The 144,179-nt window shown below is 43.8% G+C and overlaps 3 protein-coding genes across 3 annotated transcripts; all 3 read right to left on the bottom strand.

Annotated features, from left to right (window-relative positions):
- Positions 1-18,596: 18,596 nt before the first annotated feature.
- Positions 18,597-22,108, bottom strand: LOC115776580 (hepatitis A virus cellular receptor 2 homolog). Its single transcript, XM_030724304.1, has 3 exons — positions 21,627-22,108; positions 19,399-19,761; positions 18,597-19,161 (listed from the first exon to the last, which is right to left on the bottom strand). The coding sequence occupies exons 1-3, from the start codon at positions 21,712-21,714 to the stop codon at positions 19,019-19,021; spliced, it is 594 nt and encodes a 197-aa protein (XP_030580164.1). The 5' UTR covers positions 21,715-22,108; the 3' UTR covers positions 18,597-19,018.
- A 37,105-nt stretch (positions 22,109-59,213) lies between these two features.
- Positions 59,214-61,051, bottom strand: LOC115776538 (Fc receptor-like B; the record flags this gene model as incomplete). The annotated part of the gene is made up of 3 exons (XM_030724254.1): positions 59,214-59,243; positions 60,550-60,776; positions 60,856-61,051. Coding segments are annotated over 3 exons (453 nt in total), but the record flags the coding sequence as incomplete, so codon positions are not given.
- Positions 61,052-67,541: 6,490 nt separating this feature from the next.
- On the bottom strand, positions 67,542-142,135 carry LOC115776537 (5-hydroxytryptamine receptor 3A-like). Its single transcript, XM_030724253.1, has 12 exons — positions 142,078-142,135; positions 141,339-141,407; positions 128,873-128,938; positions 128,212-128,360; positions 89,629-89,673; positions 89,377-89,486; positions 85,834-86,003; positions 72,334-72,494; positions 68,417-68,627; positions 68,164-68,334; positions 67,984-68,072; positions 67,542-67,772 (listed from the first exon to the last, which is right to left on the bottom strand). The coding sequence occupies exons 1-12, from the start codon at positions 142,112-142,114 to the stop codon at positions 67,542-67,544; spliced, it is 1,509 nt and encodes a 502-aa protein (XP_030580113.1). The 5' UTR covers positions 142,115-142,135.
- Between the last annotated feature and the right edge of the window lie 2,044 nt (positions 142,136-144,179).

The raw sequence follows: 144,179 nt of genomic DNA, 5'->3' as shown, positions 1-144,179 counted from the left end.
ACTGATTTGGTTTTGGTTAAGTTGACTTCTTGCACATTTTTATTGTCCTGTGTCGTAACTCTAATTTAAAAAAAAAAGATTGTAAGTTGCAGCTCAGGGATCAATAAGTTTAAAGTGATAAAGCCTGATAAGAAGTGTTTGATGTCTCGTTGACTACCAAACCGGCCTCTCCAGTTGTGCTTTGATCCTAATTATAAAATGAACGCCTAAAAATGTGTCCGCAAATACCTCAGAAAGTATAGCTGCGCCCCTGATGATTTGGATCGTTATCTTCACGGCCTCCATCCAGAGCAACAGGTCGGATTATTGAGAAAATCTGTCAACCTGAGCGTTTTACAATAAAAGACTCTCTGAGGGAAAGCTGTGGGCAAACAAGCAAGCCAGACCAGCGCCAGTACCACCAGTACCACCAGTACCACCAGTACCACCAGTACTGAGAGCAGCGACAGCAGTGACTCCGGAGACTACAGGGCCGGAAGGAAGTACTGTAGTCTGAATTTAAACATTGTGTGTTTTTATGATCATATGCATGTGGGGTGTTGACGGTGTGTGTTTAAAACATCTTTTAGATGGTAGCAAAAGTTGCAGACCTCATCAAAGAGCCATTTTACAAGACCAAAGTCTGCTGAGGAGGGCTGGGAAGGAGAGGAGGAGGAGGAGGAGGAGGAGGAGGAGGAGGCGGGAGAGGAGAGCCAGGAGAGAGGACAAGGTGTCTACAAATACGCCTCCTGTGTAAAACTTTCACTTATGACAGAGTTGTTAGTGTTAATAAAATAAGTTTGTGTTTAGAAAGCTTGGGTGGCCTATTTAACTGTAGTTTAAAAAAATGTCTCACAATGAGTTTTATTTTTATTTATTAATTTTTTTGTTTAGAGATTGAAATGATGCTTTAAATGATTTAAATGCTTTCTCCCTGTTAGAGGCTAAAAATGAAGAATCCACGTCATTTCAACCCTGAAAGAAATGATTGTAATCTTGTATCCTGAGGAGAATACAAGCAGCACTCAAAGTGAAACCCTTGAAAATCACCTTCACAATCACGAGTCTTTAGATAATAATGCTTTGGCTGAAACGATGTCTAGTCAGCCGCCTATACCACATGAGCTAATAGCTGAGGTAAACATGTTCAATCAGAGGGGCCCACAAAACCCGTTTAGATCAGCCAAACTGCTCTGAGTCACTTCCTGCTGCTGTACTTTATGATGCTGATGTTGCAGCAGCAGCTGCTCCTGCTAAATCTTCAACATCTGTTGCTGCAACAGCAGCAACTGATGTAACTGATGTTCCAGCAACATCTTCAACATCTGCTACATCTTGTGAGGCCTGGAGTGGTGGCCTAGGGGAGAAGAAGAGGGTTCGTCACTGAGAGGACCCTGGTTCAAATCCTCGGGCTGGCATCACTGTGGGTCCCTGAGCAAGCCCACCCCCCCAGGTTGCTCCCCGGGCGCCCTTTGGCTGCCCCCTGCTCCATGCTGTGCTGTGTGTACTACATACTCCATGTGTGTGATGGGTTAAATGCAGAGAATGAATTTCACTGCATGTATATGTATGTGACAAATAAAGCTCTTTCTTCTTCTTCTTCTTCATCTTCATCAGGTGAACCCCTGGTGAACCACCTGCATCACATGGCCCACAAGGGGGCGGTGGTGGTACATTGATGTAGTTCCCTGTAATCAATTCAACAACCTCCAAATTAGACAGATTTTAAATTTTCCAGCTCCTGAAATGCCCCAGACTACAGTTCATATTATCAGGGTGTGATGGCATCAGCACAGGAGGTTGTGCGTAGGCTTCTAACACATGTGCAGTGGGGAGATGTTGTCCAGTTAGAACTACACTGTAATACATTTCAAGTCACTTAAACTTGCAAATGAAAGTCCACCTGCTGCCTTAAAAACACATTAACTAGCAGTTAATGGTTTCAACTCAGAAATGAAAGTTTAAAAAGTTGATTGTACTAGATTGTTGTTGTTGTCTTAATGTAGTTCCTTAAGTTCTCAAAGTTGATTTAACTTTTTATCAATTTCTGTCTCAACTTGATACTTTGAGTTAAATCAAAAAATCATTACACATTATCGGTGCAATCACTTATTGTTTCAACTTAATACTATAAGTTAAAACAATAAAATATTAAACATCATTCTTTAGCTAGTCGAACACACATTTCTACATGATTGTAATTTACTGTTCTGAGTTCAGATAGTTTACTATATGAAATACAACTCTCCATCTTCAACTTACATGATAATGACAGAACACACTGAATGCTTGCATTTATCCAAAATTACAAAATGTATTAATAAAAACATCTTTATAAACTTGAACTCCATGCTTTCACAAACAAATAGTGAATCACACTTACACTTGCCTGCCAGTATCCCCACTTTGACTGATGGGTCTCTTGGCCAGGTGGACAGGTGTTAATGAAGTGTCCCTTTTTGCCACAGTAAAGACTCTCACCCTCGGCCAGCCTCTTTCTCTGTTCTGACAAACGGGCTCGGCCAAGCTGCTCATCCGTAACGCCGGGAGTCCACTCCTCTATGCCATCTACTTCAGGGGTGACCTTGCCCAAAGCAGGAAGTGAGCGGCGTGAAGCATGATGTCTCTAGGACGCCGCTGCTCCCACATGTGATCATCTAAGCGTATACAAAGAAATTACTGCATCCAGCGACTCAGGAAGATCTTTAGTGGCTGGTTCAAACCTCAGTTCCTCATTTAAACAGTTCAAAAAACACACCTTGGAGGGGCTTCTCCTCCCAGCCGGTCTCCTCAGCCAACACTTCTTCTGCCCTGATGTAGGGGTGACGCCTTTGCTGAAAACGCTCTTGAACTTGAACTGAAAAACTGAGAAAAAGACAGATCTGCATCAGATGTTAACACTGCCTGTCCCCAGCTCAGAGCCCTGTCCCGTAACAAGTTAACCATGAATCCAATCTTAGAACTGTAAACGTCTTCCTTCGTTGCTGGAGCATAAGAAAGCACTGAGACAGGAGTCCACCACATTTATCTACCTCACCTGAGAAGACTTCAGGAGTTGGCAGGAGTCTTTCAAAAGGCTCAGGAGCCAAGCAGGGACCAGAGTATCAGACTGTGGCTGAGATGAGGATTAGATGAGGACTGTGTGAGTACTGTTTTTTTCTTGTGAAGTTACAAGTCACACAAATATTTAATATATATATTTTTTGTTTATTTAAAAAATAATTTTATCCATTAATTATTTAATTTATATTTCTCCTTCATGTAGGGACACAGGTGATAACATCATTGGAACCATATATGACGTACACTGCTGGAGCTTTTTGTCTTCAAACTCAAACTCTTTCACTGAAACCTGCATGTAGAAAGCTAAGCTAACTCACCTGCTGTTGTGAAGCAGCAGCTCTGTTGCCAGTTTCACCACCAGGTGGCAGCAGACTTCAAAAATGGGATCAGTGTTTCAGCTTTCTGGACCGGTTATCCTCTCCACAGGTTAGTGGACCATCACTAAACACTGAGCTCTGTGTTTGTATATTTTTTTGCAAAAGCACAGCAAAAAAATATCTCTGATCATTTTCTGAAGTCCAGGATCATGTTTGTGTTTTGACCATGAAAAGTTAATTTTAGTTCATAATCACTGAAATTAATTTATAAATTTGAAAAAAGCAAAGCTATCAGATAATTATTTGCTCTGTTTTTTTCTGCTTAAAATAAATGAATAAAAATAATAATACTGAAAATGACTCAATGAATTATCATCTTGTCAGCTCATTTCTGAGTGACAGGAAATAAAGACATCAAAAGTCTTCACACTCTGCACTGAAGCTTTTCTCTGAACTTTATATTCACTGAGTGTTGCAGCTGCTGCGGTTTAAAGATTATTCTTTGTTTTCTGCACTGAAAAGTCGAGTGCATCGGTTAGCCACAACCAAACCGGAAGAAGTTAAATTTTCCATCTGACACCTCGGTGAAACCCACAGAACCACACGAGGAGATAAAATGAGAACAAAAGTTTATTAATCTGCAGAGAAACCAGATCTCTACCATGGGAACAACAGCACTGCTGCTGAAAAACATACTGACTTATTTATATTATGGATGATCTTATTTACACATTTAAAACTCCATTTAAAATAGGATCTGATTCTGGAATCATGTGGGGCTATAAAGAAGTCTGTAACACATGGATGGTCTGTGAGGTGCTGGGGGAGCAGTCAGAGAGCAGCAGCTGGACGTCAGTGGTTGGACTGGTGGACTACTTCAGTGAAGAGTAGACGACGTCTGGCTCTGGTTTAAAGTCTGAACACAAACACACAGTTCAAACAACAGGAAACATGATTACAAGCTTTGGAGTTCAATCAAGACCTCCAACCTGCACCTCTCTGCATCACACAGGTACTGGGAACCAGTTCAGACTGTACTGGAACCAGTTCAGATAAAGTCACAGAGCTTCTGTTACACCCACACTTTAGCTGCTTCTTGAAATTTGCAAGAATCAAACCTGGAACCCACAGATCTGTAACAGAGAGCTCATCAGCTGCATTAAAAGACATTAAAATTCAAACACTGTCTGCTTCCTGCTTCTGTCTCTGCACTGTGTTCACTGGGTGAGAGAGCAGCGATGCTTTAGAGAGTAAAGTGAGCAGTGCTGCACAGCGGTGTGTTCAGAGTTTGGTCGAGTCAATTATAACCATCATATTGTAACGTATAATAATTACTTTCTTTTGAGCAATAATCCCAACACCATCTCCACACAGTGAAACTTCTGCTTTCTGTGACACACAGTTCAAAAGAATCCTTCTTTATCTCATACTGGGCCTTTTAGGAGACTGTGACCATGTTTCCACTGACGAGGTGCCATGCTTGTGCTGGTGCACGATGAACTGCTACAAGGCAGGAAGTTCAGCCTTTGACCCAGTCTGCAGGTTTTGGTTCACAGGACTTTCTTTTACATGCATCACTCTCATTACTTGAAATGTTGTTAATGTTTGATTTGAACATTCTTATATTTTGTTGCTCATATACTTTAAAGGAATAGTTTACTGTAGGAGAGAAGCAGTTTTCTCTCTGAGACAGATGAGCAGTTTGATATCCTGAAGTTAGCATTAGTTAGCATGGATTAGCTTAGCTTAGGTTTGCATAAAGATGGAAACAGGGTGAGCAGCTAGCCTGGCTCTGTCCAAAGGTAAAAAAGAGCAGCTGTACCTCTTTTCCCTTTTGTTCTGATGTCTATTTGTCCATAACTGATGTCTTCTGTTCTGTCTGTTGAGTAGACTACAGCCGGGTCACTCTCTGCACAATGAAACACACAAAAATGATTCCATGTACAAGGGTAACAATGATATTTCTATAATACCACTATAGCTGTGGCAGCAAGTTTTTATTTTGGTTTATGATGATATGAAGTGATTTTTTTTTAAGCAGCAGCAGGCGTTCACAGTTTTTTCCCCTTCTTACCACTGTGAAAAAAACTGACCAGAAAGAACTGGTGGGTGTTTCTGTGAAAATGGAAGGCAGACGACCACAAAGCTGCCATCGTCTTTTAATGCAGACTGAGACGCTTCACCACAGAGCACAAAGCAAACATGTTCTCACAGCATGAACACGGTTGTTAGCCAAACCAGAGCGCACTGTGGTGAGAGGTCTCATTGCCCCCTGAATACAGTTAAATGGGGTCAACAACAGGAAGTTGCTGCTGTGGTTCCACATGCAGAACTTTACTTGCAGGTAGGAGTCAGGTAGAAGTCTGCATTAAAGGAGGTCAAGGCTGATCAGTTTGTCTCTTTAGGTGTATTAAAGTAAGGATTCAAAGATTCTTTATATATGTGTACACACAGACACACACAAAATAAAATAAACTTAAATAATCCCAGCTCGCCCTGTGGGCAAACTATGCCAGCCACTTGGTGATGGTGTTACATGTATGCCTGCCTGCTAGCATCTTGCGCCCTGCTGTTGTATGTTAGATCGTCTCAGGGGCATTTCTGCATAGAACTTGTGCTCAGAGCTTGTTCCTGTGCTGCCATGATTACTGCCTCTGTGATTCTTGATATACAGCGCGTACAGAAAGTATTCAGACCCCTTTAAATTTTTGTTTCATTGCAGCCATTTTCTAAATCAAAAAGTTAATTTTATTTCTCGTTAATGTTCACTCAGCACCCCATCTGGACAGAAAAAAACAGAAATGTAGAAATTTTTGCAAATTTATTAAAAAAGAAAAACTGAAATATCACATGGTCATAAGTATTCAGACCCTTTGCTCAGTATTGAGTAGAAACACCCTTTTGAGCTCGTACAGCCATGAGTCTTCTTGGGAATGATGCAACAAGTTTTCCACACCTGGATTTCGGGATCCTCTGCCATCCTTCCTTGCAGATCCTCACCAGTTCCTCAGGTTGGATGGTGAATGTTGGTGGACAGCCATTTTCAGGTCTCTCCAGAGATGCTCAGTTGGGTTTAGGTCAGGGCTCTTGCTGGGCCAGTCAAGAATGGTCACAGAGTTGTTCTGAAGCCCCTCCTTTGTTATTTTAGCTGTGTGCTTTGGGTCATTGTCTTGTTGGAAGGTGAACCTTTGGCCCAGTCTGAGGTCCTGAGCACTCTGGAAGAGGTTTTTTTCCAGGATATCTCTGTACTTGGCCGCATTCATCTTTCCTTCAATTGCAACCAGTCGTCCTGTCCCTGAAGCTGAAAAACACCCCCACAGCATGATGCTACCACCACCATGTTTCACTATTGGGATTGTATTGGGCAGGTGATGAGCAGTGCCTGGTTTTCTCCACACATACTGCTTAGAATTAACTCCAAAAAGTTCAAACTTTGTCTCATCAGACCAGAGAATCTTATTTCTCATAGTCTGGGAGTCCTTCATGTGTTTTTTGGCAAACTCTATGCGGGGCTTTCATATGTCTGCACTGAGGAGAGGCTTCCATCGGGCTACTCTGCCCTAAAGCCCCGACTGGTGGAGGGCTGCAGTGATAGTTGACTTTGTGGAACTTTCTCCCATCTCCCTGCTGCATCTCTGGAGCTCAGCCACAGTGATCTTTGGATTCTTCTTTGCCTCTCTCACCAAGACTCTTCTCCCATGATTGCTCAGTTTGGCTGGACGGCCAGGTCTAGGAAGAGTTTTGGTCGTCCCAAACTTCTTCCATTTAAGGATTATGGAGGCCACTGTGCTCTGAGGAACCTTGAGTGCTGCAGAAATTCTGTTGTAACCTTGGTCAGATCTGTGCCACAATTCTGTGTCTGAGCTCCTTGGGCAGTTCCTTCAACCTCATGATTCTCATTTGCTCTGACTGCACTGTGAGCTGTGAGGTCTTATATAGACCTCTTATATAGACCTTATATAGAGGTGTCTGCCTTTACTAATCAAGTCCAATCAGTTTAATTAAACACAGCTGGACTCCAACGAAGGAGTAGAACCATCTCAAGGAGGATCAGAAGAAATGGACAGCATGTGAGTTAAATATGAGTGTCACAGCAAAGGGTCTGAATACTTATGACCATGTGATATTTCAGATTTTCTTTTTTAATAAATTTGTAAAAATTTCTGCATTTCTGTTTTTTTCTGTCAAGATGGGAGCTGAGTGAACATTAATGAGAAATAAAATGAACTTTTTTGATTTGAGCAAATGGCTGCAATGAAACAAAGAGTGAAAAATTTAAAGGGATCTGAATACTTTCTGTACCCACTGTATAATCTAGCTAAGTGAGGATTGCCCAAGAGGTGTTTTTTTTTAATTGCAGAGGTTTCAGCTGGGAGAAAATTCATCAATATGACATCTGAAAAGTGACAAAGAGGAAACCAGACTACAACTAACAATGCAACTGGGTACCTTAGTGTCCATAACATTGTGCCCACCATACAGCACACAATGTTCTCCAACCAGAAACCCCAGATAAATAGTCAGGTCTACCACATGCTCCTTGTTCACACTCTTGCGTTTAGATCCAGCAATGAGTACAAAGCTGCGAGGGACAGACTGAGAAAAGCCATCAGAGAAGCCAAGAGGTGGTACAAAGAGAAGCTGGATGGTGTCTGTTCTGCTACTGAGTCCAGGTGGATGTGAGAAGGTCTACAGCACACTGCAGACTGCAGGAACACCACCAGCATCATCAGCTCCAAAGACAGTCTCCTGGATGATCCCACCATCTTCTACACCTGCTTCAACTTTGGGACAGAGAGGGAGCACACCCACATGGTCAACCTGCCCCTCCCCTAATGGTTGCACCAGGTCAGATGTGTAAAGCATTGAGGAGCTCAACCCCTACAAGGTAATAGGACCAGACAACATGGGTGGGCTTTCAGAGCATGTGCCAGTGAGCAGTAACTCTCACCTCCATCTTCAACCTTTCCCTCAGCAAGAGCACCAACTCTTCTGCTTCAAAACAACAATCACCTCTACCCAAAAAGAGCCAACCCACCTGCCTGATCATAGGTCGGTTTGTAGCACTCACTTCAGTCATTATGAAGTGTTTTGCGACAATGGTGCTGGCCTACATTCAGAGCAGCATACCGGACTCTCTGGACCCCTGCAATATACCTACTGAGCCAACAGGTCCACCTCAGATGCTATTGACACTGCACTACATTATCCTCTGTCACACTTGGAAAATAAAGCTGCTCCTCACTGACTACAGTTCTGCCTTTACAAGTCATTCTCCACAAATCACCCATAAACTGTCTACACTTGGCCTCCACCCCACTCTGTGTGACTGGCTCCCACGCTTTCTGAGTAGTTGGCCCCAATCTGTCAGGATTGGTAACAAAACCTGAGCCAGCATCTTCACTAACACAGGCACTTCACAGGGATGCGTCCTCATCCCTATCCCCTACACCCTCTTCAAGGATAACACTATCCTAATGTTTGCAGATGATACTGCAGTGATAGGACGCATCACTGGCAGGGACGGAGCTGCTTACAGGAGGGAGGTGGCCACTCTGGCGTCATGGCATGAGGACAACAACCTCATCCTCAACACATAAGGAATCAGAGGAGACCCCACTGGCCCCTGTTCATTCAGGAGCTTGAAGTGGAGAAGGTGATCAGCTTTAAATATCTGGGTGTCTACATCAATGAGGACCTCACTTGAACATTTAACCATACAGCTGGTTAACAGGGCTCAACAGTGGCTGCATTTGCTGTGGAGGCTAAGGAAATTTAGTGTGTCGACCAAGACTTTGTGTGTTTTCTAAATTATCATTTATTCTATTTGTTTTTTTCATATGAGGATCTTTTTATTTTTGGCATCTGTTGTGGACAGCAAAGACAGAATTGTGCAGGGAAACTCTGGAGCTTGAAAAAGGCGACTGGACTTCTTTTTGTTTCTTGAAGACGTTTCACCTCTCATCCGAAAGGCTTCTTCAGTTCTCAACCAAATGGTGGAGAGACCCAGGTATTTAAACCCCTGTGGGCGTAGTCCCATGGAGGTGGTTATGACCCTCTATTGATCATGTGCGTGAACACATGTGCCCAGGTGTGAAGAGGGCGTGGGTCATATTTAATCAGTGGTTTCAGTTGAAACCAATTTAGGACTCCGCTCCATTGTTTCCTGTGGCCTATTGAGGTCACTGGAACAAAGGTGTGAATGGGGGTTGAGACGTCTGGGAAGGGAGCTCAGGACAGCACCGCTTACAGTGCTCCAGAGACTACTATGACCTGGATGACTGAGAATCTACACAGACATGTGCAGGGAAACATGTTTCTTTACTGTCAACAAATGACATCAAAACTTGAAACTTAAAGTCAGTGGTCCTGAATGCTCCACTGACATGGGCAAAAAAAAAAGATCATTAGTGACCTTCAGCAGTGCTGTTATGAAGTCTAAAGCCTGACTGAAATAAGCCAATCATCAACGACTGTTTTGAAATTTTTGAAATAATACTAAGGTGAGGAATTAGCCCGTGTTTGGAAAAGACAGGTGACAAGAACCCTAAAAGCTTGTCAAGGGTACCCTGTTCATACAGTCACAGCTGTAGGTTCCTGCATCTCTGGCTCAGACCCAGATAAGTGTTTGGAAATTAATTGATGCAAACAAAAGGTTGATGACCCTGTGGTAACAAATTAATTCTTTTGTATGAACAACTTATCTTTAGCAACAAATGATAATAATCTGTGGACAAAATGATTATCTCAGTTATCTTAATTATATTTTCTAGAATTTTGGTGACTTTTGAAAGCACCAAATGAGCTGTAATAACCAATAAAACTCAGCATTCTGATCAGTCGCATGCTAATTAGAAAATTTCAGCATCCTACTTACATGGGAGGCACAGTTAACAGAGCCATTAAACCAGTTAACAGAGCCATTAAACCAGTTAACAGAGCCATTAAACCAGTTAACAGAGCCATTAAACCAGAGCTAAACCAAAGTTCCTGATTGTAGAAGGAGACCATGATGGGCACAAAGAAGAGCAGTCATACCTCTCGCCTTTGACCGTTTTTGTTTCTTTTTGATGATGATTGGTCCATCTTCAGTTCTCACTGCTGAGTAGACTGCAGCTGGATCACTGTCTGCACAAAAACACACACACAGAGGACATGACTGCAGGCAGTACAGCTAATGGCACAGCTGCTTGTACAGAAATTGCAGAAATCTTTACACCAAAATGATTTGGATCAGAATAGAATTGAAAATAGATTACAGAGAAACTGCTCATCACCAGGATGTCTGTATGGGGTAAACCTGTCAGGATGCCACACAGAGTACAAAATAATGGCATTTATAAAAGTTGGATTCAGAATTTAAATATAGTTACTGAGATGAATGTAAAATGTGGGTGTCACATAACAGCGGTACATGTCTCTTTGTCTTGTTAAAACTAGTTCTGCTTTGGTTTAACTTCAGAAACAGGATGTTGAACGACTGCAGAGCTGCTTGCGTCTGTTAACCACAGACCACAGACAGACAGTCCAGCATGCAACCAACAACAGTCAACACAACAGTATCTGATCAACACGGCCAACGCCTTACATTTTAGAGGGGAAAAACAATTGTTTATTATTTACTTAGGTAAACTCTAAAGGATAGTGATTGTCTTTCTTATACAGTACAGTCTTTTAAACAAAGGCACTATGCCCCCCCCCCAATCTACATCTGTCACAAACCTAAGCATGAGTCGGGGTCTTATGGTTCTTATGGTTCTTATGCTTCTTATGGTTGAGATTCATAGATTCTTTTGTCAGGACAAAGTGATTCATGTTTTGCAATGAATATAAAAACAATATAACTGTATGTAAAAATATAGCAATTAAAAAGAAATTAACAGTCCTCATCAAACAAAAAATGTGATCTGGCAACCATCCCTGCAGCTTCTGAAAAATAAATAAATAAAAATAAAGCACTATTACCTCTGCTTGGTTTGACTGGGTGTTGAAGAGAATTTGGTATGCGGATGTCACTGTATGTGATGTCATCTGTGACATCATCTTCTGCATCTTTGGCTTGATCTGCTGAAATGATCCAAATTTAAGAGCGATTATGATGATTCACTCCAAATAGTCTAAATTGAAATTTATTTGAATAAATGTTTTGTAAATATATTTATAGATTTGTAAGTTATTATTTCCATATTTCGTTTACCTAAACCACAAATGATGAATCCAGAAGTCTGAGTCTCACCTTCAGGTTTCCTGTGAACACATCGTCTCACCAGCAGAACCAGTAACACCAGTAGAACCACAACACAGACTGATCCAACAGAGGAGATCACAGAGAGAACAGGAGGAGGAGAGGTAGATGTAGGTGGAACCAGGAGGCGGAGGTGTGGATGTAGGTGGAGGTGTGGTGGTGTGTCTCTCTAAAATAAGCAAACACAGTCATTAGTTCTGGTCACATTGTGAATGTTGAAACCTGCAGAAACACAGACAGGTGAGTGTGTCACCTGTGACAGTGATCCAGCTGGATGGAGACTCTCCATGACCGCTGATGTCACACTTGTAGAGGCCTTCATCAGACCTGGAAACATGCTGGATGGTCATGTGACCTGTAGGCTGCTTCCTGATGAGGGAGCCATCTTTATAGAAAGCAGCTGGGAGGTTGGAGGGAGTGGTCTTTGTTTGACAGAGCAGAGTGACGTCATCTCCCTCCATCACAGGGAGGACAGGACTCTGCAGGATCACTGATCCACCTCAACACAGAGACAAACTACAGCATTTCATCCATTTACACACAGCTTCATCAACACTAACTCCACACACTCAGCTTACCAGAGACTGTGAGCTTAACCATGTTACTGATGGCACCCTCTCTGGACTCACACCAGTAAACACCACTGTCCCATGGGAAAATGTGACTGATGTTACAGGAAGAACCAGCTGGAAGTCCCCACTCATCTCCACACTGAGCCCTCTGTACATTGCTTGTGTTCCTCCTCAGAGTCCATCCAGCAGAGCTGTCGTCCTCCTCACAGCTCAGAGACACAAAGTCTCCTTCAAAGAACTGAGAGCTGCTGGGACTCACAGTCAGACGAGCTGTGAGGGTTACAATGAAACATGAAGCCAAACAGGTCATATTAGTGAGCATTGATCAGGTTGAAGCTGTGACAGAAGAAGGTTACTGACCTTGGTTTGTTGTGCAGCTCAGCAGTGAGATCAGAACTAAAGAGAAATGACACTCAGGTTGGTTTGAGGTGAACACAAAGAACACTTTCTCACAAATGAGTGTATCATATTAGAAAAAAAGAAAAACTCAGGACCAAGTACAAGCTGTCACTGTTTGGGGTATAAATGTCAGCAGTCCAACACGAAGCTAACACAGAGAAATAAACAACTATTCACATCCAGACCAACAGCAAAATCCTACATCAACCTCAAAACTTTTCTGGAGATATTTTAACACTGTTTTACACCATATGATGTATAAATAAGACTTTGGTCTCTTCATGCCATGTTCATGTAATGAGTGAATGATCTGAGCTTTTCACTGCCTGCTGTGTTTCCTGGACTCCTGAGCAAAGATAAAGAGTCAGTTCAGACCTGCAGTTGGTCCTCATGGTGTTTGAACTTGAATTCAGCCTGATTAGTTTTTCATGTCTTCTCCTCCATCATCAGTTATCAGGAGAGCAGACAGTCAAAGGTCAATAATTCAAACAAACACAGAGATTCTACTTACAGAGCAGACACAGCACAGATGTTTCCTTCATCGTCCTTCTCACTCATTTGAGCTTTTTTTCATTTCTCTCACTGACACCAAGTAAAGCCCCGCCCTCTTCCTCTGAGCACCAGCTTTACTATTGGTGCAGAGGCAGAGCAGGGTAAGTTACATTTTTCCTTTGTTTAAAGATACTGTCATGATCCTGTGTCCCAGTGGTTTCAGGTTGGGACTTTCAGTTCCTATTGTTTAATGTTAGTGTTTAATTCTTAGTTTATTGCAGTGTTTGCAGTTTTGAGTTGTGCACCTGTTTTAGTTCTTGGATAGGATCTCAGTTTTATTCTTAGTTATAGCTTATTTGTTTCTAATTTCTGAATTCCCTCTGTCAAGTTTAAGTAAGCACTGTTTTACAAATTTTTAGTTTAACCAAGGTGATTATATCTCATATTCATAGGCATTATAGATGCCTATGGAAGTTCATCTGAAAGTCATCCATCCTCTGGTGTCAGTGAGCTGTAGTTTGGTTCCTGATCAAATCCATTTCCATGTAGTGGACGTCCCCCTCAGTGAGAGAGGCAGATGTGAGCTGAAACACAGGAATCAAACCAGGGACGCTGCTGTTATGGAGCTGAACTGGAACCATTCACACACTGAGGCCCTCTGAACACATTTTAATGACAGCTGTGCAGAGACACACTGATGACTGACTGGAACACTATGACTCACATTTTAGATTAACACCATCCTCCCACAGGCTTTAGATATGGACACTAGAGGGAGCTGCTGGGCAGGAAACACTACATGGATACAGTATGTCTGTGTAGATTCTCAGTCCTCCAGGTCAGAGTATCTCTGGAGCTTGAAAAAAGGTGCTGGACTTCTTTTTGTTTCTTGAAGACGTTTCACCTCTCATCCAAAAGGCTTCTTCAGTTCTCAACCAAATGGTGGAGAGACCCAGGTATTTAAACCCCTGTGGCCGTAGTCCCCTGGAGGTGGTTATGACCCTCTATTGATCATGTGCTTGAACACATGTGCCCAGGTGTGAAGGGGGCGTGGGTCATATTTAATCAGTGGTTACAGTTGAAACCAATTTAGGACTCCGCTCCATTGTTTCCTGTGGCCTATTGAGGTCACTGGAACAAAGGTGTGAATGGGGGTTGAGACGTCTGGGAAGGGAGCTCAGGACAGCACTGTAAGCGGGGGAAAGCTGGTGACGTAATCCACCTCCTCTGTTCAATGATGGTTGTTCACAGTGGACATAGATGCTTCTTTCACTCCTCTTTCAAACCATCTGTTTTCCCTGTCCAAAATGTGGACATTGGCATCCTCAAAAGAGTGCCCTTTTTCCTTCAGATGCAGATGTACTGCTGAATCTTGTCCTGTCGAGGTGGCTCTTCTATGTTGTGCCATTCGTTTGTGAAGAGGCTGTTTGGTTTCACCAATGTAGAGGTCCGAGCACTCTTCACTGCACTGAACAGCATACACTACATCGCTGATCTTGTGTTTGGCGGGTTTGTCCTTGGGATGAACCAGTTTTTGTCTTAGGGTGTGACTTGGTTTGAAGTATACTGAGATGTCATGCTTGGAGAAAATTCTTCTGAGTTTCTCTGACAAACCTGACACATATGGGATGACAATGTTGTTCCTCTTGTCCTTCCCATTCTCTGTAGTTTGTGTTTGGCCTTCATTCCTGTGCATCTTAGCTGATTTGATGAAGGCCCAGTTGGGGTAACCGCATGTTTTGAGGGCTTTTGTAATAAGTGTGTTCCTTTTGTTGAGGCTTCCATCTCCTTCAATAAGCACCACACAGTCCAGGAATGGTAACCTGTTATCTCTGGTGTCCTACCTGGTAAACTTAGGCATTTATCCACTGAGTTGATGTCGTCAGTGAAGGCTTCTACTTCTTGGATTCTGATTTTGACCCAGTTGTCATCTACATATCTGTACCAGTGGGTAGGTGCCAGCCCTTTGAAAGAACAAAGGGATCTCACCTGATCAGAGCCTACATTTTAATCCGATGGATGTAGGTTCGCACGTCTCAGTGTGGAGCCTGACGAGTCACTTTAATCAGCCTGACCCACTCTGACATCATCATAGACAGATTAAAAGTTTGTTATCAAATATATCATTTCTTTATAATGTCTGCTGTCATCATTTACACAACATGAATCTCCATCAGATGAAGCTGAATCCTAATTTCACATTTAATTTATCAAATCTAACACAAACTACAGGAGACACAGATCAGTCAGTAAACTCAGTCTGAGCTGTTTCTCCACAGTTTTATCTTCACTTTCTGTGTTAGAGACTGAGACAGCAGCAGACCCCGGGGGGAGCTGACCTCAGGTCAGTTTGTTACTTAATAAAAACTGTTTGTGCTGCAGTTTATCACAGTTCAGTTATAACAGTTTGGATTATGATTCATATGGCAGAAATAATGAATAACATGAGGTTTCCATTCCTTCAATAGAGTAAAATTTTACTTATTTTAAAAATTAAATGATCATTAACTGAACTATCAAAGTGTAACAAAAACAGTTTTTATTAAATAGTAAACTGACATGAGGTCAGCTTTGTAGTATTCAGCACAGTGGCAATCACCCAAGTTTATTTTAATTAAATTAATTTAAAATAAAAATTAATGATAAATATTTGATTTTTTTTTCCATCATAGTCTTTGTCAGAAAATATTTCTAGAACTTATAACCTGAGACATGTGAGTTCTTGTGAAAGTTTAAATTTCTCACTCGTGTCATCTCAGAAACTGAATTAAGGCTGTACCCATGTTGACCCCACTAATACAGGTGAACCACATACCTTCATGGTGAACCAACCACCACAGTTTATATTCCTGTTCAACCAGGGCTTCTGATTTGGGTACGTGCTGATTTGTTTCTGGGTGGTGACATTGTTTGTGGTGATGAAGATATTCCTGTACTGTGGAAGCGTAGTTCTCAAGGTCCATGTGGGAGTGACAGGTTCACTCGGTGACAAACATTTCCCAATTTGTGTGTTTGAACCTGTCCTGCAGCTCAGCATCTGTCCCCTCAGGCCAAACTTCATACTTACAATACTGTGCCTCCTTCTTTTTTATCAACTTTTTCTGGTGACGTCTGCGACTTTTGGAAACCTGAAATCGTCCACTGTCGCTGTATTTTGTGTACATACAGCCTTCGTACTGCGTCGGTTCGTACACTTTGGTATCGCCCTGACCCCAAGAGCAACTGGCTTCAGACAAGAGGGCGCCACCATACTGCTTCTCCATAGTGGAAGTTGGTTTGTACCGCAAGTCACATGACCTTCACAGCAGAAGTGGGTCTTTTTAGTGTGCTTATTCCTCATGATGCAGTTATTTCATTAAGTTCATTTGTAGTTCTAAACATATTCAGTGTTTTTTCTTCACTTTCAGTCTCTCCAAAGATGTTATAATTATGCAAATTAAGTGATGACATCATACAGCAACTTTTAGGACAGCCAATAGCTACTTTCATTACTGAGGGTTGGCAACAGTGGGTTTAGCTCTTCAGACTTCAGGGTTTAACTTTTACTTGTTAACCCTGAGATGAGGGAAACGTCAGTTTCTGTTCCAGGGAGAGAGTAATGTCAACTCCCATGGCAACAGACTGAACCTAAGCTGCTCACCTACATTTACTATTAACTACAGTAAATGTTTCAGAGGAACTGACTGACAGCTGCCTCATTATAAATGCGTGACATCATCGCTGTCTCCATCCTTACAGCCTGTTGACGAGTGAACGACTGTAAAAGCTTCATGTTACAAAAGTAACTAGTAAAGTAAAACTAACGACTAACTGGGATTTCAGAGCTTGTAGAAACATAAACGTCTGCAGATGAATTCACTCCTCTGACGCTCTGACAGTCACTTTATGAAGGAGGAAATGAATGGGAGGGTCAGACAGGTGGTTCAGGTGCAGCAGGAGGGGCGGAGTCAGAGAGACACTCAGAGGTTGTTGGATAAAACCTGCCAGGTTAGGGTCACAGAGTCTGTTACCATGGTAACTGACTCAGAGTTGGAGTTAGCTCTTTCTGGAACTGAAAACCTGAGTTTCCTCATTTTAGGGTTAACAAACCAGAGCTGGAGCTGAACCTGCTTCCTGGAACACGGCCCTGCTCAGTAATGGTTTGTTACACTTTAACCCCTCGACTCTGTGTTGTGTATTAAACAATGGAGGCATTTTTATCTTGTAGTGCTGCTGTTTATTATAACAATAACAGAACATATTCTGTTCAGGCACATTGGCTGAAACACACAGTACAGCTCACCACAAAGCAAAGCTGGCGATCACACCAAGTATATTATTCAGTTATTGAATGTTTTAGCTCTTCAAAAGCACAACAAACCATCTGAATGCATAGATTATTATTATATATTTCATATGGTGGACCCCTGATTGTTCATACATAAAAACTGTACACATTACTCGCTACAACCCACCTCTAACACATACTTTGACCTGAACTAGCATTTATCCACTGACAGGGGGCCCCACTCAGCCAATAAACAGTCACATAAACAGCTGATTGTAGTTATGACAGGTAGAAACATGCATACAGTATACACACTGGTAGATTTACTTTGGACTGATTCAAGGTGAGAGAAAAGCTGAATCAACACTTTCAGCAGGTTAAAACAGCTTTTATAGCCACAGAAAAAGTTGGATTAAGAAAATATTCAGTCCTAATACATGTGAAACTTTGTCAGTGATGAATAAATTTGCATGAAAAAACAAAGAAATTAAGCACCGATACATGAACAGCTCTTGAAATGTTTAAACTTAAAAAACTGAAGAGTTTCCTTCATGGAAGGAAAAGTTAAAGCTAACAGATCAGAGGAGGAAAGATCAGACTCTGCAGCTACGTGGAAATGCTTTCTCTCTTTGGTTTCATATTAGTGTTATAACCAATATTACTGAATCCACATAAGTAGGACTGCAACTATCAGTTATTCCATCAATTACCTGAGTAACAGGATAAGAAATACTTTTTTCACATTAACAGTTCATCTGCATATTTTAACTTCCGTACTGCAGTTTTTCCCTGTGTGAAACAAACAGCTGCTCCACCTGAGCTCACCGTCTCTATAACGGCTCCGCCTCTTTGTGCTTGTGCAGACAGACTGCAGTAAATCAGCTGACTGCTGTTGTTGTGTTATCAGTGTTTATGTTGTTAAACTGGGGGCTGTGTGAGCGTAATCTTCTAATGCTTTATATTCACAAGCATTCTCCTAAATACGTTTCTACTGCAGGTCTATATTTAGTCACTAATCAGGGATTAAAGTATAAAAAATATTTTGATGAGGAAGGGGTCCTTCCGGTACCGAACGGTCGGCGCTCACTAGCCAACTGCGATTATAGCGATCTGTTCTGGGAGCTGAAGTAGAGAAAAAATAACAGCTGAAATTCTCAGCACAGTGAACACAACACACGAACACGCAGAGAGCGGTGGAGGCGGAAAAACATGTCAGCGATGATCGCTCAGTGTTAAAGGGAATCCGTCACAGCGACGGAGAACTTTATAGAATCTGAGGGTTTTTTTTCTAACTCCTGATCTTCCACTCCAGTGCAGTAGGTGGTGGTAATGCATCTCTAAGCTGGTTTGTCATTAAACCCACAAGAAGAAGACGACAGACCTGTAATGTAGCTAATGTAGGAGAAATGAGATACGCTGCGGAGTTTAAACGAAGCATCGAAGCAACAAATTTGTTTTGTGGATATTTTATAATCAAATTATTCGAGTTACTCGAGGAATCGTTACAGCCCTACACCGACCTTTGACTGTTTGTTAGATTCTGACATATTAAATTAAAATCAAACCAGAAACTGACCATGTTTGACATCTACCTCCTGAATGTTCAGCATTATTCATTTCTGTCTGTCCTCAGATCATCTCTCTTCCTCACTTTCAGTGACACCAGTAGCAGGAGACTTGGACTTCAGAGGTCAAAAGGTCTCAGACCTTTATGTTTTCTGTAGATCACAAATCCAGCAACAGCAGCAACAAGAAGCACAGCAGCAACTGACAGACCCACGATCGGTCCAACAGATCCTCCATCCTCTGTGGTTCCTCCTGTTGGACCTGCAGGTAGAAACAGGTGTGAGGTGTCAGCTGTCAGGTAGGTGATGAGTGAAGAACAGAACAGAATCCATTTCCTCTTCAAACTGCTGTCAGACATTATCTACTGCACTCTGATCACATCACTCAGACCAGCTGCTTTCTACTAAGTCTCATCAACAACATCTTTAGAAACAAACATCAACAACCAGGAAGCAGCTTCACCTCTGATCACAGACACACTGAACTCTGCTCACTCACCTGGAGGATCAACTCTCAGGCTGATGATGCTGATGGGCTCAGTCTTCAGGTTAGCTCTCTTCCTGCGGTTTGTTCCTCTCTGGGCGACTCGACACTCGTATGTTCCAGCATCAGCAGCTGTCACGTTCTTCAGGATCAAAGACACGTCTCCATCCTTCATCTGTCTGTCCTGCAGATCCACCCGGTTCTTAAAGGATGGATGCTGCTGATCTGGATAAGATCGTTCATCTCGGAACAAAAGGACATATTTATTTTCCAGGTCAGCTCTGCTCCACTCTACAACTATGATGGGAATGTTGTTGTTTGGAGCTCGACCTGGCAGAGTGACATTTTTTCCAGACTCAGCTGTGATGACGTTTTGGTCTGAAAGAGAAACAACGCAGAGCAGAGGTTAAAGGTCAAAGTACAGATGTTCACTTCTACAGCAGCCAATCAGAGTGAAGATCAACTGTGTTTAAAATTAGTTTCTAAAAAGTCTCACTTACAACACCTGCTCCCTCACCTCCTCTCCACAACTGTACCAATAAACAGGTCAGTAGTTGGCTCAGCTCAGAATAAAAACTAAACCTCTTAAAATAGAAATATTGTTTCAGTTCTGTTCAGAGTGTCAGTATAAAATCAGCTGGAAGCTCCACGTTCTCACAGAAGTGGAACTGATTCTCTGCTGAGGGAAAACGTTTCACATGTGCAGCTTGTTAAGCCGCACTTTATAAAAACCACTGAATGAAACACAGACTGTGTCACAGTCACAGGAATGTGTGTGTATTCATTTGGTGTTTTAGAAAATGTACTGATTCTGATATGATGCTGAGCCTCTTTCACACTGCTGGAAACACTGAACACCTGTTCAATCAGGTAAATTACTTTCACTTTGATATGCAATAACTAAAGTTATTTCCACATGTCTTCATCAGGCTGTGGGAGCGATTGCATTAATGTTGAAATGGATCCAGTTTAAAGTGTCAGAGCTGTAATGTGCAGCTGTCACCTTAGTAATAAACAGCAGCACTCAGAAAATCATCAACTGGAATTAAAATGTTCATTTTACTAGTTTTTACCAAATTAATGACTTTCTGCAGCATTCAGCTCATCTTTGATGCAGCAATATTATATTTTTGTTCTTTACAGATTTTATTATTAGTATTCTTTCCATTCAACACTGTTGTTGCATAAAATGACTCTTCTAAATACATAAGAACATATTTTATTAGTCAGAATGCAGCACAGCTTCCTTTGGTGATGTTGATCAGGTACTCATAGTACCAGCAGAGAATCTATAATGATTTATAAGAGCTTATTGTAAACAATATAATTAATAAAAACATGATACTTCTAGCTGATGTTAACTCTGAACACATTACCTGCTCCAGTGTAAGTTGTGCATTAGTTACCACGATGATCTGAAGAGCTATCTTTGTGACTTTAGGCTTGATACAGCTCCAACCCTTTATCCATACAACACCTCCTGCAGGCTGTGGCATCTCAGGATGCCACAGCCAGTGTGAACACTGACTTCAGCTTCTGTTCTTTTACCTCAGAAGTCAAACCTGGGAGTGAAGTCACCTCTGAGATGACTGCATTTCATTAGCAAATTAGGAAACACGTGAATTCATCTGTCACAAGCAAAACAACAACATGTCTGTTTTCTGCATAAATTCCTGCTTCAGAATGATTTTCTACTGCAATGTTCATCCAAGCAACGTTGGAGCAGCTCCACCAACCCCAACTTCACACTCTAAGACGCAGCAGTGCACATAAACAGTGACAAAACTGTAGTTTCACTGTTGTGTAGTTGTGCTAGCATTGTGCTGTATTGCTCATTAATGATTAATAACAGACTGGTGACCTGTCTTTGGCCCTGGAATAGCCTCCAGACTGTGGACTCCGGAGACCGCAGTCTGGAGATTATTCCAGGTACGACAGGACTGCACACCGGACAGGTCACCCCATGGATGAACTCCACCTTTCTGTGGAGCAAAAGAAATCGTGTTTTATTTATTTCCCGAATGACGTCAAGTCCAGCTCTGACCTCCATCTGATCAGAGGAACGCAACAACATTATTATACTAATGTTTACAAGCACTGCTGCCATCTTGGGATTGTTCTGTCAGGGCTTCTCCGAGTTTGTGATCGCTGAATTTCGTAGCTGATTCCTTACTAGGTTACAGAGAAATACGATTACAGTGAAGGGAATGACCTTCAGATGGTTTCTAACAGATGAACCTCACCTGCTGAGACAAACACGAAGATGCCAAAAAACAGCAAAGTCGAGCGGAGCGGATCGCATGTTCCCGAAGCCATTTCCGTGTTTAGCATCTAAGCTAACACGGAAATGATTCGCAAACATGTGATCGCAGACATGACGTAACTTTTTGCCCATTTTGTCTACAGTAAGACCCGAATCACACAGTCCTGGAGACTGGCCCGATAACGGTTCGCTAACAATGGACCGTGAGGGAAAATTATAATTTTCGGACCGGTTGTGAGCGGCTGACTGCTTGATGGCAGTCACAGAGAAATGGTAGCTAAGTTAGCAGCCACGCTAGCCCTTCATGACCCACTGGTAACCACCGTCCTGGCAACAATTCCCCAAACCGGCTAGCAAACACCCCCCTGTGATTGCTTCGGTAGCTAGCATATCGCTGCAGCTGAGGTGATAAATTTGTGTAAATTTGTGTACAAACATTACAGCGTTACTCCGTGCTGGAGTAAAACTCTAAAAAGCGTACACAACCCGGAAACAGAGACCGGTTACCTTCAAAGTAAAATTAGCACCATCCGAATCATGATTGTTGCAGCGCTGAGGCACAACTTTTACTTTGAAGGCGAACTGTTTTCATTCCCCGGTTTGTGGCATATTTTTGCAGTTTTGCTGCATTCATTAAAAAACAAAAAACACAAAAAAGTGCACCTCAGATTTTACCATTTTACCAATATGATTTCTCCCATTTGAAGTTGTTTTATCAGGGCGATTGATAAGAGAGGACCATCGTATGCACCAGTATAGCCATTTTGATCAGTGTTTGGGACTTTCTACTAGATTACAAAAAGGCAATTTAATGGCTAATGTAAAAAATTACTTTCTTTGAGGAGTAATTTATAAGAAAAAATAAAGTATAACAGAATACTGTAGCGATTCTCTTAGTTAGAGAGCGTGTTGATGTTGTGGGATTTCGGACTGTTCGGGAGGTTCGTGAAGGCAGCATGGAGAGAGAGAAAAGACCAAGAGCTTGCCTGTGTGTGTGTGTTGCTGTTCCGTTGTTGTAGTCGTGGTTGGCGTGGCTGTGGCCTACAGCAGCCGTTTTTCTGGTAATAAAGACGACCTTTGTTGTGAACATCGCCGACTGTGGAAGTGTGTTTACAACGTTACATTGGTGTCAGAAGTCAAACTGCTAACCGTCGGCTAGCCCTGCTTCGGCTACCTCAGTTGACAGCCTGCGCTAACTATGGCAGCGCAGCGAGATGTGGCCGGGGCCCGCCCGAAGATCAAGAGAGAGGCTATGGACAGTGACTTTGGGGGCACGCTGGGTCCTGAGGGAGCGGACAGTGCCGGAGAGCGTTTGGCCCGCCTCAGACGGACTGCCGGAGGCCTGGCGGCCGCCGCTGGCTTTAGCCCATCGACTGCAGGAATATACGCGGGCGCGGAGACGCCCGCCCCGAACAGCGCGGGGCCCGTGCTTGGCGATAGTGGCGCCCGGCCCTGCCAGGCAAATGTGAAAACCCCCAAGTACTCCGGTAAGGCTGACTGGGAGGCCTTCCATGCTCAATTTGAACTGTTAGCGCATGCTGCGGCCTGGTCCACAGACACTAAAGCACTCCAGCTAGCCTTGTGCCTCACTGACGACGCTTTGGCATGCCTGCTGCTGCTTAGCCCAGCGGAGAGGGGTGACTACAGGGCTCTGGTTGGTGCTCTGCAGCGGCGGTTTGGGCAGTGTGGCCAGCCTGCTGTCCTGCGGTCCGAACTGACGAGTAGACGGAGACAACCGGGTGAGCCGCTTCGCGCTTTGGCTAATGACATTGAGATGCTAGCGAAGAAAGCATATGCCCACATGCCCATCGACGTGCAGAACGAGCTGGCCAGAGACCAGTTCATCCGCGCCATTATCCCTGGTGAGCTGCGCATCCAGACTCAGCTTTCCCACCCCCGCAATCTGCACGAGGCCCTGGAGATGGCCTTGGAGAGGGAGGCCGTGGTGGCTTCTGCGGGGTGCGACCATAGCGAGTATGACCCGGTGGTGAGGGCTGCGGTGCCGGAGGCCCCGGGCCAGGGGGTGCCAGCTTGGGCGGCCGAATTGACCGAACTGGTTCGAGGCGTGTCTCTACAATCTTCACGCCGCAGTGCTCGTCCTCGCCGAGACCCTCCTGTTTGCTGGACGTGCGGACAGCTGGGCCACATCAGCGTGCGATGCCCAGACCGTGCCGGTGTTCAGGGAAACGCCTCAGGGCCTGCGTAGGCGGGACGGCGCAGGCCCCTTCTTCTGTGTCCCAATCCGCCGGGGCGCCGGTGGACAGAGCCCAACGGTACAGCTGGGGGTGCGGGGCTCAGCTCCCCCCAGAAGCAGACGACAGCACAGAGTCCGCAAGGGTGGTGGGCTGGACGCGTGCAGGGGATTTTTGTCACATCCCCATCACCCTGGCAGGGGCTCCGTGCACAGCTCTGGTCGACACTGGCTCCACTGCGACCTTGATGAGACCTGACGTGGTGCCGGTGGGAACCCAGTTGGAACCAACTACAGTAAAACTGCGTACAGTGACTGGTGAGTTAGCCCCGATGTTGGGAAAAGGACTGGTCCCTATTCAGGTGGGGGGCCTGGGAGTGAACTTGGAGGTGTGGGTGGCAGCGGTGCAGGACGTTTGCATATTAGGCCTGGACTTTCTGCGGGCCTCACAGAGTGTCTTAGACCTGGGGAATAACACGCTGACCTTTCCAGGGGGCCCCATGGTTGACCTGGTGCGCCCCGCACAGGCCCCGAACCTACACCCGCCAAAGTCGAGAGCAGCGGGGGTGCACCATGAGGCACACCTTCCGCCCCCGATCTACCCCCCTGCACCCCTGTCCCCTGACCCTGATTTAGCCACCGTGGTGGGTTCTCCTGCCTCAGACCAGCACACTGTAATGGGGGAGGGGGATAGACTGGCAGTAGTGAGGGACATATGGACACGTAGCTGCCAAGATTTAGATCATCCACAGCGGGAGGAGCTGTGGCAGGTGCTGCTGGAGTTCAAGGACATTTTTGCTCTGTCAGAAGACGAGGTAGGCTTAACTCACCTTCTGCAGCACGACATTGACACGGGAGATGCACGGCCTGTGAAGTCACGCCCTCGCCGCCTCCCCCTGGCGCATCAGGCTGCGGCTGATAGTGCGATCGGGGAGATGCTCAGGGCTGGCGTCATTGAACCCTCCGACAGCCCCTGGGCCTCGGGGGTTGTGATGGTTAAAAAGAAGAAGAGCCCCAAAATGAGATTCTGTGTCGATTTTAGGCCGTTGAACAGTGTGACTAAGAAAGACTCATACCCGCTGCCCCGCATCGATGAGTGCCTGGATTTGGTTTCCGGCTCTTCCTGGTTCTCCTCGCTGGACCTGCGTAGCGGGTATTGGCAAGTGCCCCTCAGCCCCGCAGCCAGACCAAAGACTGCTTTCAGCACAGGCAGGGGGCTGTGGCAATTCCGTGTTCTCTGCTTCGGCCTATGCAATGCGCCGGCCACGTTTGAAAGGTTGATGGAAAAGGTGCTGGCCGATATTCCCCGACAGGAATGTTTGGTCTACTTGGACGACATCCTGGTCCACGGAAGTTCCTTCGAGGCAGCTCTGGCATCCCTGCGGCAGATTCTACAGCGGATAGCGGCAGCGGGCCTGAAACTCCACCCCGATAAGTGCTGCTTTATGAGGAAAGAGCTGGAGTTCCTGGGACACAAAATCGGGGGTGAGGGTATCAGTACGCTGGAGGAGAAAGTGCAGGCGGTGAAGGACTGGCCAACCCCCACAAACTTGAAGGACTTAAAGAGCTTCCTTGGTCTGGCGTCCTACTACAGGCGGTTTGTAAGGGGGTTCTCCTGTATTGCTGCGCCCCTGTTCCGCCTGCAGAAAAAGGATAGTGACTTTGACTGGTCAGCAGGATGTGAACAGGCTTTTGAGCGGCTGAAAAACGCCCTAACAGAATCTCCCACCCTCGCCACCCCGGACCCCAGTCTGCCGTTTATTCTAGACACAGATGCCAGCGATGTCGGAATGGGGGCAGTGTTGAGCCAGGTGGGGCCAGCGGGGGAGAGAGTGGTGGCGTACTTCAGCAGAACCTTTAATAAGGCTGAACGACGCTACTGTGTGACGCGAAGGGAGCTCCTGGCCATAGTACGGGCAATAAGTCACTTCAGGTACTACCTTTGTGGCCTGCCCTTCACTGTCCGGTCAGACCATTCAGCCTTGCAGTGGCTAATGGCGTTTAAGGAGCCAGAGGGGCAGATTGCACGCTGGCTGGAGGAATTAGCGCCATACGTCTTCGAAGTGAAGTACCGAGCGGGGGCTCACCATGCCAACGCAGATGCCATGTCCCGCCGCCCCTGTGCTCCAGCTGGTTGCCGGTACTGCGAAAAGCGGGAAGCCCGGGAGGAGGAGCTCCGGGCTGGGGGAGAGCATGATTCCGGGTGTAGCGGAGGTGAGCTGGCCTGCAGAGTGGCACAGGTGATTGACCCGCTCGAGTGGAGAGCGCAACAGGAGCAGGATGTTGACCTCCGGCCAGTGCTACAATGGGTGGAGTCTGGTCAAAGACCGCAGTGGAGCGGAGTGGCTGGATACTCACCTGCAACTAAAGGACTGTTTGTGAAATTTTCAGCTCTCCGAGTAAAGGACGGAGTGCTGCAGAGAGCCTGGAAGGAGCCAGCTACAGGGGAGGAGAGGTGGCAGGTGGTGGTCCCCAGGGCCCTGAGGGAGGCAGTTTTGAAGGCCTCCCACGGAACCGCCGGGGTGGGGCATTTTGGAGTTTCCAAAACCCTTTGGCGGCTCCGGCAGAGTTTCTACTGGGGGCAGCTCAGGAGGGATGTTGAGGACTTTTGCCGCCGGTGTGACCTCTGTGCAGCGCACAAGGGTCCCTCAGACCAGTCCCGGGCCCAGCTACAGCAGTTAGCAGTGGGAGCCCCGATGGAGAGAGTAGCAGTGGACGTGATGGGGCCTTTTCCACGCACAGACAGAGGAAATCGTTATGTCTTAGTTGCCATGGACTACTTCACAAAATGGCCGGAGGCATATGCCATACCCGACCAGGAGGCGGAGACGGTGGTCGACAGGCTGGTGGAGGGCATGTTTGCCAGGTTCGGGATGGCAGAAACCATTCACAGTGACCAGGGAAGGAACTTTGAGTCGGCTGTTTTCTCTGTCATGTGTGAGCGCTTAGGGATGCGAAAGACCCGGACGACACCGTTACACCCGCAGAGTGATGGGCTCGTCGAGCGCTTCAACAGGACCCTGGCGAAACAGCTGGCCATCCTCACTGCAGAGCACCAGCGTGATTGGGACATGCATCTCCCCCTTGTTTTGTTGGCGTATAGGTCCGCTGTGCAGGATTCCACCTTGTGTACGCCTGCCCTGCTCATGCTGGGGCGAGAGCTACGGACGCCAGCGGAGATGGCACTGGGGAGGCCTCCGGACGCTCCGGTAGTCGTACCGGGTCCGGAATACGCCAGGAGACTGCAGGACCGGCTGGAGTCGGCCCATGCTTTTGCCCGTGATCAGCTGGAGAAAGCGGGAATGAGACAGAAAAGGAATTATGACTTGAGGGTAAAAGGGAAAGACTTCAGGGCCGGTGACCTTGTGTGGGTGTACAGCCCGAGGAGGAAGAAAGGCCGGTGCCCTAAGCTGGACTGCCACTGGGTGGGGCCTTGTGTAGTGGTAGAGAAGCTGGGGGAAGTGGTGTACAGGGTTCAGCTGCCGACTAGGGGGAGACGAGTGGCCCTTCATAGAGACAGGCTGGCTCCATATAAGGGTGATGTGCGCCCGGTCCAGTCGACCCCCCTGAGAAATGAAACAGCCACAGCCCCAGACTCACTGACTGTGCCCCCTTCTACTGCCCCACAGCTTCCTCCACTTTTGCACCCGATCCCAGATCAAAAGCAGGGTGCTGCAGGACAGCAGACACAGCCCAAGTGTCGTCTACAAGGGGGCTGCAGAGGCAGAGAAGACCCCCAGGTCACCTCAGAGACTTTGTACGGGATCCCTCGGGGCGAGGGATTTAGTGAGGGGGGGCAATGTAGCGATTCTCTTAGTTAGAGAGCGTGTTGATGTTGTGGGATTTCGGACTGTTCGGGAGGTTCGTGAAGGCAGCATGGAGAGAGAGAAAAGACCGAGAGCTTGCCTGTGTGTGTGTGTTGCTGTTCCGTTGCTGTAGTCGTGGTTGGCGTGGCTGTGGCCTACAGCAGCCGTTTTTCTGGTAATAAAGACGACCTTTGTTGTGAACATCGCCGACTGTGGAAGTGTGTTTACAACGTTACAATACTTTTTGCAGTAACAATACCAACCTTGTTGCAGATTAAGCAGAATCGCTGAGGATAGGACGCTGTTAGCTGGAAGTTATTTCTCAGCGATCCATGCCTTCAAACAGCAAAACCTCCCTCTCCACAACCACCTCATCCGGGGGACCAGACCTGGACCATGAGCCTAAAGTGAGGGAAAAATAACACATAAAAGACAACTGGGATGTGAATCGGTGGACCTTATTGCATACAAAGAGATGAATCAGTCAAAACCATAAATTTTATGCATCATTTACAGCACTATACTCACTTGTTAATGTAGGTCAGAACAATCTGGAACAGCATTTGTGCTGCAGATGTCTGCAAGTTGTCACAGTATTACAGCATCTAGGTAGTGCTACAGAAGAGGAGAAAGCAAAGGAACATTTTTTTACGTGGCAGGTAATATCAACATTTCTAACAATAAACTTCAGCAAACACATTCAATGTTTGTGGGCAGTTTGTCAAACTGGAGGATGCTGAGTCCACCACGTTCTACACAGAGCTGCGGTTGTAAGGTGGTTGGCATCTTGCATGGTGGTTATTCCTGAACCAGGTGATGGATGTTGGAAATGAAGGCAGCCATCAAGTTAAAGAAGTTCACTGAAGCCACGGAAAAAGACTTTCAGAGTGCCTTGAAGCGATTCTGACAAACTGTCAGGAATCTCAGGAAGAGAAACAAGTGCTCTACTCACAGGGATGAATAGTGCAGATGGGGTGCAATATAGTGGGGCAATGGAAGGAATACTTTGAGAACCTCCATAATTCCACTGACATGACTCCTGTAGTGCATACAGAGCATGGAAATGATGACATCACAGTTCATCTGTTAGTCAGATGTCAGATTAAGAAGGAACATTGTGGTTGTTGACCTGGTTGTGGAAACCAGGTTGTGTGTTGGAGCTGGCCCTTCCAGTCTATTTGTTTTATGTTTTGTTTACTTCAACTGTGTCCTTCGGGGCATCCTGCAACGGGTTCTGTAGGAGTATTCAGTCCATGTACAACTGCAGCGAGAGCTTGGTCTGCATTGCCGGCAACAAGTTAGACTCAGTTCCAGTCATTGTTCCAGGGCTGCCCTGTGTCACAGGTTCTGCTCATAGTTTTTATGGACAGAATTTCTGGGCATAGCCAAGTGGTAGAAAGCTTTCTCCCATGGTGGCCTGTTAGAATATCTACTTAATTTTGCAGAATATGTGGTTCTGTTGGCTTCATCAGGTGGTGCCTCAGCTTGTACTGGAGCAGTTTGCAGCCAAATGTGAACTGGAGGGTATGAGAAATATAACCTCTATGTCAGAAAAGGGTGGAATGTCCTCTCCAGTTCAAGGATGAGTGGCTGCCTCAAGTACTCTCAGCTTGCTTTTTCCCACGACAGACCGGTGCAGCGTCCGGTCTGTCGTGTAGATCCAGCCCCACTTTGTCTGTCAATCTCCCGTTCCCTTCTCCCGTTTCTTGTGAATAAGACCCCAAGATACTTGAACTGCTCCACCTGGAGCAGAAACTTGTTCCTGAGCTGAGGTGGGCATGCCGCCCTTTTCCGGCTGAGGACCATGACCTCAGATTTAGAGGTGCCATGGAAGAAGAATAAAAAGGTTATCAAGTTGTCTCACATCCTGGCTGTTGTGTCCTTGAATACAAAAGAGTAGTATAGAGGAACAACACAAATGGCCTGTGCAAATGGGCCAGACACTCAGTACTCCCACAGCACCTCCCTCAAAGCACACTGAGGGACTTTCAGTTCAATTCAATTTTATTTACATAGCGCCAAATTACAACAGTCACCTCAAGGCGCTTTATAATATAAGGTAAAGACCCTACAATATTTGAACAGTTGCCTTCTCCAAGTCCACAAACCACACCCAGGTGGGCAAACTCCCACACACACTCAAATATCCTTTAGAGGATGAAGAGGATGAGGATGAAGAGCTGGTCCAGGGTTCTGTGACCAGGAAGAAAACCACATTGTTCCTTTTGAAATTGAGGCTTGACTGAAGGGCGGACCCTCCTTTCTAGCACCCTGGTGTAGACCTTTCTGGGGAGACTTCAACAACTCAGTGTGACTCTCATCCATCCCTGGGGCCCTGTCACCAAGGAGTTGTTTCACCACCTCAGTGACCTTATCCCTAGTAATAGGCGAACTCTCCCCCTTGTCCTCAGACTGTTTTCACTACAGAAGGCATGTCATTGGAATTAAGGAGGCTCTCAAAGTATTCCTTCCACCACCTGATTATAGCCTCAGTTGAAGTCAGCAGCGCCTCGCCAGGACTACAGACTGCGTCAGTGGAGCACTCTTCCCTCCAGAGTCGCCTGACGGTTTGCCAGAATCGCTTTGAGGCCTACCAAAATTCTGTTTTCATGGCCTCACTGAACTTCTCCCACACCCAAATATTTGCTTCAGCCACTGGCGGAGCTGCATTCCGTTGAGTGGTGAAGTCTCCCAGCAGGACAATGGAGTCACCAGATGGAGCACTCCCTTGAGCACTGTACCCAGCAACTCCAAGGAGGGTGGGTACTCTGACCTGTCATTTGGTGCACACGTGCTGTGTGTTACCACAGTGATGGAGGTAGGATTTGGACCCAAATACAGATCCGAGAAATGAGCATAAATTCAGAAAAGGCAGCTTTATTGCTGAGCTCACTCAGAAGATAAGTAAACAGGACAAGGCTTTGCAGGGCGACAAATCCAAGGAACAGAGAATCTTTAGGAAACATGAAAAACAGAACACTGCCAGGAGGCGATGACTCCACAAAGGGTAAGGAGAAATGCAAAGCATATGTAAAAATAAGGTAATCAGGGAAGTAGGAACGGCTGGAGAGGAGGACACAAAATGCAAATCTAAAAGCACTGCACAACGACAACTCACAAAATAAAACAGGAAGAGATAGCAAACAGGAAAAAGACTCCACCACCCCCCCCCGAGTCACCTTCACACACACAGTTGTATAAATAAATAAACTATGTAACAAAATCTTACATAAATATTGTCTAATGCATAAATCAGTCTGATACTTTTCCTCTTCATCTCAAAGAATAAATCTGAACTGCAGAGAAAAATGCAGAGAAACATCATCAAGCATAGCAACAAAATTCCAGCCGCATTTCCACTGACAGACACGTCAAACATGTCTGAGGACATTTTTTACATGCCGAGGTTTGACTGTAATCTGTACAACTGTACAATCATGAATGTTTGTCATAACAAAACAGGCGAAACAGAGTTTAACAGGTTCAGTTCTTCAATGATCTCCACACCAACATAACCTCTCTGATCATCAATCATCAGCTACATACTGAAGATCATCATCATCATCAAAGGTCTTCAGAATGATTTCCCTGTATAAAAATCTAGATTGTACTATGGAGGAGGCAGCATTTAGCTGTAGCCTCCATCAAACCACAGCTGTTCATGGAATCTGATGTGTTTTCACAGATTAAAGCAGCCAACAGTAAATCAGATGCTTCCACTAACTCCAGCTGAGCTTCATGTGTAACAGGAAGCAGTAAAGTGAAGCTTTAATCCTGCTTCATTAACATGAACAATCTGTTAATCCACTGAAGCTCACAGACTTCAGTCAGATCAGCTAAAAGCCTGAAAGAGGTCATTTTAAACACTTACTGTTGATGAAGGAGCTCTGAGAGCCTCAAACACTCTGCTGATCATCAGGAGGAAAATGATCCACTGACAGAGCAAATAGTAAAAATAAAGAAAGTAGAAGAAAACAATCTGTTGGTTAAGTGAGCTCCGTACTCCGTAATGTGGCTGACCAAACAACCCGTATTTCCCTGTCAGCTGTTTTAAAGACACACCTTAACCTGTTTGACCTCATAGCAGAAATCTTAGCAACCACATTCCCTGACTCCTGCTCGGCTCTGAGCTCCATGCATTTGACTAACAAATACTACAAACCTAAAATAACAGATGTGACTGTAACAGGAAGTGAAGCACAGTGTGGTGAGCAGACTTTACCCTCCACCCATTTGGTCTAATGATAACACTGGAAGAAGATAGATGAATAAATGATGTGATGATAAAATAATAATAAAGTACAAGGTCACTCTGGCCAACATGTTTAGACACTAAAAAGAACATTTAAAATTACACACAAAATCCAAAAACCTTCTATCAAAGGGATTATTCCAAAATACCTGAAATTCAAATCAATTTATTTATGTAGCACCAAAGCACAACAGTCACCTCGAGGTGCTTTATATTGTAAAGTAAAGACCCTAAAATAATTACAGAGAAAACCCAGCAGTCAGAAATATGAGCAGCACTTAGTGGCAGTGGGAAGGATAAACTCCCTTTAACAGGAAGAAACCTCCAGCAGAACCAGGCTCAGGGAGGGGGGGTCATCTGCTGAGCCCGCTCAGCTGATTCAAATGTTATCAGTCCATTAAATGCACATCATCAACAGTTATCAGACCCACAGTTAAGGGCCAGGAGGGGCCATCTCCACCTCCTAGCAGGTCAAAAAGGTTGTTATCATCATTCTAATCGAGGGTCACTGCTCTGGTGTGACGTGGACTGGAGTGGGTGTCTTTTGTCTTGTTTTGAATCATCTCATATCATGTCTCATGTGGGGTAGGTGGCTGCTTAAAAGACGTTATATCATGAAGGTAAAAAGTTTTTAATTTTTACCTGCATTTCCTGAATAATAACAGGTGGCTCTGTGTCTGCTTCCAAACATTCTGAATATAGTTGACATTTGCTCTAAGAAGGTCTGAAGGAATTGCTAAAATCAGCTTTGTGGTCACACAAACAGTGTCACATTTCATGAAGGCCTCAGTTCTGGTTAAACTGCTTCAACAGTGTGTGTTTGTTGTTGGTACAGCTCTGTGGGTGTCATATCACATCATATGACCTGCTGTAAAAGTGCATTAATCAGGGCACCGGGGTGGCTCAGGGGACGAGCAGGCGACCGTGTATTCTGCACGGCTGAGCGGTCAGCACAGGTTTGAGTCCCATTCTGTCACTGTTTACTGTGTGTCTTCCCCGTCTGTCCTCCTGCTTTCCTGTTTCTCTCTACAAGAACTGTCCAATAAACCTGTAAAACATTCCAAAATCATCTTTTTAAAAAAAAAAAGTAAATTCATCAAAGACAGAATCAAATGATTAAGTTAAAATTAATCAGCAACTACTCTGATTATGTAGTTTGCTTCTTTTCCTGTATATTAATCGTCCACTGAGGCGACAGCAGAGACAGAAACCTGTCAGCACGATCAGTTAAAGGTCAGCAGGACAAATGTGATGAAACTCTGCAGGAGAGAAAAGATGGAGTCATGTGACCCAGAGGAACCATTAAAGGTTCATTTGTTTCTCTGTGCTGGCAGCGAGTGAACACTAGAAAAACACTCTTTATGATCACAGTGCTGAAGTCGAGTCCAGGCTGCTGAACTGGGATCATAACGGTTCTACAGCACCCCCTGGTGGATGACAGAGACTCGGTGCCCAAAGCTAAATGTGTGTAGCCATATTTTATGTATATTTCCTTACATTAAGACACATTATGATCACAGACAAATATTATATTTTTAATAGAATCTTCAACTTATTGTAATGCACCATAATCAAATATAAAGGCATGCATCACCAATGCATGTTTAACAGGAACTATCATTTAAACTGATCTTTTTTCATGTTGGTGTTGAGAGTGAAACTTCCACAGCACTCCATCAACATCCTGTTCCAGCAGATATATTTAAACTTTACAGTCAGTTTAGTTTGATGCTCAAACAAATTAAAACATCAATTAAAACAGACATTAACCTGGGGGGGCAGGCAGAGTAGAACAGTTCAGGGGACTGATCCATGTGCAGGATAGACCAGAGGAACAGTTTGAGGACCAGAGCGTTGGAGGTGGTCTAGGAGGCAGCCAACGGTCACACAGGTTGTCTCAGAGTGATGCTAGCCACTCAGGACACCAATGAATGAACATTATACCAAACATCTCTGTCTGCCTTTGAAGCTGAGTGGAAACAGGAGCTCTGCTGTTGTGTTTCTCTTTCCTATCAGAGACCCACTCTAGATGGAAAACCTGGAATAAGGTTTTCTGTCAGTTTGGTTCTGATAAACCTTACAGGAGTGACCCCAAAAACAAAACAAAACAAAAAAGCAGAAATTTGGCTCAAATATGTAACTAGGAATTCAAACTCTAAATTCACCCCTAAACTCTGGGACTATAAGACATTATATGACAAATATACAAAGAAAAATCAGGAAGGGGACAAATCCTTTATCATCATCTGAGTCACGTATTCACATGTTTATCAGACACCAAAATACTTCATTTCTCTGCTGAAAATCTGCTTCTGGTATTTGAGTCATGTCAGCTGCTGCTGGTTGGTTTCAAGGTGAGAAAAACAATGTTCAGCATCAAAGAGGCACATCCTGTGCTGGAGCTGCTCTGTGCACTCTGCAGACACTACATGATGCCCCTGCTATTCTTAGTCTGCAGTTGTTGCTCGATGTTACTGCGCTCTGCACTGAGCTGATGTGCATATCAGTTAGCCACAACCAAACAGGAACAAACAAATTTTCCATTGCACATCTTCTTGAAACTGAGAGAACCACATGAGAAACATATACGAGTTTATTAATGCTGCAGGAATCCAGGAAACAAGAGCAAAATGCACCTTTAAAACTTCAGATGAAGTCCTGATTCTTATTAATTGAGAAAAAAATAGACAGAAAACATACAAATCTCTTTAACACATGGATGGTCTGTGAGGTGCTGGGGGAGCAGTCAGAGAGCAGCAGCTGGACGTCAGTGGTTGGACTGGTGGATACTTCAGTGAAGAGTAGACGACGTCTGGCTCTGGTTTAAAGTCTGAACACAAACACACACAGTTCAAACAACAGGAAACATGATTACAAGCTTTGGAGTTCAATCAAGACCTCCAACCTGCACCTCTCTGCATCACACAGTCCCAGTTCACACTGTACTGGGACCACTTCACACTGTACTGGGACCAGTGGCACCCTCTGCCTTTTACAGCAGGTTCACACTAGCCTCTTTCCCACCAACAGGGTTCTGGTGCCGGTGTTTTGTTTTTTTTGTTTTTTCTCTTTTCTTTTTTTTCCCTTTCCTTTCTGCCTGTCACGCCTGGTATAAATAAATAAAATCAAATAAAAATACAAACTAAATACATACTAACAAGAGTAGCCTATTGTAAAACTTACAGAGCTATTCTTGGAAAAGCAAATATGTTTGGTACACCAGCGTATTCGGATCATATTCTGATTATGAAAACTGCCAGACATGACAGGCTATTAAAAAAAAAAAAAAAAAAAGGTATAGGAATGAATTTTTGTACCCTAGTGGCTGCTGGAGGCCATTCTGTAGCTCTGGCAGTGGTCATCCTGTACCTTCTTGCACAGCCGCAAATGCCGCTGTGTGAGAACTAACACCTCCACATCTTAAACCAGAGTCCTCAGGTAGGAAGGGGTGGAGCTTACAGTTTGGGTCAGCAAGGAGTTGCTGAATAAAGAGGAGTTTCAGGCCCCGTTTGAATGAGTTTATTTGAAGTAGAAATGGTGTCATTTTGCTGTTTTTGTTTTCAAAAAGTAGCACAGTAGTGCAGTTCCTGCTGTCAGGCCACAAGTTGGCAGTGTGGATATAGTAGCTGCTACCATAGTGCCCATGTGCCAGTGGCCCCGTTTTCAAAAAGTAGCATTTTGCCTGTTTACAAGAAAGCCTGTTTAGACCGAAGCGTTTTAGAAGTGCTTCAGTCTGAAGCCGGCTTATAAAAAGTATAATTTTACACCGTTCTTGTGTAAACGGGAGGCTGAAACCCATCTGAAATCTTTGTCGTATTAACAGGGCCTCAAGAACTGTGTAAAAGAGGAAAGACAACTCTGTAACTGCCCTCCATCTCTGTTTTTTTTTTTTTTTTTTGGGGGGGGGGGGGGGGTGTCAGCTGTGAGTAGTTGAATATCCTTCACAAGTCTGAGCTCTGAATTTGAGTCAGGATCTGTTAGCTTAGCTTAGTATGATGGTTGTAAACAGGGAGAGCAGCTAGCTTAGCTATGTCCAAGGTTAAACAGCAGCTGTACCTGGGCCTCCTTGATCTGATGGTTGTTGGTCCATAACTGATGTCTTCAGTTGTCACTGCTGAGTAGACTGCAGCTGAATCAGTGTCTGCAGAATAAATAATGAAATAATAAACTAATAAGACACATTTACACTTTTGCAGCTACAATAGATATACTACTGTTGCATTATCACACTACAGCATTTTTATCATCATTTCTAATGTTGCATCATGAATAAATTAGGTTATGACTTTCAGCTTTTCCTCTTCTTAACACCTGTGCTGTGAAACACAGACTGACCACAGAGAGCTGGGGGGGGGGTCTGTGAAAGACAACAGCGGGCGACCACAAAGCTGCCACCTTCTTTCAGAGCAGACTGACACTCTTCACCACAGAGCATCAAACATGTTCTCACAACACAAACACTGTTCGGGTCAGAGAAGCACACACTGCCGTGAGAAGCAGTTTTAGAGTATAGTTAAACTAGAATTACGTGGTTATTAACTTTATGATGAGAATTGAAGCAGAGACTGGATTTAAAGTGCAACACTGGAAGTAATTCATATTGACTCTGAAAGACCTTCTGGTGTGTGCAGAGGTTTGGTGTCATGATGCACACTGGCTGGTTTGGGTCCATCTCCTTCCAGCCAGGAATTGTGAGCAAGCTTTCATCACCCCTTTGTGGAAGCTTTCTGAGGTTCCAGTCTTCAGCCCAACCAGCTGCATGCTATCAACTTCAGCAAGCACAATATCAAAGGGCCAGATACTGCACTCAGTCTCTGCCTGAATGCCTGGCTCACTAGTGTGCGGTTTCCTGCTGGGTGAAGGGTTCTAGACCTGCTTCCACGATCAACTTGTCAACCCGTTCTTTTCTAGCTCCCCTCATGCTCTCACTGCTGCCAAATGATTCTTGGTTCTTCTCTTAGGTTTAATGAAGCTATTGGCTGAGTGGCCGTGACATTTAGAGATACTTTCCTCTTTTTTAAACAAACAGCCCTGTGCTGAAACACCTGCAGTTCAAGGGTTTTCTTTCTATCAGAAGCAGGAAGCTGGACCACTGCAGAGCTGTTAGCTTCAGGTAACCACACACCACAAACACACAGTCCAGCTCACAGTCAACAACACTCAGTAAGCTCAGGGTGAAACACACATGATTACATTTGACTAAGCTGATCAATTTTTACATACAATAAAAAAAATCCTCATTGTGTACTTTTAAGCACATTGACTTATATCTGAACTATAATAAAAGGAGCTGAAAGGGTCTGAACCTCATCAGTAAGAAAGAGTCACATGTTTCCTGTGTTAGCTGTTGATTGGTTCTTTCAGAGCAGGGGTGTGGCAATGATCATGTTTGCTGTTACAGACTTTAAAGCAGGATTCAGCTCACCCTTTATTTCTATTTTTAATATTTGGCACTTGGTTTATAAAAACTCTTGATATACTCTCAAATATCATCACACAATAAAATATACCCTAATTATATCTTATTAAAACACCCTTGAACTCAGACGTCAGAAAAAATACTGATCCCCAAACCCAATGAAGAAAACACAACACTACCTCTGATTCGTCTGATTGGCTGTCGCCAATGATTTGATATTTTGCATTCATTATACAAGATGTCAGTGATGATGTCATCTTCTTCTTCTTGATCTGCTGAAATTATTCAAAATGAACAATAATAGGAATTAAATATCTAAACAGAGATCACATTAAGAAAGTCGTTATTGTGATCATAATGAATGAACTTTATTCTACTAAACAAACTCAAAGATGAAAGATCAGGAAGTCTGAGTCTCACCTTCAGGTTTGCTGTGAACACATCGTCTCACCAGCAGAACCAGTAACACCAGTAGAACCACAACACAGACTGATCCAACAAATGACATCACAGAGAGAACAGCAGGAAAGAGTGATGGAGAAAGAGTGATGGAGGTGGATGTAGGTGTAGGTGTGGATGTAGGTGGAGGTGTGGATGTAGGTGGAGGTGTGGTGGTGTGTCTCTCTAAAATAAAGCAAACACAGTCATTAAGTTCTGGTCACATTGTGAATGTTGAAACCTGCAGAAACACAGACAGGTGAGTGTGTCACCTGTGACAGTGATCCAGCTGGATGGAGACTCTCCATGACCGCTGATGTCACACTTGTAGAGGCCTTCATCAGACCTGGAAACATGCTGGATGGTCATGTGACCTGTAGGCTGCTTCCTGATGAGGGAGCCATCTTTATAGAAAGAAGCTGGGAGGTTGGAGGGAGTGGTCTTTGTTTGACAGAGCAGAGTGACGTCATCTCCCTCCATCACAGGGAGGACAGGACTCTGCAGGATCACTGATCCACCTCAACACAGAGACAAACTACAGCATTTCATCCATTTACACACAGCTTCATCAACACTAACTCCACACACTCAGCTTACCAGAGACTGTGAGCTTAACCATGTTACTGATGGCACCCTCTCTGGACTCACACCAGTAAACACCACTGTCCCATGGGAAAATGTGACTGATGTTACAGGAAGAACCAGCTGGAAGTCCCCACTCATCTCCACACTGAGCCCTCTGTACATTGCTTGTGTTCCTCCTCAGAGTCCATCCAGCAGAGCTGTCGTCCTCCTCACAGCTCAGAGACACAAAGTCTCCTTCAAAGAACTGAGAGCTGCTGGGACTCACAGTCAGACGAGCTGTGAGGGTTACAATGAAACATGAAGCCAAACAGGTCATATTAGTGAGCATTTATCAGGTTGAAGCTGTGACAGAAGAAGGTTACTGACCTTGGTTTGTTGTGCAGCTCAGCAGTGAGATCAGAACTAAAGAGAAATGACACACTTGGTTTGACATGAACACACAAAGGTGATCACTCAGAACAACTTTGTATTGATTTACAGTGATGCTTCCTTCTGAGAGGAGCAGAGAGCCAAAGCAGGTCAGAAAATGGTGCCCGTAGTCTAACAGAGGCTCCAGGATTGAACTTTTCATCCTCACAGTGACACAATTATAAAATCAAACTGATCACAACATTTTGGACTTCATGCTCCACTAATGGAGTTCCTGCTGAACCAGGAAACGCTTAAAGTTACAGTATCATTATGACAGGAGGATTTACACAATCCCACTTTAACTGGTGTGTGTCCGCTGCACTGTTCTGTTCACACAATCAGCAACATTTGATTGAAGCTTCTCACTGTTAGATTCATCAGTAACATTGTTACACTTCCTCCTCAGACCTGCAGTTGGTCCTCATGGTGTTTGAACTTGAATTCAGCCTGATTAGTTTTTCATGTCTTCTCCTCCATCATCAGTTATCAGGAGAGCAGACAGTCAAAGGTCAATAATTCAAACAAACACAGAGATTCTACTTACAGAGCAGACACAGCACAGATGTTTCCTTCATCGTCCTTCTCACTCATTTGAGCTTTTTTTCATTTCTCTCACTGACACCAAGTAAAGCCCCGCCCTCTTCCTCTGAGCACCAGCTTTACTATTCGTGCAGAGGTACAGTGGGGGGGGCTCACTTTTTTCCATTTGTAAAAGCGATACAGTTATTTAAACATATAACTTTTAACAGACTGTTTCTTTTTTCATTAATCACGTTGAGTTAAAACACTTTTACTGAAAGCTGTAACCCAACCAAAACCAGACAGTGTTCAGAAACAGACCCTGTGTGGGCAGCTTCACCTTTCTGCACTCATTCCTGCCTGAAGCATGAAACATTGCCAAATATAACATTGCCAAAAATTGTTTCCTACAATCTGACAATGATGGGTGGAGGAGGAATTTTTCAAACCCTTCATTAAGAAAAAGATGTAATAAAAGATTATGAAACTACCTCACTACACATAAACCTGTATTACTGGCAAACTGTACATAACGTGTCAAAAGTAAAAGTATTTATTATGCAGGAAGATGTTCCCCATCAGTGTAATATCAATATCCTAATATAGATCAATGTCACTGTTGCAGATCTTTAAATTTGAGCCCATGTAACGTTTTGTATGTTGCATGTGATTCCTTCTGCTATAATAACCACAGTTTTTTATGTGGAGGTTTACTGGCTCAATGGCGCCCTCTCTCAGAGGCTGTGGATAAATTCCACTGGCAGTGTTGAAACATTGCCAGATCATGAGAGAAGAGCCTGAGGTGGCTTGTAGAGCACAACAGTGTATATGATTATAAAGTATTGACATTTGTTTAGCCATTTAAGTGGATTATTGCAGTTGTGTAGTGCTATAACAATAAGGTAATAGCATTGTATACTGGCTAGGCTAGCTATCAAGGTTCTGTGCCAATCTAACATGTTATTCATTTGTAGTGTGCTGTGCTTGAGCATAATGAGCCAACCTGCCTGACTAGTATATATTTTTTGGACCAGCCAGTTACAATGTAATTGAGTCTGGTTACACTGATGCTGTAACGCTTACTTCTGGATTCACTGAGAGCGGTGTATCTATTTCCTGGAGGATCCTGAATTGCATTGGAGACCTCAGCTTGCAGCAGGAGGAGCTGTGCTGTGGGAATAACTCCATTTCCTACACACTCTTCAGCTCTCAGTGGAGACAGTCGCACTTTTCTTCTCTCCCCAGCCCTTCACTTTTACCCTGTTTTGCTGCTTTAGAGCCTGTCTTCAAACAACGTCTGAACTGGAAGTTATAATTATGGATCTGGTCAGCTGGTGTCTCAATGCCATTGTTTTGATCAAATTTTCACCATGAGGAGATTGGGGGAAGGAGAACCCTATTCCCTCTTATCAACAGAATCGGTGACAAAGGGGAGCCCTGGTAGAGTCCAACACCCACAGGACATGAGTCCAACTTATTGCAGACTATATGGACCAAGCTCTCACTGCGGTTGTACAGAGACTGAATGGCCCGCAACAACAAGCCAGACACCCCATACTCCCGCAGGACCTCCTACAGGATACTCCAAGGGACACGGTCGAATGCCTTCTCCAAGTCCACAAAGCACATGTAGACTGGTTGGGCAAACTCCCACGCACACTTGAATATCCTTGAGAGGATAAAGAGCTGGTCCAGCGTTTCGCGACCAGGACAAAAACTACATTATTCCTCCTGGATCCGAGGTTCGACTAACAGGCAGACCCTCCTTTCCAGCACCCTGGCATAGCCCTTACTTGGGAGGTTGAGGAGTGTGTTCCCCCGAAAGTTGGAGCACACCCTCCGGTCTCCCTTCTTAAAGATGGGGACCACGACCTAGGTCTGCCAATCCAATGGCGTGTCTGTGGGATTCAGGAGGCTTTCAAAGTATTCCTTCCACCATCCGACTATAGCCTCAATTGAAGTCAGCAGCACCCCACTTGCACTATAAACCGTGTGAGTGGAGCACTGCTTTCCCCTCCTGAGTCACCTGACGCTTTGCCAGAATCGCTTCGATGCCATCCGAAAGTCTTTTTCCATAGCCTCACCGGACTCCTCCCGCACCTGAGTTTTTGCTTCAGCCACTGCCCGAGCTGCGTTCTGCTTGGCCTGCTGATACCTGTCATCTGCCTCCGGAGTCCCACAGGCTAACCAAGATTCTTTTTTCAGCTTGATGGCTCTCTTCACCTCCAGTAACCACCATCTGGTTGGGGGCTCACCACCACGACAGGCACCAACCTCCTTGCAGCCAAAGCTCTGAGCAGCAGCCTCAACAATGGAGGTGTGGAACAAGGTCCATTAAGACTCAGTGTCCTCAGCCTCCCTCGGAATGCTGCTGAAGTTCTGCCAGAGGTGGGAGTTGAAGGTCTCGCGGACTGGGGGTTCTGCCAGGAGCTCCCAGCGCACCCTCACAGGTGTGCCAGGTTTGTCCAGCATTTTTCCCAGCCACCTGATCCAACTCACCACTGGGTGGTGATCAGTTGACAGCTCAGTTCCTCTCTTCACCTGAGTGTCCAGAATATATGGCCGCAGATCTGATGATACGATTACAAAATCGATCATTGACCTGTGACTTAGGGTGTCTTGGCGCCACAATCACTTATGGACATCCTTATGTTCGAACATGGTGTTCATTATGGACAAACTGGTTTGCACAGAAGTCCAATAACAAGACACCATTTGGGTTCAGATCAGGCAGGCCTTTCCTCTCAGTCACGCCCCTCCAGGTCTCACTGTTATTGCTCACGTGAGCGTTGAAGTCTCCCAGCAAGAAGATGGAGTCACTGGAATGAACACTCTCAAGCATGCCCCCTAGTGACTCCAAAAAGGTTGGGTACTCTGAACTGTCATTCGGTGCATAAGCGCAAACAACAGTCAGGACCCGTTCCCGTTCTCATCCACCGGTGAAAAGCTGCAGTCGGAAACCAACTTCAGCTTCGTTACATTAAACGTGTCTGTTGACCGCTGAGTGAGACAATACTGCCACCATGAGGTCAAACTGAAGCATCACACTTTCATGAAATATTCACATTTTCAAAAAGAAAACTTTAGGAACAGATCTGCATGTGGTATTAGATTCTGCTGTAATACCACACATGCTACTTAAAGAAATGCAAGCCTCTTATTAGAAATTATTCCAGCTCAAACACTCTTTGATTTTTAGTGATGCTGACCAGCCTTTGAAACATGCTGCAGCTCATCTGTTGGAATTGCGAAAACTGTCTGGATCTCTGCATTCGAACCTGCTGCTCTTCATCGGGAGGCTGATGTGTTTTCAGTCATACACAGCTGACAGAAATGATAAAACTGAAATGAAACCTCTGAAGAGCCTCCGAATGGATCTTCAGGAGAATGAAGCTAAAAGTCTTTTTGAAAACACCTTTACATTAACACTCCACACATTTTATTTTTTTTCTCTTTAGACTGGTAACCAGTGGTTTGACCTCATGTCTCCGGGAAGCTGCACTGGAACATGAAACACTGATCACTGACTGAAACTCCGTGATTCCTTTTATTTTAATGACATCCTCCCACATGGTTCCATGTGTGGCCACTAGAGGGAGCTGTTAAATAATGAATGAGAATAAAATGTACTTTGTGCTTATAGTCTGTGTGCTGATCAACACAGTACCAGTAAAATTAATGCACAACAGCTGAGTTTCAAGGTGTGTATAATAATTCATGACATCAACTCATACATTAACCTGGGGGGCAGGCAGAGTAGGACTATTGAGGGGACTGACCCATGTGCAGGATAGACCAGAGGAACAGTTTGAGGACCAGAGCGTTGGAGGTGGTCTAGGAGGCAGCCAGCGGCCACAGTGGGGCCACACAGGTTGTCTCAGAGTGATGCTAGCCACTCAGGACAGCAAGGAATGAACATTATACCAAACATCTCTGTCTGCCTTTGAAGCTGAGTGGAAACAGGAGCTCTGCTGTTGTGTTTCTCTTTCCCATCAGAGACCCACTCTACACTCTCAAAAACAAATCAAAAAAGCAGACACTTGGCTCAAATGTATAACTAGGAATTAGTCTAAAATCACCCCTAAACTCTGGGACTATAAGGCACATACCTGTCAAGTCTCCCGTTTTGGCCGGGAAATTCCCATATTTTACCCCTCTGTCCCGGCATCATCCCGTATTTTTAGTTTCCCGTATTTTCAGTTTCCCGTATTTTCAGTTTTTAATTTTCAATTTTTTTAAACCATCCCTGTGCCGCTCCAAACTGAATAGCTACTATCACGAGGTTAGTGCCGACAGCTGGAACAACCCCTTATTAAACAATACGGGACAAAATTGATCTAGGACGGCGGTTTTCAAAGTGTGAGGCGCGCCTCCCCTAGGGGGCGCCAGAGCACTTTAGGGGAGGCGCGGTGCGAGGGAAAAAATAAACCGGGAAAAGAAGCTATCTGCTTGCTGTCTACTGATGTGAGAGAAAGAATGGACACATTTTTAGTAAAGAAAAAGGCAGGGGAGACAAGCTCTGGCATAAGTAGAAAAATGAAAAAAGGGCGTATTTGCCATACAAAGGCACTGATAAAATAATTAAAATGGGAGGAAATGTTTTAAAATGTTCATGCGTTAAATTTCATTCAGATAAAGTGTCATTTTAAAAGATGAGATGGTTCTAAAATAAAAGCAATTAGAAGGTGTTTTGTAGTGGCATTTGTTTGTGTGTGGGTTGATTATTGGGGGGGGGGGGGGGGGGGCAGCAGGCATTGTGCTCCTTGGAGGGGGGCTCACCCTTTCATACTTTGAAAACCCCTGATCTAGGAAATGTGGGTCTAGGAAACGCATTAAAGTTATTAAGTTATTTCATAAAGTTTATTTGTAGTTCTAAACATATTAATGGTGTTTTCTTCACTTTTTGTCTCTCCAAAGATGTTTTTCCTCTCCTGCAGCCTCGATTGCAACTACAGTCCATCCAAATGAACAATTATGCAAATTAGGTGATGACATCATATAGTGACCTATTTTCAGGGAAAATTTCCGTATTTTTAAATACAAAACTTGACAGGTATAATAAGACATGCATGACAAATATTGATGCCCCTGCTATTCTTAGTCTGCAGTTGTTGCTCGATGTTCACTGGGCTCTGCACTGAGCTGATGTGCAGTTGCAGAGGTGTGTATCAGTTAGCCACAACCAAACAGGAACAAACTAATTTTCCATTGGACATCTTTTTGAAACTGAGAACCACATGAGAAACATATACGAGTTTATTAATGCTGCAGAAATCCAGGAAACAAGAGCAAAATGCACCTTTAAAACTTCAGATGAAGTCCTGATTCTTATTAATTGAGAAAAAAATGGACAGAAAACATACAAATCTCTTTAACACATGGATGGTCTGTGAGGTGCTGGGGGAGCAGTCAGAGAGCAGCAGCTGGATGTCAGTGGTTGGACTGGTGGATACTTCAGTGAAGAGTAGACGACGTCTGGCTCTGGTTTAAAGTCTGAACACAAACACACACAGTTCAAACAACAGGAAACATGATTACAAGCTTTGGAGTTCAATCAAGACCTCCAACCTGCACCTCTCTGCATCACACTGACTGTACAGAAGTTTTTAAATAGATTACCTTCTTTTTTTTAACATGAATTATTACACATGAATTATGACATTTATTGGTGTTGGCTCTCACTGCGGTATTGTATCACTTCCTGTTCCTGTTTCGGAGCACAGTGTTTTGCTGTCTGTTAGCTGTTATATCTGTATAACTCGATTTATCTGGATAATAACATATTTTAGTGTAATCTTCACCTACTTTAAATAGCATACTCTTTGCTGAATCACCTGTATTCACATTACTCACTTTATTTGTTTTTAGAAATTCGCTAACTTAGCTCAGCTAGTAACTTAGCCCTTAGCCGACTCACTACCAGCATGGCTTCTTCTCCTGCACTTTCCTGCACTTTCCTGCTGTGGGTGTCACATGTTTAGTTACTCCTCGGCCTCCTTTAGCAGTAACGGTACTTGTAATAAATGTAGTCTGTTTGTAGCTCTGGAGGCCAGGCTTTCTGAACTGGAGACTCGGCTCCGCACCCTGGAAAATCCTGTATCCAGCCAGGCCCCTGTAGCGGGTGCGGACCGTGGTAGCTTAGCCGCCGTTAGCTCCCCCCCAGCAGATCCCGAGCAGCAGGGAAAACAGGCCGGCTGGGTGACGGTGAGGAGGAAGCGTAGTCCTAAGCAGAAGCCCCGGGTACACCACCAACCTGTTCACGTCTCTAACCGTTTTTCTCCACTCGGCGACACACCCGCCGAGGAACAAACTCTGGTTATTGGTGACTCTGTTTTGAGAAACGTGAAGCTAGAGACACCGGCGACCATAGTCAAATGTCTTCCAGGGGCCAGAGCAGGCGACATTCATGGAAATTTGAAACTGCTGGCTAAGGCTAATCGTAGATTTAGTAAGATCGTTATTCACGTCGGCAGTAATGACACCCGGTTACGCCAATCGGAGGTCACTAAAATTAATATTGACTCGGTGTGTAACTTTGCAAAAACGATGTCGGACTCTGTAGTTTTCTCTGGGCCCCTCCCCAATCAGACCAGGAGCGACATGTTTAGCCGCATGTTCTCCTTGAATCGCTGGCTGTCTGAGTGGTGTCCAAAAAATGACCTGGGCTTCATAGATAATTGGCAAAGTTTCTGGGGAAAACCTGGTCTTGTTAGGAGAGACGGCATCCATCCCACTTTGGATGGAGCAGCTCTCATTTCTAGAAATCTGGCCAAATTTATTAACCCTCCTAAAAACTGACTACCCAGGGTTGAGACCAGGAAGCAGAGTTGCAGTCTTACACGCCTCTCTGCAGCTTCTCTCCTCCTGCCATCCCCCCAAAACCCCATCCCCATAGAGTTATGAGTTATGGTGCTCCCAGACCACCAAAAACCAAAGCTAAAATCAGCAAAAAGCTATTTAAGCATAAAAATTCTAAAACAATAAATAATACAGCTTCATCAACTTCACCAAAGAATAAAACAATTAAATGTGGATTGTTAAACATTAGGTCTCTCTCTTCCAAGTCCCTATTAGTAAATGATTTAATAATTGATCAACGTATTGATTTATTCTGCCTTACAGAAACCTGGTTACAGCAGGATGAATATGTTAGTTTAAATGAATCAACACCCCCGAGTCACAGTAACTGTCAGAATGCTCGGAGCACAGGTCGAGGAGGAGGATTAGCTGCAATCTTCAATTCCAGCTTATTAATTAATCAGAGACCCAGACAAAGTTTTCATTCTTTTGAAAGCCTGACTCTTAGTCTTGTCCATCCTAATTGGGAAAATCAAAAACCTGTTTTATTTGTTATTATCTATCGTCCACCTGGTCCTTACTCAGAGTTTCTGTCTGATTTCTCAGACTTTTTATCTGATTTAGTGCTCAGTTCAGATAAAATAATTATAGTGGGTGATTTTAACATCCATGTAGATGCTGAGAATGACAGCCTCAACACTGCATTTAATCTATTGTTAGATTCAATTGGCTTCTCTCAAAATGTAAAGGAGCCCACCCACCACTTTAATCATACTCTGGATCTTGTCCTAACATATGGCATAGAAACTGAAGACTTAACAGTATTCCCTGAAAGCCCCCTCCTGTCTGATCATTTCTTAGTAACATTTACATTTACTTTAATGGATTACACAGCAGTGGGGAATAAGTTTTATTACAGTAGAAGTCTTTCTGAAAGTGCTGTAACTAAGTTTAAGGATCTAATTCCTTCATTATTATGCTCTTCAGTGCCAACACAGTGCAGAGCAGCTACCTAAACTCTGCTCCCAGTGAGGTCGATTATCTCCTCAATAGTTTTACATCCTCACTGCGTATAACTTTGGATACTGTGGCTCCTCTGAAAAGGAAAGCTTCAAATCAGAAGTGCCTGACTCCGTGGTATAATTCACAAACGCACAGCTTAAAGCAGATAACCCGAAAGCTGGAGAGGGAATGGCGTCTCACTAAATTAGAAGATGATCATTTAGCCTGGAAAAAGAGTTTGTTGCTCTATAAAAAAGCCCTCCGTAAAGCTAAGGACATCTTACTATTCATCATTAATTGAAGAAAATAAGAACAACCCCAGGTTTGTTTTCAGCACTGTAGCCAGGCTGACAAAGAGTCAGAGCTCTGTAGAGCCGAGTATTCCTTTCACGTTAACTAGTAGTGACTTCATGGATTTCTTTTTTTTTTTTTTTAAGCCTGTCATGTCTGGTAGATCTTGCAAGCAGAACTGTGATCTGAATGCGTTGTTGTGCCAAACATATTTGCTATTTCAAGATGAGCTCTATAGGTTCTCAATAGGCTCTTCTTGTTGATGTTTTAACCCTTTATTTTATTTATCTGAGTTATTTTTCCACATACTATGTAACAGCCAGAGCTGACAGGCTGAAGAAGAGGAAAATAAAGAGAAGAAAAAGGGAGAGAGAAAGGGAGCAAAAAAAAAAGGGGAAAGAGCACAAGTCTATTAATCAGATAGTTCATCACTTTAACATAAAAAAATACTATCAATACTTGCAAAAATAAATTTGTGTGTGAAAAACAAAACTAACAAAGCATGTTACGCACACCAACAATTTTGTTGAGTTGTGATTGAGTGGGTGTTTGTGTCTGTGTCATGTTTGTGTCTGTGTCATCGAACGTACTTACCAATGAGGGCAAAACGCTGCAGCTCCACCCATCATAAGCCAGAGGCAGGTACGGAAAGCCCCCGGAAACCCAGGCCACCAGCAGCCCACCAAGAGCCAGGAAGACCCCCGGCCACTCAGTCCAAAGACAACCGCACACCTACCCCCGCAGACGGGAGAGGGTGGTCTCAGACGGAGCCCCCCCAGTCGAGGAGCGAGGGCTCCAGGGAACCCAAGGCGATGAGAAGCCAGCCCCCCCCCAGCGGCCAGCCCCCTGCACTGGCCGGCGGCAGGGCCCCCGGGCCCACGGCACCCAAGGACCGCCCGACCCTCCACAGAGCCCCCCCCACGCCGAAGAAGCCAAGGCAGCCCCGCACCGCACCCCCAAGGGGGGCAGGCCAGCACCCACGCCAGAACACCCAGCCCCACCCAGGAACCCCGAGGCACCCCCATCCCAGGGGGGTAGGGGGGAGGAGGCAACCAGCAAGGAGCGGCCAGGAGGCAAGGCACAAGGCCCAGACCCAGGTCCAGCCATACATACAAACACACCCAGACACCCGTGTACACATTTATACACAGATACTCATACATGCCATACTTACCCACACACAGATATGCCATACATACACATTCACTCACCCACCCATACTCACGGAGACGGTGACAAATACACAAAGACACACATTCATCCATAGCTACCCACCCTCTGAAGGCGGGGCAAGTGGAAACCACCCCAGGGCCAACAGCGACCCCAGGACGCCACCAGCCCGGTCCCCAAGGAACCACCTGACCCCTACCCCGGGGCGAGACGCAAGAAAGCGGGGTGTAAGATCACCCATCCCCCCCTCCTCCTCCCCAACTTGTAGGTCTATGTGTTAATGTTTGTGAGTGAATGAGGTGTATAGGGTGCAGTTAAAATTGAGGGGACAGTTATGCCACAAGCGCCAACTGTTGGTCGTCAGTGCTTGCCCACACTGCCCCCCCAAAACCCTCCATGTCTAAAGTGCAAATAAAATTTGGAGACAGACAGTGACGAGGATCCGAGTGGGGCCACCTCAGCGGCCCATCTCATCAACCTCTGAGTAACATGCCTGCCCCAAAGGTCCTGTGTGTATCAGGTTGTAAGTGTGTATGTGTTGTGAGTTATAATGACTAAAGTGCAATTAAAACGGAGAGGCAAGTGGTGGTGCAGCTCTCCACGTGGCCTCTCCATCCTACATCTGTGAGTGATGTGTATTCTGTGTGTGTGTGTGTGTGTGTGTTTGTGTATGGGGAGGGGGAGGGGGGGGGGGCATATGACCAGGAAGAAACCTGGAAGAAGAGAGCCAGCTGTCCGCTGGCTCAATAGGCACCCCGACCTCCCACACCCCAGCACAGGGCAGGGGGAGGTGAGCCCGGGGCCGCGGTGGCAGCATCCCGGAGCACTGCAGCACCCGAGGTTGGCGCCCTCGCCCCCACTGCAGAGGGCGGCCCGCTCCCCCTAGATGCCCATTCACTCAACAATAGACACAAACAGGCGACAGGCCATACTGGCCTGGGCATGGAAATGCAGTGCCCAGTCCCCCCCAACCACCCCACCGCGGCCCCATCCCCCACCCCACCCCCCTGCAATGCAGGCACCTCAGGGCCACAAAAGCGTAGACCGGACATCCCGACGTCAGGCCAACCCAACCCACCCGGCGGCGCGGCCGGGACAGCAGAGGCCCCCCCCGCGCCAGGGGGGGCCCACCGGGAGCCGGCGCGGCCCCAGTGCCGGGGCCCCAGACCCCAGCCCCCAAGCCATACAGGGAAGACCAGCCAACCGACCGAGGGCCGGCACCACCCCCCCAAGCACCCCGCCCACACCCCAGGACCGAAGGCAGCACCATCCAAGCCCCCACCACCATCAACCAGGACAGGCACACAGACATCACCAGAAGGTCGCCCCAGGACCCCAGCCCCAGGAGGCTACCAGCTACCCAGGCCCCCGGAGTCCCCCCCCACCCCCCCACAAAGCACATCAGGAGCAGAGCCCGCAGCCCACCACCCCCACTAAGCAATGGAGCTGAGCAGTGGGAACCAAAGAGAGTCAAATTCCTCCAATTTGTTTTTAGAAGAAGCAGACATTCTCTCTAAACTAACATGATCTACTAATAAATTTCTGTACTGAGTAATACATAGTTTATTTTTTGTCTTCCAGTTCATGAGGATCATCTTCTTAGCGATGCACAAGGCAGTAAGAACTATGTGTGATATATTTAACTCCATAATTAATTCACTGACATCACCTAAGATGCATAGTCTGGGGGAAGTTGGGATACGACAGCTAAACCATGTGGATAGATCTTCACAAATCCTCTGCCAAAATCTCTGAACTGGTACACAAGACCACAGAGCGTGTAGATGATTATCCTCTGAATTGCTTGTACAGTGGGTGCATATGTTTGAGTGTGTAAGGCCCATTTGGAACATCCTTTGTCCAGTGTAGTATGTTCTATGGAGAATCTTATATTGTACAAGTTGTATTTGGGGTCTTTTAGTCATTTTGAAGATATTTAAACATATTTCTGTCCATAAATTTTGATCCAGGTTGACAGAAAGATCACGCTCCCATTTTGTAATTGGGAGGGAAACTGAATCATCAGTTTTTATTAATAATTTATATAATTTTGATAACAATTTTGGGGTAAAGAGGTTAAGAAATTCTGTTACCCAAGTAGGCATTTCTAGATTCAATTGATTAAGGTTAAATCTTCCCTGTAGGACGGACTTAACTTGTTGATATTCCAGAAATCTACCGTTGCCAATTCTATATTTTGATATAAGTTCTTGGAACGTGATAAAATTTCCATCTTGGATAATATGTTCTAAGTTATTTATACCCTTATCACGCCATAACGGAAAATTCAGCATTTTCTTTTTCTGACAAATATCTGGATTGTTCCAAATGGGTGTTAGTTTACAGGGGATGAGTGAAGACTTAGTTATTTTTAAATATTCCCACCAGGCTGTCAGAGAGGTATTTATACTAAGGACTTTATAGCAGTTATGATGTTTAATACTGGAACTAATGAAAGGTAAATCTGAGATTTTTATTTTTCCACAAAACGCCTGTTCTAGATCCAGCCATGGGTTGTCTAATGAATTGGATTTGATCCACTTTGAAATATACTGCAATCTACTGCTTAAGAAATAGTAATAAAAGTTTGGTAATTCTAGACCTCCACTGTGTTTTGGCTTTTGTAAAGTTTTTAAGCTTATTTTTGACGGTTTGTTTTTCCATAAAAATTTTGAGATGTTTGAATCTAGTGACTTAAACCAAGGAAGAGTAGGTTTATTAGGGATCAATGAAAATAGATAATTAATTTTTGGTAAAACCATCATTTTAATGGCAGCAACTCTCCCCATGAGTGATATAGGTAAACTGTTCCAACGTGTGAGATCATCCTCTATTGTTTTTAATAAGGGGATATGATTTAATCGTACCAAGTCTGAGAGCCTGGCGGAAAAATTTATGCCTAAATATCTAATATTTCCTGACTTTAGTGGGGTCCTAGAGGTTCTCTGGAAATTACAATTCAGAGGCAAAACTGTTGATTTACTCCAATTGATAGAGTAATCAGATATAGATGAGAACTTATCTATCAGTGTGATAGTCTTCAAAAGAGAGCCTTGTGAATTCCCAAGGAAAAGTAATACATCATCAGCATAAAGGCTAAGTTTATGGTCCATATTTTCAGTTTGAATCCCTTTAATATTTACATTTTGACGGATTGCTGCTGCTAGCGGCTCAATGAAAATTACAAAAAGAGAGGGAGAGAGTGGGCAGCCCTGCCTAGTGCCCCTCTGCAGACTGAAACTTTGGGAAATGAGATCATTTGTCCTAACACGCGCATTCGGAGAGCTGTGTAGTGTTCTGATCCAGTTTATAAAGGATGACCCGAATCCAAATTTTTGCAGAACTGCTAGTAAGAATTTACCCGATCAAATGCCTTCTCTGCATCTAAAGACACGATTGTCGTCTCTAATTTGTTAATAGAACAATAGTCTATTATATTTATCAGTCGACGTGTATTATTGGCTGAGTGCCGACCCTTGATAAAGCCTGTTTGATCTGGATGTACAATAAATGGAGTAATACTTTCTAATCTTTTGGCAAGGGCTTTGCAAATTATTTTAAGATCTACATTAATGAGAGAGATTGGCCTGTAGCTGGATGGGAAGGTGGGGTCTTTGCCTGGTTTAAGAAGCAGGCTAATGTTAGCAGAGTTTAAGGTTGGAGATAAGATGTGGTCATTCTGAATCTGAGTTACCATTCTGAAAAAAATGGGAGCTAGCTCAGACCAAAATTCTTTATAAAACTCGGCTGGAAAACCATCTGGGCCTGGGGCTTTATTATTTGGGAGATGCTGTACTGCTTCACTAAGTTCAGACAATGAAAGAGGTAAATCCAGAGCTGCAGCCTGGCTGTCATTTAGTTTTGGTAGATTTATATTATTAAGAAATTCTTCAATTTCAGTATCAGATGGGTTAATCTGTGGTGAATATAAGGCTTCATAGAAGTCTCTGAAAGAGTTATTTATTTGTTGTGGGTCATGAGTAATAATACCAGTCGAGTCTTTAATAGAAAAAATAGCTGTTTTTTCTTTATTCAGTTTTAATTGCTTGGCCAGGAATTTTCCAGATTTGTTTCCATGCTCAAAGTTTTCCAAACGCAGCCTCTGCAACATAAATTGTGTCCTTTTATCAATTATTTCATTTAGCTCCAGTTTCAGTTTCCTCAGGCTGATAATTATATGTTCTTGTGGTGAAGCGGCATAGGCAGTTTCTAAAGATTTAATTTTTTGTTCTAATTCTAACACAAGTGCTTTTTCTTTATTTTTCCTATGCGAGCAGTAAGATATTATTTTGCCCCGCATTACTGCCTTTCCTGCTTCCCAAAGAACACATGGTGATATTCCTGGAATATCATTATATTCTAAGTATGCTGACCATTCCTTTTTGAAATAATTAATAAAATCTTCTTCTTTAAGTAATGATGTATTAAATCTCCAGTTCCTGATTGGTGGTGTGACTCTTTTCTGTGTCAGAGACATAGACACCGGTGCATGATCGCTAATAGTGATAGGGTGAATCTGAGTGTCTGTGATATCCATCATTATGGAGCTGCTAACTAAAAAGTAATCTAAGCGGGAATGAGATTTGTGTACTGGTGAGAAATAACTATAATCTCTCAAGTAGGGGTGATGTGAACGCCAAGCATCGCAAAGTCCAAAATCCTTCATGTACTGTTTAAGAATGTCTGCAGACTGCCAGTTCCTCTGACTCACTGCTGTACTGAGCCTGTCAATATCTGCATTAAGTACCAGGTTGAAGTCTCCTCCTATTACAAGTGTGGTGTCAGAGTGATCGGAGAGTGAAGTGAACAAAGCATGAAAGAAGGAGGGGTCATCAACATTTGGTCCATATATACTAGCAATACATAAATCTGTATTCTGTATAGATAAATTAAGTATTATAAATCTACCTTCAGGGTCTATTGTACTGTTGCTAATGTTAAAGTTTATCTTCTTGTTAATCAATATAGCTACACCTCTTTGTTTGGCGTTATAGCAGGCTGAGTACGTGTGAGGGAACTGTGGAGAGGAAAGAGTGAGCACAGATGTTTTGGACACATGTGTCTCCTGTAGAAAAACAACATCTGCTTTTAAGTCTTTTAACCGATTAAAAATTTTTAGTCTCTTTTCCCTCGAACCAGCCCCGTGCACATTCCATGAGACAAATCTGAGTGTGCTCATATTTAAACTAACTGATGGACTGTTGTGTGCTCACTAAGGATGTGTGTGTGTGTGTACATATGTTCTGTATGTTGGCGTGTGCCCTTTATATTGATGTGTGCGTGTGTATGTGCGCTGTATGTTGGTGTGTGTGCATCTGCGCTGTATGTTAGTGTAGTAAACTGTAGCATTGTAAGTGACGTAAACATATTGCTGAGTGCAGAAAGAAAAAAGACGTGTAAAAAGTGACCTAAGTGACATAAGAATGAAATTAGATGAGGGGAAAACAAAACAGAACAAACAAACAAACAAACGATCACGGTACTATGCTGACTCGTCGGCGTTAATGGTACTACTTAGACAGATTTAGACTATTTAATGGTACTGTTTAGATGGTTGAAAAAAAAACTCAGAAAAGAACGTTAATATGGACACAGATCACCTGATCGATCAGCAGAGCCATGGCGTGGTGTTTTTGTCTCGGTAAAGCTGTCCGTTCACATACAGTTTGTCCACGGCGATGACAGCCCGGGAGCCTCCCTGCATGAACTTCTTCCGGATGGGGAATAGAGCCTTGCGTCGCTCCAGAATCTCCTTTGGAAACTGGTCGTTGACGCTGAAGTCCGTCCCTCTCAGCTCCCTGCCGCGGCTCTTCACCAGCTCTTTTTCTTTGAAGTGTTCGAATTTGGCCACGATCGGTCTGGGTCTGCGTGCTCTGGGTCGCTTCCCTCCCAGGCGGTGGACTCTATGGAAGGCGATGGTCTTCACGGCGTCCTCCGGGAGCTTCAGGTGAGTTTGAATAAATTCCTTCACTGTAGCCTCCGGGTCCTCCTCTGCCTTCTCCAGGATACCTGAAAACACAAGATTTTCTCTCATGCTGCGGGCCTGAAGCTCGATAATCGATTCTTTAATTTTCTTATTTTCTTCTGAGAGCCGGGTCGTTTCCTCGGTGAGGGAATTCACCGACTCTCTGAGGACAGCGTTTTCAGCAGCCAGTGTTTCCACCTGATGCTGGCTGAACTCGACTGACTTCCCGCAGGGCCTGAAACTCCTTATGGAGGATTTCAACCAGGGCCAAGCGGGCGTCAAAGCTGGACGATTTGTTATTAATGGACTCCAGAATGTCCACAATATTGGTGGTGGGTGGCGAAGTTGCCTCTGGGGAATCTTCTGGGCGGCTTCTTTTTGTGGACGGCGTTCCTTTGCTGGTGGAGGGAGTCGGCGTCTTGTCTGTTTTCCCCATGACGACTCGCTCAAAACACCCGTCGATGTACCGCAGCAAACTATCCAGGTCCTCTTCACCGTCCTCCAGATTGTTGAAAATAATTTAAGTTAGGCTAAGAAACTAACTATATTTTTTAGTTTTAAGCCTGTCTAGTTATAAATTGGCGAAAAAAAAAAAGGCTAATCACGCAAATGTTTGCTGATAGAGTCACGCCGCCATTAACGATACTGCCGAGATTCACAAAGTCTCGCGTGACTACAGCATAGTCTCCGTTGACCACTCTCTATAAAAAAGCCCTCCGTAAAGCTAGGACATCTTACTATTCATCATTAATTGAAGAAAATAAGAACAACCCCAGGTTTGTTTTCAGCACTGTAGCCAGGCTGACAAAGAGTCAGAGCTCTGTATTCCTTTCACGTTAACTAGTAGTGACTTCATGGATTTCTTTACAAATAACATTTTAGACATTAGAGAAAAAATTATTCATAACCATCTCAAAGATTATTCTTCATGTTCGGCTGCTTTCAGCACTGCTGGTATTTGTTTAGACTCTTTCGCTCCAGTTGATCTTTCAGAGTTAACTTCAATAGTTACTTCCTCCAAACCAGCAACATGTTTGTTAGATCCCATTCCTACTAGACTGTTCAAAGAAGTCTTTCCAATTATTGATGCTTCAATCTTAAAAATGATCAATCAGTCTTTATTAGTTGGCTATGTACCACAGACCTTCAAGGTGGCTGTAATTAAACCTCTACTTAAAAAGCCATCACTTGACCCAGCTGTCTTAGCTAATTATAGGCCAATCTCCAACCTTCCTTTTCTCTCAAAGATTCTTGAAAGAGTAGTTGTAAAACAGCTAACTGATCATCTGCAGAGGAACGGTTTATTTGAAGAGTTTCAGTCAGGTTTCAGAATTCATCACAGTACAGAAACAGCATTAGTGAAGGTTACCAATGATCTTCTTACAGCCTCTGACAGTGGACTCATCTCTGTGCTTGTCCTGTTGGACCTCTGTGCAGCTTTGATACTGTTGACATAACATTTTATTACAGAGATTAGAGCTTGCTATAGGTATTAAAGGTACTGCACTGCAGTGGTTTGAATCATATTTATCTCATAGACTCCAATTTGTTCATGTAAATGGGGAGTCTTCTTCAGACACTAAGGTTAATTATGGAGTTCCACAGGGTTCTGTGCTAGGACCAATTCTATTTACATTATACATGCTTCCCTTAGGCAGTATTATTAGAAAGCACTGCATCAATTTTCATTGTTATGCAGATGATACTCAGCTTTACCTATCAATGAAGCCAGATGACACACATCAATTAGTTAAACTGCAGGAATGTCTTAAAGATATTAAGGCCTGGATGACCTCTAATTTCCTGCTTCTAAATTCAGATAAAACTGAAATTCTTGTTCTCGGCCCCACAAATCTTAGAAACATGGTGTCTAACCAGATACTTACTCTGGATGGCATTACTTTGGCCTCCAGTAACACTGTGAGTCATTTTTGACCAGGATATGTCCTTCAATGCACATATTAAACAAATATGCAGGACCGCTTTTTTGCATTTGCGCAATATTTCTAAAATTAGAAACATCCTTTCTCAGAGTGATGCTGAAAAGCTCATTCATGCATTTATTACTTCTAGGCTGGACTATTGTAATTCATTATTATCAGGCTGTCCTAAAAGCTCCCTGAAAAGCCTTCAGCTGATCCAAAATGCTGCAGCTAGAGTACTGACAGGGACTAGAAAGAGAGAGCATATTTCTCCCATATTGGCTTCTCTTCATTGGCTCCCTGTTAAATCTAGAATAGAATTTAAAATTCTTCTCCTCACATACAAGGTCTTGAATAATCAGGCCCCATCTTACCTCAAAGACCTCATAGTACCATATCACCCCAACAGAGCACTTCGCTCTCAGACTGCTGGCTTACTTGTGGTTCCTAGGATACTTAAGAGTAGAATGGGAGGCAGAGCCTTCAGCTTTCAGGCGCCTCTTCTGTGGAACCAGCTTCCAGCTTGGATTCAGGAGACAGACACCCTCTCTATTTTTAAGATTAGGCTTAAAACTTTCCTTTATGATAAAGCTTATAGTTAGGGCTGGATCAGGTGACCCTGAACCCTCCCTTAGTTATGCTGCTATAGGCCTAGTCTGCTGGGGGGTTCACATAATGCACTGTTTCTCATTCACCTTATTTACTTTGTTTATACTCCACTCTGCATTTAATCATTAATTGATATTAATCTCTGGCTCTCTTCCACAGCATGTCTTTCTCTCCTCTCAGCCCAACCGGTCGCGGCAGATGAACCCCCCTCCCTGAGCCTGGTTCTGCTGGAGGTTTCTTCCTGTTAAAAAGGGAGTTTTTCCTTCCCACTGTCACCAAGTGCTGCTCATAGGGGGTCGTTTTGACTGTTGGGTTTTCTCTGTATTATTGTAGGGTCTTTACCCACAATACAAAGCGCCTTGAGGCGACAGTTTGTTGTGGTTTGGCGCTATATAAATAAAATTGAATTGAATTGAATTGAACCTTTTGCGTTGGGCAGAACATTTACTGTGTTGGATGAAAGCATGGTAATAACATGGATATGGTAGTGCATCTTTTTTTAAAACCATAGTAGTCCCATAGTTGTGATGAAGTGCTATATGTAAATCATAGTAATTCCACAGCTACCATGAAGTGCTACGAATAAACCATAGTACTACTATGTGTAGGACCATAGTACCTGTAATCACCATGAGATACCATGATAAAACCATGGTTACTGCATAAAAACCATAGGAAACAATGGTGAATTTTCGTAAGGGACAGTCCCAGTTCAGACTGTACTGGGAACCAGTTCAGTTTGACAACAAACTCTGTTTCCTGAATGAGCTGCTTCTGTCCTAAAAGTTACTCACCAAGTCTCATTGGAATTTACATTTTTGTGTCAACAGTGTCGCAATGAAACGAGACAACATGTGTTTTTAAAATTTGACCCCGTGGAAGCAAATTGATGGAAAATAAAATAGGACTGATGAATAAACCTTGTGGTGCTCCACAGGTAATGTTAGGTGCAGAATATGAGACATCTCTGGCAATCAATGACGTTATTTAAAACAAAGTATCTTGTGCCTCATGCAAAACTATGTTTGATACTTATGTTGTAATGATCCAATAGTTTAATGTGAACTGTGATCACACAGCAGGCAGAGACGGACAACCTACAAATTTTCAGCAAGTACAAGGAGGATATGTTGTAAGCTTGGATAGCATTGCCACTGCTAACTAGCTTAGAGCAGCAGATATATTCCAGGCAGTTAATATGTGTTAAAATGTCTTGTTTACTGTGTGTGTTAGTATGACCCATTCAGTTAAATGTCACAGCTTGATGCATCACTGACCTGTCAAAATTCATGCACTACAAATACGAAGGTTACATGGTGTACTAGACAGATGTGTGCTAACAGAAGCATCTGGACTGAAACAGAGTGATTGGATTTTCTTTGGTTGGTTTTGGTAACTTTGATTCCAATTTGTGTCACGTTCAGATGGGATATTTCCAGTGTGCAGGAAAGACATTAATGTTATATCTGAACATTTTTATCCCTAGAATCTCTCAGAGGAGAATTTTATAATGCACAGTTTTAAATAACCCTCCTTTATCTCACACTGAGCCTCTCTGCAGCCCTTCCGTCCATCCTCTACTGAAAAAGAGCTGATCTAGCTCCTCGCCCTTTACGACAGCCTTCTCCTGATTGGCTGCATCACAAAAAATACGAACAGGTGGGCGGTGCTTTTTGCCTGAGATGTCAAGATTAGGTCATCTCATAGAAGATATCCTTTCTTTGTGACAAATCCAAGGGTAGACGTGTGAAACTGAGTGTTCAGAGCAGTTTGAAATCTGAGTTTTGGCTCGCAGAGATTATTCATATATAAACAGAAACAGTTCATAAATAAAGGAAATAAATAAGGAAAAATGAAATAGGTCTTCTTTTGTCTTTTTCTTGGATACCTCAGACTAAAGAGTGGCTGCTTTCAGCTGCTGTTTCCAATGTGTGGGGCATTTCTTAAGGTAAAAGTATGATCAGCCTGGCATTCTGAGTAGTACAAAGTGGGGTATAGAATAGGAATAGTTCACCGTTGCAGGAAAACAACTGTTTCCGTTCCAGAACAGATGATAAGATTGATATACTGGGCTTGAGTCAGGATGTGGTTAGCTTAGCTCTGTCAAAGGTGGAGATAGAGTTGAGCTGTACCTCCGCTTTGACTCGGTCGGTCGGCTGTTTGTCCGTGACTGACGTCTCCTGTTCTCACTACTGAGTAGACTGCTGCTGGATCAGTCTCTGCACAAGGAAACACAGAAAGCACAACAATAACAGCACTGTTACATTACAGCAATGGAGGACGCATCTTTATGAAGAGATATAAATAAATAGCAGCAGGTTTTTAAAAGTTTTTTTTGTTTTGCACTTCTTAATCCCACAACTGTGAAACAACAGCTGACTGCAATCAGCTCGTAGCTGTTTCTGCAGAAAAAGAGGGTGGAAATTATCTGATGCCATCATCTTTTGATGCAGACCACAGAGCACAAAGCAAACACTTTCTCACACATGAAGAGCATCGTTAGCCAAACCAGGAGACTCTGCGGTGAGAAGTTTCATCAATCTTAAACTGCACTTAGGTGGAATAACAGGAAGTAGCTGCTGTGGTTTTAAAACAGAACTGTACACAGGTCAGAGTGACTTGTTGGATGAAAGGTTTCTGGTTTTACCGTGAACACCAGTTGCTAGCAGGATCGGCAGGAAGACTTTACTGTCATCGTGACACTCATAAAGAGACTGACTGAAGAGAAAGCACACACATCTGAGTCGAACCTCTGCTGCTTTTTTTAATGCTTGGTTGTAGCACTGCCAAATGTTCTGTGGGCCACACCGTGGTCAACGTAAGGTGGACCTGTGGCTGAATCTACGTCATCTGTTAAGTTGTCTGGGTGGGCATACGTAGCAACCATCTCTGTCTACTGGCCAAAGCCCAATCTGTCCTTCTATGCCACATTGATTTTTACTCTAGATTTCTTCGTCATTATGTAAGCACCTTTCTAAAGTGTTCACATTTTGCTAAATGTTTGTCCTCAAACACAACAACCTTGAAAGCACCGAACACCAGCTCTTGAAAACAAACACACAAAATTACCGTTGTTTTGTCTGATTGGCTGTTGCTGATGATGCAATATTTTGATGTATGTGACGTCAGTGATGTCAGCGTGTTCTGCAGCTTTGTCTTGTGCTGCTGAAATGATCCAAATTTAAAAGCAAAAACAAAAGAATAAGTATGGAAAAAATATTGAAGTAAAAAAAAAAAAAACAGTTGTTTGGAATAAAAAAAATCAATCCTGAAATCTGAGTCTCACCTTCAGGTTTCCTGTGAACACATCGTCTCACCAGCAGAACCAGTAACACCAGTAGAACCACAACACAGACTGATCCAACAGAGGACAACACAGAGAGAAGAGGTGGAGGTGTGGTGGTGGGTTGGGCTGCGGTTGTAAGTTTATCTGCACAGAGACCCCCCACCTGTTCAGGTGAATACATGGATGAAATAAGAGGTGGAATCAGAGTGAAGCTCCTCACCTGTGACAGTGATCCAGCTGGATGGAGACTCTCCATGACCGCTGATGTCACACTTGTAGAGGCCTTCATCAGACCTGGAAACATGCTGGATGGTCATGTGACCTGTAGGCTGCTTCCTGATGAGGGAGCCATCTTTATAGAAAGCAGCTGGGAGGTTGGAGGGAGTGGTCTTTGTTTGACAGAGCAGAGTGACGTCATCTCCCTCCATCACAGGGAGGACAGGACTCTGCAGGATCACTGATCCACCTCAACACAGAGACAAACTACAGCATTTCATCCATTTACACACAGCTTCATCAACACTAACTCCACACACTCAGCTTACCAGAGACTGTGAGATTAACCATGTTACTGATGGCACCCTCTCTGGACTCACACCAGTAAACTCCACTGTCTGATGTGTAAATATAGCTGATGTTACAGGAAGAACCAGTTGGTTTTCCCCACCCATCTCCACACTGAGTCCTCTGTTGTTTGCTTGTGTTTCTCCTCAGAGTCCATCCAGCAGAGCTGTCGTCCTCCTCACAGCTCAGAGACACAAAGTCTCCTTCAAAGAACTGAGAGCTGCTGGGACTCACAGTCAGACGAGCTGTGAGGGTTACAATGAAACATGAAGCCAAACAGGTCATATTAGTGAGCATTTATCAGGTTGAAGCTGTGACAGAAGAAGGTTACTGACCTTGGTTTGTTGTGCAGCTCAGCAGTGAGATCAGAACTAAAGAGAAATGACACTCAGGTTGGTTTGAGGTGAACACAAAGAACAACTCCACACAAACAGCTGACAGACCCACAAACTCGTCTCTCTCTGATAGATCTGCTCATTTTAGAGTTGATGCAGCAACAAGTTTCAATAAAGTTTGGACAACAGTCTCTCCTGTTCAGTGTCACAGTAAAGTCATGTGTCCTCTGTGCAGCTGTGTTCATGTAATCAGTGAATGATTTGAGCTTTTCACTGCCTGCTGTGTTTCCTGGACTCCTGAGCAAAGATAAAGAGTCAGTTCAGACCTGCAGTTGGTCCTCATGGTATTTGAACTTGAATTCAGCCTGATTAGTTTTTCATGTCTTCTCCTCCATCATCAGTTATCAGGAGAGCAGACAGTCAAAGGTCAATAATTCAAACAAACACAGAGATTCTACTTACAGAGCAGACACAGCACAGATGTTTCCTTCATCGTCCTTCTCACTCATTTGAGCTTTTTTCATTTCTCTCACTGACACCAAGTAAAGCCCCGCCCTCTTCCTCTGAGCACCAGCTTTACTATTGGTCAAGAGGCGGGGGGGGGAGACTATTTACTTTGTGTACAAGTGCACACACACAATATCCCCCTCAGTGAGAGAGGCAGATATGAGCTGAAACACAGGAATCAAACCAGGGACGCTGCTGTTATGGAGCTGAACTGGAACCATTCACACACTGAGGCCCTCTGAACACATTTTAATGACAGCTGTGCAGAGACACACTGATGACTGACTGGAACACTATGATTCACATTTTAGATTAACACCATCCTCCCACAGGCTTTAGATATGGACAATAGAGGGAGCTGCTGGACTGTCAGCAACATTATCAGTAACAGCCTGCACCAAAACAACTTTACTCATCTGGAATTCGGCCTCCCCTTCCTGGCCTTGAGACAGCTGGGAAGTTTCATTCTCCTTGGAGTTGTGTAAACAGATGCTCTTCCTCCATCTACCCCATCTCCTGTGACCTCTGTGGACTGGTATCCTAGCGACCTGGCTACTGATGAACATTATTCCACCTCTTGTCAAAAAGTGTTGAGTCGAGGACAGCCCAGTCATTGCATGATAACTAAAATCTTAACCTGCATGAGACCATCATGAAAAAGGGGGTTTTGTGCCCCTTTGAGCAAAAAATGTTTTGAGTGCAGCTTACACTCTCTGATAATCATGAAAATGTAGAGATATTTTTGGGAAAACAGCTGATCTAATAAATATAAGCATTTTATTATGGGTTGGATTTAAAAACAGCTAACCAGCTGGAAGTACTGTGATAAATACTACATCAGTGCTAAAGCAAAAAAAAAAAACCTAGTATTCTACGTTTATTATTTAACTTAATTTCTGAATCCGCCTTCAGCTGCCAGACTGATGCAATTCATACCAATACCTGGATAATTATTTATCTATTTTTTAACCTTTATTTATACAGGTCGTCCCATTGAGACTCAGTTTCTCATTCGCCACAAAGACCTGTTTAATCATCCACAGCCTGTGGCTTGCTGAGCCTTGGCACCTGTGGGACATGGTTGAGGACGGTGAGAGTCACCCCTCCCTATTGCTCCCTACCGCTTCCCGCTGCTTCCCGCTGCTTCCTGCTGATTGCCACTGCTGCCCCTGGGGTGTTGGGTGCCCGTGGGTCCCGGGGTTCATGGCTGGATGTTTTGGCGTGGCTCTTGGCCCGCTCCCTTGGCGGTTGTGGCCTGGGGGTGGCTCGGGCCTCTTTGTCGTGGGGGGGGCTCTGCTGGGCGTCGGGCGGTTCTGGGGCACCTGGGGCCTTGGGGCCGCATTCTCGGCTGATGCGGGGATGCCGGCCTGCGGTGGGGGTTGGCTGCTCATTGCCTCTGTCTCTCTGGACTCTTGCCGTTTGACCGTGGGGGGGGTCTGTCTGGGGTCTCCCTCCTTCATCCTTTGGGGTGTGTGCACAGTTGCCATCTGGATGTGTGGCCTCCAATCTTCTGAGGTCCTGGTGGGTCGTGGTCTCCTGGGTCCTTCCCTGTTCGCCTCTGGATCACGGGGGGTGTGGTGTCAGTTTCTTGCCCCCATTGGTGAGTATGTTCCATGACAGAGGCACATACACACATTATTTGCAAGCAACGGCAGGATTGTGTGTGTGCGTGTATATATGTGTATGTGTATAGATATATGGATGTGTGTATGTATGTATGTGTGTATATCATCCTTTGTTTATTCTTTTCCCCCATTTGTTTTGTTTTCTTTTGTTTTCTTTCCTCTTTCTCACTCTTTTTCCTGCCCTTTCCTTTCTACTTGTCAGACCTGCTGAAAATAAATAAAATTAAACTAAAATCCAAATATTAACAAGAGTAGCCCATTGGAAAACTTACAGAGCTATTCTTGGAAAAGCAAATATGTTTGGTACACCAGAGCATTCGGATCATATTCCGATTACGAAAACTGCCAGACATGACAGGCTTAAAAAAAAAAAAAAAAAAAATCCTCCACAGCCTGCGATGGCGACCAAAAACAAAGAAATGATGCTGGATTCATCATCCTGTCACATCTGCTTTGGCTTCAGTGACAGAAAACATGTTTCTAGTGTAAAAATTAATAAAAATAAAAATAAAATAAACCACTGATTATGTTGATTTAGTAAAAATCATGATGAAAGATAGTGTAAGTTTATTCATCCAAAACAAGAACGGATTAAGTGTGTGGAGCTGGATTTAAGTCAAACACAGGAGTGTTGGAGGAAACTACAGAAACGTCTCACTGAACAAAACGATCAATGAAATGAATGTGATAACTGCACAGCTGCACTCATCTTGTTAGTTCACTCTGCCTGTCTGTGCAGTTTAACCAAGCTTCCAGCAAAGGATTATAGAATATTAATTTGTGCCCTTTAAAGTCACAGCTTTTTTTATGAATCCAAAGAATAAAACAGTTTACAGTTAACAGGGCAAAGTAGCATCTATGTTTTTAGCTGATTGTTAGGGTGCACACGGGGTTGGAAATAATAATCTTAACCTGTGATGCTTCAAAACTTAACTGTTTCTTTGCTCGTTTTGCCCGCACATTGAGCACTGGCTCCCCACAGGGCTGTGTGCTGAGCCCCCTCCTGTACTGCCTCTACACCCATGACTGCAGTCCGGCCCACAATAACAACCTCATCGTCAAATTTGCTGACGACACCACAGTGGTCGGACTCATCTCAGGGGGAGATGAGGCAGCTTACAGAGAGGAGGTCCTGAAGTTGACAGCCTGGTGTTCAGAGAACAACCTGGTACTGAACACCATGAAAACCAAAGAGATCATCATCGACTTCAGGAAGCACAGGACTGACCCAGCTCCCCTCTACATCAACGGCGAGCGTGTGGAGAGGGTCCACACCTTCAGGTTTCTTGGTGTCCTCATCTCTGCTGATCTCTCTTGGTCAGATAACATCACAGCTGTTATCAAGAAGGCTCAGCAGCGACTTCACTTCCTGAGGGTCCTCAGGAAGAACAACTTGGACTCAAACCTGCTGCTGACCTTCTACCGCTCATCCATTGAGAGCCTGCTGACGTACCATACTGTATCACAGTATGGTACGGCAGCTGCACTGAGGCAGACAGGGTCAGGCTTCAGAGGGTAGTCAAGACAGCACAAAGAATCGTTGGCTGCCCTCTCCCCTCCCTGATGGACATCTACACCTCCCGCTGCATCAGCAGAGCAGGAACATCATCAAGGACAGCTCACACCCTGGCTTTGACCTGTTTGACCTGCTGCCCTCTGGCAGGCGCTACAGGTGCATCAAAGCCAGAACAAACAGACTCAGGAACAGTTTCTTCACCAGAGCAATCACCACCCTGAACTCTCACACTCACCCACCGTAACTGTGCAACACCCACATCTCTGTGCAATATTAGATTATTCATACTGAACAATATCTATCACTCCTATAATGTGTAATATCCAATATTCACTCACCAAGTGCAATACTCACCATCTTCATTATTATATGTATACACTTATTTTATTTTCTTACAATGTATATATATTTTTATACATTCTCTTTTTTCTGTATTTTTAATACATTTTTATTTTCTGTATATATTTTTATACGTTTCATTTTTCTTTATATTTCATACATACTGTTTTATTTTCTGTATATTTTTAGATCATATTAGATTATTATATTTTTATTTTAGAAAGTTTGACTTTCTATTGCATGGCACTGAACAGGAGTAGCCCTCCAATCTCATTGTACATCCTGTGTAATGAATATAAAGGCATTCTATTCTATTCTATGTAATGATATTTTATTACTATATTAATATAGCATGAGGTTCACTTAGAAAAATAGAAAGAGCTGCTTACTTCCTTACTTTGAGTACATTTCAGAGCCTGTACTTTTACACTTTTACTTGAGTAAATAAGTTGACTCAGTACTTTAACTTCTACCAGGTTATATTTTAACACAAGTATTTGTATTTCTATTTAAGTAATGAATGTCTGCACTTTTGCCACCTTTGATAATAGTGAAACAGTCACTGAATTATGAGCTTTTTGAGGTTTTTAGGCTTAATAGAAAAGGACAGCTGTGAATCACCATCATAGTAATAGTAAGTAAGTACATTTTATTTATTTAGTGCTTTTCACAGACAGTAGTCACAAAGCACTGTACATGCAAAAACAACAACAGACAGTAATTAAACACTATAATATCTAAAAAAACAATAATGTAAAGCTAAAATAATTAAACACCATAATAGCTTTGAAGTATTCCTGATGAACAGTCAATCCCGTAGATTTCCACAGACGCTCTGATTTACGTCAGGAGCGCCGAAGGCCACGAGTTTGATTGTTTAACCAGGGTATGTAATAACTGACAGAGCAATGACTAGTTTTCAAAGGAGCAACCTGATGGAGAACGGTTAGGCAGTGTTCATTAAAAGAGTTAACAAGGAGCTCAACATTATCAGAATGAGCTGTAAAACTGAAAAGAGACGAAAACTCAGATAAAACAGAATCATCAATAAAGCTTAATGCAAACTTGGGGAAAAGATTCTGTATTAAAAGAAACATTAAAAGAAATTGATTTATGGTCACTGAAGACAAAACAATAGCAAGAAAGACCACTGAAGGTGTCACATAGATGGCTCAAATGTTACATGTAGTATGTTAAATTTGGTCCAAGGTTTGACCCTAGACAAGCCCCTGTTGCAATTCTATTTCTCATCATGTAGGAGGGCACAGAAAATGGAAAGCTAACCTCCATGATCACTACCTTCACATGAGGAAGGGCACTTTACAATTCAGTGTGTTGGTTGTCCAATAATACACATAAGGACATACAAACAGAGAAGAAGAAAAACATTTATTTTAGTGTTATAGTAGCATGCAGCTCTAAATGGCAATGACATGTAAATGAAGGATATACAGTACACACAAACTACATTTCTTTATATTCCCATGCATTTGCAGTTCATTGATCATTAAAAGACCTAAACTTTCAATACAATATACTCTGAATAATACACTGTAAACATTAACATTGTGTGCATTCCTTATCAAGTACATACAATAACTACTGAAACCTTTGTCATAATTAAGGAATATGTGATACGTGTATATTGGTGAGTAAAACATGCAATAACACTGCTCAAGGAATAGTTTGCTGAAACCGGTGTGAAAACACTCATGATTTGTTTTGACCGTTATGATATCACTGAAATGTAAAGCAAAACTTAATAAAACTGGGTTCTATTCCAGGAATTATGTTCAAACGCTTAGTTTAAAACTTAACTCTGAGCTGAATAACTTTGAGATTGGTGATGCTGAGGTTTGAGCTCGAGAAAGGCCGATCAGAGTGAGTTCAGTCAGCTGTAGGTATGCCAGCCCTGAGTTAAGCACAAGCATGAGAAAAAAAAGCCGTCATCAGTGGAGCTCCCACATCACGTTTTACTGTGATGACATGTTTTACCCTGGGAACTAGAAAATAATGAGCAGAGCGTCCAGGAATAGGAAGATGCATTAGTGTGGACTATGAAGCTTTTCTTTAAAAACAGCAGGGGAGAAACAGCAATAACCTCAGACAACTCTGTCATCATAGGTATAAAAGTTTTGAATTTCCTAATACTGTCTGTGGTCATTTACCCAACTTGGAATTTCATTAGAAGTTGGAATCCTAATTTCACATTTGATTTTTAAATCTAATTATTCAGCTGTAACCTGCCAAGGCCAAAATATGGGTGACAGAAACTGAAGCTAAAACTCTGGAAACGGAAGCTGATCAGAACAATTTACTGATGGACCTGTTTTTAAACTTTAGCCCTAATGGTCTTCAGCAAAGGCCCACAATGAAGCCATGACCGTTAAAAATGCAATGATTGCTGTCAAATAACAAATGACAAAAATCTTGTTGATTTTTTTAACCATTGTGGTCCAGTAGCCGGGCTTCCTGCTGCTGCTGCTGAGCAGAGTCACTGTTTTCCGAGTCTCCCACAACTCATCTGAGACTTTCTCCAGAGCAGAGGACACTTCGGTCAGTTTACTGCTGCTATCCTGAAAAAGGATTCGCAGAAAGGTAATTAACAAGATTTTAGTGGGCCATATAAGGTTCACTGATTGCTGCTACATTGTTTCCACTTTGATTTAATACAAGTGTTTGCATTTGATATACATGTTAAGATTGAGGATAATCTCTCTCATGCAAACACAATTCCTTTCGAAACAAAAAGAAAAAAAGAAAATCCACCTTAAAAGCGATTCCAACCTTTTGGGTCACAGATGACATACACACAGATGTTTCTTCATCAGCAGATACTTCACAGGAAGAGGCACAGGGATTACATCTCTTCATCTCTGGAATAAAGACACAAAGATGAGTGCAACAAAGCAGAAACTGCATACACAGGTGTCCACTTTGTGGAATGATTGCTGTGATTAAGTTCACCTCTAAAACAGCTGTGGAAGTTGGGTCTGTCTCTAGAGTTCTCAGCCAAGCTCCGTTCTCCATCTGTCTCATCATCTTGGGCTGCAGAGTCTTTCTCAATCAGATGCATCACCAAAATCGTCTCCAGGAGGCTGAGCAGCATCAGAGCAAAAATCCCAACGCAGTAGACAACTGAGGAGAGCAGGCAGCATTATTAATGTGGATGAATCACTATTGATTAAGTCACAATGTGCCATCAAATATGCTTCTTTACCTATTAGTGGAATACTGTCTGAAGAGCTGGGCAGAATATCATTGAGAAGAAGCTGCATCACTGTGACAGCGAGCAGGACAGTGACCTTGAAGCCGAGTTTCTCACCCCCACTGTCTGAGATCAGGAAGGAGGCCAAATCCAGAACCAAGAAAAATAGTATTGGAAGAATGAAATTGGCAAGGTAGTGGACAGACCTCCTCTTCATGTAAATCTGTGAAATGTTGTCCCAGGTGGTTAATTCTACTGTATGTGCAGCAGAGCCATATACTGCATCATTAAAACATCAAGCAAGGAAAAAAGCAACAGAAACAGATTTATGCTGAAAGAAGTAATGATGTGACTATGTATTCAAATACTACTAGGAAAGGAGTTTTATAACTTGTGGGTGGTGACAAATGTGCCAAACCATGGTGAATGGAATGAAAGGCTGTGAGCTACAGTTAGGTAGGTAGGATGTGAGAATTGATACAATTTCTGTAGTTTTGCCTCAGTATATCACCACAGTGCATTAAAGAAATTAAAAGATTAATTTCAGACTTTCAATTTTAAGTTTTTGTTGTTAATTTTACAAACATTTAGCATCAACCATTAGGAACTGCTGCCATTTGTTGTGTATTCAGTTACTTTACTTCAGCACTAGGTGTTGCTGTAACTGTTTTATACACAGCCCCTGATCTTCAGAGTCTCAAAAGTAAACCAGTGACTGACAAATAGTTCCTTGGTTATTTCATGGCAAAGTAAACAGTTGATTCCAAGTGTTGAACTTGTATTTGGTAGCTTGTCACTGGAACTCTCAATGAGGTTCAAAGAGATGTTGAAGCAAGTGAGCGAGGCCATCATTATGCTGAAAAATCTACATAAACCACAGACTGGAAAAACATTGGGGGGGCAAATCAATAATTTAGTTCATTCTTTAAAAAATAAATGCATTGGCCAACTCACCAGCACCAAAAGGCTAGAAAGACCACAGAAAGCAGCTAAAATAAATGATTGCAAATGCTTTACAACATCTAACCAAGTCAAGAACTCTCTTGAGGTGGAAAGATTGAGGTTTTCAAAGTCAAGGGTTTACCAGAAGGTGCAAACCTCAGATTACACTGAGGAACAGGAAGACCAGATTAGACTAAGGTGTCATGTAAAAAAACCTCCACAGTCCTGGAAAAAAAAAAATCTTTGGACAGATGACCCCAAGATTAATTTGTAACAAAAGGATGGGAAGAGAAAAGTATGGAGACAAGAAAAGAGACAGAGCTTGTGATCGGACACATAATACCACATCATCTGGTTAGGGTTAGGGTTAGGGTACCCCTAACCCATGGTGGAGGAAATATTATGGCGTGGCTAAAATCCAGTCTGGTACTATACAAAGGAAAAGTTAAAAAAAAAAAATTGTGTCAGTGTCTAAAATATGTATTATGTAACTGTAGGCCAGAAAGAAAAGTATCAGTCTGTTTTTATAACTTAAGATATTTTAAACATTACAATACTCAACACTTTAGTCACTGTTTTTACATAGGTATGCTCTCAGACATAATTGTGGCTCCTTGAGTGTGTGGTTGCACAAGCTCTGCTGTATAATATTACATATGGCCACTCAGTTTTTTTATCTAATCATTTACAGTTTACATAGCATAAATAATTGGTTAGCCACAAATGCACATTATACTGTGCTGGTGCATCTGCTATCACTCCCCCTTCTTCTCATCTCCTCAGTCTTTCTGTATGTGTGTGGCTTTATGTAGCCAGAGTGCCAGGCTGTGTGTTACTGAGCATGTTTGTGCCTGTGTACCTCTGTTCATCTTTCTGTTGCAACAGGCTGATTGGTGAATTGAGTGTGTGAAAGTGCAATCACTGTTCTAAGCTATATACGTGTTGTTAATGGTGATTTCTGTGTCTGTGATACCAAAATTGTAGGAACACAGCAAAATTGTCCCAGGATGTGGTAGATAGCAGGACTCAGGAAAAGACTGGTTTACTGTTCATAAAACCTGAATACACAGAATCCTTTTCACCTCACATTAGCAAAGACAACTGATAATTAGCATTGGTTAACATCAGAGAAAACATCTGATTTCAGAACATAACATTACCCACTTTCAACAGTATACTGTGCATAAATAACACTGCATTGTCTTTAGTGCAGTAAGATGGCTGCACAGGCACCGCCAGATGATGAGGTGCACTAATCATTTTTGATATATATATATATATATATATATATACACACACAGTACCAGTCAAAAGTTTGGACACACCAAAGATTAATACCAAAGTCATCCAAAGTATGAAGAAATACACACGGAATTATTTAGTAAGCAAAAAAAGTGTTAAAACAAACCAAAAAATGTTTTATATTTTAGATTCTTCAAAGTAGGCACCTCTTGCTTAGATGACAACTTTACACATCTCCCTTTTTTATCAGTTAGCTTTATGAGGTAGTCATCTGGAATGGCTTTCAGTTTACAGCTGTGCCTTGTCAAAAGTTAATTTCTTGCCCTCTTAATGTGTTTGAGACCATCAAATCTGTTGTGAAGAGGTAGAGCTGGTATACAGTGAATAGCTCTATGATCCAAAAACATTTCAAGAACAAGCGATAGAGTCGCAAAGACCATCAAACATTATGATGAAACTGGTTCTCAATAGGACCACCCCAGGACAGGAAGACCAAGCGTTAGACCAAACATTACCAGCCTCAGAACCAGCAAGTTAACAGCACCCCAACTTAATGCTTCACAGAGTTCAAGTAACACACACATCTTAACATCAACTGTTAGGAGAAGACTGCATGAATCTGGACTTGATGGTCAAACTGCTGCAATGAAGCCACTTCTAAGGACGTCTAATGAAGAACAAGAGGAAGAGAATGGCTTTGGCCAAGGAACACAAGGAATGGACATTAGACCAGTGAAAATCTGTCCTTTTGTCTGATGAGTCCAAATTTGAGATTTATGGTTCTGAAAAAAGTATGCCGGAGGACGTGAGATGGTATGGGGGTGCTTTGCTGGTGACACTGTTGGTGATCTATTCAAAATCCAAGGCACTCTTAACCAGCATGTCTACCGCAGCATTCTGCAGCAACATGCCATCCTATCTGGTTTGCGCTTAGTGGGACCATCATTTGTTTTTCAACAGGACAATGACCCCAAACACACCTCTAGGATATGTAAGAGCTATATGACCAAGAAGGAGGGTGATGGAGTGTTGTGTCAGATGACCTGGCCTCCACAATCACCTTGGGATCTAAAACCAACTGAGATGGTTTGGGATGAGTTGGACCGCAGAGTGAAGGCAAAGCAGCTAACAAGTGCTCAGCACCTCTGGGAACTCCTTCAGGACTGCTGGAAAACCATCTCCAACAGACTTGAGGCGACTGTTTGTTGTGATTTGGCGCTATATAAATAAAATTGAACTGAATGAGAGATTACCAAGAGTGTGCAAAGCTGTAATGAAAGCAAAAGGTGCCTACTTTGAAGAATTTAAACTGTAAGACATATTTTGGTTTGTTTTACACTTGTAAGTTTACTACAGGATTCCTTATGTGTTCCTTCATAGTCTGGATGACTTCAGAATTAATTTACAATGTAGGAAAAAAAAAAATAAATAAACATTGAATGAGATGTTGTGTCCAAAAGTCTGACTGATCCTGTACATACTCATTTTACTTAATGCATACAATATTTATCTTATTAATAAATGTAAGTACATCATAGCTAATTCTCCATTGCAAACTTGGCAAAGCAAACATTGCCCTACAACTGAACTGAGCCTAACCATTGCAGCATGGGCCAGTACAATCATCATTTTTTGGAGGAAACTCACATTATCATGTCTTGACTTGGCACCGAGTGCGTATAGTAGACAAATACAGGTTAACAGAATGGTTTTCTTTTATGAGTTTTTGCTTACTGAATACATACCGTGTAAATGAGTCTAGTTTTGTTGGAGCCAAAATGCTTAACAGTATCAGATATGAGTGACATGTTGATGTACACCCACTCGTACTGCGTATGCATGTCGCTGTCAAACCACTGTTTCATGGAAGTTCTGCTGTGAGGCGGACTTAAGAATATATCTGCATCTGAAATAGATTATAAAAAGAAATGTGTTAAATGTGAGCAGATCAACAAGGAATATATTGTTCCTGCCCCCCCCAAAAAAACAAAACAAAACAAAACAAAAACATAGTGAACAGCTGGATTTAACTAAGTAAATAGGCAAGAGCCTTCCACTGGATTGATGTCATATGTTCAACATGTATGTTTTTAGTAATCATTTTTATCACTCATATTTTTATTATTTTATTATTTATTGTCTGAGGCACCTAGAAAGGAATGCATTTTAAATTTCGTTGTGCAACTTCTGTGTACAATGACAATAAAGATTCTGATTCTGAAATAATGATGGTCAGTTAACTACCTGTTATATATTGAATGATCAGTTTTTTCCATCAATAGATGGTTTAGAATAGAATAGAATAGAATATCCTTTATTGTCATTGTGCAGTGATGTGACAACGAAATTATGTAAGCAATCTATCTAGTGTCTTTAAAAAAATAACTAAAAATAAATAACAGATCAAATTAAAGCCGCAAGCGGCGTTTACGGCCCTCGCTGCCTGCGCGCCCGCCAAGCCCCACGCAAGCCGCCTGTGAGCCCCCGCGAACCCCCAGCGAGCCCCCTACGAGCTCCGCAAATCTCCTGCGACCTGCCTTCCTGCGAACAACCTGCCCTGAAAACAGCCTTTAACCCACCTGCGATCCCCCTGCAAGCTGTCAGAGAGCCACCTGTTCTGCCACATGTAAGCCCCATTGGCAAAAGATGAAAATCTTGGCAAGGATGGACATGATAACACCGTTGAATCTATCTATTTGACTGTCGCGAAGTTTTCGACCCTTTTTCATGCATTTCAGAGAACCTAAATGTGATTCTCACCATCTAATGCTTTTGTTCCATCTGTAGGGGGCACTAGTGCAGTTGTTGCTCTGAATCCATGAATCTACCTTAAGTCTTGTGCAGTACATACGAGAAAAAAAATGGCAGGCAAAGTACTGAAAGAGTGCGTGAATGATTGCGCAATACGTGTGACAAGGTTGTGGTTTCTCCATAGCGACGTGATCTTGACATTGGGGTGGCGGTCACGGATGCAGCGTGAAAAATACACTTGGTCTAGTGTGACAAGAGCATTGAATAGAATAGGAAGCCTTCGATAACTGTGTATGCCCTATGTCTCTAGATGATGTTGAGCCATTTTGGGATTAGTGGGTCAAATGCCCTAGGAGCTTTAGATTCAAATACAAGGTGAGCGAAATTGCTGACTTGGCAAAAGCCAAATTTCAAGGCAAGCTAGGGGACTTCCTGTGGGTCGTACAGGGGTGCCTCAAGAGGATTATTTGTTTGTCCTGCCATGATCTATGTGTGACGAGAATGTCATGGCTCTAGGGCAAACTTGAATTTGGCTTCTCCCATAGGGGCCCGAAAAATGAAATTTCCAGGGGGCAGTGTGGAACCGCATTTTAGAGTTCGTTTTTGGCGACCTGACCTCTATGCAAAAATTGGTGACTTTTCGTGCATGTCCAGGGGGTCAAATTTGGGTTCAAAGAGAGAGAAAGAATAAGAATAATTAAAGCCGCAAGCGGCGTTTTACGGCCCTCGCTGCCTGCGCGACCGCCAAACCCAGCGCGAGCCGCAAGTGAGCCCCCGCGAACCCCCAGCGAGCCACCTACGAGCTCCGCAAATCTCCAGCCAGCCACCTGCGAGCCCCGCAAACCCCACTGCATGCCGCCTGAGAGCCGCTGCTCCTGCAACCTGCGACCTGCCTTCCCTGCGAACAACCTGCCCTGCAAACAGCCTGCAACCCACCTGCGAGCCACCTGAGATCCCCCTGCAAGCTGTCAGAGAGCCACCTGTTCTGCCAAATGTAATCCCCACTGGCAAAAGATGAAAATCTTGGCAAGGATGGACATGATAACACTGTTGAATCTATCTATTTGACTGTTGCGAAGTTTTCTACCTTTTTTCATGCATTTCAGAAAACCTAAATGTGATTCCCACCATGTAATGCTTTTGTTCCATCTGTAGGGGGCACTAGTGCACTTGTTGCTCTGAATCCACAAATCTAAATTAAGTCTTGTCCAGTACATAAGGGAAAGGAAATTGCAAGCAAAGTGCAGAAAGAGTGCGTGACTGATTGCGCAATACGTGTGACAAGGTTGTGGTTTCTCCATAGTGACGTCATCTTGACATTGGGGTGGTGGTCACGGCTGCAGCATGCAAAATAGGGCATAGGTCTGATTGACTTTTCTGATCAGGAGTATCTGAAGAACATGTAAAAAAATTTTCATGCATTTCAAAGAAACTAATGCGGTGGACCTCCATACAAAATTGCAGTTTCTTCTGTAGGGGGCGCTATTGCAGCAATCGCCATTGTCTCTCCACTTATGGATTCAGTGTAGGTGTGTTCATAAATGATTCCATTTTGGGGCAGATCGGGCAAAGCACGTGCGATTGATGGCAGGAAAGAGGACGGGAATTTTTGGTCAAACGAACGCCAAATTCAGGGGCATCATGTGACAAGCCCGTTGAATTGAATACGAAGCCTTCGATAACTTTGGATGCCCTATGTCTCTAGATGATGCAGAGCCATTTTGGTGTTAGCGCGTCAAATGCCCTAGGAGAAGTTCGAGTAAATATGAGGTGTCCAACAGTGCAAAATTGGCAAAAAACAGAGTTTCAAGCCAAGCTAGCGGATTTCCTGTGGGAATGTGGGCATGGGTCTCATTGACTTTTTTGATCGTGCTGGGGTACAGAATGTTTGTCTCGAATTGCATGCATGTCTGAGAAAGTAAATTGTTGGCTCCCCATATAAACGCAACGCACATTTGCGGTGTGGTGGCGCGTGTGGCGTGCAAAATTGGGCATAGGTCTCATTGCCTTTTCTGACCAGGAGGATCTGAAGATTGTGTAAAAAAATTTTCATGCATACCAGAGAAACTAATTTTGTGGACCCCCATACAAATTTTCATTTTGTTCTGTAGGGGGCGCTATGGCATCAATCGACGTGGTTTCTGCACTTATGGATTCAGTGTAGGTGTGTTCATAAATGATTCCATTTGGGGGCAGATCGGGCACGTCCCTATGAGGTCAGGGGTCACTGGCGACCGCGTCCCATGCGACCGTGGGGATTTTAACGCATTTTGGGGTATGTGGCATAGTGAATCCAATAGGCTCCTCGCCGAGACTTCTTCGGCTCGGGCCTAATAATAATAAAGAATAATGGAGAATTCGAGCAAAAACAATTAGGCGTATTCGCAGTCACCCCGACGCATACCTTTTCGGAAACGTGCCGTCCTGACCCACGTCCCTATGAGGTCAGGGGTCACTGGCGACCGCGTCCCATGCGACCGTGGGGATTTTACCGCATTTTGGGGTATGTGGCATAGTGAATCCAATAGGCTCCTCGCCGAGACTTCGTCGGCTCGGGCCTAAAAATAAAGAATAATGGAGAATTCGAGCAAAAACAATTAGGCGTTTTCCCAGTCACCCTGAAGCATACCTTTTTGGAAACGTCTCGTCCTGACCCACGTCCCTATGAAGTCAGGGGTTACTGGCGACCGCGTCCCAGGCGACCGTGGGGATTTTAGCGCATTTTGGGGTATGTGGCATAGTGAATCCAATAGGCTCCTCGCCGAGACTTCGTCGGCTCGAGCCTAATAAATAAAAATAATAATGAAGAATTCGAGCGAATCCAATTAGGTGCTTTCCCAGTCACCCCGAAGCATACCTTTTCGGAAACGTCTCGACCTGACCCACGTCCCTATGAGGTCAGGGGTCACTGGCGACCGCGTCCCATGCGACCGTGGGGATTTTTGCGCATTTTGGGGTATGTGGCATAGTGAATCCAATAGGCTCCTCGCCGAGACTTCGTCGGCTCGGGCCTAATAAAGAATAATGGAGAATTCGAGCAAAAACAATTAGGCGTTTTCCCAGTCACCCTGAAGCATACCTTTTCGGAAATATCTCGACCTGACCCACGTCCCTATGAGGTCAGGGGTTACTGGCGACCGCGTCCCAGGCGACCGTGGGGAATTTAGCGCATTTTGGGGTATGTGGCATAGTGAATCCAATAGGCTCCTCGCCGAGACTTCGTCGGCTCGAGCCTAATAAATAAAAATAATACTGAAGAATTCGAGCGAATCCAATTAGGTGCTTTCCCTGTCACCCCAAAGCATACCTTTTCGGAAACGTCTCGACCTGACCCACGTCCCTATGAGGTCAGGGGTCACTGGCGACCGCGTCCCATGCGACCGTGGGGATTTTTGCGCATTTTGGGGTATGTGGCATAGTGAATCCAATAGGCTCCTCGCCGAGACTTCGTCGGCTCGGGCCTAATAAAGAATAATGGAGAATTCGAGCAAAAACAATTAGGCGTTTTCCCAGTCACCCCGAAGCATACCTTTTCGGAAACGTCTCGACCTGACCCACGTCCCTATGAGGTCAGGGGTCACTTGCGACCGTGTCCCTTGCGACCGTGTCCCATGCGACCGTGGGAATTTTAGCGCATTTTGGGGTATGTGGCATAGTGAATCCAATAGGCTCCTCGCCGAGACTTCGTCGGCTCGAGCCTAATAAATAAAAATAATAATGAAGAATTCGAGCGAATCCAATTAGGTGCTTTCCCAGTCACCCCGAAGCATACCTTTTTGGAAACGTCTCGACCTGACCCACGTCCCTATGAGGTCAGGGGTCACTGGCGACCGCGTCCCATGCGACCGTGGGGATTTTTGCGCATTTTGGGGTATGTGGCATAGTGAATCCAATAGGCTCCTCGCCGAGACTTCGTCGGCTCGGGCCTAATAAAGAATAATGGAGAATTCGAGCAAAAACAATTAGGCGTTTTCCCAGTCACCCCGAAGCATACCTTTTCGGAAACGTCTCGACCTGACCCACGTCCCTATGAGGTCAGGGGTCACTTGCGACCGTGTCCCATGCGACCGTGGGGATTTTTGCGCATTTTGGGGTATGTGGCATAGTGAATCCAATAGGCTCCTCGCCGAGACTTCGTCGGCTCGAGCCTAATAAATAAAAATAATAATGAAGAATTCGAGCGAATCCAATTAGGTGCTTTCCCAGTCACCCCGAAGCATACCTTTTTGGAAACGTCTCGACCTGACCCACGTCCCTATGAGGTCAGGGGTCACTGGCGACCGCGTCCCATGCGACCGTGGGGATTTTTGCGCATTTTGGGGTATGTGGCATAGTGAATCCAATAGGCTCCTCGCCGAGACTTCGTCGGCTTGGGCCTAATAAAGAATAATGGAGAATTCGAGCAAAAACAATTAGGCGTTTTCCCAGTCACCCCGAAGCATACCTTTTCGGAAACGTCTCGACCTGACCCACGTCCCTATGAGGTCAGGGGTCACTTGCGACCGTGTCCCAGGCGACCGTGGGGATTTTAGCGCATTTTGGGGTATGTGGCATAGTGAATCCAATAGGCTCCTCGCCGAGACTTCGTCGGCTCGGGCCTAAAAATAAAGAATAATGGAGAATTCGAGCAAAAACAATTAGGCGTTTTCCCAGTCACCCTGAAGCATACCTTTTCGGAAACATCTCGTCCTGACCCACGTCCCTATGAGGTCAGGGGTCACTGGTGACCGCGTCCCAGGCGACCGTGGGGAATTTAGCGCATTTTGGGGTATGTGGCATAGTGAATCCAATAGGCTCCTCGCCGAGACTTCGTCGGCTCGAGCCTAATAAATAAAAATAATAATGAAGAATTCGAGCGAATCCAATTAGGTGCTTTCCCAGTCACCCCGAAGCATACCTTTTTGGAAACGTCTCGACCTGACCCACGTCCCTATGAGGTCAGGGGTCACTGGCGACCGCGTCCCATGCGACCGTGGGGATTTTTGCGCATTTTGGGGTATGTGGCATAGTGAATCCAATAGGCTCCTCGCCGAGACTTCGTCGGCTCGGGCCTAATAAAGAATAATGGAGAATTCGAGCAAAAACAATTAGGCGTTTTCCCAGTCACCCCGAAGCATACCTTTTCGGAAACGTCTCGACCTGACCCACGTCCCTATGAGGTCAGGGGTCACTTGCGACCGCGTCCCATGCGACCGTGGGGATTTTAGCGCATTTTGGGGTATGTGGCATAGTGAATCCAATAGGCTCCTCGCCGAGACTTCGTCGGCTCGGGCCTAATAACTAGGTACATACATACATATGAATACCCTGCCCCACAACCCACCCTTTAAATTACACAACTCTGTTTCCCCCCACTCCACACTTGCACTTATTTACACCTTCTAATATTTAGAGCGTTATTTAGAAGTGTAATAGCCCAGGGAAAGAAAGTGTCTCTGAACTGATTTGTCCGGCTCTTCAGAGCCCTGTATCTTCTGCCAGAGGCCAGGAGGTTGAAGAGAGCTTGACTGGGGTGGGATGGATCGCCCAGGATCTTCCTAGCCCTGTTTAACCCTCGGGAGTTTGCCAAGTCATCTAAAGAGGGCAGGGGACAGCCAATTATTTTCTCAGCCATTTTAACAACGCTCTGCAGGGCCTTTCTGTCCCTTGCAGTACTGTTAAGTTGTATTATCCTACTGCGCATGTGTCGGAGGAGGGAGTTCGGAGAGCGCAGGGGGTGCTGGGTTGTTGGTTTTGTTTATAGCAACCATTAAAGTGCGTACTCTAACGTCAGTGATGTGGTTATTGAATTAACATTGGTAGCAGAGGATGGCCGCTGCTGGGAATTACAAAGTTCCTCCATCGTTCGATGAGAAGACGTCTTCACAAGTTGGAAAAATGAGATTGAAATCTGGAGACTCGTTACAGGCTTGGACAAAAAGAAGCAGGCTCTAGCGGTTACCCTGTCGCTATCAGGAAGAATGAGGGAAAGCGCGCTGGAAATCGCGGAGCAAGACCTCAACGCCGATACGGGAATGACTGTTCTTTTGACCAAGCTGGACTCAGTGTTTTTAAAAGAAGAAAAGGATAGACAGTACGAGGCTTACACGGAGTTTGATCGGATCAACAGACAGGGCGACACATCCATGATGCATTAAATTATCGAATTTGAATGACGATACAACAAGTTACGTAAGTTCAAAATGAAACTGCCAGATGCAGTGTTAGCATTCAAGCTCCTAGAAACCGCAGGGCGGTTAGGGCTAGAAGAAGGCAACACCGCCTTCTTCACCAAATACACAGGCAAACGTGAACGGAGTTCAAACTCAGAGCAAAGCCCAAGAATAGCTGCAGGAACTAATCCACTTGACAAATATGGGAGAAGAACTAAATGTGCAATATGCCAAAGCACTTATCACTGGGCAAAGGACTGCCCCAACAAAAAAGAACATGTAAAACTAACAAACGTTGAGGGATCAAAAGATGATGTGGAAGAATGTAACATTACTCTGTTTTCAAACGAATCCTTCTCTGATGCACACATTTTCATGGTAGAACCTTTAGGATCTGCTGTGATTGACACTGCCTGTACAAGAACTGTGTGTGGTGAAAAATGGCTTGCAGATTATGTAAGTGGACTACCCCAGAGAGAATTATTAAAAATTAAAGATGAAAAGAGTACAAAACCCTTCCGGTTTGGGGATGGAAAAATTGTGCAATCCATAAGAAAAGTGACTATTCTGGCAAAAACTGGAGAAACTAGATGCAAAATAGAGACAGAAGTGGTTCCAGCAGATATACCGATGCTTTTGAGCAAAACATCATTGAAGAGAGCAAGTGCCGTTTTGGACATTGCTCAAGACAGGGCAACAATGTTTGACCAACCTGTAAAACTTGAACTGACATCTTCTGGACATTATTATGTAAGCTTAAGAAAAGAAATGAACAACAATGAAAGTCAGATTGAAAAAAAAGGCGACATCAAATGATGAAGATGAAATTCTCATCGTGACAGAAAACATGACAACAAAGGAAAAAAAGCAGTACTGCTAAAGCTGCATAAACAATTTGGACATTCCTCAGTTGACAGATTGCAAAAACTTGTCCTGCTCAGGCAACATTGATGAGGAAAGCATTACAATCCTGAAGGAAATTGTAGAAAACTGTGAAATATGCATTCGATACAGTAAACTAAAACACAAACCTGCATTGGGTTTACCCATGGCTGCAACATATAATGAAACCGTAGCTGTGGACCTGCATGAGCTTGAGCCAGGACTGTGGTATCTACATGCCATTGATCATTTTACAAGGTTCAGTGCAGGAAGTATTATCACCATGAAAAGACCCAAAGAGATAGTGAATCACTTTATTCACTGCTGGATAAGCATTCGTGGTCCACCACGCAGACTATTCAGTGACAATGGAGTTGAATTTAACAATGAAGAAATAAGAAACATGGCCGAACATTTTAACACTGAGGTTAAAACCACAGCAGGATACAGTCCATGGAGCAACGGCCTCCTGGAAAGACACAATCAGATCCTCACTGAAATATTACTTAAGGTAAAGAGAGACAACAAATGTGACTGGAAAATGGCTCTGGACTGGGCTTTGATGGCAAAAAACTGCATGCACAATGTACACGGCTACAGCCCCTATCAACTTGTCTTTGGACAAAACCCAAACCTACCTTCAGTCCTAACTGATAGACATCCAGCATTGGAAACTAATGTCAATACATGGATGGGTCATCAGACTGCAACACTGCATTGCATGAGAAAGGCTTTTGCTTAGGCTGAATGTTCTGAGAGGATATGAAGAGCCCTTCGAAAACAGCTGCGGACCACGGAGTGGAAAGGTCCAGGCGTGGTTATTGGCCAAGATGGCGTAGTAATATTTGTCAGGCATGGTCGAACATATGTCAGAGTACACCAGTCTAAGCTAAGAAAAGTGAATGCAACACAAGAAAAACAGGAAGAAACTAAGAAGGAAAATCTGATCAAAACGGAAGAAAAAATTTTTGAAACACCAGCAGCAGGACTTGATTTTGAAAGTGAACATGAGGAGGTGACATCAACAAGGGATGAACCACATCGCACTACAGAAAACAACGAATCCTCCTGTGAATCAGTACAACCTGGAGAGGGTGATCTCCCACTGGCACACTCAACAACCGTCAGTGAAGGACTGAAACTGAAAGCTGGACAAGTAGTTAAATATACAGACAAAGAAACAGGACAAAAATATTCTGGAAGAATAACCAGCCGGGCAGGAAAGGCCAGTGGGAAACACAGAAACTGGTACAATTTGGAATACAGTGAGCCAGAGGAAAAAGCTGGATCCACAGGATCAGTTGATATGGGACAAATAAACAACCTTGAAATAGTTGAAAATGTCAAGTCAAACACCGACAGCAACAGAGATGAAATATTAGTGGTGAACGAGGATATTTTCTCACATGCCAAACAAACTGAACTTGACAACTGGAAAACAAACAATGTATTTACAGAGGAAAAAGATGAAGGTCAGAAATGCATATCAACGAGATGGGTGTGCACACTCAAGAAAACACAAGTGGGCATTGTACCCAAAGCTAGACTGGTTGCAAGAGGCTTTGAAGAAATAAACACTCAAGATCTTCCTAAAGATTCACCCACTTGTTCCTCTGAATCCCTGAAGATGGTCATAGCCGTCATATGTCAAAATAAATGGAAAATGAACTCCATGGACATCAAAGCAGCCTTCTTGCAAGGTAAAGATTTAACCCGGCATGTGTATATCCGTCCACCTCAACAGGTAGAAAGTGAAGGATTTGTATGGAAGCTAAATAAATGTGTGTATGGCTTGGCAGATGCTTCCTTGTTCTGGTACAACAAGGTGAGAGAAACCATGCAGAAACTGGGAGGCACTGTGTCAAAAGTCGATCCAGCTGTCTTCTACTGGCAAGATGACTTCTGTAAGGTGACAGGAGTCCTTGCATGCCATGTGGATGACTTTGTATGGGGTGGTTCAGACATGTTATCTTCAGCTGTTATCCCCAAACTGAAAGCTGCTTTTCAAGTTGGACGAGAAGAACATAACAGCTTCAACTACATTGGGATGGAGGTTCATTCTCTGCAGAATGAAATAAAAGTACAACAGCGTGCATACATAAAGAACCTACAGCCCGTTCTTATAGATCCCACCAGAGCACCACAGCGGGAGGCTCCTTTAACAAACACAGAGATGGATATGTTAAAATCCAAGATTGGACAGATTCTGTGGGCAGCAAGACAGAGCAGACCTGACATCATGTGTGACATATCCATCTTGGCGTCAAATACAAAACATGCTCCAATCCAGACATTGCACTGTGCAAACAAACTGGTCAGAAAACTTAAATCCGAAGAAGTTACCCTGAAGTTCCAATACCTGGGAGACAAGAAAAACCACAAGTTAGTGGTGTTCAGTGATTCCTCAATGGGAAACGTCTCGGATGGAGGGACACAAGGTGGACATTTCATCATGCTGATGGGAGAAGATGGAAAATTTTCACCTATATGCTGGCAGTCAAAATGGATCAAGAGAGTGGTACAAAGCACTTTAGCTGGAGAGACTTTAGCACTTGCAGATGGAATTGATAGTGCTGTCTCTCTAGCTACACTCTATGCAGAGCTCATGGTTGGTGATGGCACACACAATGTCCTGCCCATTATCTGTGTAACAGACAACCATTCCCTTCTTGATGCTGTAAAGTCTACAAAATCTGTAACTGAAAAGAGACTTCGACTTGAGATCAGCGGCATCAAAGAACTTATGGACTCAGGGACAATTCAGAAAATCATATGGGCATCTACCAAAGAGCAGCTTGCTAACTGCTTAACAAAAGTGGGAGCATCTGCGCTTGGACTGCTGAGAGCCCTTAGTGAGGGGGAGTGGCAATTTAAAGATTAAGTTCAAATAAGTAAAGTTAAAATGTTGTTTTAGTTTGTTCTACATTCTTTAAAGAAAGAGGGGAGATTGTTAAGTTGTATTATCCTACTGCGCATGTGTCGGAGGAGGGAGTTCGGAGTGCGCAGGGGGTGCTGGGTTGTTGGTTTTGTTTATGGCAACCATTAAAGTGCGTACTCTAACATCAGTGATGTGGTTATTGAATTAACAGTACAGCCAGCATACCACACTGTGATGCAGTACCCCAGCACACTTTCTATTGTGGAGCGATAGAAAGTCCGCAGCAGATTTACCTCCAGGTGGCATTTTTTTAATAGTCTTAAGAAGTGTAGCCTCTGCTGAGCCTTGGCAACCACTGCTGATGTGTTGGTAGACCAAGTTAGGTTGTCAGCCACATGCACCCCAAGAAACTTGAAATAGGGGACTCTCTCCATGCAGACACCATCTATCTGCAGTGGGGCATGACCCACAGTCTTCTTCCTCCAGTCCATCACCATTTCCTTGCTGAACAATCTGGTGTTCAGCACAAGATTGTTTGCTGAACACCAGGCTACCAGCCTCTGAACCTCTTCCCTGTACTCTGTCTCATTGCCATTAGAGATGAGACCCACCACCGTTATATCATCTGCAAATTTAATTATGATATTTGACTGGTGATGGGGGACACAGTCATGTGTGTATAGAGTGTAGAGGAAGGGGCTTAACACACAGCCCTGGGGTGAGCCGGTGCTGAGCGTTCGGGTGGAGGATCTGGAGGTCCCCACTCTCACTGTCTGTGGACGATCTGTCAAAAAGCTGTAGATGCAGTCACAGATGAGGGGAGGGAACCCCAAGTTGGTCAGCTTCTTGACAAGAATGCTCAGCAGAATGGTGTTGAATGCCAAGCTAAAATCAACAAAAACCATCCTGATGTAATTCCCATTTTTCTCTGTGTGACTAGCAGCAGCATGTATGACAGTGGTGATGGCATCAGCTGTTGACCTGTTTGCCCTATAAGCAAACTGATACTGGTCAAAGCTCTGGGGGAGGCAGGATTTGAGGTGGTGAAGGATAAGCCTCTCAAAGCATTTCATGACCACAGAGGTCAGTGCCACCGGTCTGTAGTCATTGAGGCTGCTTATGGGGGCTTTCTTGGGCACAGGAATAATTTTTCTTTCCTCATGATACAGACATGTTCCAAAATGATAATGCCAAGATTAATTGGGCTCAAATTGTGAAAAAGAGTTCTCTATAATTATTGTATGGTCTTTACAAAGCACCTTGAGGCAACTGTTTGTTGTGATTTGGTGCTATATAAATAAAATTGAATTGAAGTAATGGTTCAGGGAGCATGAGATCTTTGGAATGTGCCGGAAAAGACTTTACTCTAGATCTGGGCACTGTAAGGCCAGCAGGCCACATCAGGCCCTTTGGTTGTCCTTGACAGGCCCATATCAGGTCAATGGAAAATTAGGAAATAAGTAAATATGTATACATCATGCTGGTTGACCAGTTTCAGCCAGGAAAACAGCCGTTATTGAACTTAAAAACAGAGGATGGCTTACTGTTGCCATTCTCTCTGAAATGGCTATTTTTGCATTGTATTATACACCAGGTAACAGTGATAAAAATTAACCATGTTATTTACAGAAGAGATGCACTGCCTGGTGAAGACTTTCATAAGAAAGTTGCAGTTTCTTTTAAGCCAACTGAAGAGCAACTTTCTTGCCAGCACTGAAGATCTTGGTTCTCTTTGGATCTATATAACAAATCCAGATACTGATCCTCTCAGTGATGATTACCTGTCTTCTGTTCTTTGCATTTCCACCTCAGATCTTGAACCTGAATTTATGGGTTCAAACCCAAAACAGACTTGATATCAATTTTATTTATATAGTGCCAAACCACAACAAGCCACAAGGCACGCTGCTTTGTTTACACAGTAGTCTGACTCTGGCATCATCACAATAAGATCTTGGTGTAAATGAATTCAAATTTGGATGGAAATAAAGTTCACTGAAATGATGCCACAACGAATGCATGCTGTCAAAGCTAAAGGTGGTCCAAAAGAAAATTTGTATGTTACTTTTTATTTCCTTTCCCTTTTGGGAAGGCTGCGAACAGGGAGGCATAAACAACGTGATGGGGACAAAAGGAACACACACACACACACACACACACACACACACACACACACACACACACACACACACACACACACACACACACACACACACACACACACACACACACAGGTATGAAATAATGGGGAACAGCTGGGCAGAACACATAGGAGGCAAAACTAAACCCAAAGCACTAGAAGCAAAGACGCTATCAAAATAAAACAGGAAGTGGCAGACAGAGAGACCAATACAAAGACATCCATACAGAATACAGAGACAGATACTAACTTAACTAGAAAAAGCAGGAAAAATCTTCATGAAAATCCTTAAACACCAAAACTCAAAAAGTTGAAAAACACAAAACACTGGGTCAAACCCAGGACCATGACACAGGCAGCATATACTGAGGTATCTAATATTGAGGTGTCTGCTTTTGAGAGCATAACAAGCACATGTAAACAGAAGCTGTTATGGGCTCACCATCATGTAGGACAGACTTGAAGGTGAGGTTGCAGCTCTGGATGTCGAAAGGGAATTTGTAAACGTGCATCCTGCAGGTGCTTACCACCACCTGCTCATTCTTATAATAAACCCCGCCGTCTGAATGAATGAAGAGGTAAGGACTTGCTGCAGCTTTGTCTTTCTCTGTCCTGTATGAGAGCAAATGAAAACTGATTATCAAACTATGGCAAATAACTTACATTATGGCATTACTTACTATTTACTATTTTTGCAGTCATGTTTCATCTTTACTAAATAAAACCTGCTACTTCTATGGGTGCAGCAATACCACAGATAAAGCTAGTGTATTTAGTGTGTTCATGTGGCATGTGTTGCAGTAGACAAAGCAAACAGTTTTTGACTGTATTGTGTTATTTTATTATTGCTGTGGTGCACTGAATCATAATGAACTTTGTTGCATTATCTCCATATTTTTTAAAAGATTCTTGACCTGAATTTCTTTAAAAATAGGTATTAAATAATTTTTTGGTCATTTCATTTTTTTAGTGCACATCAAGACAAATATCCTGTTGCAACTATGATGACCTTTATTTTACAGTAAATTTGGTCACTGTGATAACTGCTCTGCATAGATTTTCTGAAGCCTGAAAACATTTGGATTGTTTTTAATCTGTATGGCAGTGGGTTATGGTTTCCTGACTGGCTCATTACAACCCCATGACTAACCATATGGAATATAACAAAACTCTTAAAAGAATAGCATGATTTTGTTTGCTGGATTTTGAGGGATATGTATAGAATTATAGAATTAGATTTTAATCACACAAGAAAAAAAAAACATCATCATGAGCATATAATTTCATTTTGCAGGCAAAGGTATTTAGGAAGGAGTATTAGGGCCACATTGAGAAAAAAATTAAATTATGCATTCTGAGAATAAAGTCAAAATTTTGAGAAAAAAGTCAAAATGTGAAGATTAAGATTCAAGTCAAAAAACTGCCACACCACATCTGCTACTCCAGAGTGTCTTGAATTATGAGTTAGTGAAACTATACTTTAGAATCAGTTATAGTAACAATGTCACTGCGCTGACTAATAATGGCAAAGGATTATGGGTCAGAGTCCTCAGAGTAATGAAGGATTCATGTGGAGGTAACACATCTGTGAATGTTACTGAACTGTAACCAAAAGTAACGAAGTACAAATATTTTCTTACTGTACTTAAGTAGATTTTTCAGGTATCTGTACTTTCCTTGGGTATTTAATTTTCTGATGACTTTTTATTTTTACTCCCTACATTTTTACACAAGTATCTGTACTTTCTGCTTCTTACATTTTCAAAAACAGACTCGTTACTTTAGGTTCAACACATCTGAGAGAAGTCTTTATTTCCAGTCGCTGCACTGTCAATCAAATGGTCTGAGCTTAAAAAGCAGAACAATAACACATAAGAGACAATCATACTGGAGTGTCCTCCATCACCGGGGCTTATTGCATACAAACAGGTTAAAGAGGTAAAACCATATAATTTATGTATCATTTATAGCGCTATAATCAGGACTAACACGAGGGCTGAACCAAATCCATAAGCTGTGCTCGTGGGACATAAACAGCTTAGCTAGCACTACTGAAGAAGAGCAAACAGAAAGGGAGTAACGTGTGGCAGGTAATTTTAAAGGCAACATTTCTAAATGCTCAAAAAATATCAGCAAACATAAAAAGTGTGTGCAGTTTGTCACACAGTGTCTGCTAGCTAAAAGAAGAGCTGCTGTATTCACAGGGAGAGAAAAGAAAGACAGAGAAGTTCACTCAAAGGACAAAGATGTAAGAAAAAGGACAAGAGAGGAAGAAGAGAGGTTAGATTTAAAGGTAAGAAATGCCTGTAACGAGCCTGAAAGTGTAGCTAGCTAGCTTTGATGCAATGCTGATCAATTATTTAAAGAGCTGAGAAGACATCATACACAGGTCGCACTTACAGAGAAGCTATCATGCATGTAAACACATCTTTTTTGTGAGCAGTGCAGCAGATTCACTCTTGTGTCTAATGAAGCTCGGAGCTCAATTCTGCTCACTTGAATCAAATGACTTTTGACATTTTGAAGGGGAGAACCCAAAGGAACCAAACTGGGAGCTGGTTCCACAGCAGAGGAGCCTGAAAGCTGAAGGTTCTGCCTCCCATTCTACGCTTAAATACCCCAGGTGTCGTGGTTCTGGACCTGTGGCCCAGTGTGTTTACTACACTTTTGTGTAGTTTTGTTTTACTTTTCAAGTTGTGTTTCTTAGTTCATCTTATGGTTTAGTTTCTCAGGTTGTTGTTTGGGTGTTCTGTTTATTTAGTTATTTGTATGTTATTCAGGTTCCCTTTGTTCATGTTCCTGTGTCTGTTTTGTTCCTGTGTCTGTTTTGTTCCTGTGTCTGTTTTGTTCCTGTGTCTGTTTTGTTCCTGTGTCTGTTTTGTTCCTCTCTCTCGGCCCATCTCTGTTCAGTTTCCCTCTCACTTTGCTCTAGTTTTGTTCTCCCTTAATGTCAAAAGCTGCTGGTGCACATCCTGTCCTGTGCTGAATGCCAGCTGATTAATCCAGCACCCATACTAAAGGCACTTTTCTGCCATTTACTGCTTATGGATGTTCAGGTCATCAATACCAAAAGAGAACCTGAAAGACCAGGGCACATTCTTCATATCAGGAAAGGTAAGAAGCTCGGGAATTACTAGGTATTGTCTTTTTGGAGGAGTGCGTACCACCCACAGATTGACAGTGAAACGTCTGAATAAGTTGGACCATCTGCTGTCCACCCAGCCTCCCCAAGTAACCCACTGTGAGCTGAATTGTCACTTTGGGCTTGCTGTTTTATCACTGATCGGAGATCTCCTCTTCTAGAAATATTTTGTATAATACAGTAATATTTTAAGTAAATGCTGTTTCTGCTTCTGTTTTAACTTTTTTTGTTTCTGCTGCAGTCTCATTTTTGATTTTCTGGTTTATTAAAATGTTAAAATCAATTTTGCTGCTTTCTTTTCAGTAATGAGTCTGTGTGCTTTTGTGATCAATTGATAATATAATTAAGGTTCATTAGAGTAATATTTCCCGGGGTGCAATTCCCTATATGGTACTGTCCACACACACACACACAGACACACACACACACACACACACACACACACACAAGTGTGTTTTGCTATCTTTGTGGGGAATTTCCATTGACTTCCATTCATTTCTACAGCCTAAACCTTACCTTTACCCTTTTCCTAACCCTAACCATCACATACCTAACCCTAACCCTAACCTAAACTCAATTCATACCTTAGCCCTAACTCTGACCCCTGACCCAAAAACAGGGTTTCCCCTTGTGGGGACAAGGCTCCAGTCCCCACAAGGAGCAATTGGTCCCCACAACGTAGTATATGTCAGGAAAATTGTCCCCACAAGGTATTATAAACATACGCACACACACACACACACACACACACACACACACACACACACACACACACACACACACACACAGAAAGTGAAGATATGTGATTTTTGAATGTACTGTATGTGCATATATGTTACTTACATCTCTTCAATAACTATATCTGGCATCCACATATATTGTGTAGGAATTGTTATATAGTCAATACTACAGAATTCATCTGGATCCCAGTGAATGAGCTCATTCTTCCAACCCTGCATAAAGGGATGCAAAAAGGAAGGAAGGGATAGAAGCAGAGACAAATACAGAGAGAAAGGATGAAACAATGTAATCATGATTAGTTTGAATTTTAACAATACAGTTAAAAAAATTATGTGCATACAAGAGGAAACTCACCATATAAATCCAAAGGTAAGAAACGAAGGTCTGGTCCATTTCTCTCTGTAAATAAAGAATTTTAACACAGTGTTTATTCAGGTAGATACAAGTCAAGCTCAACTACAGTTCAGAATGAAGGTACTGTACTGTAAGGCAAACACCCTACAATCCCCAAAATTAAGACACTGAGCAGCACTTGGCAACAATGGGAAGTAAAAGCTCAAGACCTCCATCAAAACAGAGCTGATGGAGGAACTCTCATATTTACAGGTTAAAGACACAAATTCAGATTCAAAACCCAGGCAAAGCTAGCAGAAAAAAGAAGAGAAAAGGAAAGCATGACCAAACACAGACTATGGAAGAGAGAAGACAAAATGTAATGTCATTAAACAGTGAATAAACACATGGAGAGAGAAAAGATGGGAGTGAAGAAGAAACAGTCATTGCATCAAGGGAAGTCCCCTAGCAGCCTGATCCCATTGCAGAATAATTAAAGGAAGGATCGAGGTCAACTGATGCAGCCCTAGCTGTGAGGAAAAGGAAGGTTTGAAGCCTAAACTTAAAAATATAAACACTGTTCTCTATGCAGATGATATTTTGGTACTGTGTCAGGACCTGGCTACTTCACTGCCAGCTTTATTACAAAGCATCAAAGAATATTCTAAAATTTCTGGTTATTGTATTAACTGGCCCAAAGCCATGTCAGTATCACAAAACTGTACACACAACCAACTGGCTGCATTCAATTTTAAATGGCTGCCAAAAGGAATGAAATACTTAGGGATAGAGTTGGGCCCAGATGTAAGAGAAACTATGAAAATATTAGGAAAAATTACTTGGATAATTGAAGTAAACTAAATGACATTTATGGGGTCAAGTAAACACAATAAAAATGGTTGTGGCACCACAAATAAATTACCTTACTGGGATAATAATTATGTCAGTTCCTACACTGTAAAAAAGAATTTGTTGACTCAACTTGACTTTGTCACATAAACTTGTTGTTTTGACTGCGTTAAGTTTTGAATGTGTAAATTTCCAAGTTAACTCCTCTTAAATAAATTAGTTGATCTAACATGCAGTTTGTTGACTTAACTTCTTGCATGATTTGGATTTAAAAGGATTAGTTAGAAGAACTGAAAACATGTAATTTGAACTGTTTATCAAGTTTGACCAAATGGCTCCACATAAAACATTTATTTTTTTAAACTTATATTACAAAGCAGTAGCTTAGTTCATACCCTCCAAAGCTTACTGACAAGAAAATACCCACAAAGCTACTATACCATGACAATGACCAAGTCATTCTAAACTTAAACGCAAGACACAAAAAATACTTGAAGCTGCATTTCAAGAAAGCATTTTATTGTATCAATGTTGTATAAGTGACTTGTTCAGAGTTCATAAAATCAAGTGTCCCAAAGACACAGTGTTAAAAAGCCCATCCTGCAGACCACGCATTAACAGCATGGAGGGAGCACGATTCACTCAGTGACCAATAGGCATACAGCTATCAGTTAATAGCTCACAGCCGCTCTCCCCCTGCTGTAGCAGCGGAGAGCGTAGTCAGATGGATGGAGCAGCTGCACACAAGTTATTGGACTTTGGACAAAATCGGACTAAAGCTGGCCTGTGTGTGTTCATGGGACTAGTAAGTTCACCTTGTGAGCATCGTGCTTGTTGTTTTTGTTCCACATAGTTTTAGCCATATTTGATAATAGCTATTACTGTTAGTGTATAAGCAGCTCTGTTGTTGTTATAAGCGAGTGTGCTAGCCTTGCTTCACAAGTTATGTTGTAGTTGTGATGAGTTAATATGTGTCGAACAAAGTTAGCGTGTAATGTTTATACCGGTTGCTGTCGACAGCCCCTCTGTTACCCCTTTTCCACTGCCGGGGTTCTGGTGCCCGTGCTGTTCCCAAAAAACAGCCAAAAAGCTTAGGAATGGGCCCGCGTTTCCACCGCGCTTGCGAGCGCTCCTTTACGTATGAGTGTGGGCGGGTCCTCGTCTGGACACGGAAGCCGAAGCGCACAAACGTGGGAGAACACGCTCCCCTTTCTTGTGCTGCAAATACGTTTTAGGGTCCAAACCAAACTACTGCAGCATCTGTGTGCAGCACAGAGGGAAACACAGACAGATTAGAGCAAGACGACAAGTACGCACTTTGTGTCCTTTTATCTGTGATATGAACTGATACAAAGCAGCAAGTTCAGCCTTAGAGCCCAACCTAATTCACAGCCGTGAAAATGACTTCGCTTTTCTCATGTAATACACATGTAATATGGTAGAAAAGTTTATGCTGAGACGGCAAAGTCAAGTCCTTCTGCTGTTTTTGTCACGTCCTTGGTTCCAGACCAGCTAGCTTGAGGGACTAGAGTTGAACCCATTTTTCGGCCGAGCACCGAGTGCGTTTGTGGTGGAAAAACTGCTGAACGGTTCAAATACTGGCACCGGCACCGGAACCCCGTTGGTGGAAAAGCAGCTTGTGTTAAACCGTATGTCAGCGTGGCACTGGACTGAATTATTCTGTCCAGTAGAGGGTAGTGTTGGCCCTAAAATGAGAGATTTTCTCCAGTCGATGCTTCTGTGCTGTTTCACCTTACTTGTCCTTACTGTTATAGGATAATTTGTTTTGCGAATGACTGTGATGCATTCTAAATAGATATTTATTAGTTAAAGCGATATTTTAATGTTACCATTTTATACATATTTCAGAAACCACATTTCTACTGGTCAGCCTGAGTATGTGCATATTGTGTGGCAATGGAAAATAAAGTTCTCACCTGATGTGACATCGTCTCATGTCTCTGACCGGACTATATTACAGTGGGACCGCATTTTTACCATGAGCGAGAGATAGTGGGTTAGTGTGTCCACTATAACACAGAGGCTCCAAACAGAAACAAATTATAATTAAAGCCGCAAGTGGCGATGATTAGGCCCTTGCAACTGGCACGCATCAACCCGTGGCGCGTTCGAGCCGTGCCACCCTCTGAGGTTTTTTGATCATGATGGTGTACAGAATGTCTGTCACCAATTTCATTCATTTACAGGAAACTCTCTCCTTTGCTCTCCATATATACCCAATGCAATATTTGGAGGGTGGTCACAGCTCCAGCGTGCAAAATGGAGCATGGGTCTCATTGACTTTTTTTGATCAGGATGATGTCAGGAATGTTGAAACAAATTTTCATGCATTTCAGAGAAACTAAATTCAGAGAAACTAATTCTGTGGACTGTCATACGAATTTCCATTTGCTTCTGTAGGGGCGCTATTGAATATTGAAGCCTTGAATCCATAGTTATGGGTTCAACCTGAGTTTGTACATAAGTGATTACATTTTTAGGCTGATCGGGCAAAGCATGTGCGAACGAGTGCACAAAAAATTTTGTGGCAAGGGAGAAAAACGAAGGCCAAATTCAACGGCCTGTTGTGACAAGGCCGTTGAATATTCTACAAAACCATGAATTATTTTTGATGGGCTACTTGTGTGGATGATCTGGAGCCATTTTGGTCTCACCGGGTGAAATGCCCCAGGGAGGGGATGATTTAAATAGCAGGCCTGAAAATGGCAAAAATTGACACCTTCAGTTGAAAATGGCTGACTTCTTGTAGGGTTTCAGGTATGGGTCCAAGAGACTTTTTTGTATGTCTTAGGATGTCACATGAGCATGCACAATTTCAGATATGTAGGTAAAAATGTAGCTCCGGGGCTATGCAAAAAACATGGTATTTCATGATATTTCCAGGTCCCACTAGGAGGCGCTCTAACATTTGGGAACTTTATGCATATCATTGTGTTCAGGGCGGGAGGCTTATCAAACCACTAAAGTTTGATGCAGATTGCGCAAACGGCTTTGAGTTACTGCCATTTTTGTCTTCATGGCGAAACACCGAAATTTGCCATCCTGCCAGGGTCACGCCCTTTGGCAAAAACTCACAGTTTGGAAAACAATGTAAGGCCAACTCCTTAACCCCTTATTACCTACCATAGAACAAATCCGCCTGACCTTATCTTTACATTTTTACATGCTGCAGTGCCAATTTTTAGAGCAATTCTACTTGCTATACATCAATATAATCTCTATAGCCCAATTTTTAATATGTATATCATAACACCATAGCAACTAAATAAATCACTAAAAAGTGCAGTAAACCACAAGAAATTGAAAATCTTTTTTTTTTTTTTTTTTTTACACATATTTTTCTAGATACAGATATATCAAAGCTATATCCCTCAAAACAATAAATGAAAAAAAGTTGCACAAAAGCCTTTCAAACCACATAAAAAAATTTTTTTGAGTGCATTCATAACTTCATTTTGGAGAAACACTCATTTTTATAAATTGTTGCAAAAACGAAAAATTGAATATTATGCACAATATGTAAAAAGACAGCATGTCCATCAAAATAAACTATTTACAAAGTGCAATCAAATTTTTAACTGTCCTAGGAACTGATATATAGAAAGGCATTGCTAAAGCTTTATGCCTATCACAGCCCCATGGGAGCTGTGATAGGCCATTTGACAGTTCCTGCCCACAATGAGATTTTTGAGAAATGCTGTTAACAAAGTGTTGTGTATTCAGTTGCTATACTTCAGCACTAGGCGTCGCTGTAACCCAGGACTAGGTGTGTTGTAACTGTTTTACCCTCGGAGAAGAAGTACAGTAAAATGGTGGTATAGTGCTTACATCGGAGTTCGTTGTCTTTTCTCTCATACGTGCCTGATTATTACGCGCCCACAACAAATTGGCGACGAGGATGGCGAATGTTGTGCCTCTCCCTGCGTTGTTCCTACCATCCACCGGACAACCTGCAGTTCTGTTCAACATGTGGATGAAGATGTTTGATAACTACCTGCTAGCCATACATGCAGAGGGGGACGACTGGCCCGATACGAGGAAACGTGCACTGCTCCTGCACTGCTTGGGCACGGCAGGACAACGTGTATTTTATACACTCACAAATGTAGGTACGACATATGCTTCAGCAGTGGGTGCACTGCAGACACATTTCAGCCCAGCAATAAATGTCGTAGTGGAGCGACATAAGTTCAGGCAAAGGCGGCAGAGACCGCACGAGACTGTTGCTGAGTATGTAGGCGCGCTGCGCGAGTTGGCTGCAGCGTGTGGGTTCGCTAGAAATACAGACGAAATGATACGGGACCAACTCATAGAGCATGCTAGCTCACAAAGAATACGTGAGAAGTTGTTACTGCAGACGGATGGAAATCTCACACTGGACGCTGCAATAAAAATGGCGTGCCAAGTGGAAGCGGCGATCGGGCACGCGCAGAGCCTCACGTCGGAGCCGCAACCAGCAGTACAAATTGTGAAGGCAAAGCCAAAGCAGCCATTCAGACCCAAAACAAGGAATTATGACCCTACAAACCCGGCAGCAGCACCGAAACAGGACCGAAGCTGTTTTAGATGTGGGACATCAGCTCATCTTGCAGATGCTCCAGATTGCCCAGCACGTAAAGTGAGTTGCCGAAACTGCAACAAAATAGGACACTTTGCCCGCGTATGCAAGTCCAAGAAACCTACAGTCAAGGTAGCAGAAGTGGTTGTTCTTGAAATGAATACAGTGATGATGTTACAAAATGGACAAACAAATGACAAGATCACATGCGCAGTTACAATAAACGCAAAGTCAGCTTCCTGCCAGGTGAAACTAGTGGTGGACACAGGCTCTGCAGTGTCTATTATTCCTGAACGTCTCTACAGAAAACACTTCAGTGATGTGGCACTGACCGACCCACCTTCAAGGTTAGTGACATATACAAAAGTTGAGGTCCCGGTACTTGGTTGCCTGTCAGCCACCGTGCAGCATGAAAACTTAACTGTGCCAGCTAAGCTATAAGTAGTGGAAATGGGCACAGCTTTACTAGGACTAGACTTATTCAAAACCCTGAGACTCTCTATTGGAAACAACGCTGTGCTCTCAAATGCATTCACCTCCCCAACAGGCACCTTACCTGCAGCTCCCGTCGCAGAGGTTACAAAGACCAAAGCTGGACCAGTGGGTGGGGAGAAACTGGGCCTTGCTAAAGGGTTCATTCACCGAATAAAAGTCAGAGTAGGCATCCAGCCCGTGCAACAAAAGCTGTGACGACTGCCGCTCTCTGTCAAACAAGCTGTCTCTGCTGAACTGGAAAGGCTGTTGGACATGGATGTGATTGAAAGGATTGATGCCTCCCCGTGGGTATCTCCCATCGTGATCACACTGAGAAAAAATGGAAAAGTGAGACTGTGTGTGGATTTCTGTGAGCCGAATAAGGCAGTAGTGATGGACAGTCACCCACTTCCCCATATGAATGACATATTCTCTGAAATGCGTGGAGCCACGGTTTTCTCCACTATTGATTTGGCGAATGCTTATCATCAGGTGCTGCTGGCTGAAGAGAGCCGTGACATAACAGCATTCATAACACATGAAGGACTATTCAGGTTCCGCCGAGTCCCATATGGACTATGTTCAGCCCCAAGTGCATTTTCCAAGCTCATGTCTCTGGTACTAAAAGGCCTCAAAGAGGTCCAGAACTATCTAGATGATGTGATAGTTTATGGCCGGGACCAGGAGGAACATGACCGCAACCTGCGAGAGGTGCTCGCTGCACTGAAGGAAGCAGGTCTCCAGCTCAACACAGAAAAGTGTAATTTTAACCAGAAAAGTCTGCAGTTCCTGGGACACACAGTGTCAGCCCAGGGCATTCTACCAAACGAGGACCATCTAAGAGCAATCACAGAAGCTCCGGCACCTAATGATGCCACCACTCTGCGCTCATTCCTGGGGCTCACAGCATGGTATTCCAAGTTTGTGCAAAATCACACATCGCTGGTGGAGCCCATGCGTGACTGCCTACGTAACGATGTATTCAAATGGACTGCAGCTGCACAGTCAAGTTTCGACAAAGTTAAGGAGCGCATTGTGAACAGCCCAGCACTGACGGCCTTTGACCCAGGCCTCCCGACCATCGTGTCAACAGATGCTTCAGATTATGGTCGAGGGGCCATACTGACACAAATGCACCCTGACAAAACAGAGCGTACAGTTGCATTTGCCTCTCGTTCACTCACACCTGCTGAACGGAAATATTCCATTGTGGAAAAAGAAGCCTTAGCTTGTGTGTGGGCAGCTGAAAAGTGGAGAACTTTCCTGTGGGGGACAAGATTTACCCTGCACACAGATCATCAGGCCCTGACCACATTGCTGGCTACAAAAGGACTTGGACGTGCAGGAATGCGAATTGCACGCTGGTCGGCCCGACTCCTGTGTTTTACATATGATGTGGTGTATCGCCCTGGTGCACAAAATCTGGCCGCTGACTGCCTCTCCAGGCTGCCTCTTCCATCTGAAGAAAATGCAGAACCAGTGAAAGAGCCAGAATTGGTAGCTTTGCTAAACACAGAACTGAAAGCTCTCTCAGTGAAGGACTTCACTGTGGCATGTGAGGTATGTCCAGAACTTACTGCCCTGAGAGTACAAATGACAAAAGGATGGCCCAGGACAGCAAAGTCCTTACCTGCAGTGCTTCAGCCTTACTTTGCTGTCAGGAATGAACTTTCAGTCCAAGATGTGACAGTGTACAGGGGCCCTCAGCGACGGTTGGTTCCTGTGGCCCTAAGACAACAGCTTGTAAGCCTAGCACATGAGACCCACCAAGGCATTGTCCGGACTAAGCAGAGACTGCGGGATTTATACTGGTGGCCAAGCATGGACGTGTGTGTGCACGACAGCATCAGCATGTGTGTGACTTGCCAGATGAATGATAAAAGTGCTAAAACACAAGTTGCACCTCTGCACCCAGTACCTCTGCCAGATGGCCCGTGGCAGAAGGTAGGAATCGACATTGTGGGTCCGTTTGAGCCAGCAACCTGGGATTGTCGCTATGCGATAACTCTGATTGACTACTACACAAAGTGGCCAGAGGTTGCTTTCACTCCTACCATTACCACCACAGCAATCACCACGTTCCTGTCCACATTACTTTCGAGGTTTGGAAACCCTACAGAGCTCATAAGTGATAATGGGACACAATTCACGTCAGGCGAGTTTGCAGAATTCCTGGCAGTGAGAGACATCACACATAGGAAAGTGTCGTTATATTACCCTCAAGCAAATGGCGCTGTGGAACGCTGGAATCGTGTACTTAAGGAAACACTCCTCACAGCAGAGCATGAGAGGAAGCCATGGAAACCTTTCATACAGGAATTCCTGCTCACATATCGTGCCACTCCGCACAGCACTACAGGGGTGTCACCGTATAAACTTATGTTCAACAGAAGGATGCTCAAAAAAGTGAACATTGGCCCAGCCAGTAAAGTCACGCCTCTGCCAGAAGAGCAACTGCGTGATCATGTTGCCTCCAGACAGAATGTATCAAAAACTTACACGGATGCAAAGCGAGGTGCAAAAGTACCTAAAATTAAGAAGGGAAGTCTGGTTCATGTGAGGAAGCCCTTTCATGTTAAAAAAGGACTGTCAAAATTCCATGCACCTACCAGGGTGATGGAGAAAGTGAATGCAAGCTCCTATGTGCTGGAGGATGGCCGCACGTGGAACGCTGCTCACCTCTCTCTGGTTCCGGAAGGAGCAACGACCAGTGTCACAGGTCCTGCTGCCCCAGATCCTGAGCCAGGGCCTCCGCAAAACACAAATGACAAAACACCAAGACCCGCTCGGGTCAGGATGAAGCCTGCTTGGCTTAACGATTACGAACAATAATCCTAGCTAATGGCCTTCGGGGAGGAAGGGAAGAACATTACAAGTAATCTAAAATTAAAAAAAAAAAAAAAGAAAATGCTTGAAGAATGCAAAGTGACTGAAATGTACTGATAGTGTTCATACCCAAAGTTCTTTGGAGGTTTGCAAATATGTATTAAGAATGTTTGAGGAAAGTTGTTAACACTGTTTAAGTGCAGCGTACAGGTCAGGTATGGTTAGTTGTACAAGATGCAGTTTATATTAATGTTTAATTACTTAGTAAAGTAAATTTGCACTACTTGGAAAAAAAGGAAGCAACTGTTTAAATTGGTATTATGGTACTGCCAGGATATTGTTTGAATATAGGAGATTTACGTTTCTGTCCCAACGGGTAAGCTCTTAAACAAGGGGGGAAATATGTTGTGTATTCAGTTGCTATACTTCAGCACTAGGCGTCGCTGTAACCCAGGACTAGGTGTGTTGTAACTGTTTTACCCTCGGAGAAGAAGTACAGTAAAATGGTGGTATAGTGCTTACATCGGAGTTCGTTGTCTTTTCTCTCATACGTGCCTGATTATTACGCGCCCACAACACAAAGTATAGCCAGAATTCATATAAAAAATAAATTTACACAACTTGCAAAAAATACAGCATTTACACCAAAATAAACTATTTACAATAGTGCAATCAAGTTCTAAGTGGCCCAGGAACTAATGTACAGGAAGGCAGAGTAAAATGTCACTTCTCAATACCATCTGTGGGGCTGTGATAGGCCTTGTGACAGTTCCTGTCCACAATCAAACAAAGAGGTACTTTGCATGCCTCACACATGAAGGGAGTTTTCTTCCCACACAGCTTGCACTTCCTGCGCCCATCTGTGGCCTTTTTTGGGCCAGATGCCCCTTGAGCAATGGTAACAGCAAGGTGCTGATAGCTCTCCGGGACCGGTTGTGAGGGGACCCCACAGAGCTCAGCTGTCAACTGTTCCTGGATTGCCTGGTGTGTCATCGGCTGCTGCTCCAGTCTGCCACACAGCTCCTTGCAGAGCAAATAACTGTTTGTTACAGTAATGTCAATGAAATGATGCAGCACTGTAATGTACCATTTCCTGCTTTTTCTCCATGATGAATAGGAGCCAATCAGCTGGTCTGAGAGGTCAACTCCACCCATGAAGCGGTTGTGGTCCTTCACAGCAGACGGCACTGGCACCTCAACTGCTCTGTGTTTTCCACCAACCCTGCATGCTCTCTTCACAGTGTCCCCTGAGAAGGCGGTGTGCAGGGTGGAGCACACACTCACCTCCCTCGTGTCCATCCATTTGATGAATATCAGAGGTCCCTCTCTGATCCACCTGATTGTCCCTCTTGGAGACTTTTTTGTGAGGGCATTGACTCTGGTTTTTGGCACGCCAATTCTTGTGTCTCAAAATGTGCCACAAGCTCCCAACCCCAGGTCATACAGGTGCATGAAAAGTGCTGGGCTGGTGTAAAAGTTATCACAATAAATATGATAACCAGATCCCAGGTAGCCTTTGTTGATGAGTGACATCACAGCATCAAATGACAGCCCCTTCCCAGTTGCCAGAGCGGACTTGCCTGTGTAAATGTTGAAGTTCACAGTGTAGCCTGTGTTGTCTGAGAGCACAAAAAGTTTGATTCCCCACTTTGTGGGTTTGTTTTCTATATACTGCTTTAGAGCAATTCTGGCTTTGGTGGCTACCATGCGTTCATCCACTGAAAGCTGTTGCTGGGGGTGGTAAACAGCTTTGCAGGCCACACGTAAGCTGTCGTACAGGGGGCGTATTCTGTGTAGGCAGTCATAATCATCTCTGCCTTTTTTGCTGTCATTGACAGCATCTTCTGCAGGGTCACTCATATGCATGTTCCAAGTGATGGTGAGGAACCGGTCTCTGGACATGACCTGAGAAGGATACGGCACACGGAAGATGGAACCGCTACACCAAAAATCTCTCATCTTTGGCCGCTTCAGAAGCCCCATGTAAAGCGTCAGCCCAATGTACTGGTACATCTCAGCCTCTGTGATGTCAGTCCGTTTGAATTTTTTCCCTGCAGCAATATTCTTTTCTGCATTTTTATTTGTGTTTGCACACAGTGTTTTGATGGCTGCTTGGTCAAAAAACATTTTGAACAGTTCAGATGGAGATGGACCGTCCACATATTCTGACAGAGGTGGCTGCACACCTGGCCTTCTTTCAGGCAGGAAATGTGGTGGGGGGTGTGGCAAGCTGTCAGGCTCTGTTTCACTCTTCCAGGCAGGTTCCTCACTAGAGAGTGTCTCTGACCTGGAGCGCTTGTCTGGTTTTGCCGGAGGCTGACTCCTCCTCCTCCTCTTTCCTCTCCCTCTGCCTCCCTCCAGAGTGCAGGGTTCCTCAGTGGAGGAGGACCCCTCAATTATCTCCTCCTCAACATCAGCAACACTGTACACAGAAGAAGTTACATGGTGTGTTACGCATGTTTAGAATGAGAGTAATATAATAATAATGTGTATTTGGCGCTAAATTATTAGAGTTGTATATTTTCCTTACTTACTCTAAAAGAAATATTTCATGAAAATATACATACATGTCATGGAACGGGTCTATGCCTTCAACGAAGTCGGCTTCTTCTCCACTGTCGGCCGAATCTGGACCAGACGAGTGAACCGCAACGCCATCTTCATCTGGTGCCGTGACTAGCGCCAAAGCTTCCTGCAAATTATACCGTTTGGCTGGTCCGGGTTTTTGCGGTAACATTTTGTGTGCACGAATGTGTAGTGTGTTTGTGGCAAGTGTGTAATAGGTGTGATCAGTGTGTGTCTAAATCTAATGTGAACGAGAATGCAATCGTGACCGAAAGGGCGACTACAAGTGATTGCTAGAGCGCAACTACAAGCAGAGGGAAAAGAAAAACAAATTTCGCGGGAGATGACGTCATTTTCTGTTGTCATGGTTCATGGCGCGTAAGTAAATTCTGCGAGAGTTCATGTTCACAATGTGATGGCGTAAATTCCAACTAGGAAGTCCCGTGAACAGCTGATCATATCAGTAAAGGAGTTGCATCTGGATTATAATGTTTTTGTTGTTTGCGCTTTTTACACAAAGCTGTTGGAGGAAGTATACAGCGCTCTGGGACACATTGAATGCACGATATGTAAGTGTAAGTCCTCCGGATTTATATGCAAAAAGAATCATTGCTCTCTCTTATCTGGTTGCAGTTCTAGCGTCATTACAAAATGTACATGCAAATGAGCGGGCCCACCGGTTCAAAGAGGTTAAGGCTTTCAAGGGGAAATTTGAGATGGTTCTGCTCAACCGCCTTGGAGCTGTACCTCAAAGTGTAAAACATGACATTTCCTGTACCCACTAGGTGGCGCTGCCACTGTCAGCACATATTATCATATGCATGGGTTCAGGGGCGGACCGTCATTCTACTGTGGAAGTTTGATCCAGATTGGATAATGCAGGTTTGAATGAGAGGCAATCAAAACTTCCTGGCGAATGACTGAAATTCACTGTGGTGTCACGGCCACGCCCTCTGGTGAAAACTCACCATTTTTGAAATTTAGACCATACTGAAAGTAAGCCAGTATGGTCCGGTACTATGTACCACTAAAGGATTCTGCGCCAATCCGCAGTACCGGCAAGAGTTGGAGAGACTGTCATTCAGGACCGGTCACGGGTGAACTTTGGGTCAGAATAGATCCGTTAGCAATAAGCTGTCTAAAACACGACTTAATCAGTTAATAGATTGCTTTTTTTATTATTTCAAATTGATTCTTAACTGTTCATGCTATGCTGGAGCCTCAGTTCTCTAGCTTCTCTCCCCTCAGAGATCGAGGATTTCGCCAACTGACAGCCACCCTGTAAGCGGGACGGATGTAGTGCATTATATATGGCAGGCTAGACCCTCCTATTTTGATTGACACCTCCTTCGGCCAATCATGTAACTGGCTGCACCAAAATCAGCCGAAAAGGCTTGTTTTTGAACGTCAAGTTGCTTATTTGGGCTTGACTTTCTTTCCGGGTGAAACTCCTTGATTATCTCTCGGCGCCCTATAATAAAGCAAAAGACGAGTGGTAGGTAGTTTGTCCCTTCCAAGCCCCCGTTTCCTGTTTATTGTTCCCGCCCAAGTTGACCGGGCGCACACCCAAACAAACACTCATAACAGCCCAGAGTGAGGAGGAAGGATAAGAATGAGCTCCAGTAAGTGGGGAAAATATAGAAAAAATATAATAAAGAGTGGGAGAAAGAGAGCACACTTAAAGAATGGATCCGAGCTCAGATGGGAGACAGTGGCGCAAAAAGTGGGTGTGCACTGATTGCAATGCATAGGGGCGCCTCACAAGAGGGGGGCGCCAAAGCAATGCAGCAAAAATATTTCTCTAGTCGGCATTTTCTGTATTTAACAGCTGTGCATATGATATGATCAATAACAGAGGAACGGCGCTGATTAGGCACCCCTGTGCTCCTTCACCTCCCCTCCTCCTGTCGCCCCCCCCCTTACACACAATAAAAAAAATGTATTTTTACATAAAATAAATGTAATCAGAGCAATGGCTACACTCTCAAAATCATCATTCCCAGGATAGGAAGGAATATATGGTTTCAGTAGTTTTCTCCAGAATATCAGACTTCGTGTCCCTTGAAATGGCTAAAAGTGTCCCATTTTTTTCTAAAACCTTCATTTACTTGCCTGAGCCTCAGTTCAACATCAAATGCAAAGGTGGGAATGGAAAATTGAATTGGCCATGGCTGTAAACGACCTGCAAAGGACTCTGAATGTCTGCTCAGTGAAGATGCTGATGGAGATGACGTTAAACCTGAGGTGTCCACACAAGAGTCTGAGGACACAGCAGAGCAGAAAATGACTCTCAGTGTAACCTTCTCCTTTGGCAGATCATCAATGTGTGTGAGATTACAGAAGTCAGAAGAAGAAAGTCCTCATCTTCATACTGAAGGTCAAATGACTGGTGTAACTGCAATCTGTTTTTCAGCTCCAGGTTCAGAGCAGCAACTGAATCTGGAACACAGTCCAAGTGAACCTTCCTAATATCCTGTGGTGAAATTATCACTTGCAGCAGCATCTTTGCTTGATTGGGAAATTCTCAGACTATCTGACAATGGCTAAAAAAAAAAAAAAAAGAAGAAGAGTAAATACAAAATGAGCAATAAGCCAACAAACATCCATTCAATAGTTTTTGCATTTCAAGTTCTTTAATGCTTTGAACTGTCAGCTGTTTACATTAATCAGTATTTTTTCAGTGATATCAGCTGACAAAATTTCATCTGCTACCTTTAAGATATTTTGAAACTTAAAATATCTTAGAAATGCAAAAAGTTAAAATTTAGAAAACAGCAACAAAATGACAGTTCTCAAGAGAGAACACAATGTCAAGTGAGTTGAGATCTTGGTTACATGATAGCCTATGCCCTGCACTGTGTGGACAATCGTAATTCAGAGTTATAGAATAGTTAAAGGATGATTTACATGATGTAGAATCAAATGATAAGAGTGTGTGTAAAGCAGAGATGATCTGCATGCATTGTATTAAAAGAAATTGTGAAATCACTGAGCTGAGGGTGAAATGAGGAACCCAAAACTGTTGCTTAGAGACCAGTAGGAGCAAAGTTGAAAACATGTCCAGACATGTCTAGAATGGAAAAGTACCTAAGAGGCCCAGTGAAGTAATGATTAAGCCCAACAGTCCCATAAATGGGTATGGACGGTGGGGTGATAATTTGTAATGATGATGTATGAAATCTAGGATGTGCCCTGGACTTAAAGGATGGTGTACCGAAGCATCGGACGAGAATTTCAGGAGCTTCTTCCCCGCGCCAGAACTACCCTGCAGAGAGAACGAGCCCAGCTCTTCTGTGGAATACTAATTTGACTTTGAACGGTTTTGAGTGCTTTCTCCCTGCCAATTCAGGTGAAGATTGGAGGTGCTTTTGCCGCGGATTTCCATCTTAGGGACTATGTATCGAGTCGCAGTGGATTTCTGAGGAGCGGCAGAGATTGTAAAAGGGACAAGTTACAGAAGAACAGAAAACCTATTTCTTTTGGACTTCCCCTTCTTTCCCCACTTCACCGAAGCAGTAACGGACTAGACCTTGGGTGTGGTCGCTTCTGGCCAGGCACTAGGGTTTAATATTTTTCCCGAAAATAACATGAATCAAATCCCGGGAAAAGACGAGCCATTTCCCAGGAATCCCGGGAAAAAGTTTTTTTTTTTTTTTTTTAATTAGGCCTTCTGTAACCTGTGTCGGGCTTAACTGTGTTGGGACATAGCTTTCCAGCTATGTCCTGTTATGCCCAGTAGGGGGCAACGTTGGCTTGATTTATGTAATAAAACCTACATCTCGGCATTTGAGTGCTCGAGCTATGCGGTGTTGTATCGTTCCTCAACACTCCCTTAACAAATATAATTAGAATATTCCTGCATTGTACATGGAATTATACCAAGATATTTTACAACTGCTGGTGCAAAACAATACGGTTCATCTCCACACAGCATTGATAAAGGCTCAGCCACTGGTGCTGTCCACAACGCACACCGTTCCACCAGTGGAACGCTGTAATAGTCATGGCCGGGGAGGAAACGGACGAGGAAGGACAAACATGCAGGACTCCGGAGATGGGCATAACTTAAAGGCATTTATTAAAGTAGGGAAAAACAATACAAAAACCGTTCAGAAGGGAGACGAAGGGGAACCACAGGGAGCACAGGAACACACGGGCACACAACATCAACGACGCGACAAGGAACACATGGAAACTGAGGGCTTAAATACACACTGGGTAATCAGGGCAAGAGGAAACAGCAGGGAACAACAGGTGAGGCAAATGAAACTAATTACACAGGGGAAGCAAAGCTGAACACAAAGCACAGGAAAACCAGACTGTCAAAATAAACAGGAAGTGACAAACCAAGGAACATACTGACTAAACACGGGGAACAGGCACAGACTCAGGACAGAGACGCAGACATATCACAACACTAGGAAACACAAGACAAACATACTGGGAGGAGAAGCTCAGGAAATAAACTAAACACAAAACGCTGGGCAAACGGCCCAGGACGTGACAGTACCCCCCCCTTAAAGGCCGGCTCCCGACGGCCAAAACCAGAAAACAAAACCAGACAAGGGCGGGAGGCGGGGGACCAGGAGGGAGGGCCCGAAACAAAAACAAAGACAGGGAGCAAAACAGAAATCACAGGGCGTGAACAAAACAAATCAAACCCGTACAGGAAGAAAACAAAAACACAGGACCAGAACAAAAGGCGACGGCACAAGGCCGGAGACAGTCCAACAGGGGGTATCAAAATGAGGCAGAGCAGAGGCAACACAGTCCAAACAAGAACAAAACACGGGGACGAGAAGCAAAAAAACAACCGGATGAAACAAAAAGCGACGGCACAAGGCCGGAGAGCTCCAATGTCCAAAACAGGGGGTCGAAACAAGGAACAGTCCAGGAGCTATGACAAAACAAAAAACAGCAGGGGAAAAAACAGTCCACAGTTCAGGGGAGTCAGTGGGAAATCCAAAAACAAAAAACACACAGTTCAGGAGGCCGCAGAGGCCAAGGGGCCACAAAGCAAAATCCCAACGAGGGAGGCCGACCGCGCTCCCAGCGGCGGCGGCGACGAGGACGAGAAGGAATCACTGGAGGCCGACCGCGCTCCCAGCGGCGGCGGCGACGACGAGGGGGAGTCACTGGAGGCCGACCGCGCTCCCAGCGGCGGCGGCGACGACGAGGGGGAGTCACTGGAGGCCGACCGCGCTCCCAGCGGCGGCGGCGACGACGAGGAGGAGTCACTGGAGGCCGACCGCGCTCCCAGCGGCGGCGGCGACGACGAGGAGGAGGCACTGGAGGCCGACCGCGCTCCCAGCGGCGGCGGCGACGGGGAGCAGGCTCTGGAGGCCGACCGCGCTCCCAGCGGCGGCGGCGACGGGGAGCAGGCACCGGAGGCTGACCGTGCTTCCAGCGGCGGCGGCGGAGACGCGGAGAAGACACTGGAGGCCGACCGCGCGGCATGCGGCGGCGACGAGGAGGGGTCACTGGAGGCCGACCGCGCTCCCAGCGGTGGCGGCGACGAGGAGGGGTCACTGGAGGCCGACCGCGGGGCGTGCGGCGGCGGCGACGGGGAGCAGACACTGGAGGCCGACCGCGGGGCATGCGGCGGCGGAGAAGGGCAACCCCGGGCTCTGGTGGGGAACCCTCGGGTGACGTGGAGCGCTCGGACTGAGCAGAGACCCCCACCGGCTCGGACTGAGCGGGACCCCCTGGCTCGGAGCGCTCGGACTGAGCGGAGACCCCCATCGGCTCGGACTGAGCGGGACCCCCTGGCTCGGAGCGCTCGGACTGAGCGGAGACCCCCATCGGCTCGGACTGAGCGGGACCCTCTGGCGCGGAGCGCTCGGACTGAGCGGGACCCCCTGGCTCGGACTGAGCGGAGACCCCCATCGGCTCGGACTGAGCGGGACCCTCTGGCGCGGAGCGCTCAGACTGAGCGGAGACCCCCATCGGCTCGGACTGAGCGGGACCCTCTGGCGCGGAGCGCTCGGACTGAGCGGAGACCCCCATCGGCTCGGACTGAGCGGGACCCTCTGGCGCGGAGCGCTCGGACTGAGCGGGACCCTCTGGCGCGGAGCGCTCGGACTGAGCGGGACCCCCTGGCTCGGACTGAGCGGAGACCCCCATCGGCTCGGACTGAGCGGAGACCCCCATCGGCTCGGACTGAGCGGGACCCTCTGGCACGGAGCGCTCGGACTGAGCGGAGACCCCCATCGGCTCGGACTGAGCGGAGACCCCCATCGGCTCGGACTGAGCGGGGCCCTCTGGCGCGGAGCGCTCGGACTGAGCGGAGACCCCCATCGGCTCGGAATGAGCGGAGACCCCCATCGGCTTGGAGTGAGCTGAGCCCATGGGCTGAACGGGGCCTACATAGTGAGGCACCGGATGCGTAGGCTGGGACCGCGGAACAGGGCACACTGCTGCTTTATTGAGCAGCAGGGGCTGCTCGAGGAATAGCCGAGGTGCAGGGGACTGCGTGGAAGCAGGCCGGGAGACGACTGGCTGCGTGGAAGCAGGCCGGGAGACGACTGGCTGCGTGGAAGCAGGCCGGGAGACGACTGGCTGCGTGGAAGCAGGCCGGGAGACGACTGGCTGCGTGGAAGCAGGCCGGGAGACGACTGGCTGCGTGGAAGCAGGCCGGGAGACGACTGGCTGCGTGGAAGCAGGCCGGGAGACGACTGGCTGCGTGGAAGCAGGCCGGGAGCCAGAGAGAGCGGGCTGTGAGCTAGGGAGATCTGGCTGCGTGGAAACAGACCGCGAGCGAGAGAGAGCAGACTGCGTGGAAACAGACCGAGAGCTAAGGAGATCTGGCTGCGTGGAAACAGACCGAGAGCTAGGGAGATCTGGCTGCGTGGAAACAGACCGAGAGCTAGGGAGATCTGGCTGCGTGGAAACAGACCGAGAGCTAGGGAGATCTGGCTGCGTGGAAACAGACCGAGAGCTAGGGAGATCTGGCTGCGTGGAAACAGACCGAGAGCTAGCTGACACTGGGGCCTGAGAGGGAGCTGACACTACTGGAGCTACAGAAGGAGCAGGAGCTGAGGGAACTGGGACCAAAACCGAAGGAACTAAGACAGGGGCTGAGGGAACTGACTGAGAGGGCACTGAAACAGCTGACACTGGGGACCGAGGAAGAGTCACTGGAGCTGACCGAAGGCGAGGGAGAGCAACTGGAGCTAGAGCTGACCGAGACCCTGCTGCTGCAGCTAACACAGAAAACCGATGCGAAGGCTTGGACCTGGTTGCCCCCACCCGCGGAACAGGAACGGGTGCAGAGGTCAGCCCGTCCGTGGCTGCCCCCACCCGCGGAACAGGTACGGGTGCAGAGGTCAGCCCGTCCGTGGCTGCCCCCACCCGCGGAACAGGTACGGGTGCAGAGGTCAGCCCGTCCGTGGCTGCCCCCACCCGCGGAACAGGTACGGGTGCAGGGGGAGCTGGAGCCAAGGGAGCGGGAGCAGGGTGAGCAGAGGGAGCTGGAGCTACAGCTGACTGGGAACACTGCGACTGAGGAGGAGCTGGAGCTACAGCTGACTGGGAACACTGCGACTGAGGAGGAGCTGGAGCTACAGCTGACTGGGAACACTGCGACTGAGGAGGAGCTGGAGCTACAGCTGACTGGGAACACTGCGACTGAGGAGGAGCTGGAGCTACAGCTGACTGGGAACACTGCGACTGAGGAGGAGCTGGCGCTACAGCTGACTGGGGAGACGAGAAGGCTGGAGCTACAGCTGAGGTCTGTGGCGCTGGCTGTGGATGAAGGGTGGTGATGACAAAGTCTTTCACGAGCCCATGCAGAGAGTCCAGCAGCCAAGGATGGTCACACACTAGCCCTTGCAGTTTGGCTGTGATAGCTTTTTGCTCAATCTCGCATGGGTCAGACAGCAGCTCAAAGACCAACGAGTCCACCCACCGAATGATGGTCTGCTGTGCCACAGCAGGGAGGGGAAAAGCAGCGGGGTCCTGTGAACGTCTGTCCTTGTTAGTGGGTTGTTTTGTTCTGTTGGGCCGAGATGCATGAGTTTCTGCCGCCAAAATGTCCACCATCAGGGGAGAATCGATTATCTCTACATCGGCGGGTAGCCAAGAGAGATCTGGCTGGCAGCTGGTGGTGTGAGAAAGCCCCTTATCCCAAACGGTTGTGATACTGGAGTCAGTCTTACTCACAGAGACGGTAGTTTGCGCATGACGCTGTGACAATATCCGCGGCGTTATACCGCTCGGGTCTGGGGGGGCCCCCCACCGATGCTGCCGGGAACTCCCCCTCCTCCGTGGCCGCCGCGACTGCAGTGGAAGGGGGAAGCCAGTGAGCGGAGCCGCAGATGAAGGACGCTGACGGGCACTGTTCTGAAATGCTGGGCCCCCCAGCGCCAGACGAGTGCCGTTGAAGTAGCCGGAGCTAGCCTGGTCTTTAGTATGGTCGCGTCGTTCTGTCATGGCCGGGGAGGAAACGGTAGAGGAAGGACAAACATGCAGGACTCCGGAGATGGGCATAACTTAAAGGCATTTATTAAAGTAGGGAAAAACAATACAAAAACCGTTCAGAAGGGAGACGAAGGGGAACCACAGGGAGCACAGGAACACACGGGCACACAACATCAACGACGCGACAAGGAACACATGGAAACTGAGGGCTTAAATACACACTGGGTAATCAGGGCAAGAGGAAACAGCAGGGAACAACAGGTGAGGCAAATGAAACTAATTACACAGGGGAAGCAAAGCTGAACACAAAGCACAGGAAAACCAGACTGTCAAAATAAACAGGAAGTGACAAACCAAGGAACATACTGACTAAACACGGGGAACAGGCACAGACTCAGGACAGAGACGCAGACATATCCCAACACTAGGAAACACAAGACAAACATACTGGGAGGAGAAGCTCAGGAAATAAACTAAACACAAAACGCTGGGCAAACGGCCCAGGACGTGACAGTAATAGTCATTGAAAAGTTAACTACCGTACTACACTATAATATGACATAACACAGGGCCTTGAGTAATGCACTACGACTTGGTCATTGCCATTCTGGCAACAACAAATTTATAACGCTGTGTCTGAGGGTTAAAGTAGGTTCGCTGTGAATCATCTTTTGAAAAACTGGCCAATCCTTATAGCTTAAAAAATATACATTTTACTCAACTCCATTTTAAAAGCGAAATATGTTAAAGTAATCTATTTCATCATAATTTCTTTACACATTAGGCCCGTATCCTAATTCATGATTGTTACTAAGCGGCTGCAAACGAGGAAAAGAAACACTCGAAGTTAAACAGATATTTCTTTATTGTTCAGGGCAGGCATATTTTATAGGCTATATAATGCAATATAACAATATATAATAATATAAAATTACATAATACAAAATACCTTAGGCTAAACACATTGCCTACGATTTCAACATATTAAAGAGGAAAAAAGTACAAGTGTGTAATACCTCTATTAAAACGCTTGAGATGAAGGCTGAAGCCTTAAACGGAGGCTGAACGTGCCTGAAATGAAGAGTAATGCTTTTCACATTAAACGAACCCTTCTCTCAATATTTCCTTAAATTTAACATTCTGAAGCTTTCTTTTCTTTTCTATTCTTTCACGCGACTTTTTTCCCGGTTTCCCGTCTTAACGCTTCCCAGGAAACGGGCAATGGTTCTGATCGCATTTCCCGGGAAACCCTACCAGGCACCCGCTCGAAGTCTTTTCTTCCAAAAAAGGATTCATGGACAATTGGACATTTCCATGTCCCCCCTTCTCCTTCAACTCAGCTCATAAGTATTGCATTATGATTTAGATCTAGTAATTCTGAAGATTATATTCTGTGATTGATATATATTGATTTTGAGATCTGATTTATAAGTTGGGTACTGAATTTTAAAGATTGATTAAGGATTGATTTTGAGCTAACTGCAAACTGCTCAAGCTGAAACCTGCATAATAAAATTTGACTTTTGACAGTCAGAAGTAGTCCTTTTGACAGTTATTTCCCCCCAGTCTTGAATCCACTTAAAATTTACTTATGACCCTAGGGCTTTCTGCCTAGCCCTTATATAATCCCTGGCAAGTACCAAGCGCATGGTTCGATAAGTTGTTAGCCACTACATCTAACGGGACTGTACTTCGGGGTCAGCTGTGTAAGCGTTCCTGCCTGGCAGCATCGGAGTGCAGAGGAAGCGGGGCAGACGTTAGGATTATCAGTGGTAAGAAGCCAGGCGGGTCACCCCATTATAGCTTTAAGTAGTGCCACAGAGTATCAGTTGGGGTAATATTCCGCTGACGTGTGTGGCCAGGACCCTATTGAAACGGAGAAGCTGTCACCGATTTTACCTGTGGGATCTAACAGCAAGGCATGGAAACAGCAAAAATGAACACAATTTCACCAAATACACCTATGCAATAGGGCTGGGCAATTTGGGGATTTTATTTTTCATATCAGTTCATAACTCTTTAGGAGCTCTATGTATCATGATTGGTACGGTTCAGTAATGAAAGACACTTTACTAGTTACAGCTAAAATTTTAACAACTTTCCCAAAGTCAGGCAGGCCGCTGGTGTTCCTCACAGACAGAAACATACCCTCTGAATACCCTCTGCTAAAGAGGAAGACATGGGTTGCAAGAGATATAAGAGGTACTGTATGTTTCCATGTTTTTGCTCTACAGCCTTCTTCATAGACTGCTCTAGTGTATCAGGTGAAACAACTGTAATGTGTCTAAATTCCACATCAGGTCTGAAAAGACTTGGCAAGTCTAGATTAAGCTAAAGAAAGCTGATGTTTTGTTGCCAGTGTGAACAAGATGTTTTTGAAATTGTGAGAATCACGCACCACCCTCTTAAAAAAGTTATGCTTTGCTTCAAACCTGATAGTCCAAAAATCAATCAGAGGTCCAAATTTTCTGATAAGTTCTGGATAATGTTCCAGAAAGTGATGCTTGGGCAGGAGGTGGAAATCAGGAAACACTTCTTTTAATAGGTACCTGTGATCAGATATTTTACATTAAAGGTATGACAATGTCTGTTCTGAAAAATGTCCACTAGCCAGAATTTCAACAATTTCCTTCAAATCTAATAGAATTTGCCACATCTTGTCATTTTCTGGTATAACATGACCAATCATCAATGGTAGAAGTCTCAGGCCCCGTTTACACGACACCGTTTTAAAATGAAAACGGCGTCGTTTTGATGCTTTTTTCCCTTCCATTTATGACAATGGAGTGAAAACGATGTGTTTTGGAAACGCACCAACTTGTGTTGTCGTGTAAACGCTTGAAACCGGGGTGATTTGAAATGGGGTGACTCGCACATGCGCACTATGGTTGAGACGGCCACAGTTGTCTGCACATGCACAAATTGATGAACAGTACTCGGGGATTCATGAGTGCTTCTTGTGCTTCTCTTGTGTTTTTACTGTTTTGTAATTCAGTGTTGTGTGCAGCAGCGTTCGAACCTCATCGTCAGTCCACACAAAAAGTCTCACATTGGCCGTTTTGAAAATAATGAACAATTTCCTGCGCCTCCTACAGTGTCCCTCCATGCATGCGTGTCTTGTGTAAACCAGCTTTGCAAAGGGAAAACCAATGCCAACTTGTGGCCTGGCATGGGAACTACATCGTTTTCATCGTTTCATGTGTCACCGTGTGTCATGGCTGGGGCTAAAAGGACTCAGGCAGGCAGAAATTCCAGGTTAGAGTTTGATAGTGTTTATTTACAAGGTGCAAATGATAGGGGGGAAATAATAGGTATGTTGTCCTTTCTTGTTCGGGGATTCACTCTCACTCCACCCTGACCCTCTCCTGTGATGGTCCACGACTCCAGAGCTCACATCTGTTTTGTCTTGTCTGGAATGTCTCGACTTGTTTTGCTGGAAACTGTTAAGGGCAATGATCCAGCGAAGACTAACTGTCACCGGCCAACTTAAATAGGAGACTAGATGAGCCTGAACAGCTGTGTCTGCTTACTCCCAGGTGAGGCAGATGACGAGGGTGACGAGAGACACAGAGAGAGAGACACACACACACAAACACACCGGAGGGTGGAGGGACCATGACACCGTGTGAACGCAGATCATTTCTGAAACGCTACCTTGTAAACGGAAGGCTGAAATGCATCGAAACGGCGTCGTGTAAATGGGGTCTCAGTAATGTCCAGTTCTCATGGCAATTCCCACCAATAGAATATTTCAATTCAAATGACTGCGGAATTTCCTGAGGTCTGTTGGTTTTATCTGTAAACTTGAAAGGAAAGGCTTCAGTGATGGAGTTCAGATAATCTAATGTGAAGTTCCGTTTGGATATCAGAGACTTAATACACAGACTTAACTCTCTTGGCACTATTAGTTCAAGAAGATCATGCATGACATCGGGAGGGAAGCCCTGGATTGTTTGGAAATGTGAAAATCTATTGAGAACAGTCTCTTTTTACATCATTTAGGGAATCTAACTGTTGTCTGTTTAATCCTAGAAGGTCATTCTTGTGAGTTTCAACTGTCCATAGTGGAAACACTCCTTCCTTCACCTCATGAATGTCAATATGTTCCCGACTGGCTAAAGAAAATCTGCAAAATTTGTCAACATTGAAGCTCTCTTGATATCCAGCAAGAGAATGAGCCCCCAGATTATCAGAAATTATTAAACAGTTTCTGTTCATATAATTCTTGCTCCTCAAGTACTTCAAGATCTTTCAGTTGTGGTCCAAGAATGGCTTTGTAGCCATATTTCTTCACATCATTGCTATGACACAGACATGCGAGATAGACTGATTGTACACATGATCTATAGCATATTGGTAAATCTGAAAGTCCTAAAGGAATGCTTAGATCTTTTGACGAGAGCAAAATATTCTGTTTGCAGTACAGACCATCTTTGTATGTTCTATAGTGTCCAACAGTGTCTTCTGTCTCCAAGACTTTTTATAACACATCATCATGATTTAACAGCTCTGTCAAAACTTTCAAAACTAGGACATAAGCACATGTCCATCTGGATAATCCACCTAAAACATGTTCAACTGGCTCCATCACTTTAAAGTGACTCTTATAAAAAGCTCTTCTTTTATATTCAGAAACAAAAGGTCCATCTTTTGAAAGGAAACTTAGGGGGTTAACTTTTTTGATTATCTCTGTGACAGCAGCAGTGACCGCAGTGTTAACTGAACAGCTGTGCTTTATCAGTACACTTTCAGTTAGTTTTGGTGTGCATTCATCAACAACTGAGCTAATACTACAAAGCTCATTTATAATTTCCTGAGTTGTTGTCTTAGACACATGCAAAACTGTTTGCATTCGCAGTAAAAGAGATGCAACATTGTATTGAAGCAACTCATGCGGGGCTTGACTGTCTATGCAACCCTCTGTTGTTAAGTCTAGATGGTCTGAATGTGTCTCAAAATATGTGCTTTCAAAATATGAAGTGTCTGGAGTACAACTTTGATACAAGTTCGTAGGAAAATTTTCAACAGTACAGAGCTGATGTTTCTTACTCTTTATGTGCACAAAAAGTACTGTATACACTAGACTGAAAGCTACAGTCTTTAAAAAGACATTTCACAATTTTTTTGTTCTTTATGTGTGTTTTTAGTTGTGCAAAATACTGTTTATAACTGCAAGTCTCTGAGAAACTGCACAGCTCACAATTTAACTTTGATGTGACTTGTTTTGTCCAGGCTTGACTATGGTCTCTAATAAAAGTTTCTTCAGAGATGATTCAGTCCTGAAAGATTCAAGAAGTTTATTGTCATGTACACCGCAAAACACTGTGGTTATGCTGAGCAATGAAATTCTTACTTGCGACTGCTTTACAAACAATTGAAATAAGCAACTAAGTTAAAATAAAATTTAAGAACTAGTATATTAGGAAAGTAAAAGTAGAAAATAAAAATAAATAAATAATAAAGCAAGTGCAATATATACAGATATACAGATGAAAGAAAGGCAGGTAATCACAGTTTGGTAATCAGTCAGTGGTTCAGTAGCCTGATGGCCTGTGGATAGAAACTGTTTTTTAGTCTGGTTGTTCTTGCTTTTACACTCCTGTAACGTCTGCCAGACGGCAGGAGTGTGAACAGTGTGTGCTGTGGGTGGGTACGGTCCTTGATGATGTTGTGTGCCCTCTTTATTACCCGGGTATTATAAGTGTCCTGTAGTGATGGGAAGGCAGCTCCACAGATGAATTGTGCTGTTTTGATGACACGCTGGAGAGCCTTCCTGTCCTGACTGGTGCAGTTTCCATACCACACCGTGATGGAGTTTGTCAGGATGCTCTCCACAGTGCATCTGTAAAAGTTGCTGAGGAGCTTAGGGGATAATCCGAATTTCCTCAGTTTCCTTAAGAAGAAGAGTCTCTGCTGAGCTTTCTTGACAGTCTGTGTTGTGTTGTAGGTCCAGGTGAGGTCTTCACTGATGTGGGTGCCAAGGAATTTGAAAGTCTTCACTCTCTCCACCTGAGTCCCGTTGATGAATAATGGAGCATGCTGGTCTCTTCTCTTCCTCGGGTCAATAATCATCTCCTTAGTCTTCTCTGTATTTAAGGAGAGATTATTTTCCTGGCACCAGGACACCAGCTGGGCCACCTCTTCCCTGTAAGCTGCTTCCTCTCCCCCAGTAATCAGCCCAATGACGGTGGTGTCGTCAGCAAACTTGACGATGGAGGTGTTGCTTTGGGAGGGGATGCAGTCGTAGGTGAAGAGGGTGTACAGGAGAGGACTAAGCACACAGCCTTGTGGGGTCCCAGTGCTCACTGTCTTTGTTTCTGATGTCCTGGTACCAACTCTGACTGCCTGAGGTCTGTCTGTAAGGAAGTCCAAGACCCAGCGGCAGAGGGAGGGTGGTATTCCGAGGGTGAACAGCTTTTCAACCAGCCTGCTTGGGATGACAGTGTTGAAAGCTGAACTGTAGTCTATAAACAGCATTCGAACATAAGTGTCATTATTTTCAAGGTGTGAGAGGGCTGTATGGATGGCTGCATTAACAGCATCATCAGTTGAACGGTTCTGACGGTATGCAAATTGCAGGGGATCTAATGTGTCTGGAATGGATCCTTTAATATGGGACATGACCATCCTCTCAAAGCACTTCATTACAAGTGAAGTGAGTGCAATGGGACGATAGTCATTCAAAGAGGTTGTGTTGGTTTTCTTGGGGAGGGGCACTATAGTGGTGGACTTGAAGCATGTGGGCACAGATGATTGGGAGAGAGACAAATTAAAAATATCTGTAAAAACCTCGGCCAGCTCTGAAGAGCAGACCCTCAGAGCACGGCCAGGGATGTTGTCGGGGCCAGGTGCTTTTCGGGGGTTGGTCCTCCTCAGGGCCTTGCACACCTCAGGCGATGTTACAGTGGGTGAAGAGCTCTGTGTTGCCTCCGGTAGTAGAATCTCTCTACGTTGGATGGAGTTGAGGGTGTCAAAGCGAGCATAGAACTGGTTCAACTCATCTGGTAGGGCGTTGTTGCAGGCTGTGATCCTGCTGTTCCTCTGCTGAAAGTCAGTGATGTGTTGCAAGCCCTGCCACATGCGTCGGGAATCAGAGTGTTTGTAATATCCCTCCAGCTTCAGTCTGTACTGCCTCTTGGCTTCCCTGATGGATCTACGTAGGTCATATCTGGTCTTTCTGTAGCCCTCCGTGTCACCAGAGGCAAATGCAGTTGAGCGTGCATGCAGCATGGAGCGTACCTCACAGTTCATCCATGGTTTCTGGTTGGGATATATCTTGCAGCATTTGGTGGGGACAATATTATCAATGCATGTGCTGATATAACTGGTAACCACTGATGCATATTCCTCTAAATCCACAGAACTGTCCTCTCTCAGAGCAGCATTCTTAAACACATCCCAGTTTGTGGCATTAAAGCAGTTCTGAAGCAGCAGATCAGTCTCTTCACTCCAAACTTTAATGCTTTTAATTGCTGGGGGGGCTTGTTTGAGGAGCTGCCTGTACTTTGGATAGAGGAACACAGAAATATGGTCGGACTGTCCAAAATGTGGGCGGGGCACAGCCTTGTATGCATCCTTCACATTGCTGTACACGTGATCCAGAATGTTGTTATTCCTTGTGGGAAAGCTCACATGTTGATGGAACTTAGGGAGAACAGTCCTGAGGCTGCAATTGTTAAAATCCCCGGCAACAACAAACACAGCACCTGGGTGGGCGGTCTCATGTTTGCTGATGATGTCGTGCAGTACTCCTAGCGCTGTGGTCCGATCGACTCGCGGCGGGATATAAACAGCCAGCATTAACACAGCACTGAACTCCCTCGGTAAATAAAAGGGTCTGCACTTCACCATCAACACTTCGATGTCAGTACAACAGTGTTTCTCCACCACCTGAACGTCCACACACCATCGCTTGTTGACATAAACACATACGCCGCCACCTTTGTTTTTACCCGAGGCAGATGTGCGGTCTCCGCGGTGCACTGAGTGGGTCTGTAGTTGAATGGCCGTGTCCGGCGTAGTTGCAGTGATCCAGGTTTCCGTGAAGATCAGAGCACAGCACTCCCTGATCTCCCGCTGAGCTATTGTCCTAGCTCTCAGCTCGTCCATCTTGTTTTCGAGAGAGCGGACATTAGCTACCAAAAGGCTAGGCAATGGTGGTCGTGTGGCTCTAGCCTTTAGTTTAGCATGTAGCCCTCCTCTCTTGCCACGCTTCCGTCTTGGATGCGCTCGTTGTCGGCTGCTCTGCCTGCCTGAGCGTGATCGTGGTGTTACGGCCTGCTGGCTGGAGCTGGCATGATCCAAACACAGAAGAAGGCTATGGTCCAAAAGGTCTAAGCTAAGCCCATGGGAAACTTTTCCAATGTCCAATAGTGTTTCTCTGCTGTACGTGATCCTTGAGTACAAGCACTGAATATTAGCCACACAAACTAGCACTAGAATAAACAACAAATTCAATTGGTGTAGGGAGCGCGTCGCAAACACGTCTGCCACGGAGGGCGCCATGTTGAGCACACACAGTGTGCATAGACACAGGGAAGAGGATAGTTCCTTACCTGATTACAGTGCTTCAGTTTGTAATGGACAATTGGAGTGTATTGGCTGGGTGAGGAGTAAGTGCAACTTTTGCAGGACCACCTCATTCATTACACTGCATCGTCTGCACTGCAGTGATCCTGTGAAGAAATAAAGAAGAAACATTAAATTTCTGTTTATCATCAGCATAATAGTAGTAAAACAAACTGAAAAATAATAGAAAATTACTTTTTACTATGCAAAAAGATATTAGCTTTCCACATTTTAATGTATTCAGACATAGAAAAACTTATTAGAAGGCACAGTAAAAAATAAATAAATAAAAAAAGAGCCAAAACTAATATGTTGTGAATTGAATTTAATGATTTTTGTAACTCAAGCAAAACAAATATAAATTAACATAAAAGTCAAATTTCAGTTTTACAATACCTTTTGCTTGTGTGCTTTGGACAGCTTGGTTTCTAAAAATTGCCACTGTACAAAGAGAAAGATGATTAAACAATCTATAGTAATACAAAAATTTTAGCTAATGTATTTTTTCTATGGTGGCCCTGAAGTGCAAACCACAACAACATTAACAAAGCACAATTACAAATTACAAAAGTACAACAACATTAACAAAAGCACAATTACAAATTACAAAAGCACAACAACATTAACAAAAGCACAATTACAAATTACAAAAGCACAACAACATTAACAAAAGCACAACAACATTAACAAAAGCACAATTACAAATTACAAAAGCACAACAACATTAACAAAAGCACAATTACAAATTACAAAAGCACAACAACATTAACAAAAGCACAACAACATTAACAAAAGCACAATTACAAATTACAAAAGCACAACAACATTAACAAAAGCACAATTACAAATTACAAAAGCACAACAACATTAATGAAAGCACAACAACATTAACAAACCAGAAAAGGTAGGTCCCAGTGGGAAAACCTGGGAAATCGCTGATTGGACGACGCCACTTTTGGCTTTTGAACCGGAAGTTGGGCCACAGCTGCTGCAAAAGTTTGGTGACAGCTCAGCCAGCTCTTTTCTGCAGCTACGGTAATACATAGCGCTGTGACTAGCTGTGTCCAAATTCAGGGGCCGCATCCTGCGAAGGACCCGGCCCACGTAAAGCTGTTAAAACAAGCATATCATATTTCAACATCAAGGAATACAGCTGAGCAAATGATTAATTTCCCACCATATTAAGTGAGACATTAAGATGTGAGATATTAAGATGTCTCACTTAATATGTCTTCTAAGATTTTTATATGTCTTTTAAGATGTCACATCCTTTTCAAAGCCCTGCTGGCTTTCGCCGCTGATTGGAAGTTAAACACAGGCACAACTCCTTCAGATGATCTCTAATGGCTGGTGTTTGGTTTATTTCAGCATTTCATTTGTTCCTGAGCAAATTGGTTTGCCTGAAAATTAAAATTAAGCTTCATAAGTGCATAGTTTTATTCAACATTAATGTCTCACTTAATATGGTTGGAAATTAATCATTCTCTCAGCTGTATTCCTTGATGTTGAAATGTGTTATGCTTGTTTTAACAGCTTATTTTGAATTAAGACTTAAAATTAAAACAAAAAAAGGAGAAAAAGTTCGTTCTCCGTTTAATCAGCTGCTTTTACACAGCTGTGCTTCGCACTGTCACGGTTGCTAGGCGACATGAGCTATGCAGATGTAAGGGCAGGTGGCAGAAATGAAGGCTAGACCGTCCAATTTCACAGCCGCTCACTTCCGGTCTTTGCGGTCTTCGTGGGCTGCGAAAGACCCAGTTTACGTGGGCCGGGTCCTTCGCAGGATGCGGCCCCTGAATTTGGACACAGCTAGTCACAGCGCTATGTATTACCGTATAGCTGTGGAAAAGAGCTGGCTGAGCTGTCACCGAACTTTTGCAGAAGCTATGGCCTAACTTCCGGTTTAAAAGCCAAAAGTGGCGTCGTCCAATCAGCAATTTCCCAGGTTTTCCCACTGGGACCTACCTTTTCAGGTTTGTTAATGTTGTTGTGCTTTCGTTAATGTTGTTGTGCTTTTGTAATTTGTAATTGTGCTTTCGTTAATGTTGTTGTGCTTTTGTAATTTGTAATTGTGCTTTTGTTAATGTTGTTGTACTTTCGTTAATGTAATTGTGCTTTCGTTAATGTTGTTGTGCTTTTGTTAATGTTGTGCTTTTGTAATTTGTAATTGTGCTTTTGTTAATGTTGTTGTGGTTTGCACTTCAGGGCCACCCTATTTTTCTTAATTTTTACAGCAATTAAATTAAAATTAGCAAGTTTTTAGGGAAAGAAAAAAACAGTAATTAGTACTGTATATCTGTGTAGATTCTCTGTCATCCAGGTCATAGTAGTCTCTGGAGCTTGAAAAAAGGCGACTGGACTTCTTTTTGTTTCTTGCAGGAAAAAGGGCACTCTTTTGAGGATGCCAATGTTCACATTTTGGACAGGGAAAACAGATGGTTTGAAAGAGGAGTGAAAGAAGCCATCTATGTCCACTGTGAACAACCATCATTGAACAGAGGAGGTGGATTACGTCACCAACTTTCCCCCGCTTACAGTGCTGTCCTGAGCTCCCTTCCCTCAATAGGCCACATGAAACAATAGAGCGAAGTCCTAAATTGGTTTCAACTGAAACCACTGATTGAAATGACCCACGCCTCCCTTCACACCTGGGCACAGGTGTTTACGCACATGAACAATAGAGGGTCATAACCACCTCCAGGGGACTACGCCCACAGGGGTTTAAATACCTGGGTCTCTCCACCATTTGGTTGAGAACTGAAGAAGCCTTTCGGATGAGAGGTGAAACGTCTTCAAGAAACAAAAAGAAGTCCAGTCGCCTTTTTTCAAGCTCCAGAGAGTAATTAGTACTATCAGTACAAACGGGTGTGTGCATGTGTGCGCATTCCCTCTCCATTCATTCCCTATGGAACTTGTGCGATGAGGCCACAATTGCTTGGCACAAGTTCTATAGGAAGTGAATGGAGAGTGAGTGACGTCGCTCCCTGTGTGTCCAGCCCATAACTGTTCAGTGCAGCTGCTATTGACACTATCGCAACACGTTTACTCAAGAAAATTTAATTGTCAAGTGAGCACCAACCACATATACTTACGACAATTACTTGTAGCGTGATGGTAGCTAGGTCAAAATGCAAAAAAAGAAAAGAAAAAAACCTCTGTGGCGAGAGGTGGAGCAGCAACAGTGTGTGTGTGTTCAACCGATAAAACCAATTAAGTCTGACAGAGACCGATAGATATTAAAAAGGAAAAATAATATATAATAAACACTGTATCCACTCATCCCGTGGTTGATCAAATGTGGACTGACATTAGCTAAGTCAACAGGATTTGCAACTCAAAGCTAGCTAACCAGCGCGTGAACATGTACTGCCAATAACCACAACAAACTAAACATGAAAAATGCACTGAAAATTGCAGTGACTGACTTAGACAAAGAACAGGTGTTTAATGTTTCAAAATTTTAAAAAAACTTAGAAATACTTACTTGATAAAAACCTGCAGCTCGTCTTCTGAAGCAAAATGGCTGCTACGTTCTTAGCTAACTTTCAGAGATGAGGGAACATCATATGACAATGAGGTTATATTAAGTGTGTATGCATGTTCCATGAAGTATGACCGCTGACACATTTTCGGCTGTTACTTGAACGTATTATAATGAGTTTTAAAGTATTTTTTCAAGTTGAAATTGCTGTAATTCATCTTAGTTAGTGGAAATGGGCCATGAGTTCACCCAGCATAATTACTTGAGTCCATCTGGCTAAAGCCCCAAATCCTTTTTTACAGTGTAAGAAACTATTAGTAAGAGCTGATAAAAATTAATTGGAATGGGAAAAATCTAGAATCCGTATAGATAAATTATGCCAGTCAAAGAAGAGAGGGGGTCTATTATTGCCAAACATGAAATATTACCATAGTTCCTTTGAGGTTGCTTGACTCACAAGACATTGGGACAAAGCTGGTGCTGGACTAGACTGGGTTTGACTTGAACAAGAACTCACCTTTAAAGTCAATTGAAGCACTCACACAAACAGTCAGAAACAAATAATAATAAAAAAAGCAATCAACCCTGTTGTGTAACAACTCCACCACCTTTTGCCCCTACACCTTTGAGCAGGGAGTACTGCACTGCTGACTCGCTCTTGGTTAATCGACAAAAAATTCAGTTCCAACATTGCACTTCAGGTTGTTTATTTGCATGTTTTAACCATCCACACAGCAGTCAAGCCCGAGCACATGTAGGCTACTTCATGGCACTCCATAAAAAGCAAGGCATTGATAAGCACATAGAAAGCGTGAAGAAAGTGCTTAGAAAGCGGTCAACAAAAATACATTCTCCCTACTCACCGATACTCCATGCCGACACACCGGTGACCAGGTGATAATACTTCCTACCCATTAACCAAACACCTCCCACGTGACCTACATGCCTACCGTAATCCCAGGCATAAACATGCAACACCGTATGTTCACCATAACAAATAAGTTGTATATGGCTCTTACAAACCCTATCTTAGAACATTAGAAAATGGTCTGACAAGAGGTAAATAAGAATTGTATGAATCCCTCAAAAATAAAGACAGAGAAACAGACCATCTGTTGGTCTCAGTGGCTCAGAAAAAGTATCAGAATAATAAAAGTGACTTATGTGAAAATGGCAACTTTCTTTCATCTGACCAACTTCTGAAAAAAATTCCATTTAGAGAAAAGGGACCATTTTTGGAAGTCTTTACAGATCAGACACTTTATAAAAGCTACTGTTCCCACTGGCAGGGACAGAAGTGTAGTGGAGAGATACTGTACCTAAAGCTACCCAAAGCACAGCTTAAAGCATCAAAATGGAATGAAATGTGTCCTCGGACAAACAGTAATGGCTGTAACAATCTTGAGCTGATATAGGAAAAGGATTTGTCCTCTATAACAGATGAAAAGACGTGGGAGGGGATCCTTTCCAACACTGAAGAATGCATTAGTGAAGCGAAAGGCAAATTTACACAGTATAAAATAATTCACAGATATTATTTTACCCCAACAAGGCTTAGCTTACTTAATGATGTGTGCTGGAAAAAAGAGTGGCACCTTTATTCCTGCACTGTCGGAATGTTCAAAGGTTCTTCCTTTGTGAGAAAATGTTATAGACCCTATAAGTAAATGGCTGAATTATGAACTTCCCAGAGCACCAAGATTATGTTTCACAGAACGGCAGAACCACATATAAAGAAATCTAAGTTTTTCATATTAAAGACTGGTCTAATCTCTCCAAAACACTGCTTCCTGGAGCCAGATCATCATCTTGCTGGAACTCAAGAGGAGATGACACGAGTGCTGAGCCAGAGTGAAAATCAGAGCAAGGAGAAGGAAATGTACACCATCTGTTATGTTGGCTATTGTAACGAATGTGAGTTCTCTAGTTAATGAGATGGACAAGCTGTGGGCACTGGTAAGACATCAGAGAGAGTACTGGGAGTACAGCGTGTTATGTTTCATGGAGACATGGCTGCACAGTGTCATACTGTATGACTGTTAAGGCCAACAGAGATGCCATGCTGAGCAGTGAGAAGGAAGGTGAAGGGAGTGCAGGAATGTTTCTGTTCTCTCCAGAAATTAAAGATTTAGCTGTAAGTATGCATCCATATCCACAGTATTCAAGCTAAGCACTTAGCATGGGTCATGCTAAGGGAAAGTGGAGTGGTGGAGACAGTCAGCTGTTCCTGTATCGCTGATTAGGGAAATCATGTAGTGATGCAGCAGCTATTCTGTGGAAGGTATATCACTGATCTGGATATCAGCATGTTCAGACCAGTGTTAATTTCCTTGACGAAATATTTTCGTCATAGTTTTCGCCAACAACCCTTTTTTTCAAGACAATAACGAGACAATAACTAAATTAAAACTACCTCAAAGGATAAAAACGGTAACATAGTCAAAAGTCTATGACTAAAACTAAATCAAAGTTTCCTGTCAAAATTAACACTGGTTCAGATCACTGAAACAGAAACATTGGACTGGCTGAAGGCTGTGATCAGGGAGACACGCAGCTGTCATCTTGCTAACTGCTATGTGTTTACATGTGGAAGGCCCGCATTGTTAAAGCTTTGTCTAGGATGTATACTGTAGTGTCCCACTATAAATAAAATAACAAAAAAAAAAGAGGCTGTACATTAAAGGAAAACTTAAACCACAAGGAAAAAATACGGTAATAGGATGTGAAATTGGGTCCACATAAATCGATGTCTTGTGCTTGTGGTGCATTTTGTGTTAACTACCTTGTGGTCATGTCCTGGTATTATTGTAGGGTCTTGAGGCGACTGTTTGTTGGGATTTGGCACTGTATAAATTGAATTGAATTAAACTGAATTGAATTGAACTGAATTGAATTGAATTGGTGTTTCATATGCGTTTCACTTCACTGGTGGGAAAGCTTCCAAAGCTAGTACATCAGGTTGAGATAAACTGGCTAGCTATATTTGGCCCTGCCTCAATGCACACTTCAGGATCTTAAAGCAATCTCCTGGAGAAGTGCTAGATGCTGTTTCAATCTGGAGTTGCCCTTGGTGAAAGGCAGCGGGCAGGGGTGGATAAACTTGTATCCTTCCAGTTCTGTGGTTGAACAATAGGCTTGAACAAGTGTTGCTTCGCCTTCAGGTCAAGAATCTGTTCTGAATATGAGATGTTTATGCACTGAATTTCCAGATTATCCAGAGTATACTGCCTTCTTGAAATCACTGGGTCGGGTGTTGGAGGGCGCTCCATCTGTTGACTCCATTGTCTTAATAAGGAACTTCATTGTTCACGTGAACACTAACAATGAGACGTGGAGAGGTGTAACTGGGAGGAAAATCCTGCCCAATCTGAACCAGTGTGGTGTGCTATTGGACTGTGCTTGACAGTTTGTCCAAAAACAAATGTTCAAAAGTGCATGTGGCACCAGGACACCCTAGATTACAGGTCAAAATTAGATTTTGTAGTTTTATCTTCTGATCTGTGCCCAAATGATTTAAAAACTTGGATGAAAGCTCCATGGAGCCTGCACTGGTTCAGCTTGCCTATTTAGGAGCTGATGTCTGCTTTCCATCATCACAGCTTTCCTTGCAGACGTTTGTTTAATTGACATAGAAAGCACAGATACTAACTGATCTCAGAGCAGCAAAAGTAGAGCCAGAAGCAGACTGACTAGCATGCTAGTCTCCCATCAGCCTCCCATCAAAAGATTCGAGGTCTGTCCATAACACCCATGTGCAAAGAACAGTGGCGGTTTCTGATATGGGTGACATGGGCAGCCGCCCAGGGCGGCTTTTCATCCAGGGTGGCATGACTGCCCCTCCCGCCAACGCATTGCGATCACCGCAGCAGCGCCTACCGCACTTCTCCACTTGTGGGGTAATGGGCGCCCTCTGCCTGCTGTGTGGTGCATGTAGCTTTCTGCCATGGTCTGACAGACAGGTTGTAACAGAAGGAAAGGGGCAGGCGGGGGATTCTCTCATCTCGGTTCCTGAGTTTAGAATTATGGAACCCGAAAAAAAAAATGAGAGAGGAAAAAAAGAGGCATTTTTGTGAGATCTCGCAAAACTTTTCAATATTAGTACATGGGCTTTCGCGTTAATCTTGATATGGCAGTGTCCATGAGGATGAAACCTTTGGCAAGAGACTGCCAGCAAAAGTCGCCTTTATTTATAATTAGGCCCGAGCCAACCGAAGGGTCGGCGAGGAGCCTATAGTGATTGTAAGGGGCGCGGCTGCAAAAATGGGTGCGGTGGCATGGGACACGGTTGCAAGTGACCCCGGACCTCATGTGGACGTGCGCCAGGTCGAGACATTTCCGAAAAGGTATATATGAGGATGACTAGAAAAGCGCATAATTGGAATAGTTAGAGTTCTTTATTATTATTATTAGGCCCGAGCCGACCCTACGGTCGACCCTTCGGTCGGCTCGGGCCTAATAATAATAATAATAAAGAATAAAGAATAATGGAGAATTCGAGCAAATACAATAAGGCGCTTTCCCAGTCACCCCGAAGCATACCTTTTCGGAAACATCTCGACCTGACCCACGTCCCTATGAGGTCAGGGGTCACTTGCAACCGCGTCCCATGCGACCATGGGGATTTTAACGTATTTTGGGGTATGTGGCATAGTGAATCCAATAGGCTCCTCACCAAGACTTCATCGGCTCGGGCCTAATAATAAAGAATAATGGAGAATTCGAGCAAAAACAATTAGGCGTTTTCCCAGTCACCCCGAAGCATACCTTTTCGGAAACGTCTCGACCTGACCCACGTCCCTATGAGGTCAGGGGTCACTTGCAACCGCGTCCCATGCGACCGTGGGGATTTTAACGCATTTTGGGGTATGTGGCATAGTGAATCCAATAGGCTCCTCGCCGAGACTTCATCGGCTCGGGCCTAATAAATAATAAAGAATAATGGAGAATTCGAGCAAATACAATTAGGCGCTTTCCCAGTCACCCCGAAGCATACCTTTTCGGAAACGTCTCGACCTGACCCACGTCCCTATGAGGTCAGGGGTCACTGGCGACCGCGTCCCATGTGACCGTGGGGATTTTTGCGCATTTTGGGGTATGTGGCATAGTGAATCCAATAGGCTCCTCGCCGAGACTTCGTCGGCTCGGGCCTAATAATAATAATGGAGAATTCGAGCAAAAACAATTAGGCGTTTTCCCAGTCACCCCGAAGCATACCTTTTCGGAAACGTCTCGACCTGACCCACGTCCCTATGAGGTCAGGGGTCACTGGCGACCATGTCCCATGCGACCATGGGGATTTTTGCGCATTTTGGGATATGTGGCATAGTGAATCCAATACGCTCCTTGCTGAGACATTGTCGGCTCGGGCCTAATAATGGAAAATTCGAGCAAAAACAATTAGGCGCTTTCCCAGTCACCCTCATATATACATTTTCGGAAACGTTTTGACCTGGCGCACGTCCCCATGAGGTCTGGGGTCACTTGCGACCGCATCCCATGCAACTGCCCCCATTTTTGCACCGCCACCCGTTACAATCACTATAGGCTCCTCGCCGACCCTTCGGTTGGCTCGTGCCTAATAATGAATAACGCTAACAATTCCAATATACCGCTTTTCCAGTCACCCTCATATATACATTTTCGGAAACGTCTCGACATGACGCACGTCCCCATGAGGTCCGGGGTCACTTGCGACCGCGTCCCATGCGACCGCGTCCCATGCGACCGCCCCCCTTTTTTGCACCTCCCCCCGCTTACAATCACTATAGGCTCCTCACCGACCCTTTGGTTGGCTCGGGCCTAATTATAAATAAAGGCGACTGACACAACCATATCAAGATAAACGTGAAAGCGTATGTCCTAATAATGAACAGTTTTGCGAGATCTTGCAAAAGTAACTCGGGATGTCGCAAAACTCTTTTCAAAACTCTTTTTTTTTGTCCTCCCATGTTTTTTTTTCCCCCATGTCCCTTGCAGTGTTCCATATAGAATGAATCTGTGCGTCTAATAAAATTAGGCGCACAGGCGGGGATACTCGCCCAGGGCACCAAAACAGGCTAGGACCGCCACTGGCAAAGAACCAGAAAAAAGATATGCTGGTTTATGGAATAGATTTCTGTCAGAACTACTGTGCAAAAAAAAAAAAAAAAAAAAAAAAAAAAAAAAAAAAACAATCAGTGAATAAAAAATAAATAAGTAAATAATCTAATTTCACATGTGCAGGTAATCACTGCCGTGGAATTGACAGGCTCGGTTTACTGTGTTACACAATGACAGCAACATGTGGGTTTTTAAAACTGCACTTGGTTAGATTTTGAAAAATGAAGTGAACCAAATTAACTATTTTTTTTTTGTTTGTGTGGGTGTGTGTAGCAGTGGAAGTACTGACAAGTATCACTGGATTACTTTAATACCAACGAAATCTTAAAAAAAAAAAAACAAAAAAAACTCAGATTTGAAGGCAAGTTCTAATCTTGTACATTAAGATAAGAAATCCCTTTATCAAGCCCTACCTAGACTCTACCAATTAAACTTTAGGATTACAGCTATAATAGAGATTTATATGGGGAGACCAGAGAGACTTGGGACATAAATGAACCTAATTATAAAATGAGTTCGTGTGGAACCCTGTCTCACAGCAACACAGACTTTTTATGCTAGTTATAATCTATTCACAACTAGTTTTTAGGGAGCAGAATATTTCTTAAAAATAATGTCCATTTTGATTATATACAGGCAATTAAAATGTAACTATATGTATATTGGGAAATATGGGATACAGGACATAGACATCAGCCACCTAATATATTTTCTATCATCGTAAAAAATTGTCCAAAGAAATTACCAGATTGATAATGGCATAGAGGCTCAATACAATGTATACTTCTGTTCTGTTCTTGCCTAAAACAGGCCGGCTCAGGGTGTACTCGATACTGTCTTTTTCCAGTTTCAGGTGGCGTGCAATAGCTGGAAAATTACACTTTTCTTCCCATCCTCTTCTTTATCTGAAATGATATCAAGATACATTCTCTGTCAAAAATTATTATAATTATTTAATTACACAACAACAATAAAGCAACTTCCTTACTTTCATTCTTGATTTTCAATAAAAAAAAAAAAAAAATAAAAACTTCAGAACTTTGGTGCTCACATTCAAAAAAAAAAAAAAGAGGATTAGCTTAATATATACAAGACTATTTGTTGACTAAGAGATCAGGACTGCAACGTTTAAAATATTTAAAGCGTGATGATCTTTTAAGATATATATATATATATATATATATATATATATATATATATATATATATATATATATATATATATATATATTCTTTTTTCATTTTAGTGCAATCAGCTCAGGAAGGTTAGATATGTATTATGACATAAAAACAGTAAAGCATTGCTAATGAGTACGTATTGATTTTAATATGCTCATTAACTTTGTTGGGCCAGGATGACTTTGTATAATTTCTGAGAAAACTTTGGAAGTGTTTGCAAGTCTTTACCTGTGGTAGTGGTTTTATTTGGAAACTCTTGGTCAGTCTGAGGCTCTACACTGGAGGCATTTTCACCTGACAGGAAAGAATACACTAATTTCTATACAAGCATATGTATACACATCTCTTGCTTTGCATATTTAACACGTTGACACAACTTGTTTACAGAAGATATCATGATGCAAAAATATACATAATTAATGTACAATTTCAATTCTGAAAATGCCAGAATGCTGTAATGTAAATGATAACAAAATGCAATGATTTGCAAATGTATAAACCCATACTTTATTAACATAATCTCAAAAGAGTCTCAAAATAATTGGGATATGGGGCCCAATTATGGTCTTAAAATGAAGGAACTGGAGGAATATTTTGCAACTAGTTAGGTTAATTATCAATAAGTCAATAACATAATTGGGAATAAAAAAAACATCTTAGACCAGGGAACGTTAACTGGTGAACCCCGGGTCACATCTGGCCCGCCAGCCCCCTGAATAGTACTGCAACAGGTATTATACGCCAGTCAATCGTGTGGCGTCATAAGCCATCAAATACCCATCTCTGACTAGTCTGAATTATGTAACGCACTTCCTATTGCCTGTGAATGCCTCCATGTCCCTAGACCAAATCAGAATGCAAGATTGGACCATGTGACTTCAAGCCTTTTCTGACTGCACTGAGCCGGCTTTTGTTGGTGGTGATCAGATTGTAAAACAGAGCTGAAGGTGTATGGAGCTAACACAGGGCCATAAAGTTTGTTAAAAAAAAAAAAAAGAATAATTATTTGAAACTGAAAAATTAGTTTGAATCTGAAAAAAAAAATTTAAACAGGAAAAAAAAGTTTTGCAATTGAAAGAAAAGATGGAAAACTTAAAAAAAAAAAAAAAATTATTTCCAGATTCAAGATTTTTATTTTGCAATTTAAGATTTTTTTTTTTTTCGCAGTTTCAGATTTTTTTTTCAGGTTCAAACTTATGGCCCTGTTTTGGCGTGGAGGGCGGCGCCTCAGATGATGGGGGGGTGTGGAATCATGCCTGAGGCGCCGCCCCCCACACCAAAACAGGGCCATAAGTTTGAACCTGAAAAAAAAATCTGAAAATGCAAAAAAACAAAAAAAAAAAAAAAAAAAACCAACTTGAATCTGAAAAGTAGTTTTGAAATTTTTTTCCAGTTTCACTTTTTTTTTTTTTTTTTTTCAGTTGCAAAACTTTTTTCTTCCTGTTTAAAATTTTTTTTCAGGTTCAAAATAATTCTTCAGTTTCAATTTTTTTTTTTGAACAAACTTTATGGCCCCAATTTAGCTCCATAAATGTGAGTCTAGACTTGTTTTGTGTAGAAAAATTTTTGGTGATCGAACTTGTCTACCTATAGGAAGTAAAAGTCGTCATGAGATTTCCGTCGGTGAACCTGTGGAAGGATCGTTACTGGCTGCAGAGTGTACTCCCCAGCCTGTGTGTGGGACCATCTCCTTTGCTGTGCTTTGAGGGTCTTTCACATGGTCTGCTTGTGGGGGATCAGACAGGTAGGTGGATCAGCGGCTCAGGGTGTACCCGCATGTGGTTACAACTACAACTTTTTAATCATTGCCTGATATGTGCACCTTTTGCCATCATTCACACTGGGCAGAGGACAGACTGAAGTTTTTACTGGTTTGGCTTCAAAAAATTATATATTATTTATTAAAAAAGCAGGTAAATTACTATATTTACATTTTTTGAAAAAAAGGCAGCTCGCCATCATCAGTGAAAGGAAATTACTAAAATTTACCATAAGGTCCAGATAGAAGAAAATGCTCTTATAAAAGAAAGGTGTCCAGGCAGATTTAGAAGGTTTTGCATCTCACTCTTCATGTTTCTATATTCTTTTTAAAAAATCTGCTACAGAAACAGCTTCTGAGAAATAGATTGTGCCAAGATAAACTTGTTGCACTCGTAACCTTTGTTTCTCGTGCTCATTATAAAAGAGTGAGTGAGTCATTATATCTATAATGAGCTGTACACACTTGCAGACACACTTGTGTCTCCATAACAACCATCAGCTTAAGAAGAACATGTAAGTGCAAGACTTGCACATGACATCATTACAAATAGTATAAATTTGAAAGGAAAATTGATTTATCGAATGATTTATTACTTAGGATACAATATTAATTTCATTTTACTTTACGAGAGCATCTGGCCCTCACACTGTCTGCTGAGAAAAATTCTAGGCCTTGGAATCTGGAAAAAACTGCATGTACAAACTGTAAAACAGATTTAGAATAATGTTCCTCAAGTCAAGATAATCCAAGTACATACTATAATATCAGAAGATTCTGAGAATCTGGAGAAATTGCTGTGTGCAAGGGAGAAAGCTTCAGGTCATCAGGAATTAAAAATAGGAATGATTTTACTATGCAAATCAGTGCATGGTCTCAGGAACACGTCCAGAACTCATTCTCTGTATACACAGTTTGAAGAAGTCACAAGCGATTCAGACACTGTCTCCTCTGGGTCAAAGCTCATGTTTAATGGACTGAGGGAAAGAGGGAAACTGTTCTGTCATCAGATGAATTAAAATTTGCAATTCATTTGGGGAAAACATGGATGCTGCATCCTCTGGACTAAAGAGGAGAGGGACCATCCGACTTCTTATCAGCACTCAGCTCAAAAGCCCGGATCTCTGATGGCACGGGGGTGATTTAGTGCCTATGAAATTAGCAGCCTGCACATCTGAGAAGGAACCTGTCATGCAACGACTGTGTGGTAGACAGGAAGAGGACCCCAATACAGGATACGCCAGGCAGGTAAAACTTTAAACTCAGCTTTATTGGCAAACAAAAAGCCGGACTGGACGGGACGAGTGGCAAAAACTACAGACTGGAAAACAAAACACTTGACGAGACTGAAGCGAAATCATAAATCCAGAGCAGAGACACACAGTAGGAGACCAATGACGACAAGGCAATGACAAGGATGTGAAAACAGGCATAGAAAACACAGGACTTAAATACACCAGGGGATAATGAGGGGAGTGGAAACAGCTGGGAACACAGGTGAACCAAATTACATTGACGAGACAAGGGGAAGCAAAACTGAACACAACACCCAGGGACCAGATGACTATCAAAATAAAACAGGAAGTGAGATGAAGGAACAAAGAGGCAGACCTGATACAGAACACCCAGAAACACAAGGAACTAGAAAATCAAAACATGACCAAACCCCACAACAAAAGAAACCCAGAACAGATAAAATAAAACAAAAATAAAAACACACAGGGCCCACAGGACCCTGGACTATGGCTATTACCACTGAAAACTTTTAGAACAAGGATGTGGGACTGCTGAGCAGCTAGAATCCTGTATCGGACAAGAATGGGAAAGAATTCCTCTCCTAAAATCCCAACAATTATTTTCCTTAGTTAAAAGAAGCGTGTATACTACACAGTGTGAAATATGGCCTTATCCCAACCTTTTTAAAGTGTGTTGCTGTCATAAAATCTAAAATAAGCTTAACAGCTTAACCCCTTAACTGGCAGCAAAAAAATCACCTGACAAAAACTACATAACGCCTTCTGGTTATTATTGGCTCTGAACAACCCATTTCATAGCCTATTAATCGGCTGCGTCTGGTCCGCGGGCCGAATGAAGTGCATTTATATGGCAGGCTAGACCCGCCCATTTTGACTGACACCTCATTCGGCCAATCATGTTAAGAAATGGGTTTCCCAGAGCCAATAATACTCAGAGGGCGTCACGTAGCTTTGTCAGGTGATTTGGTGCAGCCAGTTACATGATTGGCCGAATGACGTGTCAATAAAAATGGGAGGGTCTAGCCTGCCATATAAAAGGGACTACAAACGGCCCGTCACCGGGCCCTTGCCAGTTAAGGGGCTACAATGGTATATTTTCTCAGCTTAAAATTTTTATGTTTTCTATGTTCTATAGTGAATAATCTATGGGTTTGAGATTTGCAAATTGCATTGTTTTTAATTTACATTTTAGACAATGCACCAACATTTTTTTTTTTGTAAGGAAGTACATAAAATATACAAAGACAGACTTGAATAGTAAGTGTGGAATCACATATTTTTAGTTTTATGCATCGCAAATGTTTTTTTTTTTTTTGTTTTTTTTTTAAAAAAGCTGTAATTTAGACTTTTGCAGGAAATCTTTATCTGGTTATGTGTAGTCAGTGCTGATTGCTTGAGCTAATTCATTATTTTTTTAAATAAAATGTCACATATTTTAGTAACTGAAATATTTCAGTATTTTAGACTTTAAAGAAACCCAAAATGCATGCATATGTGTTTGATGTATAGATTTTATAATACAATTTTGTGAAAAACACATCCTCCTTCAATTCTTAGGTTTTACATATCAGAACATAATAAAAACACTGTCCTCTTTTTATTAGGTTCCACAATTATGTAAAAACTCAGATGAACAGCACATGACATGTTACGTCATGTCATTATTTATTTAATGACATAAGCGAAAATGCAGAAAAACTGTATGGAAAAAACCAAGTAGGTGCCATGACTCAACAGCTTGTAGAACAACATTTAGCAGCAGTAACAGTTATTGTTCTCCATCACTCACATTGCTGTGAGGGAATTTTGGTCCACTCTTCTTTACAACATTGCTTCAGCTCAGTGAGGTTTATGGTCATTCATTTAAGCAGAGCTCTCTAAAGGTCCCACCACATATTTCAGTCAGGTTAAGGTCTGAACTTTGATTGGACCATTGCAGCACCTTGATTCTTTTCTTTAGATGTTGGACAGATGGTCTCATATTTAACTCTATAATACTTTGATATATAGAGGACTTCATGGTCATCTCAATAACTGCAAGTTACCCAGGTCCTGTCCCTGCAAAGCAAACTCATATGACCCCTCCTCCACCACCACCATGTTGACAGTTGATATGAGGTGTTTGTGCTGAAATGCTGTGTTTGGTCCTCTCCAAATTTGGCGTTGTGCACTTTGACCAAATATCTCCACTTTGGTCCAGATGTCTTGCAGTTTGTTTAGATGCAACTTTGCAAACATGCTGCCATGTTCTTTTTTGATGGAACAAGATAGTTGTTGGTTAACTGATAAATTATTAGTTGGATTAAATAATGAAATAACTAAAATAACTAAGTAGTGGCTGAAGCAGTGGGTTGAAGAATTACATAGAGAGGCAGAGAGCAAATAAAATGTGAGCCCAGTAGTCGCCAGATTGTTTTTTGTTTTTTTTTGTTTTGTTTTTTTTTTAAGCCTGTCATGTCTGGCAGTTTTCGCAATCGGAATATGATCCGAATGCTCTGGTGTACCAAACATATTTGCTTTTCCAAGAATAGCTCTGTAAGTTTTCCAGTAGGCTACTCTTGTTAATGTTTGTATTTTAATTTTATTTTGTTTATTTACACCAGGCCTGACAGGTAGAAAGGAAAGGGCAGGAAAAAAGAGTGAGAAAGAGAAAAGAAAAGAAAAAACAAACAAAAGCAAAAGCAAAGGGGAGAAAAGAATAATCAAAGAATGATATACACACATACATACATACACACATCCACAAATCTATACACATGCACATACATATACACACACACACACAATCCTGCTGTTGCTTGAAAATAATGTGTGTATGTGCCTCTGTCATGGAACGTACTCACCAATGGGGGCAAGAAACTGCAACCACGCCCCCCGTGATCCAGAGGTGAACAGGGAAGGACCCAGGGGACGCGGCTTATCCATGGCCCACCAGGACCTCAGAAGACGGGAGGCCACACATCCTGATGGCAACTGCACACACACCCCAGAGGAGAAAGGAGGGAGACCCCATATGGACCCCCCCCACGGTCAAACGACAAGAGTCCAGAGAGCCAGAGGCAATGAGCAGCCAACCCCCACCTGCAGGCCGGCAGCTCCCGCACGAGCCGAGAATGCGGCCCCAAGGCCCCAGGCACCCGAGAACCGCCCAACACCCAGCAAAGCCCCCCCCACGCCAAAGATGCCCGAGCCATCCCCAAGCCACAACCACCAAGGGAGCGGGCCAAGAACCACGCCAAGACATCCGACCATGAACCCCGGGACCCACGGGCAGTGGCAATCAGCGGGAAGCGGTAGGGAGCGATAGGGAGGGGTGACTCCCACCCTCCGCAACCATGTCCCACAGGTGCCAAGGCTCAGCAAGCCACAAAGTCAGGCCCCGCTGTCCACAAACAACGCTCTGCAGGGCCTTTCTGTCCCTTGCAGTACAGCCAGCATACCACACTGTGATGCAGTATCCCAGCACACTTTCTATTGTGGAGCGATAGAAAGTCTGCAGCAGGTTTACCTCCAGGTGGCATTTTTTTAATAGTCTTAAGAAGTGTAGCCTCTGCTGAGCCTTGGCAACCACTGCTGATGTGTTGGTAGACCACGTTAGGTTGTCAGCCACATGCAGCCCAAGAAACTTGAAATAGGGGACTCTCTCCACGCAGACACCATCTATCTGCAGTGGGGCATGACCCACAGTCTTCATCCTCCAGTCCATCACCATTTCCTTGGTTTTGCTGGTGTTCAGCACAAGATTGGCTACCAGCCTGTGAACCTCTTCCCTGTACTTTGTCTCATTGCCATTAGAGATGAGACCCACCACCGTTATATCATCAACAATCATCCCTGTCCCCAAAAGGTCATCTGTCACCAGCCTAAATGATTACCGCCCTGTGGCCCTCACACCGGTAATCATGAAGTGCTTTGAGAGGCTGGTTCTCCAGCACATCAAAGACCACCTGCCCCCCACTTTCGACACCCATCAGTTTGCGTATCGAGCAAACAGATCCACAGAGGACGCCATCGCTGTAGCGCTGCACTCTGTGTTGAGCCACTTGGAGCAGCAGCAGAGCTACGCTCGCATGCTCTTTGTGGATTACAGCTCAGCGTTCAACACAATCATCCCGGACATTCTCACCACCAAACTGCACACCCTGGGCCTCCCCCCTCTCACATGTTCCTGGATCAAGGACTTCTTAACCAACCGGCCCCAGACTGTGAGACTTGGCCCCCATCTCTCCTCCACCCGCACACTGAGCACTGGCTCCCCACAGGGCTGTGTGCTGAGCCCCCTCCTGTACTGCCTCTACACCCATGACTGCAGTCCGGCCCACAATAACAACCTCATCGTCAAATTTGCTGACGACACCACAGTGGTCGGACTCATCTCGAAGGGAGATGAGGCAGCTTACAGAGAGGAGGTCTTGAAGTTGACAGCCTGGTGTTCAGAGAACAACCTGGTACTGAACACCATGAAAACCAAAGAGATCATCATCGACTTCAGGAAGCACAGGACTGACCCAGCTCCCCTCTACATCAACGGCGAGCATGTGGAGAGGGTCCACACCTTCAGGTTTCTTGGTGTCCTCATCTCTGCTGATCTCTCTTGGTCAGATAACATCACAGCTGTTATCAAGAAGGCTCAGCGGCGACTTCACTTCCTGAGGGTCCTCAGGAAGAACAACTTGGACTCAAACCTGCTGCTGACCTTCTACCGCTCATCCATTGAGAGCCTGCTGACGTACTGTATCACAGTATGGTACGGCAGCTGCACTGAGGCAGACAGGGTCAGGCTTCAGAGGGTAGTCAAGACAGCACAAAGAATCGTTGGCTGCCCTCTCCCCTCCCTGATGGACATCTACACCTCCCGCTGCATCAGCAGAGCCAGGAACATCATCAAGGACAGCTCACACCCTGGCTTTGACCTGTTTGACCTGCTGCCCTCTGGCAGGCGCTACAGGTGCATCAAAGCCAGAACAAACAGACTCAAGAACAGTTTCTTCGCCAGAGCAATCACCACCCTGAACTCACACACTCACCCACTGTAACTGTGCAATATTATATTATTCATACTGAACAATATCTGACATTCCTATATTGTGTAATATCCAGTATTCATTCACTAGTGCAATATTCATTCACCAAGTGCAATATTCATCATCTTCATTATTATATGTATACACATATTTACTTTTCTTACAATGTACAGATGCACCAATGTATGTATATATTTTTATACATTCTATTTTTTGTATATTTTACACATTGTTTATTTCTGTATATCTCTTGATTATATTGATCATACTAGATTATAATATTTTTATAATATTTTTATTTTAGAGAGTTTGATTTTCTGTTACATGGCACTGAACAGGAGTGGCCCTCCAATCTCATTGTACATCCTGTATAATGACAATAAAGGCATTCTATTCTATTCTATTCTAAATTTAACTATGATATTTGACTGGTGATGGGGGACACAGTCATGTGTGTATAGAGCGTAGAGGAAGGGGTTAACACACAGCCCTGGAGTGAGCCGGTGCTGAGCGTTCGGGTGGAGGATCTGGAGGTCCCCACTCTCACTGTCTGTGGGCGATCTGTCAGAAAGCTGTAGATCCAGTCACAGATGAGGGGAGGGAACCCCAAGTCGGTCAGCTTCTTGACAAGAATGCTCGGCAGAATGGTGTTAAATGACGAGCTAAAATCAACAAAAACCATCCTGACGTAATTCCCTTTTTTCTCTGTGTGACTGGCAGCAGCATGTATGACAGTGGTGATGGCATCAGCTGTTGACCTGTTCGCCCTATAAGCAAACTGATACTGGTCAAAGCTCTGGGGGAGGCAGGATTTGAGGTGGTGAAGGATAAGCCTCTTAAAGCATTTCATGACCACAGAGGTCAGTGCCACCGGTCTGTAGTCATTGAGGCTGCTTATGGGGGCTTTCTTGGGCACGGGAATAATGGTGGCTGCTTTCAAGCAGGATGGAACAGTACCCTGCTTCAGGGAGATGTTAAAAATCCTTGTGAGTGACTCCAGAGAGCTGGTCAGCACAAGCCTTTAATACCTTGCCCAGTACCCCGTCTGGTCCTGCCGCTTACTCATGCTCACACATATGACCGTCACACATTCACATGCACACACACAGAACTCACATGGACACCAGTTGTGGGCAAGCGGGTATCAGCACAGAGCCAGCAGCACCCCAGGGAAGCAGCCAACCCAGCCCCAAACTGCTTGGAACAAGTGTGAATATGTCACGGTCTGGGCCGTTGCCCAGCATTTTGTGTTTTGTGTTTCGTATTTCCTGAGTTTTTGTCCCCAGTATGTTTTGATTCTTGTTCCCTTTGTCCCTGTCTCCCCCTGTATCTATGGTTTTGTGTCTGTATGCCAGTTCCCCTGTTGAGTCAGCGTGTACCTTGGTTTGTCACTTCCTGTTTTGTTTTGACAGTTTGGTTTTTCCCTGTGCTTTGTGTTTAGTTTTGCTTCCCCCTGTGTTATTAGTTTCATTTGCTTCACCTGCTGTGCCCTGCTGTTTCCTCTTACCCTGATTACCCATGGTGTATTTAAGCCCTCAGTTTCCATGTGTTCCTTGTCACGTTGCTGATGTATTGTGCCAGCATGTTCCTGTGCTCCCTGTGTCTGCCCTCCGTCTCCCTTCCAAGGTTTTTGTATTCTTTCCCCCCTAACTAAATAAATACCCTTTATGTTATGCCGACCTCTGGAGTCCTGCGTGTTTGCCCTTCCTCATCCGTTTCATCCCCGGCCATGACAGAATAATAATCTGAACTTTACTGGCTTGTTTGATTACTACTCTCAATTGAAATGTATGTATTATTAGGTTTAATTGACCTTTTTTTAAGGTAAGGCTTCCTTTAGGTTGGGGGGGGGGTTCAAATCCAGGGCTACAGGGCCGCTGTCCTGGTTTAACACACCTGAGTAAAATAATGAGGTCATTAGCACCTGTTCTTCATGCTCATTGACTTATGGAAAAAGACTAGTAGTGCAACAAAAACATTTTTCAAAAGAAATCTGTTGTTTGAAAGTCCACTGGTCACAACAAAGATAGGTAGAAATAGGTGAGGTGAAGCAGGGTCTGAAATAATGAAACATGTTAGCGTAAACCCTTTGTAACCTTTATTAGAATGTAAGTAAATATTTGTATTTTTAGAAAACAGTTTTTACCATTACATTTTTGCATGTAACGCAGGCATCTATAAATCCACTGGAAAACACCAGAGCACTAACCAGGGCTGAGGCAGTGGAACAAATTGAACATGGCCAAGTGGAGGAGAGGTAAGAGAATTAAAAGGACTGAAGCAATATGACAATCCAAAAATAATCATGCATAAAAAACAGAAAAAGAATTCAAGTGATTCATAACTTAATGCCTTTTTTACAGTGAGAGAGGAGAGCTTCTCATGCAACTACGAGCAGAAATAGAGAGATGATCAAATCTCTAAAATCAAAGAAAAGCTGTGAAATAAAAGTGTTTACAAGTTTGAAGTTTGGCATGTTTATGGTTTTAACTAGGACTTGTCATACTACCACACACTATTTTGACTTTTCTTTTCATTGTGGTCTAATTATTTAGCCAGTACGATAGAAAAATCTAGTCCAGGTTTCAAGTGTGTAAGTGTTGGAGCTGGAGCAGTTCTAATGTGATCCAGACGGAAGAAAGGTGCGGAAATCGCCTTTTGTTGAAGTTTCACAAATCAGATAAAGGTTTCACAAATCACAAACTTGGTTTAAATTATTCTGCTATCAGTTTAGAATAATCTAATCCAGGTTTGAAGTGTGTAGGTGTTGTAGATTTTTAACTAGAGCAGATTAAAGATGCTGAAGGTAGTGAAAAATTAAGTGGAATGGCCCTTTACCCATTTCCCGAATCAGAAGCTGCAATCAGAAACCAACTTCAGCTTCGTGATCACCTGTTAGAGCAGTACAGCCATGTTTCCTGGTTTCCTGGTCGCGGTACAACTGTCCGTTCATGTAAAGTTTATCCACCGTGATGACAGCTCGGGAGCCTCCTTGGATGTGTTTTTTCCGGATCGGGAACAGGACCCTGCGTCGCTCCAGGATCTCCTTGGGAAACTGGTCATTAACGCTAAAGTCCGTTCCTTTCAGCTCCCGGCCGCGGCTCTTCGCCAGATCTTTTTGCTTGAAATGCTCAGATTTGGCCACGATCAGTCTGGGTCTGTGTCCTCCGGGTCGCTTGGGTCCTATGCGGTGAACACGATCGAAGGTGATGGTCTTCACTGTGTCCTCCGGGAGCTTCAGGTAGGTTTGAATAAATTCCTTCACTGTTGTCTCCAGGTCTTCTTCAGCCTTCAGTATTCCCAAAAACACGAGGTTGTCTCTCATGGTGCGGGCCTGGAGCTCGATGACGGTTTCTTTTATCTTCTTATTTTCCTCAGAGAGCTGGGTCATTCCCTCGGTGAGGGAATTCACCGACTCTCTGAGGACGGCGTTTTCCGCTGCAAGCGTTTCCACCTGTTGCTGGCTAAACTCTACAGACTTGCGGAGAGCCTTAAACTCCTTATGGAGAATTTCCAGGATGGAAAGGCGAGCGTCGAAACTGGACAGTTTCTTGTCTATGGACTCCAAAATATCCACCACTTCGCTGGAATGTGAAGAAGCAGCCTCTGGGGAATCTTCAAGGCGACTCCTCTTGGTGGATGGCACTGCTTTGTTTCCGGAGGGAGTCGGCGTCTTGTCTGTTTTACCCATGACAACTCACTCGAAACACTCGTCAATATAAATCTGCAGACTGTCCAGATCCTCTTCGCCGTCCTCCAGTGCGCTTCAGTTAGTGACTATCTAGCTAATATAAATTTTATAGCCTTTAAAGTTGTCTATAACTGAGCTGGCTAAGAAAATTAATTACTAAAATGTCTAACAATCACTGACTCACCGCCTTGCACGATACTGGCGGGGTTCGCGTTGAAGTCTCACGTTACTACAGCATAGTCTCGCCCTAGATTGTTTTCCACAGCTGTATAAATATATATTAATCTTGTTGTTCAACCGTCACGGCTTTGGAGAATATGTTTTGTACGAAGATCCCTGATAACTTTGCTAAAATCACACACATATTAAAGTGAAAAGTGAACAGTAAAAATGTCACTCTCCCACTGCTTCAGAAAATGCAAAATAGCCACATCTTCTTAAGGAGAGTGTGGTCTGGTCTGTAGATGTTTTCCTGTTCAGGGTTTCTGTGCTGCCGATTGGCTGTGCCGGGGGGGCTGGGACCAGCCCGTGCACCAACAAAGGAAAGGCAAGGTCTAAACCATAGTCCCGCCCCCACCTCTTTTGAACCAATAGGGTTGTGATTAGCAGGAAAATAAAACGTTAAGTTAGCTTCTCGGTAAGGTTGGTAGTAGCTAACTGCTTGCACACTGCAATTTTCTGAGCCGAGAGGATCCATGTACATGATATTTTATATAAAATCTTTTAAATGAAAACTAAAGTGTTTATGACGCCTTCCTTCACAAGTAAAAAACTCAAAGTAACAGTTATGACCTAATATGTAAAAGCTTTGAACTGAAAGATGGTGTGCTTCCTTTGCCACGTTTCTGTGTTGATACCATTTATTTATTTGTTAAAAAATACAGTATGTAAAAATACTTTTCTCATGTACATAATGTGTGTATGTTCAAGTTGATTTTTACAGCATTTAATAAAATAATAGTACCTCTGATAATGGTCTCATTGGTTATTTGTTGATCACCATCTTGTAGCTCTGAACTGGAGCCATGTCCACCTGACAAAAAAAGAGTAAAAAATCTTTAGCATAGTTCACACAGACATTTGCAGAGTGTGTCACATTACAGAAAAATCCAAATGTTATATACAAAGAAAATGTGATGTAATTTTACATACCTACAAATATAGATACATAAGTCTAAATTTCACTGGAAGCCAATGAAGGGAGGCAAGAGTTATGTTAATGTCTTTTATGCCAACCAAACTCCCAGCATCCTATTTTCCAAACAATCCTCTTTTTCCTTTCACCAATCCAGCTGATTCTCCTATTAAGTTGCTTCTACAAATGAACAGTTACCAAGGAGTTTTATTTTATTTATTCATTTTTGACACATTTTCTGCAGGTTTTTCAATGTTTCTTAATTATAGATCTCTAAAATGCACATTAGGACTGTGAAACATTGTGAGTGGTTCAGTCAGTATACAAGAAATTTAAGGAAAAAAGGTTGTTTAGAATTTGATTGTATATTTCCAGATATCTTAAAGGCTGATTTAGTAAGCTACACAGTGATATAAAAATATTATATTAATTTAATTTATTAACTTAAACAGATTTTTTTATCTATTAGAATAAAAAACAAAGTGTTCCTGAATTTAAATAAATAATAATAATAAAAATAGCAGAAATGATCACCTGTGTTAAATCAGACAGAATAATCTTAGCTTACCTATGAGTAAGAGCAGAAAGAAGAAATCTGTGATCATTTTTGCTGTCACAGCTCTGTAAACACGTCCGTCCTCTGTGATGTCTGCAGATGCTTCCTGCTCTATTTATGTCTGTTAAAGGACTTTGCCTTACTGTAGAAGAGGGAGGGGTAAATGAAAAGACCAATGGGCCAGATGGTGGGCAGGCATGTTTGAAGATTATTCAGCTTAATAAGTCTCGCCCCTAATTTAGACACAGAAAATGCATTTGATAAAGTAAACTGCACATTTCTATGCAGTACCCTGCACAGATGTGATTTTTGAGAGCTGATCATCCACTGGATAAAAACACTTCACCCAGGGCCACAATAACCACAAACGGGGTCACATCACAGACATCTGACACTTCCCAGGGGAACCACACAATGATGCCTTCTCTGTCCATCTTTAACTCCCATATTCACTGAACCACTTGATGCAGCATCAGAAAAAATAAAAGAAATAAACGACAAGAATACACACAACAAAGCCTTTATATGCAAATGATTTATTATTATTATATCTAGAGATCCACATATCTGATTACAAGAAACTTTCAGTATAACCCGGGATTATAAAATCTCTAAATACATAATCATCTGGAATAAATTAACAATCCTGCCACTCTCTGAGCTCAGGACCCTTCCCCCCCACTTCACATTGGCAACAGAGATTTTAACCTCAATTACAGCCTCTTAAAATGCTGAAAATTATTACAAATGCTGGATCAGCCTTGCATTATCTTTGTCTGAACTGCAACAAATGAAAATCCTGCCTCAAACTAATTATTTATCTTAGTGCTCCTGATAACACTAACAAACAGCTTAATAATTTAATTCTTCTGGGAAATAGAAGACATCACAAACCACATCCTGCAACAACGGCAAAGAGGTCATTTCTTGAGGAAAGTTGTTTTATCCTCTCTACCTCCTCACACACAGGGGGCATAAGGGTGGGTGTTGTGAAGGTATTGAGATAGTATGCAGATTGTAGACAGGGAGCAGAAAACCTGTGGATTTGGAATATGTCTGCGTCACTGCCACAGCTGTAAGAACAAAACTGGCCAGTATAGACGTGTCGTGAATCTGACGGTGATTTTGGATGCAAACTTTCCTTTTTTAAAGAAAATTTCCATAAACATTAGTGAAAATTATTGAAAATATTCCTGAGGCTGTGCACTGATTTCCATGCTTGAATCACATCTGTTTTTAATGCAGGGCCACCTGAGGGCCCAAAGATCACAAACATCCACTGCTGATTTTCAGGCCCGTCCCTTCTGTTGAGAGTTCTCCATATTCTCTCAATCCTTTGCTATTATATACTGTAGATGATGACACTGAAGAAATTGTTCCACAATTTGTAGATGCAGATTTTTACAAATTAAACCTCTGCACATCTTTACTAAGAAATTTACTAAATGCTCTTTTTTATAACCATTTATAACCGTTTTCATTGGACTTTTCCAGCCTTTTGTTGCCACAGCCCAGCTTTGGAGACATGCTGCTGCCATCAGATTCAAAATGAACTGATCTTTTTCTTAAAGTGGTACTTTTTTTTTCTGTTTATTCATTTGATTATTTCTATATTCTGTGTATGTGAGAATGTATACAAAGTATGAGATGTTTTTTTCCCTCACTCATCCCTATATGTTTTCACTATTGTTTCTGTCTTTTTAATGGCAGCGCCTCCAGAAGGGGGGCAGCATGGCCACAGTTCACCTGTCTCCCCATGTTTGTTCTGGTTGTCTTCTTGGATGGTGTTCTGTTAACTGTAATTTCCCCATTGTGGGATCAATAAAGTATCATCATATGCTATTGTGAATAAAAGGAGTTGGCTCTGAGATGTACAAATCATTGCATTCTGTTATTCACATTTTTTTTACAGCATCCCAACTCTCTTGGATTTGCTTTGCCTGATGGCAAACTGTCTTAATGCTACAGTCAGTAAGTAATTGCTATATATTGAGCCTCTATCTGTGTAACAACACATTTCCTCAGTGGCTCTGCTAAAATCAGGATGTGGGTAAAAGCTTTCAAGAGTTAATTGCCATCTGCCAGAAGATGTAAGAAGCAGGGAGGTGGAGAGA

This window comes from Archocentrus centrarchus, unplaced genomic scaffold, assembly GCF_007364275.1.
Source record: "Archocentrus centrarchus isolate MPI-CPG fArcCen1 unplaced genomic scaffold, fArcCen1 scaffold_33_ctg1, whole genome shotgun sequence".
In the NCBI taxonomy this organism is placed as follows: Eukaryota; Metazoa; Chordata; class Actinopteri; order Cichliformes; family Cichlidae; genus Archocentrus; species Archocentrus centrarchus.
This window is presented reverse-complemented; position numbering and strand designations above follow the sequence as displayed.

Excerpts from the sequence above, each read along its gene's own strand:
- LOC115776580 (XM_030724304.1), bottom strand. The coding sequence starts at position 21,714 with ATGCTAAACACGGAAATGGCTTCGGGAACATGCGATCCGCTCCGCTCG. Across the intron at positions 19,762-21,626 it reads CTTCGTGTTTGTCTCAGCAG|ACCAAAACGTCATCACAGCT; the intron begins GTGAGGTTCATC and ends TTTCTCTTTCAG. Across the intron at positions 19,162-19,398 it reads CCTGAGAGTTGATCCTCCAG|GTCCAACAGGAGGAACCACA; the intron begins GTGAGTGAGCAG and ends TTCTACCTGCAG.
- LOC115776537 (XM_030724253.1), bottom strand. The coding sequence starts at position 142,114 with ATGATCACAGATTTCTTCTTTCTGCTCTTACTCATAG. Across the intron at positions 68,628-72,333 it reads AAACTAGACTCATTTACACG|ATTTACATGAAGAGGAGGTC; the intron begins GTATGTATTCAG and ends AACATTTCACAG. Across the intron at positions 68,335-68,416 it reads AGACAGTATTCCACTAATAG|TTGTCTACTGCGTTGGGATT; the intron begins GTAAAGAAGCAT and ends TGCTCTCCTCAG.